The 144179-nt window shown below is 38.6% G+C and overlaps 1 protein-coding gene across 2 annotated transcripts; it reads right to left on the reverse strand.

Annotated features, from left to right (window-relative positions):
• Positions 1 to 1526: 1526 nt before the first annotated feature.
• LOC139479858 (acetylcholinesterase-like) lies at positions 1527 to 64312 on the reverse strand. 2 transcript variants are annotated; one of them, XM_071262758.1, is made up of 11 exons: positions 63874 to 64312; positions 25611 to 25772; positions 20026 to 20176; positions 18526 to 18711; positions 15508 to 15704; positions 13007 to 13148; positions 12227 to 12307; positions 10013 to 10086; positions 8958 to 9087; positions 5969 to 6104; positions 1527 to 5093 (listed from the first exon to the last, which is right to left on the reverse strand). In XM_071262758.1, the coding sequence occupies exons 1-11, from the start codon at positions 64075 to 64077 to the stop codon at positions 4769 to 4771; spliced, it is 1788 nt and encodes a 595-aa protein (XP_071118859.1). In that variant the 5' UTR covers positions 64078 to 64312; the 3' UTR covers positions 1527 to 4768. The 2 variants fall into 2 exon arrangements, with proteins under 2 accessions (XP_071118859.1, XP_071118860.1); XM_071262759.1 differs by lacking the exon at positions 63874 to 64312 and having other exon boundaries at positions 20026 to 20172; positions 25611 to 25768.
• Positions 64313 to 144179: the final 79867 nt, after the last annotated feature.

Raw genomic sequence — 144179 nt, forward strand, 5'->3', positions numbered from 1 at the left:
CATCTAAATAAGAGTTTAAAGAGCACCAGAACCCCTCAAAACGACAGAGGGCTTAACATTGGCAGGTGGTTATGCATCACTATCAAATAGTTATGGTAAAAACGGGAGTTAATTGCAAACGTGAAAAGAACATGGGGACATTGGTATAAGTCAAAAGAGGGAACTGCATTGGACTTTATTTTTGTCACTCATGCGTCGAATATCCTCCACATGTCTACCATAAAATGTTTTGAAACCTTTACTGCGGCCTTGTAACCTTGATGGAACAACGTTTGAGCAAGAGTCGTTGAAAGAGCATGCTCGATTATACCTCACACGCTATAAAATATAGACACCAAAGGCTTGAGCTTCTGGAATATTGCTTTAATGGACACGTTGGCCATTGGAAAGTTGGAGTCATGTCTCTGGTCATAGTCTTGTGGAGAGTGTTTTGTTACTCTGAATTTTTATGCGTAGATCTAAATATAAAACGTCATGGCCAAATTACTTTGTTTTGAAATTTTGATTTTTTTTATGCATAAAGAAACAGATCAGCAAGACGGGGAGCACAGTTGATGCCTTTGGGATGCCCTGAATGTCTCACCCCAACTTACATAAATGTTATCAATGAGGAAGTCCAGCATTCCACTTTTTTTCTTGGCATTTACTTTCATTTTGACAAAATACCCTGAACCTCTGAAGATAGATATGTAACTATATCTCTATCACATTAGGGGCGGTCGGGTAGCCTAGTCGTTAAGGCGTTCGCTTGTCACGATGAGGACCCTGGTTCGATTCCCAACATGGGTACAATGTTTGAAGTCCATTGCTGGCGTCCCCCGCCTTGATATTGCTGGAATATTGCTAAAAGCGGCATAAAACCATACTCACTCACCCACTCACTATCATATTAAGTAACAAATGCCCAATGGATCAAGGAATGAAGGGTTTGTCGTGTGGGTGAGTTGTGTACACAGTTGAAAATTATAATGTTTTGACGAAATTAAACTTCTTTTCTGAGATTGCACAAATTCGAGCAATTGCTTGGGGCTTTTCTAGAATCTACATGGTATTAATTCCGCTTCTCTCAAATACTCTCTGTGAAGTTAAAGAAAGTCCCTCTTTGATTGTTTTACGAATTAAGGTTACTCATTGAGAAAGGGATTCGGTTCGGTGGTACTTTTGTTGGAATAGCAATATATATCTCTCTTTGTGTGGATGTTCATGGAGATGTTATAGAGTCAATAGTCAAAAGTAGATACTGATTTCTTCCCACGTTAACATACTGGCCTTGTCTTGGGCATTACTTGATACGACACTTATTCTTTGTCACAAGGTTCTGTGATCAAACAATAATGGAGTGATGCTTACATATAATGGTTATGGTATTTGAGGCCTTACTGAGGAATATCTACAAGCATTTCATGTATGGCATTTTATGTATGACGTTACATCAGTAGCTGCCACGCCCTGCAACACGTTCCTATCATTAAACAACTTGGACTCACAAGGTGAACAGCATAACAGACGCAACCGTAACGGTCCAGAAATGTTTATTCTATGTATATATTACATAAGCATTATTATAACGAGAAGTAGAAAAATAAGAAATTGTCCAGTGTCACAGGAAGGGAGCCGTGATGAACATAAGCTCACTTGAATACCTTTCTTCTTTTTGAATACTTGTATTTGAACAGGACAAAAGGTCAATGCTTTGAAAATAAGGATACAATAAAATTATAAACGGTTTTATATGCATATATTTGGAGGTCCAGTAAATGTGTATATGTTCAGACATATCATATGTTAATTACATGCACGATTTGATAGGCGATCATGTTTCATTATCAGATCAGGGTTATATGGGGAAGTTGTTTCACACAGTACTTCATATCTAAGACTAGCCGTTTCAGTTAATTGAATTGTCAATTGAATATTATGTAACCATTAAGATGGTCACCACTTCAAAACCATGGAAATGTACATTTACCCCACTCTGCCTACTAATGTATACATTAATATACTAATGCATGTCTAAATCACATATAAGTCGCCTCCTTGCTGAATCATATGTATCGTTTAATGACAAAAGAGATCAGTGTTTTGAATTGCGAACTGTTATCCACAAACAGACAGCACTATTTCTTACATGAATTAAAGTTGTGCGTGCTAACAAGTGTCAATAACCAATGCTATAACCATATAGAAATAAGTGTATACAAGTTTCACCAGGCGTCGTGACCATTTGTGCCTCAAGAATTTATAAGATGTCACGTGTTGTACTATTAAGGATTGGTATTTACCCTTATACTTGGTAAAACATTAAGATTGAATATTTCACACACGATAGCAGGAGAGAATTGGATTTGATACCATTCTGGAAATTGATTTAATATTTCATTATCTCTACTCATAGGCATGGTGGCTCAGTTATTTTGTCAGTACAAACGTACTTTATTCAAAAATATTTTCTTCCAAGATTTTAAATGGTCACTAGTATATCACTACATAATGTTTCAACATCCATAATACTAGAACAGTAGGTGACATCTTACATTAGACAGTAAACTAAGATTTTACCATCAGAATTTGCTTCTCATGCTTCTCTTGAATACCACCCTCTTTAAATGGCATTTAGAAGTGATACCAAGAAGGGACAGAATGTAGGATGTCAACTTCTTTATTATGAGGAACACAACGTTTCAGAGTTGATAAGAACTAATACAACACCCAGACCTAGACTGAAATGGTCTTACTCCTTCGTCAGGACAATGGGTAAGTATAACCTCCGAAAAGTTGTGTTCCTCATAATAAAGAAGTTGCTTTCCAAAAATCCTTTCTCTCATATAAAACGATGCAAGTAAAATACAAATCGACAGGCATATAAATGACAACCGACAACAAATTGAATACATTGAATCCTAAAACATTTTCTTCGACATTTAACAATGGCTAGCTAACCAAAGTCGATACACTGACATGAATTGGTCTCCTAACCTTTTGATAAAATATACTTATGCAAAGCTAGTGCATGAGGTTCTCATCCTTTCTTTGTATCGGTGAAATCCAATTATGAATGTTAATTTCGGGGCATGGGTTCAATACAAATAACCCCAAAGACTGTAAACACAATACAACCAATGTGTCCCGGTGAGGTAAAATGCAGACGAATACTTATCAAATAGACATAGACTTGAACGGGGACCAAAACCCGGCTGTACTGGGCAGTACTCCACGAAACGTGTCTGTCAAGTAACAAGATGCAAAAGTGAATGCATTGATTTCCTAGTACCGTCGTTAACGGGGGCTTGTCCTTGACAGAGAGTCAATCCTGACAAGCTCTCTTTTTGTACTTATATCAAATAGTATCTTATTGATACTAATACAACATCCAGACCTAGACTGAAATGGGTGTTGAGAATAGCCTCCCTATAACTCTCAAATACTACAACAACCACTGATGGAAGAAACTGATTTTGTGATACAACGTGCACACTTACAAGAGGCTTCAACATCCAAAGAAAAACACACCACAAACATTGGTGAAATCGCAACTGGGACCGCAACAGCATTACATGTGTCCACACGCTTTTAAAGATGTCCGAGACCTGTGACACAGCATGCCTTTCACGGTTCAACAATGACGGTTATGAAATGTTATAATTACTATAAATACATGAATATGTTCATGTGGATACATCAAAATCGGTGATCGTATGGACAGCTATTACTATGATTTTCAAAATTATTACTGTCTTTTCCATTTTTAAGTGATTCTCCCTTGCAATATGACACACATTTTAGCCGTGGTGTGTGGTTCGTTTATTGCATCAATATAACAACACCAGAATTTCCGTATTATATGACTGTAAAGTTGTGAATATATTCAGAAACGTTGCATTTGTGTAAACTAGCATCCTTTACGATCAACCCTATTTTTCGTTAGTACAGGGGTCGTTTTCCCAGTCACTATATTTCACATACAGAACATACTGAACAACAAGGGGGGATAACAATTCATTATACATGTATCAGAAACTTGCAACGGGCAGCAGGACATACTCTTTCTTAATGTCACACATTTAGAGAATATCGAGGGAATCAGTTTTGTACCTTTAAACACTGTCAGTAGTTCCCTCATAGATAATCCCTTATTCCGAGTTGCGAGTAGGTTATTTGTTATATTATCCATGGTCTTTTTTCTGAGAAAATGTGGAAAAGTGTGTTTCCAGATCTCAAGTGCACATAATCTCGACTATTCTATTGTTGGAACGACGTTCCATAAAATCGTCATCTACGGTTATTTACGACAATGAGTCCATAAGACCATATGACTTAACGTCCTATGGGCCTCTTCGCAAACAATAAGAATGTGTTCTTCCTCAGGTTATGATGCATTGTCTGTTGTTTTCATTCCCCATTGCAGATGCACTGCATTTTAAGGGACAGACATTTCAGATGTAATCCTTTTTGGCCCCCAGTACACATACAGCATCAGTGTACACACGCGTATCTTGACAAATGTACAGACATAAATAAATATATTTACTCATTGACGTGTCTTCTAATTGACTATTGAAAGAAGCATGTATAATAACAAACACACTTTGTCAGACGAACAAGGGACGCAACGGTCGCTTTAAACAATTTACCCGAAATACGCTACATTTCTTGATTTTTATTTTTGAATTACTGCATAACAATATATGGCACATTGAGCGCATGCACTGAACATGATGAAAACCGTTGATGAAGATTTACTACCGAGATTCCCTATAAACAGATTACGTTATACTGCATAGGTTGGTGGTGAATTATGACGGCGAATATGAACGGCGCACGCAATACTTACAACCATACATATAAATAAGATGACGCATAGAACGATTAATACCCATGTTACAGTTCCATATGCTTCTGTCTTTATTTCAGGTGTTTTATTGCGCATCCGCGGAAGCAGTGAGTTCCAGAACGCCACCTTGCGGGGACGTAGTCTCTGGTCTGTTGTAATTGTCCCATTGCCTTCAACCCCGTTGATTTTCATGTAGGTTTGGTTGTAAGCGTCAAAAGCTTCGAAATCTATTTGATTATCTCCAGTAGTTAAGGATGGTTTCCTGTTCGTCATCAAACGAAATAAAACAGAATGTGTCATCATTGATTACCAACTGAGTCAATCAAACACATCAATAATAATGATAATAATAATATTTTTTATAACGTCATCCATCAGCTTTCACTGATCGAAACTATGCTAGAAGTGTGAGTCTGTGTGAGCACTCCAGTTATATCACGGCGTGTCAACTAACTGCTTGTTTTGTTCGTCTGTTGGTTAACGCCGCACTCCGCAATATTCCAGCTATATGACGGCGGTCTGTAAATACTCAAATCTGGAGCAGACAATCAAGTGATCGACATCATTAGCATCGATCATCGCAACTGGGATACGATAAAATGCATCAACCAAGTCAGTGAGTTTGACCACCCGATACCGTTAGTCGCCTCCTACGACAAGCATGGTCGCCTTTTACGGCAAGCATGGGTTGCTGAAGACCTATTCTACCCAGGATCTTCACGGGTCTGTCAACTTCCTGGCGGAGGAAAGCCCGAAGAGATCCTTGTCTCAGACGTTTACGACTTTGATGAAACCAACGTTAACGAGCCCGCGAATGGTGATGACAAACATAGAAACAATCGGGACGAACCGGGACTCGAGCCCACGATCATTCGTTTCACTACTAGGTAATCCGTGCACCCAACTAGACTCCAAAGAAACTTTACCCGATTATGAATCTAAAATACAAAAGATTGAATTTTTTCTCAGAAATAATTGAAATCGAAACTTGTCTTTGGGAGTTATTGAAATGGCTAGCACTAAAGGACATTTTTCGTCCTTTTTTCCCCAATTAATTGAGAAATGTCATTTAACTTAAGCAAGAATATGCCTGTTAAAATCTATCTTCAAAAGATGAGGAAATCGACATATACTCACCCATTTTTCACGAAATTGCTCCACATGTTGATGAGGACTTTGCTTACTTGCCTGTCTTCTTCAGTGTAAACATACAGCGGGTGTCCTGTATAAGGGTAGCCAAACAGGTAGAACTGATCACGTCCATGGGGAACCCCTGCAACATACATGTAGCAACTTTCTGTTTGAAACGGACCGGTGGATATTCTGGAGAGGGGACTGCCATTCTCCTTTGAATCATTTCGCTGTTGCTTTTGTCCTTTCACAGACCAATAATATCGTGTACTGGGCATTCTGAAACTATTGTGCAGTGCGTAACAAATAAATTGTTTCACTTTGCCTCCAACCTTCAGATAAAATTGTATCTGTTCAAGCGCTGACTGTAGAGATATTATTCTGTATCAAACAAAACACCCAACCAGCCAAAGTTGTCGGACTTTCATTTTTGTGGAAGTATCGGTGGCTGAGTGGGTTAGATCGCTGACTTTGTGCGCTGGCGATTAGGTGCCTCACTCTGGTAGTGTGGGTTCGAATCCCGGACGGGACTCAACCCACGAAAGTACGAGAATCTGTACTTTACTCAGAACGTGTAATCCCAAATATAACATTTGTTACATTTGACCACTTTCTAAATGGCATTGTGTGTTCATAATATCTTTTATGACGTACGCGTTATCAAACGATGAGATGTATCTGTAGTAAGGTTTTCTTGCTTACCAATACCAATTTGTAAGCACAATAGTCATGCAAAACTGTTTGAAAATACTATTATTACACTGCATGCTGAAGACATGCATAAGCACGATGATACCATGACAAGCATTAACCAACGCGGAAATAGTTTTCTCTTCATGGCAAATCCCCGTGATGAAGGAATCACACATGCGCGCGCTCGGGCTCTCTCTCTTTCTCACACACACACACACACACACACACACACACACACACACACACACACACACACACACACAGACGGCCACACACACACGCACGCACACACACACGCACACACCTACGCACGTACGCACACACTGCTCATTTTGATATTTACCGTCAATTGTTCACCTGAAAAACACGTGAACATATGGCACAAGATAAAGTAGGGATTTCCACCGGTCATCGTTTTGGTCACTGAGGCCTTGAATGTTGTAACCCTGACCAATAAACCTTTGAGCAAGAGTCACGTGACACTCATTGAAATCTTGTTGAAAAGAGTATACTCGATTGTATCTCAATAGTCATGACATGTCTGAGGTTGCTGACTATTACTTGACATAAAATTAACTACAGGAAATGTGGCGTCACCCCTCTAGTCGTACAGTCTTGGGGAGAGTGTTTTGAATCTGAATGCAGAGATCAAACAAATGAGGCGCTCTCGCTAGTCGCATTTATTTCTAGATCCGAGGTAGAATAGGTCTACAGCAACCCATGGTTGCCGCAAAAGGCGACTATGCTTGTCGTAAGAGGCGACAAACGGGATCGGTTGGTCAGGCTAATTGACTTGGTTGATGTATGTCATCGATCCCAATTGCGTGGATCGATGCCCATGATATCAATCACTGGATTGTCTGATCCAGACTCGATTATTTACAGACCGCCGACATATAACTGGAATATTGCTGAGTGTGGCGTAAAACAACACACCAACCAACCTTTATTTCTAGTTCGGGTGGGTAAATCAGTGGAAGGATTTCTATTTGACAGTTATTAAACGACATTAGATCATCGATATATCTGAAGCTGGAGTTAAACCTCTTGGACAACGGCTTGTTGTGAATTTGCCGATCCGAGCAGAAATTCCGATTTTAATGCATAAAGAAACAGATCAGCAAAAAAAGGAGAGCACAATTGGTGCCCATGATACCTACATCTTGCCTAAATGTCTTACCCAAAAAAAATGACAAAGATGTTGTCAATGAAGAAGCACGGCAGTTCACATATTGTATTCTCAGTACACTTCAGGGGCGGTCGGGTAGCCAAGTGGTTAAAGCGTTCGCTCGTCACGCCGGAGACCCGGGTTCGATTCCCGACATGGGTACAATGTGTGAAGCCCATTTCTGGTGTCCCCAGCCGTGATATTGCTGGAATATTGCTAAAAGCGGCGTAAAACCATATTCACTCTCTCAGTACACTTCTGATGGCATTTGCTTTAATTCTGACAAATTAATCTGATCAAGGAATGAAGTGTTGGCTTTCTAATAGTTTTGTCGTGAGGGATAGTGGTGTACAGTTGAAAAATCAAATGGTTTGACTGAATTAAAACCATTTTTTCTAGAATCGACATGATATTAATTCCACATTTTCTCAGCAGACAGGTTTATTCAGTATTATGGCCATATGGCCTAAAGTACAATTGATACTAACTCATAATATGATGTCACGTGCATATACAGAAATTACATCTTCTTGAAAAAAACATGTTTTATATAAGTAGCCACTGAAAAGATAACATGTTTATTTTGTGAGTAGATAATATTGATTATTAACATTTGAGAGTTATAGTCATTATTCAAGAAGGGGAGATATGTAGATCTTAACTTGGAATACTTGTTACACTTAAATAAGACAAGGAATTGCATTAAGTATTATGGTTAATCTTTGAGATAGACATTTGGTGGTACATTTGCGGGACCCAGACATAAATCTTTCCTTGTATGGAATTTAATGGAGCTTTGCAATCCAGGTTGTCTTCAGGTTTTAGAGTGAAGCCAAGTCAAGCATAGTTTTGGCAGATTTCTTCTTCTGTTAACATATTGGCCTTACATATGAAACAATTTTGTATGTCACTTTCACCAAGGTATCAAACAAGTAAAGTGGTGATGCTTACATATAATGGTTATGGTATTTAAGGCTTTGTCAATGGGAGCAACTACAAACGTTTCATTTAAGGCTGTCTGACTTGACATGAATGAAAAATTGTCCTTAACTTTTGAAGATATAAATGAAACTATATCTATGGGCATCACGCACGCGTCTTGTGACAAATGCCCCGTGACAAAAGACAACTTACCAAGCCACGATGGTTTCATTGATACTTGAGAGTGATACTCAAAAGAGTAAAAATATACGTTCTGTGTCCTCTGCGCTAGACGCTTCGCTACATCAATGGCGGGGGCAACAAAGGTAGAATCACCAACAACCTGTAGAAGGAGAACAATTTGACATACAGTAAACGACGTTTATAACGAACACGCTTATAACGAACTGACGGATATAACGAACTTATTATTGTCCTGACCATGTTCTGTATATATGGTGCAAATATGCTTATAACGAACTACGGTTATAACAAACTAAAATTAGTGATCCCTTCGTGTTCCTCAAAGTAGTTTACTGTATAGTTTTGTGAAAGCACAGTGGAAAAAAATAAACTTCAAACCAAACAATTCTCAATATCCACAGAAACATATTTCAGTCATCATGATGTGATCAATGTAACGATTGTATTAAAAATATCATATTGACGATAAAAAATAATTAATATGAAAATGCATTACATCATAACATGTTGTATGGGCGGAATAAACATACGTATGTTGTTAGTTAACTCGTAAACTATGGATCCCAATGTGAAAACTAAAGAACTATCAGTAGTTCATATAACAGGTACCTGCGCTATGGAATTCTACATTCTGATCCCTTTTAATGATGAGGATCCACAATTAAATAGGGAGTACACACACAAGGACTATCTAATACTAATTCTCATAAACTAAAATGAGTTTTTTAATTGACTATTGTGCTTTCATTAAAACAACATATTTCTATAATTGACAGTATTTAAGAGCTAAGTTTGCGACAAACTCCGAGCGTGAAAATGTTGAGAATAACGTACAAACAACGAGAAATTACGGATTTGCAACGAAATTAGAGTACGGGTTATCCTATACTTCACGCGCCAATAGATGCTATGAACAAATAAGCTAGCAAATATCGTTTTCTCAGCAAGACCTACTGAAAATATCCCCACAGCCTCGATATGTGTATCACAAAAACATGTGACAATAGCATCATCCCTCAAGTGTCCGTCCATACAGTTAGTTTACAAAGGTCCTCAATACTTACATCAGAGAGTCCGATGATATTAGCCGTCTTATTGTCAGGGTCTTTCCATGGTTTATATTCGTGGACAACAAGGTCTGCGAGAAATATGGGTGACATCAGTGTGCGGTACATCAATGGGTTACTTCAAAGTAAGACGAATACATCTGGCATATATTCAATCGACCAATTGGTCAGTGCCAGCAATAAACGCCAACATACACATAGCTTCACATTCCATATAGCAAATATATCTATACATTTACTGAAACATTTTAAGAAACTACATTTACTTGTGGGTAATGAGCATTTCTATATATGAAACGGCTAATTTACCTACGAGGGAAAGAATGACACATGTAATTTAAACGTAAGTGGGACGATCATATCAGAAAAGAGGAATGTTCACACACTGACGCTGACGGTTCTTAAATACCGTTATTGTGAGACGTTATCTCGAAAAGGAAATTCTTTGGCTAACTGTTTAGCCGCATCTGTGCCCCTGTATCAAACGTTTTGCCGCCTGGCCCAACCATACACCACAGACGACTGCCCCAAACCCTCATCCCGCCAACTGCTCATTTTTTAATTATTCATTTCCTCAAATACGAAAAACATCTAGGAACCTGTTCCCTGAGCGATGTCAGCTTTAATATACTTTAGGATAGGTTTACACCAATCTCTGTTATGCTCGCTTTGTTATATCTGGGATACCATGCTTTCTTTGTGTTTCTAGGCGCTGAATTCAGCTTTACATGTTTGTGATAGTGGAATCAATAACAAAAGGTTTGATGAGAAGCCAAGCTTTGATCAGAGTCAACCACAAGTTAAAAACGTAGGATTATCCACATAATATGTACATGATTTGTCGGGTCATGTGTAAATGCACCTACAGGCCAAGACACATCAATTGTGACGTGCAAAAAGAAAACCGGAAGTAACTGTATGGTGACAATGTGTGAAAAGAAACTTTAACATCAGGTGAAAATTGACGGTGTTGTGGTACAGAGAATTACAAAGGTGTTAAACCGACAAGACGTTTCCATCACCCTTTTCATAATGACATCGTATTCAATTTATTTGAGCAATTTACTGACAAAACCAAAGGGACAACAGAACAATATTTGAATCTTTTGTACTGTGAACTGTTTTTATCACACTTTTTGTACTAAATGTTTCGTGATTACATGATCATTATAGGACATCAAAGTGCGGAGTGTTCCAACACTTCAGTGTATCATCTAGGCAGAATGTATTTTTACTAATATTATATTTGCTTCCTAAATTATCAAAATATTGAAAACGAACAAGAAACAAACATATATACGGTGATTGACAATTACAACACTTCAACAGGAGCGGAGTCAGATAGGTTGTAGAATTAAACTGGTGAGTTCTTATTCTTTTGATTTCCAAATTCTAATATTTAATCCATGATGTATTTTCCTTTTGATAAATGTTTGATACGTACATTGAATGGGGTTTTTTCTGATGACGTGGAAATATATTTATAAATGTAAAATCTGCTCCCCACTTTTCTGAATCCGCTCATATATTCAGAATGACTTTTGATGCAAAATAAACATGTATTTAATTAACAGTTTGTCAAGATGCAACAAGAACCAATTTGACAAATAATTCAAAACCAATCATATTTATTTGAATGCAATAAAACTGAAAGCGAAGTTCATCTTGTGATAAGGAAATAATTTGAAGTGTATTAACATTCGCCAAACCAATCAAACACTAAAATAGAAATGATACAATTGTTAACGAATTGAAAATGAAGTCGCAAAAGGAAATATTTCAAAATGAAATTTACATCCAGTGTTTTTTGCCCATTACCAATAATTTCCGGAATGTTTCTCATGATTTGGGGAGGAGGGGTAAATGTCCCGGCAATAACTGGGGTAAGTTCTATAAAATCTGCTTCTTTAACCACGATTTCAGCTGAAAAACATCAGAAGACCGCATAGAGTAACATGGTAGTAAATTATAATGTTTCAAAGATCCATTGTAAACTCTTTCAAACAGTTGAGTCTGTTATGAAAAGAGTTGATGCACATGTAACAGATCAAGTAATTTGGAAGTGAAGTGGTTATTGTAATCAGGAGACTAAAGAAGGAACTGTTGGCAGGAATAACGTTGAATGCGTCTACGTGTATGTTGACGGTAGTGGGAAAGAGTTTAGAATGGATCTTGTCAATAGACACCACATGTTTTAATACAAAGATGTACCTATATCGATGTCAATTGTAGTGACGGCTTCCACAAACCACGGCGTCAGCTTAATATCCATATTCTCGTTAACCCTGACAGCTGTTGAAACAAAATACAATCCACACAGTGGACCAGGTTAATCCTTTACCATAATTGCAAGTGTTAATACTCTGCCAAAGAGAATCATTTCTGTACATCATAACATTTATCCAGATAGGATAATTTGGAACGTACATTGCAAAATCAGTGGCGCCATCAAGTCAATATGAAGTTTATACAACAGCAATAAATGGAACCTTCTGCAAATTTCAAAAGGCAGACAATGTACACAGGTAGATTTATAAAGTAGTATTAATTATAACACGTCATGATCCGGATTAGTTATTGTGATCACATTCTAGGGAAATGTTGTTTTCCGAAATGCACATTATGACTCTAATTTCTCCTTGCATAATTTATTATCACGTAAATGACACGCACTGTTCATTTTGGATAGCGATTTCAATGAGATGACGCAAATACACCTTATCATATGCTTACAAAATTTCAACTGCCCACCTATATCCAAAACTATCAAACATTACATTTTCAAACATCAAACCTAATGAAAATTTCATTTTTCATGAGGCATTATTGATCTTTACATAATTATACGTTTTAAATACCATGTTCAAATATTCTAAGAATGAGTTGCATTCTTCAAGACGTTAGTAGTTAATTAAATTTAACTGACCGAGGAAGTACAATGCAAACTTACTCAACAGGTATATCAGTGTAATATGTCTTCCTGTATGTTACCTGTAAGCGACCCTTCATCGCGGGTAACGCCGGTCATGAACACTTCACCGTTCAAGTCGGCATCTTTCAGAAGAGACTCCGGATCACTGTGCAGGAACTGCTGGTCGATGACAGGAGAGAAGTTGTACATTCCTGGCACGTACTAGAAGAAGAAATAAAGCCTTGGTAACAGATTCCTTTGAACTCATAAAACCCCACTCAAGATTCTCCCCAAAATATATATTCGCCAGATAATATGAAAAAGACAGTAACAGACTACCTAGCAAACATAAATCACCAGTAACAGACTACCTAGAAACATAACGAGTGAGTTGTGTTTAACGCTGCTTTTAACAGTATTCCAGTCATATCACGGCTTATATCAGCTTAATGTGGGAGGAAAGCCCGAACTGATGCAGGTTTCAGACGTTTACCACTTCGGTGAAACCCATGAGCACGGGTATGGTGCTGACAAACCTAGAAACATAATCGGGGCGAACCGGGATTCGAACCCACAATCATAGGTTTCTGGCGTGTTCAAGGGACGCAACCCTGCACAGCGAATCGCGGCGCCTTAGACGACTGGGCCACCCGTGCCCCCTAGAAAACATAAAACACCAGTTACAGACTTCCTAGAAAACATAAAACACCAGTTACAGACTTCCTAGAAAACATGAAACACCAGTAACAGACTACCTAGCAAACATAAAACAGCAGTAACAGACTTCCTAGGAAACATAAAACACCAGTACTAGACTCCCTAGAAACATAAAACACCAGTAACAGATTACTAGGAAACATAAAACACCAGTAACAGACTCCCAAGAAAACATACAACACCAGTAACAGACTCCCTAGAAAACATGAAACACCAGTAACAGACTCCCTAGAAAACATAAATCAGTTGTTTTTTATTTCCATGCTGATAAAGCAGTCATCTTAAGTTTACAGATCATAGTGGTATCTTAAGATCAATAGCACCGAACGCGAGATGCACAATGCGTGAACGCACCTTCTTACCAACCCATGGATCCGGACAACGCTGCCATCTCCCTAGATTGCACAGACGGACGAGAGAGTTTTTTTTCCAATTTTCCAACTTTATCAATGTGACGAAAACTTGTCGAAAGCCATGTAGAATCCTACATATACCAAGGCGACTATGCTTGTCGTAAGAGGCGACTAAAGAGATCGGTTGGTCAGGCTCGCTGACTTGACATGTCATACTGCCACGGAAGTTGTGTTTGTTTGTTTGTTGTTTAACGCCGCATTCATCAATATTCCAGCTATATGACGAATGTCTGTAAATAATCGAGCCTGGACCAGACAATCCAGAGAGCATCGATCCATGTAATTGGGATACGGTGACATGCATCAACCAAGTCAGCGAGCTTGACCACTCGATCCCGTTAGTCGCCCATTACGACGAGCATAGTCGCCTTTTACGGCAAGCATGGGTATCTGAAGACCTATTCCAACCCGGATCTTCACGGGTCGCCACGGAAGTAGATTGTGCGTTTTGAACAATGTAACCAACTATATTACAGTTTAACACATGATTTTCCTACGTACAAATCACTGGAAAAATGGAAAAATATGTTATGCTTAATCGTTTTCGGAACAGTCTGAGAGTCGGCTCCTATTTAGGATCACATAATGCTACAGAGTAAGTACTATGTTTCTTACAGCAACTTCTTTGGCCAGTCTCTTCTGATAAAGCCATCTCTATATCAAACCTTTTCACATCTTTATCTACGTACTCTTAATTAGTCGAAGACCATCTTTGACATTCACATGGTCACATCTGTCATGTATCCTTTGTGTATTGAGATGTCTGGGTTAGGCCTGAGTTGCCATATCTCATTAGACACAGACGAAGCTCGCTCAGATCGAGGAGAAGGACAACGGTGCTACACGTCATGGAATAATGGCACCGTGAGAGTGGACCGTCTACATGAATCACCGGATATGGATCCGTGGCATGCAAGACGCTTCTTTCAAAATAATACAATTATTATCTTTGGTTTTATTTAAATAACCAAGGAGCTAAGACAAATGGATTGCGGAGTAGTTTTAAATTTCCACGTGAACGAAGCTAGTTCCCGGGTTGAAGGTCATGTTGTATACTATTTACATTTTAATGTAGTGTAAGGTTGTTTTGTAGCCCTAGAAAGTTTGATAGAAATAAAGCGATAACACCCCTTCCGTAATCATAACAAATCTCCGCTGTCCATCATTAGCATCTATTTATAAGGTTGTTCGCGAAAAGTTAGCGAGGTATATACTGCCTGGCTGGCTGACTTGGTTGATGCATGTCATCGTATCCCCGTTGTGTAGATGCTCATCATATCAATCACTGGATTGTCTTGTCCGGGCTCGAGTATTTTCAGACCACCGTCATATAGCTGGAATATTGCTGAGTGCGACACTAAACAACAAGCAATCAAACAAACAAGCAAAACACGACAGCCAATTTCAGCGCCAGGTCTAATACTAATGTGTTAAGCCTTGGTTTCACCTACATCATATTCCTCCTGTATTATGTCTTTCCAGTCTTTGGTCTTCAAGCACTGCTTCAATTCCTGCATATCCTGGTCGAAATAACAGCCAAGTTTCTCAGCAAAGCGAATTGTTCTGAAGATGGCATTAGCAGGAGGCCGGAGGAGAGCCCAATAAGCCGTCGGTGACCCACTCTGCAGAATGGCGTACCGGAACAGTCCTGTTGGGGGAGATAAGCTATTAAATCAATTGATGATATTTATGAATAAAGTCTGTACCATAATTGCGCTAGACTGGCATTGCTAGACTGGCATGGCGTGACTGGCATTGCGTGACTGACATAGTTAGACTGGCATGGCGTGACTGGCATTGCGTGACTGACATAGTTAGACTGGCATGGCGTGACTGGCATTGTTAGACAGGTATTGCTTGAATGGCTTTGCTTGACAGATACCCCAGGAGTTAATATGGTTGGCTGAGAATCCACTTACAACTTATTTCATAAGACATATATAAGATTGCTGGATTGTCTTAGCTGCAGCAGAGGAACATTGCGTTACTCACGATTTTCAGTTTTCATCATTGAGAAAGTGACTTACATATTGCAATTAGCGAATTGAATTTTGACAGTCAATTAGTTAGATGTTACAAAAATAATTTTGCAGAAAAAAATGAGAGTTCAAATATGGAAGACCAATAAAACCCGGTGAGGTCATTGATAGAACAAATCATGCTTACATGCAGCTTCATTATGGTGGTATCAGGAAACGTGTGACCACCATATACCCTGAAGTAAGCCGGTTCTAAAGATAAAGTTGGATCAAGTACCAACATGATAGATGTTCAGGCCCTGTGGAATTCCAGGGTTTTGTCCCCAGCAACCTATGCTGGTTGTAAGAGGGCAACATACTGGTTCGGGTAGCCAGGCCCGGAATTCCAGGGTTTTGTCCCCAGCAAGCTATGCTGGTTGTAAGAGGGCGACAGAATGGTTCGGGTAGCCAGGCCCGGGATTTCAGCGTTTTGTCCCCAGCAACCTATGCTGGTTTAAGAGGGCGACAGAATGGTTCGGGTAGCCAGGCCCGGAATTCCAGGGTTTTGTCCCCAGCAACCTATGCTGGTTGTAAGAGGGCGACAGAATAGTTCGGATAGCCAGGCCCGGAATTCCGGGGTTTTGTCCCCAGCAACCTATACTGGTTATAAGAGGGCGACAGAATGGTTCGGGAAGCCAGGCCCGGTGACAACTCACTGATTCACAGTCATCCGTATATTTTAAGCATTGTTCATCGCCACGTTGATCCATGATCCGGACTGTATCTACATGCTACATCAATGTCTGAATCCAATTTCCCCAAAAGTCACTTCAACAATGGCGTGGCGTTTACTGACTAAGGGGTAATATTTTAAATGACTGTGACTTATGTTAATTACATTGTATTCTTTTCCCTTAGCATCTCCTGATCTCCCTCTGTGAAGGCCACCTACATACGCTTATCCAAAGGCTATAGATTATCTAAAGGCCGCCATCATACAGCTGGAATAATGTTGACAGCAGCGTTAGAAAACAAACATTCAGATCTACGCAAAGTCAACTGCACACACATTTTGTGAAAATATGTAATATAATGGAGAGACATCCTTGGGCCTTGTAGCTTAAACAGGGACAATGTAGCTATATCATTTACCATAAAAGGGTGATCGGTCTTCAAATCGGTAACAAATATGAATATTCGAAAGAAACGCCAGTTCTTTGTACAGCCAGGAGCAATTTACTCATGTACACTTACATCAACGTGCGAGCGGGCTTTTTAATATGGCTGCTGTAACGTTAATAAACCTCAGAGACACTATCGAAGGTATGTATACAGTTTCAGGGGCATCGGGTTCCTGATGTGGAAAACGTGCAACGCAAGGAAGAACTGATACATCGGAAGAGTTCAAAAGGTTCATAACTTTTCTGTGTCTATTACTAAATTAAATTATGTGAAATCATCACATATATTCTGTACAATTTTTCAATTGAAAAGTAACATTATGTTCACTATGTGAAGATTTTGTTTCGATTCATTTAATAACGAAGGAAGATTCAAATAAATGCAATTGTTACTTGGTGTGAATTATTAATTTAACGCTCAGAGTGAGTGAGTGAGTGAGTTTGGTTTTACGCCGCTTTTAGCAATATTCCAGCAATATCACGGCTGGGGACACCAGAAATGGGCTTCACACATTGTACCCATGTCGGGATTCGAACCCGGGTCTTCGGCGTGACAAGCGAACGCTTTAACCACTAGGCTACCCGACCGCCCCTTAACGCTCAGAACTAAGGAGATGTATCGCGTGTAATGGAGCAGTTGATCAGCCAGGTTTTCAGTTTGTCCTACACTTGTTTTGTTTGTTTGTTGTTTAACGCCGCACTCAGCAATATTCCAGCTATATGACGGCGGTCTGCAAATAATCGAGTCTGGACCAGACAATCCAGTGATTGATATGATGAGCATCTACGCAACTGGGATACGCAACCAAGTCAGCCAGCCTGACCCGTTAGTCGCCTCTTACGACAAGCATAGTCGCCTTTTACAGCAAGCATGGGTTGCTGAAGACCTTTTCTACCCCGGATCTTCACGGGCCTCCGACCCTTGTATCAAAACACTTGCCGAAAAAGGCGGGTCCACACCAAGCCTTTGCGTATAATACCTGGGCACTTCCATTTTGATTTTCCTACATGATTTTGATTAGGGAAGAAGTGCGTATGTCATTTCTTGTTTGTCACTAGAAAAACGATCTTGCACTTGAATGCCATCAATGAATGAGTGTTCTCAAGAAAAGGAGCGTCCCTGTCACAAAAGTCATGTGGAGTAATCAGATTGAGAAACTGAAAAATAGCTGCAAACTAAAATCTAACAATAAATCAAACTTCACTTTTTGTTTAGGAATCATTGTTTAAGTCATGGGGCGCAAACAAATATTTTTTGTCGGTTTCTTAATCATTAGAAAAACATTAAACAGTAATACTTAAAACGTCTATATATCTCGGAGCGATGTACCTTTCGAATGAGGTGACACGATGTGGAAACCGACATTTCCTCCTCCTGCACTGTGACCTTCAACTGTGACCTTGTTGGGGTCACCTCCAAAAAAATGAATATTTTTGGCTACCCACTTCAGCGCTGCAGTCTGATCCATAAGCCCATAGTTGCCCGGGAACTCTGGTCGTTCGCCGCTCAGAAACCCTGCAACAATAACAAGTACATCCATGGAGACAGGTACTATAAACATAAATTGTCTGGACGGGCAGATTATACCATACCAACTTGACTTGGAAATGTCCTTAGGGTAAACTGTGTACTGATCTTCACTTATGGCTGCTTCTGGTAAGGCATGAGATGCACAAATGTTTCGAGAATACACATTGTGAGAATGTAATGTTTCATACATAGGAGTTATTTCCATCGTATTCAAATGATTCCACGGTGATTATGTTTCTTGATTCGTCAACCCTAATCCTGTGCTTTTGGGCTTTCTCGAAACGTCTAACCTATATAAGACCTGTATCACTTCGGGCTTTACTCCAACATCAAGCTGACATACCTTCTATACTACTGAAAGCGGCTGTACACTCTCTCACTCACTCAACGTGTGTCTTCGGCTTTACTTCCATGTTGGGATTTAAACGTTAGGGATTACCATATTCGAATGCTCGTCTGAACGTACTCAAGAGTTAATCGATCACTCGAATGCTGGAAATAGAGTGACAAACTTCGTATAAACTATGAGCGGGTTACGGACATTGGCAATCATTGTTACGGTTGAAAAAGCACCGTTCACAAGTATCCTTTGATTGCGATCATCAAGGGATAACGTTGAAACCTGACTAATGTCAACAGTATTGTCCTGGTTGCCAAACAATGTGGCCAAGGACAGTCTCCAGAAATGGAGTAACCGACTCAAAGTTCCTTTAAATTCAAATCGTCACTGAATTCTATGAAGTAAGCCAATAGCTTAATGAGTGAGTGAATACTGTTTAACGCCACAGTCGGTAACATTAAGCCATAGCATCGTTGCTTCTAAATCATAGAGTACAGACCAGGCAACGCAATGACTGAAAGCATGAGAAACGTTTCACATCAGGGTAGGATGATACGCAATCAGACCACCCTATCCTAATTCTAGTCGACTATTGCAAGCATGAGGTACCGAAGACCTATTTTGGAATCGTCACACAGCTGTGTTTAACCATATGCTTGACTGACGTGTTTAACAAATGTTCGCTTAAAATTAACGCACAAAGAGTGAGTGAGTGAGTGAGTGAGTGAGTGAGTGAGTGAACATCTAACAACAAGGTAATATGATTTCTTCAGTGTTTCTTTATTTAGTTTCACATTAATACAAAAAAAATTCAGACATCTTACGTGTGTTTGGAGACAAAGGAGGCACAATTGTGTTTTCAAAAATCCTTGCAGCATATCATCCACTTGAACACATTTTAGGATCTGAATAAAATATTTTTGAATGTTCGTGTTTTAGGATGCATTACATCAACTTACCGAATGGCCCGAGTCTGTAATTAAAAGTAATGACAATAATTTCTCCAAGAGCTGCTAAAATGTCTCCATCGAACATCGTTCCCATGCCGACTTCATTTGAACCACCATGAATGTGCACGAGGACCGCCATCTTGCTGTCAGCGCCACCTGTCTTGAAGATTAAGTCGAAAGATAGCATCATGTACGTACAAGGATAGAGATAGATAAGTCCTAACAATTAAGGCAACGTTAATTGCCAAGGCTAGACGTCTTTTTGTTACACACACACACACACACACACACACACACACACACACACACACACACACACACACCCAGACACACATACATGATGTGAAAATGATGCTTGTTCAATTCTACATGAAAACCTTTAAGAAGTAAGGCTGATATTGAAGGTTTATGGATAAGATTTCATTTTGTCTTTAGTTAATATGTATTTTCAACATGCGTTCGCAATTAACATCCATTGGTCATGCCGACATTACATATAAACCCACACAACCTAGAATCAAGTATTACAGCAGTTCATTTATCTTTATTATATAAACTGGGTCGTTGCTTCATCGCGCAACGTCGCCTTTTACTGGTGAAGTCATGGTTGATGAATCCATTTTAACCGACAGACATATTTTCAAACTAGCTCTTTCATTAATATATGATAAAAATGAAATACGGTTGAACACCATTGTTGCAAACTGCACGTGACCCAAGAAGAATTTAAAGTCATCGGAGTGTTATATACACTGATAACATATTGTCGACGCCATTCCAAAGAAAGTGGTCAAATCAGTTCCAAAACATTCGAAAATTCGACACATAAAACTTCGACGCAGTTCTACACTTCGAGATTCGCCTGTTAACGAAACTCTGATCTCGCACCTTCAATGATCATTTCATCGACAGAACATTGACAGACTTGTTTCTGCTACAGTTGTCTGGCATCATCAGTCAGTCTATGATCTAAGACCGACATATTTTTAAACACAGACCAGTGCTATAGGTCACTCTCAAAAGAACTAGTGGAGCAACAAATGGGATACATATATAGCAGCAGATCAAAGATAGTTCATCGGAATCAAATATCTGTCCCTATCAGTTCGTGTATATCCTTGTTACCGGAGTTTCTTGATGGTATCAGAGACATCTGAGATATGTGCCGATTATTGACCAGAAGGAACAGAACGATCCATCATACAGAGTTGTCCGACATAACGAATCCATGTATCGTTGAACGATAATGACCAACACAAGTTACTGAACAGGAATGAAATCTAAGCAGAATATCTGAATCACAAAAAGAGTTTTCTCCGGTACAGTTAAGTCACTTTGAGATGCTATTGTTTGCCCTGAATATGTTTTGGCATTAACAGAACATTAAACGAAAATATACAGATGGCAGTAAATGTAGCGCAGAATCAAATGTTAGAGGAACTCGTTGGAGAATTACTGCAAATGGTAATATGGCATTATGATAAACTAGTTGCATACATTGCATCGAAGATGTAACGACAAATGGTAAATTGATTTTGGTAGGAGCCATGGTTAGAATTGAATCCCTGAATTTCGAAAATTTGTAATTTGTCGAGACTTATTTAAATTTAGAACCTCCAATCTACCTATTTATCTGACCACTATTTCAAAATGAGAGAAAACAGCAAATTAGAAAATATTTTTTTACATTTCACTAAATATGTACAAAATGAATTTGCGTTTTAATGGTAAAAGATGAGAACACATACAAAATTATTCAAATCATAATGCTGCTATTTAACTCTATCAATATGTTTCGTAACTGAACCCTTTAATGTATCTTTATACACTGAAGCCACGGCTCGGTAAATCTGTTGAAATGTATTGTATATTTGTATATAGTTATGTTTATGTTGATGTATCAATGTTGTACCTCTAATGTGGCCCGAGTGTAATAAGGTTCATTTCAGTTCTGGTATAGAAAACCCGTCAGTTTAAGCAGTATCAGACTTTGGCATAAACCGCCTTCGCGTGCTATTTTGTCCTATACGCACTGATATGCTATAATGAAAGCTGTCACATCCAACACACCTTGACTAACCGCAATATCATTTCAATTGAACCCGTTGACACGTATGTATTATTTCTTGTAATGAGTAATGGCGTGGGTGTCCGCGAGATGAAGTTAACAACCCGAATCTAACAACCTCTTACTGAAATAAACCACAAAATCGGTCAAATCTGGTGTATGTGGAGTATTGTTTCTAGTATGGAAGACCTACAGGCATATGTAGGCCTAATTTGGCAATTAACCATCTGGGCTTAACCTATGGAAACGGTTTTGTCGCTCTTATTTCACTCTACCCAAAATCAATTCCATAGATAAATATTCCTTCCAATTGAAACCAAACTTAGAAAAAACACACTATTGGAACCATCAGCTGACTTTGTCATTTCATTGGGAAAGACTGGTTTCGACCCAGTTGAAACATCCTAACTTGCCCGAAGCATTGAACACCCTCTAGGGCAGCGTGTGTTCTTGGCAGGGCGAGGCACTCGGGCGCTGAAGAAGACAAATTCCATTTTCAAGTGACAGGTAGTTAGCAAGTTATTTCTGGCTGTCGAGTGTCTTTAATTAAGTGCTAGTTCCTCTTTGATAGTCTCATTTACAAAGATGGGTCGATGGTTACGTAAACGACGTGAAAGCTATCTTTACGTCAATGATAACAATCTTACGTAATTGATCGTCTTTGCTTCAAGTTCGTTTCAGCTATGGCGTTATTGACGAAAGGTTTTAGTGAGCTGTTCACTGGTTTTTCCGGAGCAATTATTGTAACCTTGGAGCCCATGCTCTTTTACTGGTTTGTAATGCATTGGTTAGCCGTGTGCACAGAGGAAGTGTTGATATAATTTCACGCCCTTAACCCTGGTAAACTGAATCAAAGAGTCTACCGCAACCTCATTCGGCGGACGAATGTTAATGGCAATAAACGTAAGTTCAGGTTGGCGTTGCGTGGCTTTATGCACATAATACAAGCTCTATCGTGGGATTGCTTCCTGTTTGAAAAGTGAAAATCATAATCCCAACAAAAGGATATTGTGTAACACATGCTCAAAGGCAAAATAAGTCGCGGTGAATGTTTTTATCATACTGTGATGCATTAAGAAGAGCTTTAACTAATAATTCATTTTCTTTGAAGGTCTTGGGTGCACTTGTTTCAACTGGACTGAAACGATGGGCTCATAGGCTACAGTATAAAAAAAACCTTCCAGATTTCAAATTCAATTTTGTTTTCAAATTTTATTTCCTTTTCCTATTACAGTCTGTTTGTTGTTTAACGCCCCAATCAGAAATATTCCAGCTGTATGACGGCGGTCTGTAAATAGTCGAGTCTGGATCAGACATTCCAGTGTTTGACATCATGTGCATCGATCCAGGTAATTGGGATGCATCAACCAAGTCAGCGAGCCTGACCACCCGATCCCGTTAGTCGCCTCTCACGACAAACATAGTCGCCTTTTACTGCTGAAGACCTATTCTGCCCCGGATATTCACGGGTCCCACTAGCAAGTAGCAAGGGACACTGTATCCATGGATTCGCGTTTGTTCCCATGGAGACACGTTGGAGTGAGTGAGTATGCCGCTTTTAGCAATACTCCAGCAATATCGCGGTGGAGAACACCAAATATGGGTTTCACACATTGTACCCATGTAGGGAATCAAACCCGAGTTTGCAGCTTGGTTTTAACCACTGGACACCATAGCAGTTTTAAATTGCAAATGTTTAGGTAATGCGTACTTCCTGTCTAAATACGTATCAAAAAGGCACCGAGCTACTATGATTTGTCTTGCTTGCGTTAGTGTCTTGGGGGTCACGCGGTCTGTAACTGTATTTCAATTATATCACGCCCCGTCTGCAGGTTATCCAACGAAACAGATTCCATTTGGTGTAAAGGACAATGTAGCGGTGAAAATTATATGAATGGGTCACTGAAACACAGTGATGACACCTGGTGTTCGCGAAAAGGGTAAGCATGCCCTGGCCGGGAAGCCGTGTTTACGCGATTATAGTTTTAATTCACATTGAGTCATTATTGTTTTAATGACGTCTCTTATTTGACTTCCCGGGAGGCACGAGTGGCACAATCGTGTCAGGCGCCGCGATTCGCTGTGCACAGTTGCGTCCCATGGGCACGCCAGACACCTATGATTGTGGGTTCGAATCCCGGTTCGCCCCGATTATGTTTCTAGGTTTGTCAGCACACTCAATTATTTGACTTCGTCTAAGGCGCCGCGATTCACTGTGCAGAGTTGCGTCCCTTGGGCACGCCAGAAACCTATGATTATTGGTTCGAATCCGGGTTATGTTTCTAGGTTTGCCAGCACAGTCACTTATCTGACTTCCCGACCACAGTATATGGTGTCCTATTCAAACATGGAACTCATATCAAAACTACTACCTAAAACTCGCCAGCGAAAAAATGACCAGACTCAAATATGTAAATTACAAGTCACGTCCGTTCCCCGAATAAAGACGTATAACTGAACCTTCTAGTCGTGTACAAGACATTCAGACAAATGAAGTCTCCAGGTTTTTCTGACGTAAAATCTTCTTATCCTATTTATATCAACAGCAGTCATTAGGAGATGGCATATCCCAAGCCCAGTGCAATGTTTCGGAAAGAGGTATTGAACGGCTTTGAAATAGATTCCGGAAATAGTCTCACTTGTTTCCATGGAAATGACAAAAAAACATCTAACTTTCAAAAGCAAACATTATGTGGGTAAATATTCAATAGTTTTTACTTCTGCTCCGGAAACGAACCCCTCCGTCAGTCCAACTTGATCCACAAAACATGACTTGGATAGAACATTTTTTTAAAAACTGCAGCAAAACCAATCAAACAATCAAAAGATTGCAAACAGTGAAATACTGTTCAATAGGGGGGATAATGAAGCTCTTCTCGTGCCAAGAGCTTGGTTGGTGCTTCTATTAGTGGTACTTTTGTACATACCACCTAAATTCATTCACAGACAGTGAGCATAAGAAAGCTCACAAAACCATTCTCAGTGTAAACAAAAGTGACATATTATTTCCATAATTATACGAAACCTCTGTTTAAAGCCAAACTACGATTCCGACCATATGATAAGCTTTGTTTCTTTGTTTGTTGTTTAATGCCACACTTAGCAATATTATAGGTATATGACGGCGGTCTGGGAGTCAGTGTATTGTGTCTGAGTAGGGTATTCATGTTTAACTGAAGCATGGTATCGCAGTGGGCTAGCACAGTAAAGTCGGCATTAGACCGGACTAGTACAATCACACACACACACACACACACATACACACACACACATACATTCATACATACACGCACGCACGCACGCATGCATGCACGCACGTCGCTAAATAAGTGCAGCAATCATGACATATTTACTATCTGCTATATTGCTGACCGCGATGTGAATAAAAACAACAACAAAAATGTTGTAAAGATTTGTCCAGGTGTACATCATGAGGAATATTTGCTGACTAACGAAATGTAAAACATTAGAACTGATATTAGAACTGTTCTTGAATGTTTTCGTTAAGGTATGACATCACACGCACCTGTGGTACGTAGATGTTGATGTAGAGGCAGTCTTCGTCGCTGTCGGTGTATCCAGGGACGTGCATGTGAACGTAAGACCATTCCGATCCTGTTTGGGGACACGCTGGAGGCTTGACCGTGGCGTTAAGAATTCCCTCCCACGACTTGGGTTCTTCGGGGTTCTGTTAATAAAAGAAAGACAAATCTATAGTCGATTGTTTCATGAATTGTCAATATTCAATTCTGGCAGTGATGATTTGTGTTTTGTTTTCAATTTTGAAATACCATTTCTGTCTTTTTTCACTGCTTGTGTATTTGTTCATCTTTGTCTTTCTATTTTTGTGCACGGCGTATCGAGAATTATGTGTATAAAAATCAAATTTATGAAATATGAACGTATTTGTACACTGATGTCAAAAGTTATCGTTTCAAGGGTATTTAAGGGCGATGGAACAGCCTCATTGTTAAGACATCTGCAATCACGTCGATGGCCCTGGATCGATCCCAATATGGAGATTTCTATTCCATGTGTTCTGTCTGTTTGTATGACCATTGCTACAAGTGGCGTAAAACCGAAGGCACTTTTATAACGAATTTCAAATCAATTGTGGCAAGAAATGTCCAAAGTTTTGTTAACTACCCTTTCCTTCAGGAAGTAGTTTTCGAACATGAAGCACACAATATACATAGATATACACTATTTCAAGAAGTTCCAGGGTAATACAGTCATGCTCAGATAACCGCTCCCCAATGTCAGACGAGACGCTTCTCCAAGGTCAATACTTACACATAACATTCATGTATTCAATCAATCAATCAATCATGTTCTAAACGCTTCTCAAAGACTTGTTGGGTTCAGACAGACATATTGCATACTATAAACACACTTATAATTAAACCCGTGAAGATCCGGGTAGAATAGGTCTTCAGCAACCCATGCTTGCCGTAAAAGTCGACTAACGGGATCGGGTGGTCAGGCTTACTGACTTGTTTGATGATGAATGTCATCGATCCCAATTGCGTAGATCGATGCTTATGATTTCAGTCACTGGATTGTCTGGTCCAGACTCAATTATTTACATATAATTATTTGCCGAGTGTGGCGTTAAACAACAAACCGACCAACCCAAGAAGGCAATATGAGAGCACGTTGTGGTTCTTCCTTAACTAGATTATTCGTCATCAAATATCTTGGGAATGGGAGATGTTTCCTCTGTCTTTACTCCATCAATCATCACCTTGGCCTTGAATGCTTCGGCATGCATAGGGAAGAGAACTCCTGGAGATTGAATGAAGTACGTTGTCTACTGTCATAAGATAAGCACTGCATAAGGGACGACCACGTACATTCTCAGTGAAAGTAATTCGGACAGCAGCTGTCATCTCGCAATGACTTCATATAAGTGGATTAAATTACTTACACTGTGAACAGAGTAGAGAAAGTACAGGCTTACAAATACACACACGCCTTTGCAGATCAGTCAGCTGAGATGCCCGCATAACTGAAGTAGCTGTCTTGAGTAGGGCGGTGATAGACATCGTTATAAGCTTGGATGATTCTATCTGTCCACTCCGATACAATCTGCTTGTATGTCTGTCTACAGTTCGGCACTGCGTAAATCGGTTTCTCTACATATCGCCGTATATTTAAATGATTGGTCGCATAATATTTTTGACATGTGTTCAGTCATCACATCATGAGAACATATGATCATATGCCTTTTTTAGCTTTTTGCTTTTTGTTTAACGCCGTACTCAGCAATATTCCAGCTATATGCCGGTGACCTGTAAATAATCTGGACCAGACAATCCAGTAATTGACATCATGAGCATCGATGCGCTACATTTAGAATATGTAATGTAATTATATAATTCAATACCACAATATATCAGTCACTTGTTATTTCCCACTTGTGAGGTCAGCACCGAAGTGGTAAACGTCTGAGACCTGCATAATTCGGGCTTTCCTCCCACATCTAGCTGACACGCCGTGATATAACTGGAATACTCTAAAAAGCGGCGCTAAACCCGACTCGCTCGTTCGCTCGCTCCCACTTGTGAGCTTAGCAAAAGGCAAGGGTAATTAAATGCAGTTGATTTTATCTGAAAACTGAAATAGGTTGATAAGAGAGTTGCATAAATGTGAACGAGTATTCTGAACGCATTAAAATGAGTGACACACTCCACTATTTGCCTTCATAAAGTCCAAACATGATAATGTCGTTCACACAAACACATCCTAGCACCGTCCTTTATGGAGATCTATAAATACACTCCTCACTATCCAAGAAAGAGATAGCTGGTTGTAAATGTGAAACAAGATTTAAGGTTACATGTCATGACATGTGGTAGTGAATGAGTGAGGTTTCACGCCGCTTTTAGCTATAGCAATATTCCAGCAATATCACGGCGGGGGACAGAAATGGCCTTCACACATTGTACCCATGTCGGGAATCGAACCCGGGTCTTCGGCGTGACGAGCGAACGCTTTAACCACTAGGCTACCCGACAGCCCGATTGTTGTAAGTATACATCATTTACGTTACGCTCTTCTATCTTAATAGTTTTTTTCTCTCATACGTACATGGAACAAGGAAGTCGTTTAATCATCTTACGGCTCCGTTATTTATTCATTGCTCATTGGCGCCTGTGATAACTAGGTTAATGGAGGCACTGGTGGCTCAGTATTCTAAATAAATAACACCGACAAAACCTCTTCCATATTCATAAGCAATCTCTCCCAAACGCAGAGTCGAATGTACGATTCCGACCATATCATAAGCAAGTGTTCAAGAATCACTATCAAAAAGTGATGATACCAGGTGTTCGCGAAAGGGTGAGCGTATCCTGCCCCGGTGGCACCCGTCACAAACACATGCAAAGGCAAACTAATTGTGCACATGAAAAAACACGGGGGCATATGGTGTAAGTCAAAATAGGGAATTGCATCAGACATCATTTTTGTCAAATTGGGAAATGTCATCCACATGTCTACCATAAGGCGTTTTGAAAACTTTACTGGGGCATTGAATGCTGTAACCTTAATCAAACAACTTTGGAAACAAGTTTAAGACACAATAGTTCGTTGCGCAGAGATGCGTCCTTTATTGGTGCCGAGATCCGCTGATGATTGACTCTAACCTTCGTCCTGAATTAGATCCTCAGTGTGTCAGCACCATAAGTGATAAAACGTGAAATATAACTGAAGCATCCATCAAACCCTCAAGATACCAGCATGTTAATAAATGCATTGCTAAAGTTCTTTTCAAAGTCAAACAGAATCTGTGCAAGTATGTCAAACAAAATCCCAAGCTTAAGACAGCCTACAATAATCAGTTTCTTCTTCCGCAGCAACAGGTTGTTTTGTACACGGCCGTTTCCAACTCGAATGCCCTGACTACATGGTTTTATCAAATTTACGCTAACCACGTTTATACGATGCCGACATCCTCTTGAAATCAAGCACACACTTGTAACGAATCTTACCATGCAAGCTGCAATGGATAGAAAATGTATGGCTCCCAGACTCGCCCATGCCAGGTTAGCCAGTGTGGATCTGATTACTGCCCCACTGACACAGGCTGAAACGAACATGCTATTAACTACTTGTCAAGTGCAATGGGCATGCCAAGGAAATCAATTACCATCATTTCGCTGCATTTGAATGAGACCTAGAAATCATTACGAACTCTTACAGCCTTACACATGTCCTGGATACTGCTAGTTTGTGATGAAAGATGGTGCGGTTGTTGGTGAATACTCTTTAACGCCGCTTCGAGAGTATTTAACCCAGTAACGGTGGTTTACATGTGTGAAATAAACATCAATTAACAATGTCTCTACAATGACTTGGTGTGTTATTTAGAGAGCGTTATGTCATGAGTGAGTGAAAGTTGATAGACGCCGCAGTCACCATACATCATAGCACGAAAGCCTATAAGATAGTAGTGTCTGGTCTAGGCAAATTAATAACAGAAGTAATGGCTCATGTCATCACAATGAACCACAATGGAAACTTTAGGACCGCTTGATCACCGCTTGAAGTTCTTCTTCCTTGGTCTCATATCATAGCAACTGTAATATTACTCTGCAGTCAGAAATAATCCATGTCATCATTATCATGGCGATGTACAAATGAGAGCGTACTACATATATGTAAGACATAACAGTTTGACATTACATAAATTACATATTGATGTCAGATTCATCCAGATTCGGATATAATCCAGTTATAGCCAGGTAAGGATTAGGTCTGTTACAAGCAAGTCAGAAGGTTGAATGTTTTTGTTTGTTTGTTTGTTGTTTGTTTGTTGTTTAACGCCGCACTCAGCAATATTACAGCAATATGACGGCGGTCTGTAAATAACCGAGTCTGGACCAGACAATCCAGTGATTGACATTATGAGTATCGATGTACGCAATTGGGACACGATGACATGCATCGACCACGTCAGCGAGTCTGACCACCCGATCCCGTTAGTCGCCTTAAACGACAATCATAGTCGCCTTTTACGGCAAGCATGGGTTGCATAAGACCTATTGTACCCCGGATCGTCACGGGTATGACAGCATGAAGTATGATAGCATGATCCATGCAGTCGGGATACGATAACACAACATTAGCTAGGTCAAACCTTGAAAACACCCGATCCTCATTTCATCGACACTTATATTATACCCAAATCTGGCACATTGTTTGTTGTCATGGAATTGCGTTTTAAACGCTTGTAACAGCATGTCAGTATGCAGATTTCATTGTGGAAATATATAAAAGCGACAAAACCCTTTCCTTATTCAAAAGAAATCTCTGCATAAAGCCACAGTCCACAGTAAGACCACAACAATATCATGAGCATGTGTTTTTGAATAACTATCAAATCGTAATGATACCAGGTGTTTGCAATAAGATGGCGTCCTTTACAAACACATGCAAAGGCAAGTCAAATGTTCACCTGATAAAACACGGAAACATATGATACAAGTCAAAATAGGGAATTGCATCGGACGTCATTCTTGTCACTGATCCATCAACTTTTGAAAGGTCCTCCACATGTCTACCATAAAACTTTTTGAAAGCTTTACTGAGGCCTTGAATGTCGTAACCTTGATCAAACAACTTCTGAGCAAGAGTCGCATGACTCTCAATGAAATCTTCGCAGAAAGACCATAATGGATTGTACCTCAAAACTTGTGAAATGTAGATACCAAGGGCTGGAGCTGCTGGAATATTGCTCGACATAAAAGGAAAGTTGACTATTTGACACTTGAAGTCATGCTTCTTGTCATACAGTCTTATGGAGAGTGGTTTGTCACTCTGAATCTTTATGCAAAGGCATAAATATGAAACAGATGAAGCGGTCTCACGGGTCTCCTTCTAGTTCAGGTGGGTAAATTAATGAAAGGACAGTTGGCGATTTGATGGTTATTGAAAGATAACAGATAATCGATATACCTGAAGCTTAAGTAAAGGCCAAATTACCTTGTTTTGTCTTTGCCAATCCGTGCAGAAATTTCAATTCATATGAATAAAGAAACAGATCAGCAGGACGGGGAGGATAATTAGAGCCTACGGGGATGCCTACTTTGGTCCAATTGGCGTACCTCAAATTTTACATAAATGTTATCAATGAGGAATTCCAGCATTTCACATACTGTTTTCTCAGTAAAATTCAGGTGGCATTGCTTTTCAGGTGAACAATTGACGTGCCTTTGCATGTGTTTGTGACGGTTTCCGGCTATGCTCACTTTTTCGCAACCATCTGGTATCATTAGTATTTGATAGTGATTCATGAACACATGTCCATGATAGACAGAAGTCGGAATTGCACAATCAACTCTGCTTTATGCAGAGATTTCTATTGAATATGGAAAGGGTTTTGTCGCTTTATTTCATTTTGGACAAATTGCCCTGAATATCTGAACATAGATATGTAACTGTATGTATGTCCACATAGTTTTATAACATAAGCCCCATGCATCAAGGAATGAAACCTTAAGTTTGTGGTTTGTTTGTTGTTTAACGCCGCACTCAGCAATATTCCAGCTATATGACGGCGGTCTGTAAAATGATCTAGTCTGGACCAAACAATCCAGTGATTGACATCATGAGCATCGATCCACGCGATTGGGATCGATGACATGTATCAACCATGTCAGCGAGCCTGACCACCCGATCCCTTTAGTCGCTGAAGACTATTCTACCCCGAAATCTTCACGGGTCTTAAGTTTGTCATGTGGGATAGTGGAAGAGACGCCAAAGCGACGCACGTGTCTTACATTGTTAATAAGCGAACACGAGGCAGACCAAGGGTTCCTCTCACACAACAGGCGTTCTTGCCACCAACGCGATGTTCTGTTTTGTCAGACCTCGATATGTAACAAATAAGATAAATACCTATTCTATTTGGTTTACCTCCTCGAATTAATCATTATGAGTGTATAGAGTAGACAAAAATCAATTCCGAGGATGCACGATCACTGTTTCAGTGTGCTGGTACTAACATCACCCACATAGTTGTAGATGTCCACATGAATCAAGTTTCAATTTCTATGGAATATCCTTTGCGAACTGAGGTTCTTGTACTCAGCGTTCAATTAACCATCCTTTTTCAATTCAGGATAGTCAGACACTGACAGTGAAATATAAGTATATTCAATTATATGTAGACACGGATGTAATCATGTCGTACTCTTAATGTTTGAAACGCACCTTAACCCAATCAAACAGAACCATGTAATAACATAATTTGCTACCTTCAGTTAGCCTAGTTCGCACGCCACGCCAAACACACTGGTTCAATTTCGACATGGGCTTAAGGCCTAAAGTAAATTCTTGGTAACTGATAAAAAATTAACTATTCTACTTTTTACCATGGTAAGTTTGAAGTCGGTACATATCTAGAAAAATATATCCGTCAAATAGATTCCGGATGACATTTTCATACCACTGCATTTCCTTTATAATCTTTAGTATCAACACATCTTGCTTCGTCAGAATGGAATGAAGTATTTACATGAGCCACCAGCATGGCGTTACCAAGAGGTTTACAGTGGAATCATAGTAGGTACGGGCAGGTTTCTGAAAACTGCTCCCGGCACAGTAGGTCCGTCATCTCCCGCCGTTCCTAAATTACCGTTCCCCTACAAATCAAAGATATTGTATCAACCCATTTGCCCTCTTGAATAGATATATCCGCTGTGGAAAAAATCACGCTTCATTGAACAATGCACGTTGTATTATATGGTAAAGATATATTTTGCTATCATTTAAGCTTTCCTTAACCACAGACATATAGTACATCCAACTATGAATTTGTAAATTACTCTATTCATTGGTCAGTCAGAAGTATCGAATCACAATATCCACCTCTGATTAAACAGCAGATTTGAAGGGCCGCATTTCGGCGGAAGCTAATATTTAGAGAAAGTCTACATTTCACATTCTTTGAGTCTGCTTTCTTTGAAGATTTCAAAGGGCGTCATCCGTCTCTTCCACAAAAATTATGTCCGATGCTGTCACTTATGTGGACTTGTACCATGTGTTCCCACATGTTGTTTTAAGTGAACAGTTGACATGCATGTGCGTGTGAGGGTACCACCGGTGGGGCAGGATACGCTTACCTTTTCTCGAGCCCCTGGTATCACCACTATTTGTTAGTAATACATAACCACGTGCTCACATGATAAAGTCGGAGGCGTACAATCGACTCTGCTTTTGGCAAAGATTTCTTGTGAGTATTGAAAGGGGTTTGTCGCTTTTATTTCAATACCTATTTTATACGCAAGTAAAGTATAATGATTGAAAAACTTGTTGGAGAAGATACAACACTTTGTTTCTTTAACTCAGATCAAAAGCCTATTGAAATTATTTTGCTCACACCAAGGAGTTCAAAAGTACTTTAGTCATACGCATTCGGTTCCAAATTCAATTTACCGCGGTTGAATCTACAGGTAACCTACAATGAAAACACATTATATTTATTTGTATCACATTCACATTCACGTATTTATCTGTATTGTATTCTCAACCAAAGGCATCTTATATTTTGTAATATATTTTATTTCTTCCTCCATACCAAGCTGAACATGGTGATGAGAAACCCACAGCATAACATGGATGGCCTAAAGCTAGCACCAGCACATGAAACTGTCTGGATCAATATGTCTGCAACTGATAACCCGCTGACCGCTGCAAGCAGGACGGTGAACCGGGATACCACCTCAACATGCCCAACATCTTTGTTGCTGACGCTGGGGATACCGTATGATCGACTAGACTGACGCATCTCATAACAGGAAGACAAAGGTACTGTTACGTCAAAGACTTTGTACTTTATCTTCAAAAAGACTGCTGTTACAAAATGGCACAGCGTGTGCCATGTTCCAGCTGAAAGAACATTTGCAGGATGAACTTCTACAGACACTGGTCGCCCTACGGCATTTCAAACACTGTACTTCGTTTACAATGTTGGCCGTTATTAGTCAAGGAACTTAATGTACAGGGAACGCAACTTGTGTCGAACTCATCTAGTTTCCAACCTGTCTACATCTATATGTGTGTGGCTGTCTACATCTATATGTGTGTGGCTATTTCTAGACACATAATTGTACCTTAAAGCGAAGCAACATGAAGAATAATATTCTTGCACCTAGATACATCACCAACTGACACTGGTAATTAGTAATTTACCTTAAAGTTTGTATATGTATTTAGTATATGTAGGTGTTCCCAACTGCAATCCCCTGGACGGCAGGGCTTCCGGGTGTATTAGATTTCACTGTACATATAATTATTCCTTGTCAAATTCATTAGTTTCATGCTCTTATACATGTACACTTATACGTGAGCCAATATCTAACCAGCAAATAGTCTTTAAAGGTAAGGGATGTTCTGTTCTGAAATTGCATGTACTTTATATATGTACATGGGATGGTTGAATGGTTCTGGGCCCAACTAAACCACAGGGGCAAAAACGTATACACTTGAAAATTGGATTTGACCAAACAATTATAAACGTTATCAAAACGGAACTTGGCTGAAAACAGTTGCACTATGCTGTGGCGCCTCCGTCTTCAAACTTTACCTTTTATTCGTCAATGACGGCAATGGGCAAGTACAGTACAACGTTGACGAATTGGTGACTGGCTAAGAGTGCGTTTTACTGACGAAATGCATTCTGCTTACTTCTCAGAGTGTGTGTGTCTCTCTCTCTGTGTCTGTGTGTGTCTGTGTATGTGTGATTTGCGCCAGGCTGCATTCATGAAGTGCATACATATGGTCACTATTGAGAATGTCTGGTGTCTGTGAACCAACTTGTACGCCATGACAATACCTTCTTCACACTGCTCATTACCGTGTACTGTGAACTTGCGACCTCCTTGAGTCTTCATGTGCACGTCAGCTGTTGTGAGATATTCGTTGATATGATGCAAGTAATATAGCATATGATACCCGTATCAATTTACACCATCGAATAACCATTTCGTGTTTGTTTCATTTTAGCAAACATGGGTTTCTTACTTTCTTTTGCCCGGCAGTTTATGATAAACTGCGTTGATGGAGTTGGTTGATACGTATTGTTCAACAATATCCTCTCCGAGGACCACGCACTTCTGTCAACGAGTGTCTGGCTTCCTCCTGGTGGTGTAAAACGTCCACAGCAAATATGAAAAGTCATCGTCATTCGCATAATTCTTTCAAGGCAGTTCTGTATTCAAGTATGGGAAGAGGTTGAAATCAGATGGTGCCAAATCTGGTGATTACGGAGTATGTCCAATGGGTTCAAAGTCAGGTTGAAGCACACACCTTCAGTGAGATTAAAGTTGCACCGAAGTTGGGCAAACATATTTGGTATGTTGTGCACGTGCAGGTCATGAGGATGAAATTGACTATGCTCCTTTGGACACACGTGTTGCTCATAATGCTATTAAGAGGTCTGTGTCACAAGTCGATACCAGTCTCTTGTATCTTTTATCACATGTGCATCGCATCTTTGCGGAACACCACCTTCCCCTCTCTTCGCACTGGTACCTGGTATGGTCAAACCATGCATCGTTTGTAGTCAGGCTCGGGACTCTTTAGCCATTCCTCGTGTGACATTATCAATGACCTTGTTGTGCCAATGATGAAATTAAATCCCTGATTACATAAATGGTTATGAACCCTTAATTCCACAAAATTACATATTAAAATCGCGACTTCGTATCATTAACATGTCAAGAGGGATTTTCGGAACTCAACAGATATGGAGAGGGGTCAAAGATGTGCCTCGTAGGCGGACTTCCGTGCCATATCATTTTGTAAACAGTGTGTTAAAAATGCCTGTCGTTTTTGTAACACAGAAATGTACACCACTAATATCAAACGTTGTTTCAACATGTCAAACAAACAGTGCCTGAAACGGAAGAAAACCCACACATAAAACCATACAAGCACAAGAAACATTTTTGCATATTCTACTTGTGTTGCGAAATATTGTTATTAAGAGGAATCCACAGCAGGTCAGACATCAAGCCTTGACGACGTCGTGTTGTATGAACCAAGTGATGATTCGCCTAGTAGTCTAGTGTCCAAAGTGATCGCTCGTCTATGCGGGTTCGATTCCTTATAGGGTACATTGTGTGTAATGTCAGTTCCTACCGTTGTGATACGACTGTCATCTGACTATTTCCAAAAGCGGTGTAAAACAATATTAGACACCTAATACTGATACTCCTCTTTCACCTAAGTCATAGCACAAAATATCAGATTCCAGGAATAGGTTATATAAGTGAAAGCCTGTTACGACGTAAATTGTAATAAAAAGGTTAATTGTAATACGTCGTAACAAGGCCTTTTTGTATGCTAAATGTCTTTGGACTAAAGTTCCCCTTCTCGAAAAAACCTGGTATAATCAGTATTAGTGATTCATAAACACTACAGTTATGCCATAGACAGAATTACATAGACTCCTCTGCTTCAACAAGATATTTCGTATGAATATGTATACGGTTTGTAGCGTGTGTTTATGTGATTCTTACACTCCTGCTAGCCGATTGTGTACATGCTGCTACCTGTACTCTGAGCATCTACCGGCCCGTGGAGATCCGTGAAAGAATAGGTCTTCAGCAACAAGCTGGCCGTAAAGGCGACTACGCTTGTCGTAAGATGCGACAAACGGGATCGGGTGGTCAGGCTCGGTATTTTGCCTTTTACGCCCAATGGCATCTGTTTCGTCGGATAATCTTGACAAGTTATTCTTTGGTAGAATACCTTAATTGACGCCATTAGCATTAACCGGCTGTGTGACCCGTGAAGATCCGGGGTAGAATAGGTCTTCAGCAACCCATGCTTGCCGTAACGGCGACTATGCTTGTCGTAAGAGGCGACAAACGGGATTGGGTGGTCAGGCTCGATTTAAACAACAAACAAACAAATCAAACATCTACCGGATCGTAAAATGACATTTGACACACATGTAAAGTGTGTCGGGCATATGAAGGTGCAAACAATGCTGAATACCGGGTCTATAATATAGTTAAATCTAAACGTGTTTTGCATGTGTTTAATAATAAACACATCTCACGGTCCACGTCTCCGCTTCTGCCTCCTACTAAATCACATGTCATAAAGCGTCGACAATAATGTCAGGAACATTCTTGCTTGAAAATGCAAAAATGTTTTCACCTCCTTACCCCCTGAATGAGGCAAATTCTATTTTACTAATGGACCATTTGGGAAATACAATCAGAAAGTATTCAAACACGACATGGCACAAAACCTTCACAATGAGCTATTTTCAATTTTAAATGCCAGGTGTCTGATAAGAAGTAATCTGTTATAATCATGTTTTTTTCAAAAGAGACATCAGTGAGAATATGTCAAGTGTGCTTGCATTCATTAACGCTGTACGTCGCAATATGTTACAGTCCTGGAACAAATCAAACATCTTACACATGGTTCGCCCTCAGTAAAGTCCAAACCGGGTCCCATGAGAATTCATTAGGATCTTTCTTTAGGCAATAAAAGTCGCAGATGCTCTAAATGCTGGGTATTGAAAATTATAAATGATGGTAATGTCATCTCTGGTGAGCAAAGGTGAAAATAAATGTCCTTTGATATATTATCCGATGCTTTAACACACCTTATAGTTTTTGTTGGTACAATGTATTGAAGGGGAAACACCGAGGAACAAACACCCAAGCAACACATTCATTAGCACAAATCACTGGAACAGTTAACTTCCAACTTCGTTGAATTTGTTTTGTTACAGCTGTCAATTAAAATGGCTTAAAATTAGTTTTTAGATGTTGAGGGAATGCGAGAAATGCGGCTCGGTGAAAGTATCGCCGTTTAGTGTCAGAGGTGTATAATGTGCACACATTAAGGACGAATTATTGAAGACCTGAAGTGAGCAGCTTAGAGATCTCACCATGTGTGAAGTAGTGACACTGCCTGCGTGTGAAGTAGTGACACTGCCTGCGTGTGAAGTAGTGAAACTGGGACACTGCCTGCGTGTGAAGTAGTGAAACTGGGACACTGCGTGTGTGTGAAGTAGTGACACTGCCTGCGAGTGAAGTAGTGACACTGCCTGCGTGTGAAGTAGTGACACTGCGTGCGTGTGAAGTAGGGACACTGCGTGTGTTCGATTTCAAAACATTGGCGACCCAGGTGAACGCGCGTTGGCCAAGGTAGAGCCCAATGTTGGTCGACCAATGTTAGCACATGACAAATGGGTTGACCTAAGTTGCCCATGCTTATTGAACCCCTGAGGTGTGGTACTCTGGTTAGCAGTTCCCAAGAGATGTCATCGTTGCCATAATTAGTTTAACTTATTGATTCAGTCACAACAAATTGTAATGAATATACTTAACTAGGTATAAATTCATTAATGTAATCTATCATGCTTTGGGGAAATTTAACTTTCGATTGTTCCTACTAATTCTAAAATCAATATTGAAGATGATTTTGCATCTGTTTGATGTTCTGCGTAAAATTTTGAATTTTGTTGTCGATTTACATGCATTAAAAAGAAAAGTGCAATTGCATCTTTGTCAAGCAATAAAACACGTGTTAACCCTTTGGTAATTGGATGTAGTAGCAATAGACGTAGCTGATGGTGTGTTGTTCCTCGCCAGACGAAGGGACATTGTTTCCCAAATTTATGCATGTTAGGAAATCAATGTGTCATCCGAGGCCCATGTGACCAACGTTAAAATGTACGTATCATTTGGCAGCCAAATTTACATCTATTACGCAGTTCTTGTAATAAAAGACAATTCACGTCACTAAGAACATATATGACAGAGGTGTGTAGTTATGGCCATCGTATTCATGTATTTTCTAACGTGTGGAATAATCGTAAATGCTGTTCATAGTTGACACACATTCCATTACCCTTGAAATCGATTTATTCTGTTTCATACTCTCCTAAATGTTCGGTCATAGGTAAAAATGGAAGCTAACCATATTGACAAAGAAGTAGCACATATTTCAATGGTTCGATATTACAACTGCGTCATATTACCAGCATTGACTCGTTAGTGTGCAGCAACCACGTCAGTGACGTAATCGGGTAATTAGTAACACTTTACCACAGACCATTGAGGTTTCCCGTGTACGCTGATCGAGTATTTGTTAACCCAGCCTTCATCTACGCACTTCATTGAATTGCTATCAGGTTTTAATTCAACAATAGGGAGGCTATAGGGAGCATAATGTAATGGTTGTGGATATGACGTGAATCTTGTGTGTGTGCGTGCGTGCGTGCGTGCCTGCGTGCGTGCGTGCGTGCGTGCGTGCGTGCGTGCGTGTGTGTGTATGTGTGTGTGTGTGTGTGTGTGAGTGCGTACGTGTGTGTGAGAGAGAGAAATGCAATTGTCGATTCTCCTTCAAACTCTGCTCTGTACAACTGAGGATATATTCAACTGGATATTCAGATACTGGGATACTGAAAGAGTATATATTGGGTACCTGAAATATATTACGCCGCCATTAATGGAATATCTGCATACCGTAGTCATTGAAGGTAGGGTCCAAGGCACTGTATCGTATAGTAATTTTAATTATTTCATGACCTGAGCCTTATCATTATCTCAGCTAATAATTAGTAATCTAATATGATTTCTGTTTTTATATTAGTAGTGGGCACTTCCTCTCTCAGAATATGTCCAATTGGAAACTGCGTTTAATCCCTGTCCGATCATTTAAAAAGCGTTATGGTGCCTACATATTTTTTTATCCTAAACTTGTTTTGGAATTGTAAAGAATGAATATATTTTAGATTTTTTTGTCGAAGCAAAATGATACAATATTCAGATAATCAAGTACATTTAATGTTCAAATATGTTTGGGCTGGACGCTATCATCAAATAAGAAAATGTGATTGATAACTTACAGACATAATGATCTCACACAACGACCGACATTTCTCTTCTGACATGCTTGATTTTATTGCACTGTGATTAAATTTCCCCCAAGACTCTGTATGAATTTGATGACGATTGTTATAACAGTGGATTTGCTGTAAACGTATTGACGCGCGAAAGGGACGCGGAATCTAAGGAATGACACCATTAACAAAACTACACAGTCTTCACAAACATGATTATGTTCAAAACATGTTGAGATTTGGGGATATTGAGATCCTAGCAAGTCTTTTATATGGTATAACGTGCTCAGTTAAAACATACACAGCCTCTGTTCCTTTTGGGATTTAAACATAAATCCTAAGCACCTATTTTATGCCTTAACACATTTTTACAAGGTGATATGAGTAAGTAATACTATACATTTACTTTGAATCCGAAGGTTTTTTGTTCAAATGGTAAATTCTGTTCATGCACGTTCATGTACATATAGAACGTAATAACAGGGTACTGATACAGGGAACATGTACCGTTCACTCATATTATCAGCTTAATATATAACACTTGAAAGGGTAATATATATATATAACAGAAACAGTTACATTTAGAAAGAGGAAAACAAATACGAAAATTGTGACTATTGTCATAATAATAATCCATTACATCATATCTGATATTGGTGTAGGACGCTTTAAGGAGTACAAGGGGCGGTCGGGTAGCCTAGTGGTTAAAGCGTTCGCTCGTCACGCCGAAGACCCGGGTTCGATTCCCGACATGGGTACAATGTGTGAAGCTCATTTCTGGTGTCCCCTTCCGTGATATTGCTGGAATATTGCTAAAAGCGGCGTAAAACCAACTCACTCACTCACTCATTTAAGGAGTACTAAATGAGCCCTTTATATTTCGTAATATGGATGACCAGACCCTGGTCTAGTGGGAAAAACATCTGCCTTGAGAGCAGAAGGTCGGTGGTTCGATTCCCGGGCCACATCTCACCAAAAGACGTGAAAAAAGATGGTACTTTTGTTGTCGGCATGTTATCTCAGTGGGATAGCATCATAAAACCGGCATCAGTCCGGACGAGTACAAGCGGTTTTACTAAACCGTTTACAATTAGTTTATTAGTCATTGAAGAATTGTGTCTTGAACGCAACACTGTTCTTCTGTGTCATGAGAAATATATATTTCTCGAATTTACAATTTTCCCTTTCCATTCATTTGTTGCTGTTGTTACTATTAGATACTCTATCGCCAAGTCATACCCTACTGTAGCTACACTACAATAGGTTTGTGAATGAAGAGTGTATACTAATACAGTATTGAACATACTTCCTACAAATTAAGCATCAACAGTAGCATTAATATTTCTTTCTCATTTCTGTTTCTACTTGTAGTGACGGTACCACGTCTTTCTCTGAAACTCTCGATATAGTGCACATAATCAATATGGCATGCACTTCGTTTTATTTATTTAGTTTCTTCCTGAGCATATCCCCAATGTACAGACAAATGTGATTACGTCTTTGGAATGAGTGCGATATACATTTGGAATGGAACTCGAGTCTGCGGCGTGCGCAGCGAACACTTTACTGTAGGGCCACCCTTGGCACCCCATTACGCCTCTGACAAACAACGCCACTGATTCCAAAAGTTTGTTGTTTGAGACAAACAAAACAGACATGAATACTTTACAGCAAACAGCATAGGTATAGGTTTCATATGTTTGATTTATTAAAATATTTCCACTAAAATGCACTGAAGTGTAGCGTAATTCATATAAGGTTTCTCGTTGTCAATGCACCACTGTTCAGTATCCAGATGAATAAATGTTATCGTCAACTTGAACGTGGAAGTGCAGTGGACAAACAATTAAACTTTACATATTAGCCGTAAAGGGAATATTTTGTTCTGACAGCGATAATCTCAAGCTTCTTTAGGGTCTGTTACTACCGAATACACATGTCATAAATATTGATTTCTAACTGTGAATAACCAAAGTATCATGTTATTATTGCACATTTTTCTACTTAGTCTAACTGCTTTACTGTCCAGATCATATTACACTGCAGCAAGAATTAATTACGTCCAGTCATTGAGTGATGATACTTCGCATAAATGACACGATCGTTACGTTTTGCCAGGCTTCTTACTCCGAATAGTGCAGTTGACAGGTGATATGACGTTTGATTCCACCAACTCCAGGACACGATGCTATGCTACGTTGGTTATTTTCTCCATTGTTTTCGTGAGGTTGTACAGGTAGCGTGTGCGCTTGTGAATACGTGAATCAGCGGAACTTTACCACGTTATTTCCTTGTGATATAAAGCGAAGTATGTTGATTTATCCTTACTTAAATAGATAACATCCGTTATATTTTCAAAGATTGGGGGAAGTCATATGAAACTTTATACCCCCCCCCCCCCCCCCCCCACCCCCCTGGAATATATTTATTTTATGAAAAAATAATAATCTAGAAATGCATACAAAAGCAAGTCTAGCCAGTTCAAGCTAGCTCTATTCCACACAGCATAGGGATTTTTTTTTATTTCTAGAGTCAAGAAGGATATTGTGTAATATAAGATTTCAGAGACTACATGTTAGTCTATAAGCTACACACACACACACACACACACACACACACACACACACACACACGCAAACCATTGTGGACAATAAAGTGGACAGAGCGTGTGTTTTGTGCATAAATTGTTCATAAATCATGTCAGATTGCTTGACTACCATACATAACTCATTGTTATGAGATGTGTGACCATTACGGAAAATGTGCCCTAGTAAGTACAGAAAGACAGGGTCTACAATTGCTAACTATGCTGAACCCAGTAGTCCATTAATGAGTCATTGTGATCCTAGCCCACTGACCTTTTTCCCTTACATTTTTATTGCATGTAGATCATTTTCACAATTACATGCAAAGCATGTAGTCCACAATTGTATCGTTATTGCTGCAGCTGCACATTATGTTACATTATAGTATTCTGAAAGTTTAAGCTGAAATTTTGGAAAGAGTTTGCTTTTATATCTAAAGGGTCATTATTTCTTTCCGGAAAACAAAGAAGTATATTCTCCTTATTAAAAACGATATTCACTTATGAGGAAGAAAGCCCGGGGTAGGCAAGAGACAACAAGATCACAAGTCTTAACTAAAAAGTCTGCCAAGCAAGTGCTAGTTTGTTAATAAGCCTATCAACTGCATTATTCCAGCAGAGATGAGAAAACCACCAACCGTGATCAGCGCAGATCTCTGTTTACTGAATAAACAGATTGACCAATGTTCAGTTATATAACTAATCAAAATAATGAAGATAATGAAGCTACATGCCCGCCCATGGCTTCTCTCTATATTTATTTTACTCAGATTAATTGTGCTGCAATGTGAATATTGTATATATTTTGTGCTGTGTGTATTGTATTATTTGGTATAGATAGTTAATATACATGATGCGTTGTGACAGTAAACATGGTTACAGGGTTAGTCTTAGACTAACATTTATTCTCTGAAATCTGATATTACACAATATCCTTCTTGACGCTAAAAATATATAAAAAATTCCCTATGTTGATTTCAGAATAGAGCTAGCTTCAGCTGGCTAGACTTGCTTTAGTATGCATTTCTAGATTATTTTTTTAATATATAAAATAAATATATTCCACGGTCATGGTGCACGACTCTAGGTTACGCTTTCTTTTGTATCAAGGTATAAGTATATTTATTTCGATTTACTTATATCATAAATATTAGAACCATTTGGAATTAACAACCAAACAATTGAGGTACTTTGCTCTACTGTCTTATGCTATTATTGCCTGTTTAGGCCCCAACTGAGTCATTATAGCACCATGCATGAAACAGTAACTGTCTAGGTGTAACTATAGTCAGAGACCATACAACATGTACAGTAGATCTATTATACATGTTATATGGTCTCTGCTATAGCGTAATCATTATGACTGCCAGATGGCTCAATACCATTACTATAATCATCATAGTGGTTTTCAGAATTGATATTGGCATTCTACTTACACTGTAATATTTCCATAAATAAAAATAGCTCAGAACATGCAGAATATAACTGGGAATATAGCAATATAGCTTGAAGCTAGAGTTATGAAACTGATCTAAGTTTCAAGTTTCATTTAGCCATCATCATTTTCTCCGATGTACAGTTGTCATGAAATTATACTCTCTCTTTCCGTTCTAGAAATATGCGAGTGGTGATATAGATGCGCCTTTCCCCAAAAGGTGTTTGGTTGCCTAAATCTGCTTCATTATTTCATGTTGTCTTGCAGATTGTAGTCTTGGTGAAATGTCACACACTTAAGTCCTATTCACTTCCTTAGGCATGTTCAAATGTCCATAATGTTTGCATGCAAACTGATCAACATGTATTTATGATATTTGATAAGAGATTGATTTCATGGAATGTGTCAAGGCCATCCTAGTGCTTTTCTATGACATGTGCACGTGCATATCTGTTTGTATGTGCAATGTGCTCGTGTGATATATTCTCCAATAATCCACGGGGTAGGGAAAGGGGGTGAAGAGGGGGGGGGGGGGGGGGGGATCAGTACAAGATGTTAAAGTTTCAAATTTCTCCAGAACACCAGATAAGCAGCGTATTTGCGTAACATACACGAACTTACGTACTGAATGCAGGCATCGTGTATACAAGAAGCCTACTGCAGTGAATAATGCACGAATGTACAACACCTCCCGATATTGTAACTTGTATCGCTGTAATGAGTGAGTGAGTGAGTGAGTGAGTGAGTATGGTTTGACGCCACCTTCAGCAATAATCCAGTAAAAACACGGCGGGGGTACACAAGAAATGGGCTTCACACATTGTACCCATGTATCGAACCCGGGTCTTCGGCGTGACGAGCGAACGCTTTAACCACTAAGCTACCCAACCGCCCCTGTATCACTGTAATGAATGTATGCAACACATGCAAAACAGCATAGAAGGTGCAATTATTTCAGAAAGGTTCACATTTACAATTTTACAAAACCTAACAGACTGGAAGAGTGTAATAATACACTGAACACCCCCCAAAAATATTAATACTCAATTGAATGATAACGTGAGTAAACGCTCAATGGCTCAAACTTTATTAGGAAACCTTAGTCTCACACACCGTACTGTCTAAAGAACTGACAACCCGGTAAAGAGTGAGTGAGTGAATGAGTGAGTTGGGTTTAACACCGCTTTTAACAGTATTCCAGTCATATCGCGGCGTGTCAGCTTAATGTGGGAGGAAAGCCCGAAGTGAAGCAGGTTTCAGACGTTTACCACTTCGGTGAAACCCACGAGCACGTGTATGGTGCTGACAAACCTAGAAACATAATTGGGGCGAACCGGGATTCGAACCCACAATCATAGGTTTCTGGCGTGCCCAAGGGACGCAACTCTGCACGGCGAATCGCGGCGCTTTAGACGACTGGGCCACCCCTATCCCCCAACCCGGTAAAGAGACGTGATTATGTTGGTGACAAAGGGGGACGTCTCAACTTCTATAATAGTGTTTTGTGCAGTCAGATCCTCAGCGTCATACGATTAATGAGGTCACATGAGCCCTGATGGCAACGGTATCAGCATATGTGAAAATAAAGTAACGTGAACCTAATATTTCAGATGTTGGAAACATATGATCGTTTAGTTTTAGTCATTATTTTAGGTAATATGAGGACATAAAAGCTATTCAAATACATGCCCTTGATATCCGAAATGATACATCACTTTCTAAGGCATGGAAACATTTGAAAATGTCCATATTTCAAACCTGTAAATTATAGCACATAGTACAATCAAAAGGAATGTATTGGAGTGAGTGAGTGAGTATGATTTTACGCCGCTTTTAGTAATATTCCAGCAATATAACGGCGGGGGACACCAGAAATGGGCTTCACACATTGTACCCGGGAATTGAACCGGGGTCTTCGGCGTGACGAGCGAACGCTTTAACTACTTGGCTACCAGACCGCCCTGATTGTATTGGAAATACTGATCAAGTATTTACTGGGGTGTCAACTTTTGAATTCATGTTTAGAAATGTCTGAATGTGACACAAGCTTAAACAGACTGCAGAGCGCAGGGGTTATTTATCCGCACTTTATGTACGCCCTAAAGAATTCTTTTAACCATAAGAAGAAGTCCATTTATATAAAGCACCAGATTCCAATCAACAATTTAATTTTTGTTTCTTTGTTGTTTAACGGCGCACTCAGCAACATTATAGCTATATGACGACGGTCTGGACCAGACAATCCAGTGATTTACATCATGAGCACCGATCAACGCAATTAGAATACGATGACATGCATCAACCAAGCCAGTGAGCCTGACTTCCCGATCCCGTTAGTTTCCTCTTACGACAAGCATACTCGCCTTTTACAGCAAGAATGGGTTGTTTATGATAAACTGCGTTGATGGAGTTGGTTGATACGTATTGTTCAACAATATCCCCTCCGAGGACACGCACTTCTGTCAACGGGTGTCTGGCTTCCTCCTGGTTGGATAAAACTTCCTCTTGGTTTCCTCCTGGTGATTAAGTAGGAGGCAGGAGCGAAGATGTGGTAAGACTTAGTAAGATGTGTTTATTATTAAACACATAGTAGACATGTTTAGTTTTAAATATATTTTGGGCGCGGTATTCAGCATTGTTTCACCTTCATATGCCCGACACACTTAACATGTGTGTCAAATGTCATTTTACGATCCGGTAGATGCTTAATTTGTTTTTGTTGTTGTTTAAATCGAGCCTGAACTCCCGATCCCGTTTGTCGCCTCTTACGACAAGCAGAGTCGCCTTTACGGCAAGCATGGGTTGCTGAGGACCTATTCTATCCCGGATCTATCTTCACGAGTCCAACAACGAGTTACCGCTAATGGCGCTAATTCAGTATTCTGTTAGTGAAATGCTTGATACATCTGAACAAAAAACGTCAACACCACAGAATAACTAGTCAAGATTATTCGACGAAACAGATTCCATTGGGTGAAAAAGGCAAAATACCTATACCAACCACATGAATGGATCACTGAAAATCAGCGATGACATCAGGTGTTTTCGAAAAAAAAGTAAGCATATTATTATCCTGTCCTACCGGTAGAAAACACCACTAACACAATTTACATTAAAAAGTATGATACCGCATAGCAGTACTCCTGCCATGCCACGCCGGCATGTAAACAAACCAGACAATCAAGTTATGGACCAGAAATCACGATAGCGCATTTACTGACTTTCGTGAAATAAAAAAACGATATGTTAATTTTGAATTACGTCTGCACTGAAGTTGTAGAGAAATGATGATGCTAAAAAGGAAAGAAAAGACGTTGAAGAAAAATATTTGTTTTGCAACACAGCGAGGGGCAGTTTTCATGTCTCCCGCTAAACATTTCTTTTGTCGTGTTATTCACCATAATTGACAGGTGCTACTGAATAGTTCTGAGCATGTGATGAGCAAATTGTAAACTTATAACCATGTATACGTTTTTAGGTTTTTAACTAGTGCTATCCGTGATAGAGGCACGTCGCGCTGCGAAGTTAAACGAGTAAAATCCGTGAAAAACAATTACACGGGCATAAAACAACAAACAAACGGACCCTAACATGGCGCCTTTGACGTCATTTAATCTTTAAAACGTGCAAGCCCCTATCTCACATACACGATTTAAGAAATTGCGAACACGATTTAAGAAAAGTTGAAAAATCGTGTTGATTTGTGCTCGACCTTGTGGTTTATGCAAATTTCTAAACCAAACACGACCCTCATACAACCACAAACGACCCTCATACGACCTTCATACGACTGGACACGACCGTCATAAGATATTCATACGATACAACACGATTTAACCTCATTTAACACGACCCCAATACGACTGTCATACGACCAAACACGAATCAGCACGACTTCCCTACGATTAAACCCGAATCATCACGATGTCCATACGACTACAAAAAAAACCACGATCTCCATACGACTGAGCAAGACCTTCATAAGACATATTTTTGGTCACGTGGGTCATGTAGTATATAAGCTGCATCGCAACAGCGCATCTCTGTGTCAGTCTTCACCATGTTCAACAACGAACAAGACCCGCATGAAGCAGCTTTTGAGGAGGAGGAAGTACGTACTTCTGGTAGCTATGGCTTTGATGGTGAGGGGTAGGAAGCAGCGTAGGCGTCGCAGAGTGGGGAACAGGAAGAGATTCTGGGTTCGACCATGGTTGTTGAGCTTCCGTTTCGGCCGCCTGAGGTTTGGCATGGCTGTAGAATGAGCTTTCACTTTCAGGGGGTTGTCACGTGATGGGCTCTTCCGGTCGTATGACAAACATATGGATTTCGTGTTCAGGCGTAAGGGAGTCGTATGAAAGGCGTATGAAAGTCGTGTTAAAACGTATGAAGGTCGTATGAGTTTCTTCCCACGCTCCACAACACGACTGAACGCGACTGAACACGATCTTCATACGATTGAACACAACTGTCATACGACCTTCATACGACTGAACACAACTTTTCCATATAAATTTTTGCAATGCAAAACTTTCTTTCGCGAACATCTGGTATCATCACTGTTTGATAGTGAGACTTAAATGCACATGTCAGTCTGTCTGATTGTGAGATTTATATGCGTATTATACAGTGAAAGTCTTAAAATGGACTCTGCTTTCAGCAGAGATTCCTTATAATTATGGAAGGGCTTTGTCGCGTTTATTTACTGGCGCCATCTTTCTTGTGTGTAGTTCTTCTTTAAAAATGTATACCATTGACTAATACATGGTAAATGTTAACTCTTTTTACATAACAAAGTCACTTTCATATACAATAAATATAGAAGTGAGGATTAAATATGAGGAAATATAACATCTAAAAACCAAAAGGCATTCTCGATTACTTTCTCACTGCTGGCCCAATCGTTTAAACTTCGCTGTTCCAGGTTCCGCTCTTTGATTTCGCCAAAGAAAGTAATTTAAATATAAATGATCTGTATCACTATGGGCGTTCCACCCACATCCCGCTGACACTCTCACTCATTCACTCACTCACTCACTGTCTGTCATGTTTCACCATTTTTTTTACGAAACACTTTGTTCATTTTAATTGTGTACAGAAAGGACTTAACGTACTTTCACATCACGGCCCACGGAACTGATTTCCGCCAACTGTCGTGACAGTTTATGCCGATGAGTGAAATTTAAACTGCGAATAGTGACAAGAACGGAAGCTCATCTGGGCGGTTTTATATCAAGTTATAAAAGGATTTACAATAAACGACTGTTACTCCAATCAAGTAATCTGAGAGTGAAAACTGATGGTGGTACCTCAAGGGTCAAGTAGGAGGATGTCATGTCACTGAATGATCAACACATCCCATTATCATAACACATCAGTTTCTATTTACATATCACTAAAAGAGTTTACATACAGTTTTTACACCCACAACCTCCACTGCAAAAGCAGATCAAATTCTCAATGTGTCCGATCCTTCATTTAGAGAGTGAGTGAGTTGGGTGAGTTGGTTGAGTGAGTGACGCCGCTTTTAACAGTATTCCAGTTATATCGCGGCGTGTCAGCTTAATGTGGGAGGAAAGCCCGAAGTGATGCAGGTCTCAGACGTTTACCACTTCGTGAAACCCACGAACACGTGTATGGTGCTGACAAACCTAGAAACATAAACCGGGATTCGAACCCACAATCATAGGTTTCTGGCGTGCCCAGGGGACGCAACTCTGAACAGCGAATCGCGGCGCCTTAGACGACTGGGCCACCCTGGGGCATTATAAATGATGATTGATTGATTGAGTATGGCTTCACGCCGCTTTTAGCAATATTCCAGCAATATCACGGCGGGGGACACCAGAAATGGGCTTCACACATTGTACCCATGTCGGGAATCGAACCCGGGTTTTCGGCGTGACGAGCGAACGCTTTAACCACAAGGCTAGCTACCCGACCGCTCTTTTAAATGATGATGATGATGATCAGGATCATAATGATAGTGTAGCGCTATTAGCACCCACTTGCCGAATGGAAATTTGGGGGCATTATAAATGATGATGATGATGATGATGATGATGATGATGATGATACTATTACAGCGCTGTAATTACCCACAGTGATGACTTTTGTTTGTCTGCCGCATACCATCTAACAGAAACTTTGATTTACTTTGGATGTAAGACACACACTGATTTATCCGCAAAGTTTTAATCATCATCGACTTTCATCCATTTATTTCAAGATGTTCATCGCCAAGTTGATGCACGATCCCAACTGTAAATGCATGGTAAATCAATGTCTGAATCTAAGGTTTCCCATTAACCCACTTCAACGCGGTGGAGTGTACTGATAAATGATTACATAGTTACGAGTGCAACTTCAGCCAATCACGTTTTATTCTCTTCTATTATCTCCCGCTGTGAAGGTCCATCATAAATTGAGATGGGGTCATTGGGGTAGTAATGCTTGGTGCGGCGTTAGAAAACAAACACTTACTTTTTATGCAAATTGGTGAATGGCTGTCGCTGTCTGACCCTTCGCTAACCAGCGTTAGAAATTGGCACTAGGCCTATTGTCCTTGCCAAACTGCCCAATAGTTAAGATATAATAAGGACGAGGAGAAATTTGCATTTTTAAAGTGGACTAAAAATGTTTTCTCCCCTGCGAACACCTGGTGTCATCGCTGATTTTCAGGTGAGGTGAAATTGGGTTTAACGTCGCCCCCAAGATTATTGCATTTAAATACCGACGTGCATGCACGTGTGTGTGTGTGTGTGTGTGTGTGTGTGTGTGTGTGTGTGTGTGTGTGTGGCTGCTTGTACTCGTCCAGACTGATGCCGATTTATAGTGCTAGCTCACTGAGATACCATGCCGCAGTTTAACATGAATACCCCACTCAGACACAGGATCCTGACTCCAAGCAGACCAGTCCCCTTAATGCCGAGCGCCAGAGAGGGTAACAACAAGTACCATCTTTTAACGTCTTTTGGTATGACGCGGCCGGGGTCAAACCCCGGACCTTCCGCTCTCCGGGCGGAAGCTCTACTACTAGACCACGGAGGCGGTCACTGATTTTCAACGATCCTTTGAAGAGACAGAGGGGAAACGGAGGCGGAAACAACACTGCATGGTACCACGTGGATCCAAAGTTTTTAATAACATGTGTGTGTAATCTATGCGCGTTTGTAAAATCGTGATAGGAAAATTAGAATTTGGCTCCACAGCATCCGGTGAGGTCGCCTCACGTTACATTGTCTGGCAAAACTCTATAAACAATTCGTGCATGTATGCCGCGACCAATCGTGCCAGATCCGCCTACCAGAGAACTTCGGTTGGTTCTTTTGTTGTTCAATGCCGCGCTCAGAAATATTCCAGCTATATGACGGCGGTCTGTAAATAATCGAGTCTGGACCAGACAATCCAGTAGTAAAATACCATGAGCATCGATCCACGAAATCCACACATCAACCAAGTCAGCGAGCCTGACCACCCGATCCCGTTAGTCACCTCTCACGACTAGCATGGACGCCTTTTTACGGCAAACATGGGTCTTCACGGGTCAGATGCATGTGTTATGATGTGCTATGATTATAGGTACTATCTGTGTCAATATACTTAACAAATATAATCATATCAGTGTCGTTTTTTTAAAAACTTAGTCACTCTTTATATCATAACACATCGTACATCAATGGCGCAGTGAGGTAGCCGAGTGGTTAACACCCGGGTTCGATTCCCCACATGGATACAATGTGTGAAGCCCATGTCTGGGTTTATCCCCGCCGTGATATTGCTGCATTCTTGCTAAAAACGGCGTAAAACCATACTCACTCGTCCTGTACTTTCTGACCGTATTTGCAAGCAAGCTTCCCGGCACATCGTACTTTGTCGTAATATGTTTGAGATATCGCCGAAACTGCGTTGAGTAGTTTTGTATATATGTGTGTATGGTAGCGTATATCCCAAAATGAAAGTCAGTTACGTCACACCAGCTGTTGTTGTATTCCCTGTGGCTATATTGCATCTTCGGTGTTTAAGTTGGCGCTTAATGACTGGAAGTGTGCATCGTGGATAAAGCAAACAGTACATCGTCCACCTTCGACTGCAAACTACTTTATATCGAACCCGCTTATAACGAACTATTTTTTTAATACTTTTTAAATATTTTTTTATTTTTCTATTTTATTTTTTTTATTTTGACTGCTAATCTCTTACCTGCTATCAAAACATCCGCATCCACACACAGACACAATGCTTATAACGAACTCCGGTTATAACGAACAAAATAAGTGGTCCCTTTGCGATGACTCTAACCGTAGTTAGCTGTATTTTATACCCGAATCTTCACACCAGCCAAACAAACTGTAAGGAATTCAAACATACAGACCATACTATGAGGTAGATTATAATACGATAACGTTTTCTTAACGTCTTTTTTAAAAACATTATATTCTTTATTGTTTAAAGTTGTTTTTCAATAACTTCAATCAATAAAGAAATAGGACATCGTATCGATCCTCATGGGCATTACATCAGCAGAGTGGCCATACATTTAACATCCAAACCTTGTTCGCGGTAATCTTTCTTATCAGCTGTTCGTGTGTTATGCAAGGGGCTTTAGATTTATCTGTGTGCATGGTAAAGTAAACAATGTTGCCTTGAGGCAATTTTCCCTCCTTGATTACCTAATATACATGTCGACAGGTGTTCCAGGGGCATCTTGTGGCCGCCTTCACAGGAGAGGCAAGTGGCATGTATTGACAACGCAGCATGTACTGAGAGCGATTTTAGCTTAACGCCGTTTTGAACAATGTGTTAGCTTTATCACGGCCTGTCAGGTTGATGTGGGAGGAAAGTCTCAAGTGATGCAGGTCTTAGACGTTTATCACGAGTACGGGTATGGTGCTAACAAACCTTGACACATAAGCAAAGCGAACCGGGAATCGATCCCACGGTTACAGGTTTCGGGCACGCCTAAGAGACGCAGCAATTGTGACGCACCTGTCCGGTTTTTTCCGCCCCCGTATCCATAACACGCTTCCTTAGTTACGTTGTCCGTACCAATATCATGCCATTTTAGTTATTGTCCAAATCCAATCCCTCAGTATCCCAAAGATAACGTACATACAACAAGTATCCCAAGATATATTTGGGAAGAAGGTGGAAAACAACAATTTAACGCCAATTTCTCTTCGGATAAAGTACAATCAATTATTCAGAAATTCTCTAACTTAGTAAATGAGAACATAGATGAAGCTGCAGATGAATTAACAAATCTATTTTATGTTGCAGGGTCTCATTTTGAGAAAGTAAGGAAAGTACAATCAGATGCATTTCAGGTTCATAATCAACCTCAGTGGTTCGATAATGAATGTAATGTATTAAAGAAGTTGAAATACAACCGTTTGCACCTTCTTCGAACAACAAAAAGTCCCCTAAATTTGAGGTTGTACCTTGAGTCTAAAAGAAATTTTAGAAAATTATGTCATGAAAAACAAGAGTGTTTTAAGCAAAAAACGATTGAGTCCATAAATTCCGCCCTACTAAATAAAAACTGCCAAACTTTCTGGAGTAGTGTTAAACGTTTATTACAGTACCGCAGTCGAAAATCTGGGGTGCCACCGTCTGTATGGGTTACTTACTTTCATGAACTTTTAAATCCTGAACAAGTTTCTGATAATGAGTTTGATAAATCTGTGGCAGATTTTATCAGACATCATGATCCTCTGAATTGTGAGAAATGTAACGATACTGAGGTGCTTTCAGATATGATAACAGATGAGGAAATAAAACAAGTATTGAAAACTTTAAAATTAGGTAAGGCGCCTGGATCGGATGGAATACCACCCGAGTTTTATAAATATTGCATGAATATCGTCCCATACTTAAATATACTTTTCAATGCCATTTTAAAGACAGGGACTTTCCCTTGTGCCTGGAATATTGGCCTTATAATTCCTTTGTATAAATCTGGTGAGTCAACAAATCCTAACAATTATAGAGGAATATCCCTCTTAAATATAATGGGTAAAATATTTACTTCTGTTGTTGAACATAGACTTAGATACTGGGCTGAAATCAATGAGATGTTATCGGAATCCCAAGCTGGTTTTAGAGAGGATCATTCAACAACTGATAATATTTTTGTTTTGCAGGCGTTGTGTCAAAAGTATTTAAGAAAACCAAAACATCGCTTTTATGCCGCCTTTATAGATTTTAGAAAGGCGTTCGATTTTGTTGATAGAAAGAAACTATTGTTTGTACTTCTCCAAAAAGGCGTTCATGGTAAAATGTATAAAGTTATTGAAAATATGTATAAAAATGTTTGTGCATGTGTGAAGATAAGTAATAGCAGATCGGATGTTTTTAACACCTCTTGTGGTGTAAGACAGGGCTGTATGTTGAGCCCATTATTGTTTATTCTCTTTATTAATCAATTAGTGTCTGAAATTGAGGCAAGTGAATGCCGGGGCATTTTTGTAAATGAAGTTATTGAAACAATTAAGCTGCTGCTCTTTGCAGATGATGTTGTCCTACTTGCAGACTCTGTGATAGAATTGCAAAGAAAATTAGATATATTAGAATTATTTTGCAATAAATGGGCAATGGAGGTAAATATGGAAAAATCAAATATTATTGTTTTCAGAAACGGGGGGTATCTAAAAAAAGTGGAAAAATGGTTTTATAAATCTATGGAAATGCAAGCAACTTCACATTATAAATACCTGGGCATTATATTTTCTTCCAGGTTAATCTGGTCTAAAGCTTGTGAGACTATTTCATTACAAGCTAGAAAGTCATGTTTTCCGTTATTTCAACTTATGAAAACTTATCCAGATATATCTTTGAAGACAATTGTTGCTTTGTTTGATTCAAAAATTGCACCCATTCTATATTATGGCAGTGAAATTTGGGGATATACATACAGAGGATCTATAGAAAGAGTACAAAGTTTATATTTTAAAAGATTTTTGAAACTGGGAAAACAAGCGTCTTCAAGTGCCGTTTTGGGCGAAGTTGGCCGTTATAACCTATGTATAAATTATTTTAGCAGGTGTCTAAAATATTGGTGTAGACTTATTCGTATGAATCCGAAGCGTTACCCCTATGCCTGTTATAAAATGTTACAGTCACACGATGCGATTGGGGCTTTGAACTGGGTTTCACATGTCAGGATGTTGTTATTTCAAACAGGTTTTGGTTATGTCTGGATTGCTCAGGATTGTGGAAACACGAAGGGTTTCATAACTATGTTTAAACAGAGATGTGTAGATATGGAGATACAGAAATGGTTTCAAAAGATTACCAGCTCACATTTCCTGTCACATTATAATTCATACAAGTCATTACTAGCGCCAGAGATGTATATCACATCGGGTGTTTTAGATAAAGACTTGATCTGTGTATTAGCTAAGTTCCGCACTCTTTCGCATAGTTTGAAAATACAAAAACTGCGTTATAGTAAAAATAATGCGAAAACAAATGTTGATCAGCTGATGCTATACTGTGACCAGTGCGATGAATTAGTTGTAGAGGACGAGTACCATTTTGTACTACTCTGTTCATACTATAAGCAAAGTAGAAACACATTTATTCCACAGTATTACCATAAACATCCTTCTCGTCAAAAATTAATTGAACTAATGTCCTCTACAACACATTCAACAATCAAAGGTCTTGCTTTGTACCTAAAGAGAAATTTGTAAAACACAAGAAACAAACAAACATAATTATGTAGTATGTATTACGTCACATATTATGGAAACATTGTAAATCAACTGTGTGAGATCCACAAATAAGTTAGATATAAATGTATTGTACTCTGGGCCACGAGGCCTCCAATACTGAAATAAAGAATCTTGAAATCTTGTCCGTAGTTATTTCCACACTGATGTGCAAAAGTGGAAATATCAGGGGTTCACATAATGTGACGTCACTACAGGGGCTATTCCATCCGAAGATCCATGTGTATCCGCAAAATTCGGTCTTGGGTCGAACGAAACCGATGCAGAACACGTATCCAAAATGTACGGATACTGATACGGATAACCGTAGATGCCCCACAGTATTTTCTACAAGAGCGTTGCTTTCGGATATGATGTAAAATATACGGTGTGTGTGTGTGTATGTGTGTGTGTGTGTGTGTGTGTGTGTGTGTGTGTGTGTGTGTGTGTGTGTGTGTGTGTGTGTGTGTGTGTGTGTGCTTGCACTAGTGCCGATTTTATAGTGCTAGCCCACTGATATACCATGCCGCAGTTTAACATGAATACAACTCAGACGCAGTAAACTGACTCCGAGCCGACCAGTCCCATTAGACGACTCGGCATGGATTCCAACAGATGAATATAAGATGCGGTATCAAACATGCGTTCAGTCAGCACTGTACATACCTCTAAATGGGTGTAATTTTTAAAATATGATATGATTTCAAACTTTAACGGTGGGTATCTTAGACATCTCATCTTTGGAAATCAATAAATTTCCTTTTTGGCACACATTTACATTTAAAACATGACAGGTGTCATGTTGCAAATTCATGTATTACCGCAGTCTTCATTGAACCACGTTTTGTACACAAAATTACCCAACCACAGATCACTTTTCACAAACTGTTGCAGGAATGAGAGATGGTTAAATAGACAGAATCAAATGTGACAACAGTTCTTTCAATTTTCAATTTCATGAAAAACAAACTCGGTATACTTTCTTTTACCCGTCAGTTTATCACAACCTTGAAAAGCCTTGAATACGAAAACAGATGCGTCAACACTCTGGTTTCGAGATGTGTTGCTCTGGCCACGGATACAACGGTCGTTGGATCTACAGCCAATTCCGTTACACCCATAACTCGCCATAGCCCAGTGGTTAGCCTGTAAAACAATGTCTTATCCAGAATAGACTATGCAGTTAGTTAGATTCTATTACATCACCGAAAAAAAGAAGATGCTCCTGTTTTCGAAAGATTTTAACAATACGGTTTGAAATGATGACATCAATTTTGAATGCTGTACATTTTTTTAATCAATTAATCAAACTCATAATCACCACAAAATGCGAATCTCATGGAACGAAAGAATCGTGCTGAAAAGAATACCACTTCACATTTGTCCAGCTGCTGCGTCAAGGTCCCTCCATGCGACATCCCACGCAATCCTGATAAATATCAATAATCTAAGGAACTTAAACAGTGTTCATCATATTGTCTCATGCGAGTCGTGATTAATCAGTCATACCTTCATCCATTTTCCACTCTATAAATCCACACATCGCTTCGGAATCATTGGTACATTCCCCGAAATATGAGGAATATCAAGGAAACAGCTAGGTTTTTTTTTACAAATATTTGACACGATATATACATGGGCTAGATACTGCCAAGCGTGTTATTTATTCAACACCGAAAACTATTAATACCGGACATCAAGTTTCATCAACAAGCTGTACCAATGTTGTCTCCCTTGGTTGTACCAGGATACTCTGATGGTTGTTCGAAGTCACAATTTGCAAGATTTGTATCTTTGATATGTCAGCAACGTACCCACTATCGTATGTTTTAGTAATGCGTCATCTTGACGGTTATGTTTTGATGAACCAAGGATTAATGATAAACCAGTATTCATTATCAGCGGATCCTGGCATGACTAAGAGACGCAACTCCTGCCCCTTATAATTCGTGTTACCTCATACTAAAGAACAAGTATGGCAGAGAGTGTCTACTACTCGGGTTGATTTGAGTACCTAGTTAAAACATCCACACGCATACTGAACCTAACCATGGCCTTTCATTTAGATTAACAATTATCTAACTAAAACAATTTGATAATCATTCAGACCCTTACCACCCTCCATATATAACAACGCTGACTTTCAGCTACAAGTACCACAAGGACCACGTGGTACTAGTTCAAGGTACATATTACACAACCGAACGTGACGCGAATTACAGCAAGTGAGTATGGTTTTACGCCGCATTCAACATTATTCCAGCAACATAACATAGTGCAACACCAGACATGGGCTTCACCCTGAAGACGTCACAAAGTCGGCATGTGCTGTCAGAACATCGTTACATTGTCCGTACGAATGCTGACTCTTGTTTTGCCTTTACCCTGGAGCCACCATATCCTTGGCTGTCCTTCTACCATCAGAACAATACTTGAAGATGCTACACGAACAGTTGCCATTATACAAGTTATACGTATCATGGACTTAAAAAATGGTTTTTACATAAAAGAAGACTTCGCACTCAATATCCGTGAAACTACGATTTTTCATCATTTGAAAGCAGTGATGAGAAGCATAAAAATGGCCAATGCATCCGCTGTCGTCCTTGTTCCTTCTTATTGAGCTCGTTGAATAATGTCAGTGCTATAGAAATAGATTTTAACAGCTTCTCTAGGGAATACATCAGTGTATTTTGTGACAGTAGTTTGAAGACTCACGGAACACTTCATATAAATCAGTTTTGCTGAAAAGAAATTCTCGTATTTTTAATGGCATTAAAAGAATTCTGTGCATTGTCGAAAATTTCATTTCTCTGATGCAACCTCAATTAAAACTACATTCATTCAATCCCGCTCCCTGGATGAAACAGGAACAATTGCTGCTTTTCGTTTTAAATAGTAGCCCTACTTTTGGAATTAAACGGCTAAGACAAATTAGAAAATCGTGTTCGAACACGGACTGATCGGACCTTGGAACAACCACGAGAATTAAGAGTAACCTCCCTTTTATATGACGTGCCTACCAGTCTGTTTTTAACCTAACCTATGTGTCTAATTTTACACAAACATTTTTAATTTTTACCGAATTTCCAACATCAATCTGTTGACATGGGACACAAAGACAGCACATTTCACAGGCGTGGTTCCCTAGAATAGACCTTCAATATGTCTCGAAGGTCCGAGTACATCGCATCTGACAACTAATATTCAAGACAGGATATGACAGTTCCATGTTTCTGACTTATACCAAGCCCATATTAACCCAAAGGTTCTTCTGAAACAGTAAAATACGACCTTGCAGTCAAGGACAAAGGGTTGTCATTACAGTTCGCTGACCACCATGTTACTCATTGCCATCTCGCTCTGTGTCCTCTGCCTCGACCTATCGCGGAATCTAAAATGTAACAATGTGGTATTGTGTTCCTATCTAGGCTAATAACGGCCTCTGCAATCTGTTGTCTGATGACTCTGTCTATACCGGATATAAATGTGCTACATCATAGATCATCCAAGGAGCATTAATAGGGCGACCTCAAATCGCCTCCTCGTGACTTTCTAGAAGGCTAATACTAGTATAGAAAAGAGAAATGGGTTTTCTTAGTGACGAAAGGCGGATCGCTGGAACCGAGCTCCTGGTGACAAATATTGCGCTTTTTAACCAAGGTCAATGTCTGTTTTGTAATGTCTTTTTTCAGAGTCTGGATTGTCTATCTATTGATCTTGCAAATGTTTTTTGACGATACTTGCGTAGGCTAGGCTCGTGCTTTGTCAAAAGGGTTTTCATTAAGTTTAACTGGTCGTGGAATTAGTTCTAAATTTAAAACTTTATAATTATAACAAAATAATTACTTGGCTCGAGTTTGTCAGTGGACGCTGTTCGACATTACACTTGATCTGATGTTATGTCAGGGAATAATTGAATTAAATGATTCAAAGAAGGTTTCGAATGAGGTCTTCTCAAATAATGCAAGCATAAGTTTCTGGAGATTGACATGTACTTTCGATACACACGCGCAACGTTGAAAGAGTGATCTTTCTGCACAATCTTCATTTGGGGTTCGGTGTAGCTTATGCTGACATATGTAAGTCTCGTAAGGGCGACAGCGTCGTGAGGGCGTAAGTCTTGTAAGGGCGTAAGCGTCGTGAGGGCGTAAGTGTCTTAAGGAAGTAAGTATTGTAAGTCTCGTAAGGGCGTAAGCGTCGTGAGGGCGTAACTCTTGTAAGGGCGTAAATCTCGTAAGGGCGTAAGTGTTTTAAGTGTCGTAAGGAAGTAAGTGTTTTAAGTGTCGTAAGGAAGTAAGTGTTGTAAGTGTCGTAAGAAAGTAAGTGTTGTAAGTGTCGTAAGGGCGTAAGTGTCGTAAGGAATTAAGGAAGGCCAACCATTAGTATGTTCTTAGAACGTAACATGTACTTGTGACGTGGACATCTCTTATTCACAAGCATATAGAAATAGAGATAAAAAATGGGGGTTTTCACGTTCAAGATTATTGTACTTGTATACATAGCGGCGTGTGTAGGTGGGTGGATGGTTGCTTGAACTAGACAAGACTTTTGCCGGCTTTGTAGTGCTAGCCCACTGAGAAACCATGCGGCAGTTTAACATGAATACCCCACCCAGAAACGGTGAACTACCAACCCTTGTATTAGCCCCTGAATGCCGAGCACCAGGCAGGAAAACAATAAGGTCAGGAATCGAACCACTAGACCACCGAGGCGGTCTTCATACCTAAAGACGGTGAAGTATAGTATTTGTTGTTACCCTACCTTACTCTTGACATTAAGAGGCTAAAACAAGCAATGGTCGGTTCGGAATCATTATTATGTGTCTTCAGCAAGGTATCTCAGTTGGCTAGCGCTATAAAACCATCACAAGTCTAGACTATTACAATCTTGAAGGCAACGTTAAACAACATTTGGCATCAACTCACCTATTTCTGAAATTGGCTTCCAGTAGATAACGCATGTTGTGACCAGTGTACATGTACAACTTATTTATTGTACATATGATTTACTCTATTTGGTATACTGCCATTAGGTTTTATTACAATGGTGTACAAAAAGATAACGAGTGTGAATTTGGTTTAACACTTTAATTTGACTTAATATTGCAATAAACATACGTCAACGCCAGACATTAACCAGTCTCGAGTATCTGCAGAAATAGATTCCACTGGGCGTAAAATGAGAAATAGTGGTGACAATTATATAAATGGATCACTGAAAATCAGAGATGAGATCAGGTGTTCGAGAAAATCCTGCATGGTCGGGAAAGTCCGAAGTGATAAGTCTTAGACGTTTAGTACTCCTCAAACCAACTGACAGACAGTGAGGAAAAACCTAGAAACATGCTAAGGCCAAACAGAAAAATATACAGAACTCGCATTTGTTTGTTTGTTTGATTGTTTTACGCCGCACTCAGCAATATTCAGGCTATTTGGCGGCGGTTTGTAAATAATAGTCTCCGGATCAGACAATCCGGTGATTGATTTCATTAGTCTACGCAATGAGTCACCACTAACGTCTAGATATTTACCAAATAAGAAGATGTGGCATTTAGAATTGTATGTTCTAAGCACCTGTAAATCGACTTTAGATACGCTACTCAGTAAGTTAATTGCAACATTTCGGTCTTAGAAACAAAACAATTATGATAAATATCAAGGCTTCCGTTACATAGCACGAAGATTGTTAACTGCCGTGTTAATAAAACCAACCTGACCTGAAACCTAAGAAACTGACAATTTGCATGGGCGATATGTAAAATAACATGGACTGATCGGACAGGTTGTACCAACTTGTTGAAACACAACGGCGGATGAGAAATGATAATCTGCTGATAAGTTGAAGCATTATTTCACGTCTTTAAAAGCCGAACGTAAATCTGCCACTTGTCTACTAAATGTTCGCTGGCAAATTGTTAAAATTGATAACACTAAATCACACATGTCGTTAAGAAATTCAGGAGAAGATTGAAGAATCCTACATTTCAAACACGAGCAGCTATGAGATGTTATAAAATAATATCTTCATTCGCCAAACCTGTTCATATGTTTTTTCCCATAAACCTGGGCGCAAAGCCGTAAATTCTCAGCCGGAAATAACATTCACTGTGTCCTCTTGTACAGATTTTTTAGAATTGTCGAGATCAATATATTTTAAAATAATATAAAATATTAAGACTTGATCTTCGAGTGATAGACCGAGATGACTGACCACCGGTAACTTACATGACTAACTTACGTATCAAAACGATAGGCTATCTATAATTATTATCTGTATAACCCGCTTCGCGGAGGTGTTTCCTATTTAGGTATCGAGTGAGTGAGTATGATTTTACACTGCTTTTAACAATATTCCAGCAGTTTCACGGCGGGTGACACCAGAAATGGACTTCACACATTGTACCCATGTGGAGAGTCGAACCTGGGTCTTCGGCGTGACGAGCGAACGATTTAAACACTAGGCTACTCCACCGCGTCATCTAGGTATCGATGTAAGCGCTGGTGACTCACTTCAGAAACCCTTTCAGAACGCCCGGCTGGATTATCCGGCATCAATATTAATGTATTAACGAAATACAGGTTAGCACTATATCCGTGTTTGTGGGTTGCACAAAAACGGTAAATGTCTGAGACCTGCATCACTTTGGTCCATCCTCCTACATCAAATCAAGCTGAGTGATATAACTGAAATAGTGTTTGTTCAAATAGGCGTCAAACTCACTCACTCATACTGATTGGGTTGATGTTAATAAGTGAAGCGTTTCTCATCTTATCTGATGTCGACGGCCAAGAGATCACAGCATATGATGGCATCATACCTGGAGTTCCTTTGTCAGATTACTAACTCTTATTTCAGGAAGCCATAGCAATGGTTTGTTCGTTTTGTTTGTTGTTTTACGCCGCAATATTCCAGCTTTATGAAGACAGTCTGTAAATAATCGAGTCAGGACCAGGCAAACCAGTGATATACATCATGAGCGTCGATCTATGAAATTAGGATACGATGACACGATCCCGTTAATCACATCTTATGACAAGCACGGATCTTCACGGGTCCCCTAGCACTGGGAAGGCAACACAGCCAAGTGACCTTCGTCCTATGGAATCGGTTCAGATGTCTCACAGGACGTTGGTTTAAAAAGATTACACATTGCCAATCCGATCGGTGTGAGTCTTTATACAATCATTAAATCTTCAAAATATACTACTCAAAAGAAGTAATGACCATCCGATTCTTTCGTATTACTACAGTTAAACTGTCGTGCCATGACAGATTAACTGCAGTAATATGAAGGCATCGACCTTAACTTATTTTGAGTAGCATATAATTAACCCTAAAGATGTAATCACCTCCGTGATGAATATGTTTATTTTGATATACCAGGAGGGGCCAGTGGTTTTTTGCATATGGGTTAATGTAATGTGCTGAGTGAACTCCATAAAGTTATTAGCCAAGTTTACAAAAGTAACAGGTATGTTAGTTTAGTAAACATCGCGAGTGTGGTTTTGCGTAGCGTTTTAGCAGTGTATCACGGCGGAGGACACCAGAAATGGACTACACATTGTACCCATATGAAGAATCGAGCCCGGTCTTCGGCGTGACAAGCGAACGCTTTAACTACCCCGCTGCCTGAAACGTCGATTTAGGAGATCGTATTCATTGACATCCCAGAGGTAAAAAAAAACACAAACATATATTATTGACTATCGGGCAGGTATGCTATGCATCCGCTTGGATCCTGTATGGAAACTGAAATTTTCACAGAACTATACAAATATCCGAGAAATTCGAGTCGGTGGACTTCACTTCTCGTTACATATTGCATTCATCCCCTCTCTGTTCCTCTGTGTGTAGAGCGTATATGCACATGGAGAAATTAAAATGATGCACGTCAGATATGTTATTTACATACCTCGCCTGGAAGGCTATATCTTTATGGCGGCGGCATAGCCTGACAAGTGATTTAGAACACTACGCAATACATGCCATGCACATATCGAAACAGAAAAGGGTATTACATGAACGATTTCTTTGTAGAAAAGCTATTTAGAAACCCGACTACGCACATTAAAAATCTGACGAACGCATTTCATATAGACCAGGGAATGTCTTGTGAAAGAATGACTGTTTTAAGATATGTTGGATTCCCCTGAGAATCAAATTGTAAACGAAACTATCACTTACCTCGAATCGGAGTTCTCCCACAGGTGGTGCAGCAAACGGGACCCTAAAATATCGCTCAACCTTCTTGGAGCCCAGCACAGTTTTAACAAAGCCTCTGACCTGTCCATAATCGGTGTCCCGAACGACATATTCCTCAGCCCCCGACGTGATCACAAGAGCTATCAAGTAGGCCCCAACAACGAGCCCCGTCCACTGGAGTGACATCTTCCAAATGGATAGTCGTGTTTCGCGTGTATCCTATGAGCATAACCGCGCACGCGGAAGTCTACGAGTTCCCGCCTTGGGAGATCGTCTGCTACGCTCCAGCAGACGTGAGTAACTCACCGCGCTGCATGATACCTATACCAGAACAATAGAGATGCAGTGAACGAGGAAGAGGTCGGCTGCCGGCTGCAGTCGTCTGTCCTGGTGCCAATTACCGAATATAACAGTTGTGGACTTTCTCGCCGTCACCGAACTTCGTTAGTTCCCTTGATTGAGACGAATCCACATCGACCGCACAGCATAAGTTCATCTATTTATAGTTAAGTTTTTCTTCCCTTTGAAGAAAATTAGTCTTATCGTCGGCTAACAATATCGTCTGCTTCAAATACAACCTGCCACCGCACCAGTTAATCTAGAGACGTACACTTGACAAACGAGTTTAAACATTCTTCAATTCCCCGCTACTCAACCAGTACACGGAAATTAAATTTGAAAAAGGAGCCCCCGGGAGGTTAACTATATACAACCTTCGGGTTGACGTATTGCTATGTCCCTCGCGCTTGAGAAAGCGACGATAATTTCACGAACAGCGGAACAAGCCAAGAGAATAAGAAATCCCAATATATCACGCGGTGTTGGTATTTATTGGGGCGTCATTATTGGCGATGCTTCGTTGGAAGTGCCTTGCTTTCTCTTGATTAGGAGCCGAAGAATTAGTGAGACGGCGAACGAATCCAATTCGCACATTAGCAGTGTGGCTGAAGCACTGAGATATTTTGAAATGGTCAGACGCTGACAGGCTCCGTGACTCGGCAGTGCATGACGAGACATCATCAGTCTGGAAGCTGATCGACCGCACATTATGATATTTACTCAACGCTTTTTTCACAATATGCTGAGCAGTTCCGAAAGAACATAAACATTGTCCTGTCAAAAGCAACGACCCCGAGCCTTCTCAACTAATTGTGTTGGTGAAGCCATACACGTGGAAAATCACTTAATGGAGACAGAGATTTATTGGCAGGAGAACTAAACACACTGTGTTATGCATTGACCGTATCCTCTTCTCGGAGTCGATGCATCGTTAACAAATGAATACTTGTTATCCGACCCGTGCAACCAGGTATAGGCTTTTGGTATCCACATACAGGCAAAACGAACATCATGGACGAATAAACGAACTTCAAAATCCGGTTTATAATGTCAGTATCCGTCAAGTATAATAAGCTGTTCTCATGTCCTCCACTTCATTATTCATAGGAAGTTCAGAATAAGAATGACCTACGTTATAACATTTCTCTATATCCATGGCAGACCTACAGAAGCGTTAGTGATGGATTCAGTTAGATGTGCAATATGTTCGTTACTTACCTGTAGTACGTTGTAGACATCAGATTGTAAAAAGTTCAGCAAGAACGTTGCCTTATGCGCAGAACTATATTGATCACCTGGGTGTGAGTGAATGTCGTTTGACGCCGCAGTCAGCAATATCACGGATATATCACGACAATGTCTCTAACATTTCATGCAAACGAGTGATCGATATCATGAGCAACTTCCAAAGCCGTCTTTGAATGATAACACGCAATGACCATTTAAATTGGTTCTTACAACACGCATGGAGCTCTGGTGACCAGCTGATGTTTGTGTGACGTCTTACTGCCATAATATCCTCGTGGTTATTCCGGGGAACAGGGGCGGTCGGGTAGCCTAGTGGTTAAAGCGTTCGCTCGTCACGCCGAAGACCCGGGTTGGAATCCCGACATGGGTACAATGTGTGAAGCCCATTTCTGGTGTCCCCCGCCGTGATATTGCTGGAATATTGCTAAAAGCGGCGTAAAACCATACTCACTCACTCACTCACTCACTATTCCGGGGAACAGTATGTACCAAGCATCCCATACAGACGTAAGATCTGACATAAATAAAGATCGGGTGTTCACAATGTGAACCGTGACTGGCTGTTCGCCATTCAATGTTGTAAAATGCGTACATCGTTGCTCGTGCTATCAACCCCTAGTTTGCCAGGCCAATGCTATTTACAGACAGCCGTGAATATTGCTGACTGCAGCTCTCACATCAAGTGCAAGATGTTCAGACGTTGGTACTGTTTGGTGTAAGGTCGCACCCAGCGATATTCAAGCTACATCACGGCAGCCAGTTAAATAATAGGGTCTGGTCGGGGCAAACCCGATATTGAAATTATGAGCAATGAGGAGTACGATGACACGCTAATCCCTAGGAGACTGGCACTAATGCCTTAAACATACCTGCATGATATATATTTCATCACCTTACACTTAATTGTTTTGAAAGCAAACCTGAACCTGTCATAACATAACATGTGACCTCTCTTGCGACTGACCACAGAATGCAAGATGGCCGACATCGACTAAATAATAAGTAAATTAAAAATATTTCGGGGTTGATCTAAGTAGCTTTTGTAAAAAATGTAAATACTGACTAGAATGAAGACAAAAAGAATTAACATTCACTATGTGTTTGTTGATTAACGCCGCACTCAGCAATATTCCTGCTATATGACAGCGATCTGTAATAACTGAGTCTGGACAAGACAATCCAGTGATTGGCATCATGCGCATCGATCCACGAAATTGGACCATATTGCATCAACCAAGTCAGGGAGCCTGACCACATGATCCCGTTAGTCGCCTTTTACGGCAAGCATGGGTTGCTGAAGACCTAATCTACCCCGGATCTTCACGGGTCCATCTGAACCATGCAATAGAATATATTTCCTCCACCTTGATATTGTTTCATGTTTTCTATGGTGGCCAAACGCACTCTTCTGGTGAGTCTAACCAAACGTTTGGCCTGTTGTCAGAAATGTCCGCGTCCAATGCAATTTGTGCTGGACAATAGGGAGAGCAAGATGTTATCATTGTGACGTCATAACACCAACCTACGTAAGGTAACACCACATGTGAAGATTACCTGATAACAGGTGATTCGGGTTATCGTGTTACGTGTGACTATGTTTAAATAGATAAATTCACAAGATTATATTGTTGTTCGTGTTGATACACAAGGGTCAGCCTGATCCGCGGACACTTCATTTGGCGCCGGGTTTACAAGTCACGTGCATTAGCCGATTGTCCTTTGGTATATTCGAATTTAACCGTCGGGTATCTTGATCAGTAAGGGTTAATATTCACCATAACGAGTGAGTGAGTATTGTTTTAACCCAGCTTGTACCGATATTCAAGCAATATGACGGCGGGCTACACTAGAAATGGGCTTCACACATTATACCCATGAGGAGAATCGAACCCAGGCTTTCGACGTGACGATCGAACGCTTTGCCCACTAGGCTACCCCGCCGAATATAATCTGGAATGAAGAAACACACTGTTGGCTCAGCCAGCCTCTGTAAATCATATTTGTTATTTAGCTACCTTCTCAGGGGTAAAAGTCTACTCTGATTGGGGGAACGGGTGGCCCAGTCGTCTGAGGCGCCGCGATTCGCTGTGCAGAGTTGCGTCCCTTGGGCACGCTAGAAACCTATGATTGTGGGCTCGAATCCCGGTTCGCCCCGATTATGTTTCTAGGTTTGTCAGCACCATACCCGTGCTCGTGGGTTTCACCGAAGTGGTAAACGTCTGAGACCTGCAGCACTTTGGGCTTTCCTCCCAAATTAAGCTGACAAGCCGCGATATAACTGGAATACTGCAGCGTTAAACCCAACTAATTCACTCTAATCTGATTGACTTCAGTTATTACCAAATGGATTTGTTATTTTCAGCTCGCACACACCGTAATGAGAGAGTATTTGTCGCCATAAAGTAAATAAGACCATTTTATCATATGTATGGCTTAAAATACCTTTCTCACACGGAAAGTCCGATAGGACTGACAGTGCGTGTGTGCGTGTCTGCGTGTCTGCTGCCTGCTTTCACACCAGTGAAGGTAACCAAAGCAACAGATTGGAAATGTTTAGTGTAATCATGTATATCTACTTTTCTCTTAAGCTGCAATATATGAGATGTCATGAGTTTAATGTGAAAGGTGAGCTTCAGTAACTATTGATAACTACAGTTGGTAATGCAACAGATAACAACATAAGCCATGTACCATTGTGTGACATCCACTTACTATACCTTTGGAATAAAGGATCCGACTTACAAAAACGAAGTTCCGAATCCAAATCCCATGGTATTGTTTTGATAGCTCAGTGACTACTTGTATACGGGTACTCTTATCGAGGTGGACAGATCACTCTTGTTAGACTTGCTGTAACAACCAGATGATTTGTTCTTTCGAATTTGTGGGGGCCGGGGGATTTGTCATCTTCTCTATTCCATCTTTATGACGGTGGTCTGTAAATAATCGAGTCCATGAGCATCGATCTAGGCAAATGGGATACGTTGACATGAATCAACCTAGTTGGGGTTTTGTACTCAGCTGGTTGCTCAGTCGTCGATGTGATGTTGATGCGGGTTCAATGGTCGTGGGTTCGACTCCCAGTTCGACCCGATTATGTTTCTAGGTGTATCAGCACCATACCATACTCGTAGGTTTCACCACTTTGTAAACGTCTACGACCTGCATATTTTGTCCTTTCCATTTATCTGATACGCCATGCTATAATCGAAATGTTGTTCAAAGCGGCGTGAAGCCTAACTAACTCACTATGTGCTTCCAATGCCAAAGTGGCAACTGATCAATCAGAGATCAAGGTTCTCTGAGGACCTTTGCGTTTGATCGCAGGTTGATGTGTAATATGCCTCATTGAATGTGTTTGAAGCTATTGTTATGTCACACGTCCTTGAACTTGGTTGCGATGTTTACCGATTGTGATACATCACAACGTTGGCAGCATATTACGTCAACTATCAGCGGCAAATAGCGGATCGAACATCCAGGAAGTAGCGGTTATGTTTACGAACTAGACTGAATTTGACCTTGAGAGAAAAAGCTGCAACACACAGTCGACATTTGGAATAAGGGATTTCTTTCCCGATGATATATTGTCGCTAACACTCTGGATGTAAAACAATCATTCAGTCCAGAACTATTAACTGTGAGTCATCGTACCTCGAAATGTTTTATCTGGTATATGAACCGATGAATTGCAATATAACCCAAACATGCATGTCATTATATAACCACAACTTTACAGCCAACACAAAAAACACTCTTGCCAGCTTTCCATTTTTAGATGACAGTCGAAATACCTTATCTTCAGAGGCTCAGGACTATCTAGTTCCCTTTCACTGATTTACCTACCTGAACTAGAAAAAAAGGAGACCAGCGAGACTGCCACACCTGTTTCATAATTAGATACATGAATACAGATTCAGAGTGACAAAAACTCTCCACTAGACTGTGCGACAAAAGGGATAATGTCAACCTTCCAATAGTCAACTTTCCCTTCATGTCGAGCAATATTCCAGCAGCTCCAGCCTTTAGTGTTTACATTTCACAATTTTGTAGGTACAATCTGGCGTGCTCTTTCTGCCAAGATTTCGAAGGGCGTCATACGACTGATGCTCAGAAGTAGTTTTGTTAAGGTTAAAACATTCAAGGCCCCTGCAAACCTTTCAAAGATGTGGAGCCTTGTGTTTTTTTCAATATGAACATCGCGGACTGGAAATCGTCCCGATAATAAAGACAAATTTGCATGCGCATATTTGAAGTGGGGCTAAAGATATATACAATATATATGAAGAAATCAATTAAACACCCCCTGACAAAATAAAGAAGTTTCATGATATTCATTCATAGAATGGCTGCCGATTTCGAGTACAGTCATGACAATAACTGACATGTGAACGTGAAGCATGGTACCTCGGGTTTCAGGAAAAGCACGTTGATATTGATGCAAGTAAGGGTATATGAATGGGCAATGATCCTATTGTTTAGTCAGCACAGGAAAGCATGGCACTGCTCATCATTAGAGACTGGCTTGGTGTATGGCTCGGCGTCATCGGAATCTGAGGACGTGGCGACGGACCTACTGGTCTGATGAAAGCAGATTCTTGCTGCACGTCACAGATAGGGGAATGCGGGTTTGGAGACACAGAAACACAACGTATTCTCCTAGGAACATTGCGCCAACAGTCCCGTCTGATGGAGGCGCCGTCATGGTGTGGGGAGCAATATCAAATGACTGTAAACCTGCCACAAGGCAATCTCAGTGGCGATCGTTTCATCCATGACATCCTCAATCCAGGTTGTGCCACATTCTGAAAAGCATGCACTTGCCACTCGACCTGTGTTTATGGACGACAACGCTAGACCCCATCATTCTCGTGATGTGTCTGCATTTCTACAAGGACACGCTATTGCCACTTTGCCTTGGCCCGCGATGGGTCCAGATTTGAATCCATTGGAACATGTTTGGGGCATTGTTGGACGTCGGCTGCAGGCAATGGATCCACCAGTGCAGAATGTGGCAGTTTTAGAGGATGCATTGCATCGGGAGTGGCAGCAAATACCTCTTGATCGTATCAGAAGAGTCACTGGAGGAATGAGGCGAAGGGTAGAACTATCGTAACTGTGTTATTACTGCAATTAAAATATTGAGCATTTGCATCATTCTGTGTTTTCATTAGTCAAGAGTCTCATCTTACACAAGACATTTAATTCTCTACCATAGCTCAGGCTTGACACGAATGATTCTTTGTTGTACAGATAAAGTCGCAAAACCAAGGGTGCTTATCTAATTTCTAGGTGTATGTGTTCCGTGTTTTGCTTAATTGCATTTTTTTACCTTAGTTGAACGTTCATTTTGCCCATGTTTACAGAGTCCCATGCCCTGTCTGAACAGTTTTGAGTATCAGTTTTATACCTTGTAGTTGCACGACCGTGACTAAGCTGCAATGGTTACAGTATCAGAGCTTACATCATATATTACCAACAAACTTCTTAATAACATGGGATACGTAGACAGTTGTAGCCCCTGTCCTAATGACACAGGAGACGTCTGGGAATACAACAAAGTGAACTCAGGCTTGACATGGAAACATGGAAAAATGCAAAGTTCGATAAACATATCAAAAGAAAATGTTCTTTTGGGTTATTTATCGAAAAAACAGTCATTTAAACCATATCATTATTTTGTCATTTGCAACTTTAGAAATAATAAAAATCATTTCCACAACCATATTTTAGGACACCCAGCATGCAAGGCAGGGACACATTTAAATTGTCACAAATTACGTCATAATCAAGCTCCGACGTTCATACAGTTTGGCCCTCACTCTATGAAGGTTCATACTCCAATGAACTCACACAAAGTGAAGGTCAATTGTAAATGAAGTCTAAATATCGGACAGTTATTAGTCCTAGGCCCCTTTCCACAACTGACTGACTGTTTTACGCTGCTTTTAGCAATATCCCAGCAATAACACTGCTGGGGACATCAGAAATTGGCTTCACACATTGTACCCATGTCGGGAATCGAACCCGGGTCCTCGGCATGACGATCGAAAGCTTTAACCACTAGGCTACCCGACCGCCCCGATAAGTTCCAAGCCTCACACAGAAATAATTTAAAATCACATGATACCACTGAGTTATATCCACAAAGACATTCGTAAAGTGAGCAAGTTATTTCGCTGTGAGAAGTCAATAAGATAGGCAGGGTAATGTGGCCTTTCAACAAAGTGGAAAAACTTGAAGGTGAGGTTCGATCGTATATTCTGAACTCGGAAGGAACCCAAGCCTGTCAAATATACCATGGGACCACATGCTGAACAAAAGTAGAGTAGTGGGCCAACCGCATTGTCTTTTCCTAGGTAGGGATATTCGAACTGAATTTTGACTCATTTTCTCTGTAGTGGAGTAACCTATCCTCCGACTCGCCTTTGACATTGTAATACCGATACCCGAGTCTGGCCTGAAGTACAAGGATCGCATCTTCGTCGGGGTTGACGGCGATCGGGACAAGATTGTTTTTTTGTTTTGTTTCGTTTGTTGTTTAACACCGCACTCGGCAATATTCCACCTATATGACGGCGGTCTGTGAATAATCCACGCAATTGAGATCGATGGCATGTATCAACCAAGTCAACGAACCTGACCACCTGATCCCGTTAGTCGCCTCTTACGACAAGCATAGTCGCCTTTTACGGCAAGTATGAGTTGCTGAAGACCTTTTCTAACCCGAATCTTCACGGGTCTGGGACAAGCTTGATATCCAGATATCACCCTGATTAATACAATGTTCTGTCTTCATAACCCTGATTAATACAATGTTCTGTCTTCACCACCCTGATTGGTACAATGTTCTGTATTCACCACCCTGATTAATACAATGCTCTGTCTTCACCACCCTGATTAATACAATGTTCTGTCTTCACCACCCTGATTAATACAATGTTCTGTCTTCACCACCCCGATTAATACAATGTTCCGTCTTCACCACGTTGTACTTTTAGAGCACAATGATTATAACGTGATGTCAGTGGGAGAAACATGGCATTTCCCGACTATTTGAGACACATTAATCACATGGCCTCCTGTCAGGTTGGCCATTAGGGAGAGCTGACGTTTCCCGTGGAAACATATGGGCATGATATGCGAATCGAATGTTTCATGACGAAACCAAATCAAACAACGTGGAACTATTGATGTACAGGGTTTTTTGTATTTCAAAGACGAATGGTAAAAGCATTACAACGAACGCTGCACATGGAACATGGCAGTGAATATTCCAAATGGCAGAGCTGAACTATTTCATATTGGCCTCATGAGATTTGTTTGTTTGTTTGTTTGTTTGTTTGTTTGTTTGTTGTTTAACGCCGCACTCAGCAATATTCCAGCTTTATGACGGTGGTCTGTGAATAATCGAGTCTGGACCAGACAACCCAGTGATTGACATCATGAGCATCGATCCACGCAGTTGGGATCAATGACATGCATCAACAAAGTCAGCGAGCCTGACCACCCGATCCTGTTAGTCGCCTTTTACGACAAGCATAGTCGCCTTTTGTGGCAAGCAGGTGTTGATGAAGATCTTTTCTACCCCGGATCTTCACGGGTCGGCCCCACGAGAAAGAAAGGACATAACCACATTAACACAATGAATATAAATGTTAATGCGTGTGGTTTGATCACCACCGCCCGGGAATGAATTGACACAAGGTTGGCCTGACATCATGAGCATCGATCCACGCAATTGGGATACGATGACATGCATCAACCAAGTCAGCGAACCTGACCACCTGATCCCGTTAGTCGCCTCTTACGACAAGCATAGTCGCCTTTTACGGCAAGCATGAGTTGCTGAAGACCTTTTCTAACCCGAATCTTCACGGGTCTGGGACAAGCTTGATATCCAGATATCACCCTGATTAATACAATGTTCTGTCTTCATAACCCTGATTAATACAATGTTCTGTCTTCACCACCCTGCTTAATACAATGTTATGTCTTCATAACCCTGATTAATACAATGCTCTGTCTTCACCACCCTGATTAATACAATGTTCTGTCTTCACCACCCTGATTAATACAATGTTCTGTCTTCACCACCCCGATTAATACAATGTTCCGTCTTCACCACCCTGATTAATACAATGTTCTGTCTTTATAACCCTGATTAATACAATGTTCTGTCTTCACCACCCTGATTAATACAATGTTCTGTCTTCACCACCCTGCTTAATACAATGTTATGTCTTCATAACCCTGATTAATACAATGCTCTGTCTTCACCACCCTGATTAATACAATGTTCTGTCTTCACCACCCTGATTAAAACAATGTTCTGTCTTCATCACATCAGCGCTAGTTGCTCTCTAGACTCGGAGAAGCTGTTCCGGTCTTAGTGGTAATAATGGCACGCTTGTACTTGAGCAGAAAGTTGTACTTTTAGAGCACAATGATTATAACGTGATGTCAGTGGGAGAAACATGGCATTTCCCGACTATTTGAGACACATTAATCACATGGCCTCCTGTCAGGTTGGCCATTAGGGAGAGCTGACGTTTCCCGTGGAAACATATGGGCATGATATGCGAATCGAATGTTTCATGACGAAACCAAATCAAACAACGTGGAACTATAATTGATGTACAGGGCTTTTTGTATTTCAAAGACGAATGGTAAAAGCATTACAACGAACGCTGCACATGGAACATGGCAGTGAATATTCCAAATGGCAGAGCTGAACTATTTCATATTGGCCTCATGAGATTTGTTTGTTTGTTTGTTTGTTTGTTTGTTGTTTAACGCCGCACTCAGCAATATTCCAGCTTTATGACGGTGGTCTGTGAATAATCGAGTCTGGACCAGACAATCCAGTGATTGACATCATGAGCATCGATCCACGCAGTTGGGATCAATGACATGCATCAACAAAGTCAGCGAGCCTGACCACCCGATCCTGTTAGTCGCCTGTTACGACAAGCATAGTCGCCTTTTGTGGCAAGCAGGTGTTGATGAAGATCTTTTCTACCCCGGATCTTCACGGGTCGGCCCCACGAGAAAGAAAGGACATAACCACATTAACACAATGAATATAAATGTTAATGCGTGTGGTTTGATCACCACCGCCCGGGAATGAATTGACACAAGGTTGGCCTGACATCATGAGCATCGATCTACGCAATTGGGATACGATGACATGCATCAACCAAGTCAGCGAGCCTGACCACCCGATCCCGTTAGTCGCCTCTCACGACAAGCATGGGTTGCTGAAGACCTATTCTACCCCGGATCTTCATGGGTCGGATCCTATTCAAGCACTATCCACACAAAACATCCATTGTGACATGGAATAGTTTGTTCATACATCATTATCATGTTTTGTGCATGCAAGTCATTGGTTCAATGCATAGAATAACAGATAATCAAGTATTAGCTTGGACGACGTTTTAAAAAGGCGCCCTCGCAACGTTGCATAAACAGTTGTTGATCAAATTCTGATTTGAGTCCATGGGTGGCCCAGTCGTCTAAGGCGCAGCAATTCACTGTGCAGAGTTAGGTCCATTGAAAACATATGATTGTGAGATCGAATCCAGGGTCGCCCCGATTACCTTTCTAGGTTTGTCAGCACCACACCCGTTCTTGTGGGTTTCACCAAGGTGATAAACGTTTGAAACCTGCATCACTATGGGCTTTCCTCCCACGTCTAGTTGGAACGCCGTGATATAACTGGAATACTGTCAAAAGGGCGTTAAACCCAACACACTGACTCACACAAATCCTGACTTCAAATGTCCTGACTCAGGATTACATATATGGTTCAATGTTCAGTGTTTCATGAGATATGACTGATATCATGAGCATTGATCCACGCAATTGGGATACGATGTCAGCGAGCCTGACCATCCGATCCCGTTAGTTGCCTCTTAAGACAAGCATAGTCGCCTTTTATGGCAAGCATGGGCTGTTGAAGATCTTTTCTACTCTGGGTCTTCACTGGTCACGAACCGACCTGATGACATACTGCTTTGTATATTATTACACATGTATGCTGGCCAGGTCTCCCCACGTACATCAATACATTGATTAGACCATATTGATATCCTATTTGATGCTAATGTACCAGTAAGTTGGTCAAGCCTTGCTTTCAGGAGACTTACATGTTTTCTATTTTAACATAGATTACTTATGTTGTTGATTGGATAAATACCCATTGTTGGATGCATCGTTAATGATTTGGGGATTATGTGATATCTTAAAAATGCAGTAATTGGTGCTCTTATACAACAATTCGTAATTCAACGTTTGCCATGTCCACATCAGATGTCGATTCTCCAAATTTAATTGCTCGATATTTTCATAACAGTTCATTAATCATCAATTACTGTTATAATACCACTGGATAGTTGATGAACGTGTTATACATGTCACGAACGGGATCAAAGGCATTGCTCCATTCCACATGTATCTAGTAATATACAGCAAACGCCAACACCATTCCCTGATAAATTGAGTGTTATACACAGTGTAACCGCTAAAATTAGAACTTGGAAATAAAAGTGATATCCGTGTCCTTTACACGAGTGCGACCATATCAAGTGTTTATAGATTACTGTGAAAAGTAGTGATGACATCAGATGTTAGCGAAAAGGTGCGATTTTTCTGCCCCACCCATTGCGAACACGTGTGAAGGGAAACCAACGTCTCACATGAAAATGATGGCCTGAATGTGAGAATGTTAGTAATTGTAAATAAGTCAATAAAAGTTCAAGCAGTGATGATGTCAGTTCACATATGGGCCTTGTTCTCGGTAGCTATTGAGACCACTACGTGACTCCAAAACTGATCCGCACCGTCCCGGCATGGATTGAAGAAGGCTTTGGGTCCTAGCTAGCCCAAATGTTCTGTGGAGGTAATGTCTGGCGATTTGGACAGCCATGTGAAAGTGGTAATGTAATGCATTCATAGGCAAGAGTGGAACGTGCAGTCCGGTATTATCTCCTCTGAACATTTCTCTCTTATGGTCAATAATAAGAACCATGTGTAAAACTTGATCCCTGTGACGAAAAGCCATTATAATTGTCCCGTTTACACAAGATAGGATATCCACAATTATTCTTTTGAACGTGAAGTGATGTGTGGTATATTATGTTGGATTTTTATTAACGACACAGTCAGCAAAAACTGACAAGCTAGTGACGGAAATTATATTTTATATTATTGTGTAGCATGCAAAGGCACAGGCAGATCCAGGGTTTCTGGTGTCATAACCCATCATTTTAACAATTTACGTCCAGAATAATGCTGAGCTCTCTCATTCACCCGAGTGACTCAGAATTGGTGATATGTAGTCCCAGGCCCTGGCTACTTTTTATGTTTCACTTTTTGTTTCCTTATATTTCTTACTTCCTCCTTTTTCAACTGATGTTTTTGTAACGTTAAATAGTCTAATAAAACAGTGGCTGTTGGTGCGTCTTTTGTCCTAAAAGCGTAAGTCACTTCGCTAACATATTCTGATCTGTCCATGTGTTTGCTCATTTAGAAGAGTTTTGCTGTACGCGTCAGTGGAAACATTTTCAATAAAACGAAGCTGCAGGAACTACCTTCTTCACCTTGAATACCACTTAATCGTGGTGTGAAGATATGTGTGATCATTTTTGTTAGAAAATCAAAATTAAATTGCATTGCGAGAGTTGTTTCCAAACAAATGGATTTTAGTTTTTAAACAAATGCATTGTCAACTGACAGCGAGAGCACTGTATTTTTTGTAGCCTAATTTACGAATTTGATAGGTTTTATATTTTATCATTTTACTGACATTTGGGTTCTCCTACGTTCTGTACCGCTCCAGACGTTTCCTCCGCCTGTACCAACATGTAACACGCTGGGATATAACTTACATGAAGGAAAGGCCATACAACTTTGGAATGGTCATGACCATAAAGGGATCGAGCCTACAGGAACACACTTAAAAACATTGGAATGTTTATGTTTCTCAAATGAGCTCAAATGCATTTCTGAAGAAAATGCTGACTGATTTGTTTTGTACTGCAGACATTTCTGGAAGAATCTTTTTTATACCCCCAGAAATTTCTGCCAGACATTTATTATTTACCACTTTGTATTATGTATTTAACAAATATTGCTCAGCAGTAATTTTTGTGGTAAAACAACACGTTGGTGTTGAAACATTAGGCTCTGTGGTCAATCAATATATTTTGCAGTGAGAGAAAATCATTTGGCCTGATAGACTAGGGAATCATTACAAGATTTTCAACAAATCATTTCATACTCTCACATGGCTTCAAATGCCCGATTAGCTACAATGAAAACCAATTAGTGGAATTTTCATACTTTTATTATACAATGCTTGATACAGAAAAATGGCGTGACACTATAGTTCATGAAAATCAGCCTCACATGTATGATATTGAAACCACCTAGTCCCCAGCGAAATACTACAGTGGTAGTAGTCACAGTAGTTGTAAGTGTGGCATCTCGTTCGACTGATTAGAGGATGGTGCACAATCATTCAGGGCACGACTGCGAGTTTTCCGGGTGGCACCCGGTCCAAGTAATGTCCATCACAGTGGCCTTTGTCAGGTACCAACTACTTGTCCTCCGCAGCTCGTTCAAGTCTTGTTGGATCAAGTGATTCATACTGAATGAAAAAGAAAGACAACGTTACAAGAAAGCACTTACAAATTGGTGACATGTAGAATTAGTATTGTCTTTACATTGATTTTCTAACATCAGCGCGTTTTGTTTCTCATAATTAATGCTTTCTGTCTCTGCTAATCAATTTGAACGGCACTGACAGCATCGAAGCAATGCATTTCAGACTTCATCTCGCCATGGCTGTTGATCAAACAACCGCGACCATAATTTTATAGGTTTAAATTGTTACAATATTCCCAGGTGTATGGGATCCATTTCTACCTTATGGCACTAAGCTTACATATTTACAACAGTAATGCTATCCTGCAACTATATACAGATGCAAGGATAAACATGTAAAACATATATGAATAAATATATTAAATTACATGCAATACAGAACTAATCCCATCATAATTGTTCTTGAATAGAGAAAACTTTACCACAACAAACGTGTATCATGACCCATTTTAACTTCCATCTACTCAAGTAATTTTTGTGGTAAAACAACACGTTGGTGTTGAAACATTAGGCTCTGTGGTCAATCAATATATTTTGCAGTGAGAGAAAATCATTTGGCCTGATAGACTAGGGAATCATATCAAGATTTTCAACAAATCATTTCATACTCTCATGACTTAATTGTAGTAAAGGCCATACATAACATAAGCTTAATGCATCACAACTTAAAAACAGTTCTGCACCAACATTACTAAGAAAGATGTTGGCACTTCCAGTTAAATGACATCATTTCCCGTTTGGAAAGAAGACAACTTCAAAACAGAAAGTGCTATTCCACTAGCTACCATAAACAGAAAGTTATTAGCACTTTTGGTGTAATGACCTTGACCTTAATTTAAGAGAATCACATGTTTGATTATTTTTAGTTGAAAACATAGGTGTAAGCTCTTAAAAACATGTTATACACACACATTATTTCCTCAGTACAGACAGGAGCAGAAGTACCTTAAGACAGACCAATCCAGTGACCTTGATCTTCATAGAAGGTCACTCAAAACCTCACCACTTCAAAGCGCCGCCCTCAGGACGTCGTCCTTCCACAGTTGGTGATGAGAACTTGTTGTAAAATCATAATTGCTGAACGAGTGACGTGCCAACCAATCGATCTTAGGAATTAATTGGTTTTAATGTTTTTCAGTGCCATGTCCAGGGAATCTAGAATACAAAAACAAACAAACAAACATAAATGCTTACCTTCGACGTGAAAACATTTGGGGGATTATTATCGAAAATTGCATTTGATTGCCTCGTCATTTGGACCTTCTAGTAGCTCTTCGTCATTTCAATTAATTCAACTACATTGAACGATTTTCATTATTGAGAACACGTGACCTTGACATTATCAATATCAACTGCAATATTTTCAAGGGTTAACCAGTATATAAAACCAAATATGAAGTCTCATGGTGGAATCCAATGTCACAACGATAAATATATGGTATATGCTTTTCATTGAAAATAGGTCACTGTGACCTAACACATATCTGCAGAAATAGACACTGAAGTGAAAGGCACTAGTACTGTTCTGTCTCCAGGGTGTCCTCGTGACAGTGACACTGAATATCTTCTGGCAATCATTTCCTCAAGAGGTCTCGAATAATTTCGTGACAGTGAATTATCACTGAATATCTTCTTAGCAATCAATGCTTCGAGATTAACTCTTGGAACTCTCATACCTCTTCATGACAGTGAAGTATCATTTAAATTTGTTTAGTAATCAATGCCTGGAAATGGCCTCTTAGAACTCTTCTGCATCCAAGATGTCTTCGTGACGGGGAAGTGCGATTTAAATTTTTTGGCAGTCAATGCATCGAGATGTCCTCTTATGAATCTCTTCTGAATGTGGGGTGTCTTTGTGACAGTAAAGTGCCACTCAATATAATCTTGGCAATCCATGCCTCGAGATGGAATTCTTCTGCTTCCAGGGTGTCTTCGTGACAGTGAAATGTCACGTCACTGAATGATTTCTTGGCGATCAATACTTCGAGATGGCCTCATGGAATTCTTCTGCCCCCTGGGTGTCTTCGTGACGGAGAAGTTTTACTGAATATATTTTTAGCAATCAATGCTCTGAAATAACCTCTTCAAACTCTTCTGTCTCAAGGGCATCTTCGTGACAAAGAAGTGCCACTCAATATAATCTTGGCAATTAATGCCTCGAGATGTCATAGAATGCTTCTGCATCCAAGGTGTTTTCGTGACAGTGAAGTGTCACTGAATGTATTCTTAGCAAGCAATGAATCGAAATATCCTCTTCAAACTCTTCTGTCTTAAGGGCGTCTTCGTGACAATGAAGTGCCACTCAATATAATCTTTGCAATCAGTGCGTCTAGATGTCATAGAATTCTTCTGCATCCAAGGTGTCTTCGTGACAATCAATGTCTCTAGATGTCCTCATGGAATTCTTCTGCCTGAAGGGTGTCTTCAATACGCTGTATTGACCCTGAATATATCCTTGGCTGTCGTTGCCTCCTGATGATTAATGCCACTCTTCTGCCTCCAAGTTGTCGTCGTGACAGAGAATTGTCAATGGATATAATCTTGGCAATCAATGCCTCTAGTGGACTTATTGGCACTCTTCTGCCTCAAGGGTGTCTTCATGACAGGGAAATTTCACTGAATATAGTATTGGCAATCATTGCTTCGAGATGTCTTCTTGGAACTCTTCTGCATCCGTAGTGTCTTCGTGACAGTGAAGTGTCACTTAATGTATTCATAGCAATCAATGCCTCGAAATGTCCTCATGGAATTCTTTTGCTTCAAAGGTTTCTTGATGACAGTGAAGTGTCACTGAACGTATCCTCAGCAATCAATGAATCGAAATATCCTCTTCAAACTTTTCTGTCTCAAGGGTGTCTTCGTGTCAGTGAAGTGCCACTCAATATAATCTTGGCAATCAATGCCTCGAGATTTCATGGAATTCGTCTGTATCCAAGGTGTCTTTGTGACAGTGAAGTGTCACTGAATGTATTCATATCAATCAATGCCTCGAAATATCCTCATGGAATTCTTCTGCCTCCAGGGTGTCTTTGTGACAGTGAAGTCTCACTGAATGTATTCTTAGCAATCAATGCCTAATCATGTCCTCATGGAAGTTTGCTGCATCCACGATGTCGTCGTGATAGTGATGTATCAATGCCTCGAAATGTCCTGATGGAACTCTTCTGCCTCCATGGTGTCTTTGTGACAGTGAAGTGTCACTGAATGTATTCTTAGCAATCAATGCCTCGAATTATCCTAATGGAAGTTTGCAGCATCAACGATGTCTTCGTGACAGTGAAGTGTCACTGAATGTATTCTTAGTAATCAATGTGAACCGAAATATCCTCTTCAAACTCTTCTGTCTCAAGGGTGTCTTTGTGACAGTGAAGTGTCACTGAATGTATTCTTAGCAATCAATGCCTCGAAATGTCCTCATGGAAATCTTCTGCCACCAGGGTGTCTTTGTGACAGTGAAGTGTCACTGAATGTATTCTTAGCAATCAATGCCTCGTCATGTCCTCATGGAAGTTTCCTGCATCAACGATATCTTCCTGACAGTGAAGTGTCACTGAATGTATTTTTAGCAATCAATGAATCGAAATGACCTCTTAGAAACCGTCTGCCTCCAGGCTGTCTTTGTGACAGTAAAGTGCCACTCAATATAATCTTGGCAATCAGTGCGTCTGGATGACATAGAACTCTTCTGCATCTAAGGTGTCTTTGTGACAGTGAAGTGTCACGGAACGTCTCCTTAGTAATCAATGAATAGAAATATCCTCTTCAAACTCTTCTGTCTCAAGGGTGTCTTCGTGACAATGAAGTGCCACTCAATATAATTTTGGCAATCAATGCCTCGAAATGTCCTCATGGAATTCTTCTGCCTCTAGGGTGACTTCGTGACAGCGAAATGTCACTGAATATCTTCTTGGCATTCATTGCCTCAAGATTCGTCATATCACTGTTTTCCCGCCAGGGTGTCTTCGTGCCAGAGAAGTGCTACTTAATAATTCTTGGCAATCAATGCCTCGAAATGTGCACTTTGATCTCTTCTGCCTCCATAGTGCCTTCGTGACAGCCTATTTCCACTGAATAAGTCTTCTTGATCCCCTTTTGCCTCCAGTGTGTGACCGTCATTATCCAGCGGTCGGGCATGCTTCAGGCGGATACAAAGAGGCTGACACTGCCTCTGACAACCAAACAATCCCAGATTTTGAACCTAAATCTAAAGAATTTGGAAGTGTCTTTCTATAAAGTGATGCGCCTACGTGCAGGTTGTTAGTGCGGGTTAGTGCAGGTTAGTACAGTGTTAAGTCTCTGAACCTAACGTGCCTCAGAAGCATACCCGACTCTTAGATCGAGGTCTCCAGAGGTCTTATTTGGGTACCAGTGACCATGGGAGTTGGGAAACCTGGACCTGGATGGTCTCCTCGTGATCCCTTTTGCCTCAAGAATGTCTTATTGGCAGACATATTCAAATAGATGTCTTCTAGATTTTCTGCCCCCAGAAGTCTTGTTGGTACTCTAATGCTTCCAGTGTTTCTTCGTGACAGTCAATTGCCACTGAACAGCTTCTTGTATATTCTTGTCAATCAATGCCTCGAGATGTCTTCCTGGATCTCTTGTGCCTCCAGAGTGTCTTCGTGGCAGTGAAATATCACTGATTATCTTCTTAGCAATCAATGCCTCGAAATGTCTTCTCAGAAACCTACTGCCTGTAGGGAGTCTTCGTTACAGTGAAGTATCATTGAATATATTCTTAGTAATCATTGCCTCAAAATGTCCTCTTAGAAATCTTATGCTTCCAGGGTGTATTCGTGTCAGAAAAGTGCCACTTGATACATTCTTAGCAATCAATGCCTCGAGATGCGCAGTTTCATCTCTTCTGCCTCTCGTGACAGTGACGAGTCACTGAATATCTTTTTAGTGATCAATGCCTCGAAATGTCCTCTTAGATCTCTTCTGGTGTGTATTCGCGCCAGTGAGGTGCCACGTGTCACTGAATATCATCTCAGCAATCAATGCCTCGAAATGTTATCTGAGAAAGTGTCTGCCTTCAGGGTGTCTTCGTGACAGTCCTATTGGAACTCTTCAACCCCCAGGGTGTCTTCGTGACAGAGAAGTGCCACTTAATAAAATTCTTTGCAATCATTGCTTCGAAATGTCCTCTAAGATCAATTCTGGGCATTCTTCCCCCCAGTGAGGTGTCACTGAATATCTTCTCAGCAGTCAATGCCTCGAAATGTTCTCTTAGAAATCTGCCTTCAGGATGTCTTCGTTACAGTCCTAATTGAACGCTTCTGCCTCCAGGGTGTCTTCGTGCCAGAGAAGTGCCACTAAATATATTCTTGGCAATCAATGCCTCGAGTTGTCCTCTTGAAACTTTTCTGCCTCCAGCTTTCTAAGTATCAAAACTTTAATAAGTTTATTTATAATCTGAACGTATTTACATAGTAACAAAACGATTTAATAGCAGCATAATGCAGATTATGTAAAATAACCTAACTCTTTGTAATTTTATGACTCCTTGCTGAAATCGGAAGCTCATACAGCATCGTACATATCGAAGTTTTGAAGCCGAAATCGGAAATAGTCATGGAGTCTACGCTCGATGATTTTCGAATTGTTTTCTGAAACAGGGCGGCGGGGAGAGATACATAACATATTGATGTGACATAATTGTAGCCAAATAAGGGTGTTATTGGTCTATCATTGCAAGAAGGACAATTTAGAATGTCTTTACAAACTTTTTCTGAGAATCTCTCAGTGTTGCTCTCAATGCTGAATGTGTGGGGTTAGGCAAAGGAAAATTATTTTTTTCTATATGTGCCAGGCTTATTGTCTGATGGGTTTTTTAAATTGCAAACTCGTGGGAAAATTATATTTCTTTTAATAGTGTTGAAACATTTGTGAACAATTTGCACATAGTCTTGAAAGTTGTTTTGGAAAATAAATATTTTGTCTTGGCCGTATTTGAAACTTTATATGCCGAGGCACCCTGTCAAAAGACAGCGCATTTCATTAACATGCTCTTCCTCGGATAGATTTGAGAGTGAATTCAGCTTGCAGAACCTACTGCTTGTTACCTGATATTTTAACCAGATTGGTACAAACATTTCAATCTGCCTGGGAGGTACTGAGGAATAAAACAGGTTTTAATCTAACGTTGGGCCAACGCTGTGTATGAACGTCTAGCCAACGTTGTTTCGACCGACGGCATAACGTCTGACTTCTTTCTGGGATGTGTCATGTACCCTGTGATCTGCGTCATGTAAATTTTTGGTGATATCTGATGTGATTAATTGCATATGTGTGATGTGTGATGTGCCATGTACCATATGTGTCATGTATCCAGTGATCTGTGTCATGTAATTTTTTTGTGATATGTGATTTTATTATTTTTATATGCATGATGTGCCATGTGTCATATGTGTCATGTGTCCTGTGATCTGCGTCATGTTATGTTTTGTTTTTTATATGCGATGTGATTAATTGTATATGTGAGATGTGCCATGTGCATTATGTGTCATGAAATGTTTTTTTCGTGGTATGTGATTAATTGTACATTTATGATGTGCCATGTGCCATATGTGTCATGCATCCTGTGATCTGTGTCATGTATTTTGTTTTGCGATATGTGATTAACTGTATATTTGTGATGTGCCATGTTCCATGTGCCATATGTGTCATGTACCCTTTGATCTGTGTCATGTAATGTTTTTTTGCGATATGTGATGTGATTAAGTGTTAATGGGTGATATGCCCTGCAATAAAATGTACAAACATATTTATCAATAACAATTTAGATATTTCTTATTTAATGATACCCCAATCTAAAAGGGCGGGTTCATAAAGCCATACCAAGGATATCCCTCTGTCCGTCCTTCCAAAGACATTTTTTGTGTGATTGCAGTGCAAAGGTTGATATTGATATGTATATTTTATGAAACAATATGATTTTATACATTTTTTGAACTGAGAATGTTTTGTTTTTTAATTAAACATCGACGACCTTTAACTTAAGAACTACTACATGGAATCTTCCCAAATTGAAGGAACACTTTTTATACAAATAGGAGTGGTGTAGTGCAAAGGTGGATTTTGATATGTATATTTTATGAAACAATGTGATTTTATACATGTTTTGAACTTTGAATGTTGTTTTTTTCGTTTAATTCAACATTGTGCGACCTTTAACTTGAGATATTAATTGTAGATGTGTAGTGCAAAGGTTGATTTTGATATGTTCATTTATATTTGAACATAGAATGTTTTGGGGTTGTTTTTTCTATGTTTCTGGTACCTTTTACTTGAGAGCTGCTAAATGGATTCTTTCCAAATGTGAGAAACACTTTCTATACTAATAGAAGAGGTGCAGTGCAAATGTTGATTTTGAAATGCGTATTTTATGAAACAATATGAACTTTTTACATGTTTTGAACTGAGAATGATTGTTTTAATTCAACATTGTGCGACCTTTAACTTGAGATATTAATTGTAGATGTGTAGTGCAAATGTTGATTTTGATATGTTCATTTTATGAAACAATATGATTTTTTTTGCATATTTGAACATAGAATGGTTTTTTTGTTTTTTGTTGTTTGTTGTTGTTTGTTTTTTTGTTTTGTTTTTGTTTTGTTTTGTTTTGTTGTTGTTGTTTTTTTTGGGGGGGGGTTCTATGTGTGTGCTACCTTTCACTTGAGAGCTGCTAAATGGATTCTTTCCAAATGTGAGAAACACTTTTTATACAAATAGGAGAGGTGCAGTGCAAATATTGATTTTGATATGTGTATTTTATGAAACAATATGATTTTTTACATGTTTTGAACTGAGAATGATTGTTTTAATTCAACATTGTGCGACCTTTAACTTGAGATATTAATTGTAGATGTGTAGTGCAAATGTTGATTTTGATATGTTCATTTTATGAAACAATATGATTTTTTTGCATATTTGAACATAGAATGTATTTTTGTTTTTTGTTGTTGTTGTTGTTTTGTTTTTGTTTTGTTTTTGTTGTTGTTGTTGTTGGGTTTTGTTTTGTTTTGTTTTTGTTTTGTTTGTTTTTTTGTGTGTTTTTTTTCTTTGGGGGGGGGGGGGGGGGGGGGGGGCTATTTGTGTGCTACCTTTCACTTGAGAGCTGCTAAATGGATTCTTTCCAGATGTGAGAAACACTTTTTATACAAATAGGAGAGGTGCAGTGCAAATATTGATTTTGATATGTGTATTTTATGAAACAATATGATTTTTTACATGTTTTGAACTTAGAATGTGTATTTAATTCAACATTGTGAGACCTTTAACTTGAGATATTAATTGGAAAGATGTTGTGCAAAAGTTGATTTTGATATGTTTATTTTATGAAACGATATGATTTTTGCATGTTTTCAACATAGAATTTCTTTTTTGATTATTCTATGTTTGTGCTACCTTTTACTTGAGAGCTGCTACGTGGATTCTTTCCAAATGTGAGAAACACTTTCTATACAAATATGAGAGCAGCCGTGCAAATGTTGATCTTGATATCTGTATTTTCGGAACAAATATTATTTGTTTCAAGTTTTGAACTTTGAAAAATGAATGAGTCGAGGTTACCCTTGTTCATTTTAGTGTTAAAAGCTTTTCTGCCAATGTATGATCCAAGAGCATCATAGTATTACTGTCCATGCCACCTTCCCAGTTTTAGCAGTTTTTAACAGTTTAATGACTTGGACGGGCGGAGGTAGCACTGCTTAGACTTTTTTCAGACATCAAATTATCGTTTGGGGGAAGGCAACAGTTTTATGTCAAAATATGTAACTTACCTTGTAATTTTATTATATTTGTGTCATTGTTTCATTCAGTTACCAAGGCAAAAGCAGTGACCATGGATAAGGTTGGAGATCATCCCTGTGATAAGATAGAGGTCACCTAAACCAGAATTCCATTGTCATTTTGTTGCTATCATATTTTTTAATTGATCAAGGCAATGAATTATAGGACATCCGATGCATGAACTATTTTGCCTGTCTCAGTGTTGCTCTCAATGCTGAATGTGTGGGGTAAGGCCAAGGAAAATTAAATGTTTCAATTCGTGCAAGGCTTATTGTCTTGTGGTTTTTAATTTGAAACATTTTTTATCAATGTTCACATAGTCTTGAAAGTTGCTTTGGAAAGTAAATATTATATTATAAAATTGTACACGTAATTAAAAACATTTTGAATTTTGTCTTGGCCGTATTTGAAACTATGTATGCCGAGGCACCCTGCCAGAAGACAGAGCATTTCATCAACATGCTCTTTCATGGATAGAGTTCAGAGTGAATTCAGCCTTTAGAACTTACTGTTTGTTACCTGATATTTTAACCAGATTGGTACACTCATTTCAGGCTGCCTGGGAGGTATTGAGGAATAAAACAGGCGTTATCTAACGCTGGGCCAACGTTGACTATCAACGTTTGGCCAACGTTGTTTTGACCGACGGCACAACGCCTGACTTCTTCCTGGGATGTGTCATATACCCTGTGATCTTTGTCGTGTCATATTTTTTGTGATATCTGATGTGATTAATTGCATATTTGTGATGTGTGATGTGCCATGTACCATATGTGTCATGTATCCAGTGATCTGTGTTATGTAATGTTTTTCTTTGTGATATGTGATGTGATTATTTGTATACGCGGATTTGCCATGTGACATATGTGTCATGTATCCTGTGATATGTGTCATGGAATGTTTTTGGGATTTCTATATGCAATGTGATTAATTTGATATGTGTGATGTGCCATGTACCATATGTGTCATGGAATCTTTTGATTTTTTTGATTTTTTATATGCAATGTGATAATTTTTTAATGTGTGTTGTGTGATATGTCATGTACCATATGTGTCATGTATCCAGTGATCTGTGTTATGTAATGTTTTTCTTTGTGATATGTGATGTGATTATTTGTATACGCGTATTTGCCATGTGACATATGTGTCATGTATCCTGTGATATGTGTCATGGAATGTTTTTGGGATTTTTATATGCAATGTGATTAATTTGATATGTGTGATGTGCCATGTACCATATGTGTCATGGAATCTTTTGATTTTTTTGATTTTTTATATGCAATGTGATAATTTTTTAATGTGTGTTGTGTGATATGTCATGTACCATATGTGTCATGTATCCAGTGATCTGTGTTATGTAATGTTTTTCTTTGTGATATGTGATGTGATTATTTGTATACGCGGATTTGCCATGTGACATATGTGTCATGTATCCTGTGATATGTGTCATGGAATGTTTTTGGGTTTTTTATATGCAATGTGATTAATTTGATATGTGTGATGTGCCATGTACCATATGTGTCATGCATCCAGAGATCTGTGTCACATAACGTTTTTTCGTCATATGTGATTAATTGTACATTTATGATGTGCCATGTGCCATATGTGTCATGTACCGTTTGATCTGTGTCATGTGATGGGTTTTTTAATGTGATATGTGATGTGATTAAGTGTTAATGTGTTATATGCCCTTCAATAATATATACAAACATCTTTAATAATAAAAATTTAGATGTTTCTTATTTAATGATACCCCCAATCTAAAAGGGGCGGGTTGGTAAAGCCATACCAAGGATATCCGTCTGTCCTTTCATAGACATTTTGTTATATGAGTGCAGTGGAAAGGTTTATTTTGATATGTATATTTTATGAAACAATATGATTTTGTACATGTTTTGAACTTAGAATGTGTTTTTAATTCAAAATTGTGCTACCTTTAACCAGAGAACTGCTACATGGATTGTTTCCAAATTTGAGGAACATTTTCTATACAAATAAGAGAGGTGCAGTGCAAAGATTGATTTGGAAATGTTTATTTTATGAAACAAGATGATTTTTTGCATGTTTTGAACTTTGAATGTTTCTTTTTTCATTTAACATTGTGCGACCTTTAACTTGAGATATTAAATGGAGAGATGTGCAAAGGTTGATTTTGATATGTTTATTTTATGAAACAATATGAATTTTTACATGTTTTGAACACAGATTGTTTTATTATTCTATGTTTGTGCTACCTTTTACTTGAGAGCTGCCGCAAGGATTCTTTCCAAATGTGAAAAACACTTTCTATACTAATAGAAGAGGTGCGGTCCAAATGTTGATTTGATATGTGTATTTGATGAAACAATCTAATGTTTTGCATGTTTTGAACAAAAAATTATTTTTTTTAAATCTATGTTTGTGCTACCTTTTACTTGAGAACTGCTGAATGGATTGTTTCCAAATGTGAGAAACACTTTCTATACAAATATGAGAGCAGCCGTGCAAATGTTGATCTTGATATCTGTATTTTCGGAACAAATATTATTTGTTTCATGTTTTAAACTTTGAAAAATGAATGAGTCGAGGTTATCCTTGTTCATTTTAGTGTTAAAAGCTTTTCTACCAATGTATGATCCAAGAGCATCATAGTATTACTGTCCATGCCACCTACTCAGTTTTAGCAGTTTTTAACAGTTTAATGACTTGGACGGGCGGAGGTAGCACTGCTGAGACTTTTTTCAGACATCAAATTATCATTTCGGGGAAGGCAACAATTTCAAGCTGCCTGGGAGGTATTGAGGAATAAAACAGGCGTAATCTAACGCTGGGCCAACGCTGTCTATCAACGTTGGGCCAACGTGGTTTTGACAGACTGCACAACGTCTGACTTCTTTCTGGGATGTGTCATGTACCCTGTGATCTTTGTCGTGTAATATTTCTGGTGATATATGATATGATTAATTGCATATTTGTGATGTGTGATGTGCCATGTACCATATGTGTCATGTATCCTGTGATCTGTCATGTAATGTTGTTTTTTGTGATATGTGATGTGATTATTTGTATATGCGTGATGTGCCATGTGACATATGTGTCATGTATCCTGTGATATGAGTCATGGACTGTTTTGGGTTTTTAAAAAAGAATTATATGCAATGTGATTAATTTTACATGTGTGATGTGTGATGTGCCATGTACCATATGTGTCATGTATCCAGTGTGCTGTGTCATGTCATGTTTTTTTTGTGATATGCGATGTGATTGATTTTATATGTGTGATGTGTGATGTGCCATGTGCCATATGTATCATGTACCCTTCGATCTGTGTCATGTAATGTCATTAAGTGTTAATGTGTGATATGCCCTGCAAAAATATGTACAAACATCTTTAAAAATATTAGATGTTTCTTATTTAATGATACCCCCAATTTAAAGGTGCGGGTTGGTAAAGTAATACCAAGGATATCCGTTTGTTCGCCCTTCCAAAGACATTTTTTGTCTGAGTGCAGTGCAAAGGTTGATTTTGATATGTATATTTTATGAAACAATATGATTTATTACATGTTTTGAACTTAGAATGTTTGGTTTTTTAATTCAACATTGTGCGACCTTTAACTTGAGATATTCATTGGAGAGATGCAGTGTAAAGTTTGATTTTGATTTGTGTATTTTATGAAACGATATTATTTTTTACATATTTTGAACTTAGAATGTAATTCGTAATTCAAAATTGTGCTACCTTTAACTTGAGAACTACTACATGGATTCTTTCCATATTTGAGGAATACTTTTTATATAAATAGGAGAGGTGCAGATCAAAGGTTGATTTTGATATGTGTATTTTATGAAACAATATCATTTTGTACATGTTTTGAACTTAGAATGTTTGTTTTTTTAATTCACCATTGTGCGACCTTTAACTTTAGATATTAATTGGAGAGAGGTAGTGTTAAGGTTGATTCTGATGTGTTTTTTTATGAAACGATATGATTTTGTACATGTTTTGAACTTAGAATGTGTTTCGTAATTCAAAATTGTGCTACCTTTAACCGGAGAACTGCTACATGGATTCTTTCCAAATTTGAGGAACACTTTCAATACAAATAGGAGAGGTGCAGTGCCAAGGTTGATTTTAATATGTTGATTTTATGAAACAATATGAAATTCTTGCATGTTTTGAACATGCATGTTTTGAATGTTTTTTTTAATTATTCTGTTTGTGCTACCTTTTACTTGAGAGCTTCTACATGGATACTTTCCAAATGTAAGAAACACTTTCTATACTAATCGAAATGTCCTATTGGAAGCTTTCTGCCTCCAGGGTGTCTTCGTGACAGTGACGTGTCACTAAATATCGTATTGGCATTCATTGCCTCAAGTTGCGTTATGTCACCGTTTCTCTCCAGGATGTCTTCGTGACAGTGAGGTGTTACTGAATATCTTCTCAGCAATCAATGCCTCGAAATGACCTCTTAGAAATCTTCTGCCTCCAGTTTGTCTTCGTGAAGGAGAAGTACGACTTAATACATTCTTGGCAATCAATTCCTCGAAATGTGCACTTGCTCTTTTCTTCCTCCAGAAAAGTCTTTGTGACAGTGAAGTGTAACTTAATACATTCTTCGCAACCAATGTCCTCTTGGAATTGCCCTTTCTCCGGTTTGTCTTCGTGACAGCAAAGTGTCACTTGATATATTCTTAGTAATCAATGCCTTTGGATGTTTTCTCAGAAATCCTCTGCCTCAATGATGTCTTCGTGACAGTGAAGTGTCACTGAATATCTTCTTAGCAGTCAATGCCTCGAAATGTCCTCTAAGAATTTTTCTGCCTTCAGGATGTCTTCGTGACAATCCTAATGGAACTTTTCTGCCTCTTGGGTGTCTTTGTGACAGTGAAGTGTCATTGAATATATTCTTAGCAATCAATGCCTCGAAATGTCCTCTTGGAACTCTTTTGCCTCCAGGGAGTCTTCGTGACAGAGAAGTGCCACTCAATATATTCTTAACAATCATTGCCTAGGGATGTCCTCATGGAATTCTTCTGCCTCCAGGGTGTCTTCGTGACTGTGATGTGTCAATGAATATCTTCTTGGCATTCATTGCCTCAAGATGCGTCATGTCATGTTTTCCCTCCAGGGTGTCTTTGTGCCAGAGAAGTGCCACTTAATATTTCTTGGCAATCAATGCCTCGAAATGTGCACTTTGATCTCTTCTGCCTCCATAGTGCCTTCGTGACAGTCAATTTCCACTGAATATCTTATTAGCAGCATCGCTGCATTCATAAGTCTTCTTGATCCCCTTTTGCCTCCAGTGTGTGACCGTCGTTATCCAGTGGTCAGGCATGCTTCAGGCGGATACAAAGAGGCTGACACTGCCTCTGACAACCAAACAATCCCTGATTTTGAACCTAAATCTAAAGAATTTGGAAGTGTCTTTCTATAAAGTGATGCGCCTACGTGCAGGTTGTTAGTGCGGGTTAGTGCAGGTTAGTACAGTGTTAAGTCTCTGAACCTAACGTGCCTCAGAAGCATACCTGACCCTTAGATCGAGGTCTCCAGAGGTCTTATTTGGGTACCAGTGACCATGGGAGTTGGGAAACCTGGTCCTGGATAGTCTCCTGGTAATGCCTTTTGCCTCAATGATGTCTTATTGGCAGACATATTTCAATAGATGTCTTCTTGGTCATTTTCTGCCCCCAGATGTCTTGTTGGCACTCCAAAGCTTCCAGTGTTTGTTCGTGACAGTCAATTGCCACTGAACAGCTTCTTGGCAAATATTGCCTCCAGAAGTCTCCTTGCAACTCGTCTTTGTCTCTTCTGTGGTTTGTTGCAAACTATCCTCTTCGACATCAATGATTCCAGATGAAATCAAGGCACCTTTCAGCCTCAATGGTGTCGTCGTGACAGTGAAGTGCCACTGAATATATTCTTGGCAATCATTGGTTCAAGAGTTCTAGGATGTCTACTTGACAGTGAATTGTCACCGAATATCTTCTAGGAAATAATTGCTTCATGAGCTGCAGGACGCCGTCGTGAAAGTGAATTTTCACTGAAAATATTTTGGCAATCATGACTCATAGATGACTTATTGGCCCTGTCCTGACTCCAGGGTGTCTTCATGACAGTGAAGTGTCACTGAATATCTTTTCAGCAATCAATGCCTCGAAATGTCCCCTTAGCACACTTCTGCCTTTAGTTAATCTTCGTGAATTACCACTGAATATATCCTTCTGTATCCAGGGTGTCTTCGTGACAGTATTAATGGAACGCTTCTGCCTCCAGGGTGTCTTCGTGACAGTGAAGTGTCACTGAATATCTTTTCAGCAATCATTGCCTCGAAATGTCCTATTAGATTTCTTCTGCTGTCTCTTCATGACAGAGAAGTGTCACCTGGTATATTCATGGCAATCAATGCCTCGAGATGTCCTCATGGCATTCTTCTGCCTCTAGGGTGTCTTCGTGACAGTAAAGTGTCACTGAATATCTTCTTAGCAATCAATGCCTCGGAAAGTCCTCTTAGAAATCTTCTACCCCAAGGGTGTCTTTGTGACAGTGGTTGGTTGGTTGGTTGTTTAACGCCGCACTGAGCAATATTTCAGCTGTATGACGGCTGTCTGTTAATAAACGAGCCTGGACCAGACAATCCAGTGATTAATATCATGAGCATCGATCCACGCAATTGGGATCGATGACATGCATCAACCAAGTCAGCGAGCCTGACCACCCGATCCCGTTAGTCGCATTTTACGACAAGCAGAGTCACCTTTTAGGGTAAGCATGGGTTGCTGAAGACCTTTTCTACTCATTGAATACTCAAGTATCACTGAATATATTCTTAGCAATCATTGCCCCGAAATGTCCTATTAGATCTCTTCTACAGTGTCTTCGTGACAGAGAAAAGTCACTTGGTATATTCTTGTCAATCAATGCCTCGAGATGTCTTCCTGGATCTCATGTGCCTCCAGAGTGTCTTCGTGGCAGTGAAATATCACTGACTATCTTCTTAGCAATCAATGCCTCGAAATGTCTTCTCAGAAACCTACTGCCTGTAGGGTGTCTTCGTTACAGTGAAGTATCATTGAATATATTCTTAGTTATCATTGCCTCGAAATGTCCTCTTAGAAATCTTATGCTTCCAGGGTGTATTCGTGTCAGAAAAGTGCCACTTGATACATTCTTAGCAATCAATGCCTCGAGATGTGCAGTTTCATCTCTTCTGCCTCTCGTGACAGTGACGAGTCACTGAATACCTTTTTAGCGATCAATGCCTCGAAATGTCTTCTTAGATCTCTTCTGGGGTGTATTCGTGCCAGTGAGGTGCCACGTGTCACTGAATATCATCTCAGCAGTCAATGCCTCGAAATGTTATCTGAGAAATCGTCTGCCTTCGTGGCAGTCCTATTGAAACTCTTCAACCCCCAGGGTGTCTTCGTGACAGAGAAGTGCCACTTAATACATTCTTTGCAATCATTGCTTCGAAATGTCCTCTTAGATCTCTTCTGGGCATTCTTCCCCCCAGTGAGGTGTCACTGAATATCTTCTCAGCAGTCAGTGCCTCGATATGTTCTCTTAGAAATCTGCCTTCAGGATGTCTTCGTTACAGTCCTAATGGAACTTTTCTGCCTCCAGGTTGTCTTCGTGACTGTGAAGTGCCACTCAAAATATTTTTGAGAATCAATGCCTCGAAATGTCCTCATGGAACTCTTCTGCCTCCAGGGTGTCTTCGTGCCAGAGAAGTGTCACTAAATATATTCTTGGCAATCAATGCCTCGAGTTGTCCTCTTGAAACTTTTGTGCCTCCAGCTTTCTAAGTATCAAAACTTTAATAAGTTTATTTATAATCTGAACTTATTTACATAGTAACAAAACGTTTTAATAGCAGCATAATGCAGTTTATGTAAAAAAAATCAAACTATTTGTAATTTTATGACTCCTTGCTGAAATCGGAAGCACATACAGCATCGTACATATCGAAGTTTTGAAGCCGAAATCGAAAATAGTCATGGATTCTACGCTCGATGATTTTAGAATTGTTTTCTGAAACAGGGCGGCGGGGAGAGATACATAACATATTGATGTGACATAAGTGTAGCCAAATAATGGTGTTATTGGTCTATCATTGCAAGAAGGACAATTTAGAATGTCTTTACAAACTTTTTCTGAGAATCTCCCGTTCTCAGAACGGATGGGTGGGTGAGTGAGTATGGTTTTACGCCGCTTTATTCAATATTCAAGCAATATCACGGTGGAGAACACCAGAAATTGGCTTCACACATTGTTCCCATGTCGGGTATCTACCCCGGGTCTTCGGCGTGACGAGCGAACGCTTTAACCACTATGCTATCCGACAGCCCCTCTCAGAACGGATGAAACAAGATACACATGATGTTTGTGATGTACCGTAAAAATATTTTCTACCCAAAATGCTACGTGATTTTGTACCCATGAATATATAACAATCGATCTATATAATTATATTTCTTTTTACATGTATTTTGCAAACAATAGTAAATGAGCAGAACATGTAAAAAAAACATATAATCAATATCATGATATGACTCCATGATTATGGCTGCCTGTGATCCTTGAGTGAGGGCAATCCAATTGGCAAAACTCAAACTGAGTGTTTGGTTCTTACAGGACAATGTAATTGATTAAACCTTAGTTGTAATGTTTGTAAAATGATTGTAAATTAACAAGTATAGTACTAATATTTACGTATATCTTTGAAAATAATGCAAACTTATTTTGGGTATACAATCAACAGAAATTATGGGTACAAAATCACTACATTTCAACTGTATTTCGTGGAGTGATGGGATAGTAAAAAGGAGATATATCGACAGCATGTTTCCTTCCACATTTTAAAACAAGAATGTTTTTTATTCAATGTTTGTGCTACCTTTTACTTGAGAGCTGCAACATGGATTCTTTCCAAATGTAAGAAACACATTCTATTCTAATAAAAAAGGTGCAGTCCAAATGTTGATGTTGATGTGTGTATTTTAGGAAACAATATTATTTTTTTACAAGTTTTGAATGGGTTTTTTTAATTCAACATTGTGCGACCTTTAACGTGAGAACTGCTACATGGGTTCTCTTCAAATTTAAGGAACACATTGTTATATTAATTGGAGAGATGCAGTGCAAAGGTTGATTTTGATATATGTATTTTATGAAACAATATGAAATTTTGCATGTGTTGAACTTAGAATTATTTTTTTTAATTTTATGTTTGTGGTACCTTTTACTTGAGAACTGCTGCATGGAATCTTTCCAAATGGGAGAAACACCCCCTCTACAAATAGAAGAGGTGCAGTGCAAATGTTGATTTTGATATGTTTTGAACTGAGAATGTTTTTATTTTTTAATTCAACATTGTGCGACCTTTAACTTAAGAACTACTTCGTGGATTCTTTCATACAATTAGAGGTGGTGTAGTGCAAAGATTGATTTTGGTATGTGTATGTTATGAAACAATATGATTTTGTACATGTTTTGAACTTTGAAAAATGAATGGGTCGAGGTTACCCTTGTTCATTTTAGTGTTAAAGGCTTTTCTGCCAATGTATGATCCAGGAGCATCATAGTATTACTGTCCATGGTGGGGAGGCAACTATTTTCATGTCAAAAATATGTCCCTTACATTGTAATTTTATCATATTTGTGTCATTGTTTTACTCAGTTACCAAGGCAAAAGGAGTGACCATGGATAAGGTTGAAGATCCCTGTGATCAGTTCGTCTGATGCTTCATTTGAGGATTGAAAAGGCTCCTCAACCACTCAGCCCAAGTTCTGACTTGTCATTTAACAAATAGATAGAGGTCACCTAAACCAGAATTCTATTGTCATTTTGTTGTTGTCATCATATTTTTAATGGATCAAGGCAATTAATCAGAGGGCATCCGATGCTTGGACTAGTTTGCCTGTCTCAGTGTTGCTCTCAATGCTGAATGTGTGGGGTTAGGCAAAGGAAAATTAAATTTTTCTATATGTGCCAGGCTTATTGTCTGATGGGTTTTTTAAATTGCAAACTCGTGGGAAAATTATATTTCTTTTAATAGTGTTGAAACATTTGTGAACAATTTGCACATAGTCTTGAAAGTTGTTTTGGAAAATAAATATATATCACAAAATTGTGCACGTAATCAAAACATTTTGAATTTTGTCTTGGCCGTATTTGAAACTTTATATGCCGAGGCACCCTGTCAAAAGACAGCGCATTTCATTAACATGCTCTTCCTCGGATAGATTTGAGAGTGAATTCAGCTTGCAGAACCTACTGCTTGTTACCTGATATTTTAACCAGATTGGTACAAACATTTCAAGCTGCCTGGGAGGTACTGAGGAATAAAACAGGTTTTAATCGAACGTTGGGCCAACGCTGTGTATGAACGTCTAGCCAACGTTGTTTCGACCGACGGCATAACGTCTGACTTCTTTCTGGGATGTGTCATGTACCCTGTGATCTGCGTCATGTAATATTTTTGGTGATATCTGATGTGATTAATTGCATATGTGTGATGTGTGATGTGCCATGTACCATATGTGTCATGTATCCAGTGATCTGTGTTATGTAATGTTTTTCTTTGTGATATGTGATGTGATTATTTGTATACGCGGATTTGCCATGTGACATATGTGTCATGTATCCTGTGATATGTGTCATGGAATGTTTTTGGGATTTCTATATGCAATGTGATTAATTTGATATGTGTGATGTGCCATGTACCATATGTGTCATGGAATCTTTTGATTTTTTTTATTTTTTATATGCAATGTGATAATTTTTTAATGTGTGTTGTGTGATATGTCATGTACCATATGTGTCATGTATCCAGTGATCTGTGTTATGTAATGTTTTTCTTTGTGATATGTGATGTGATTATTTGTATACGCGTATTTGCCATGTGACATATGTGTCATGTATCCTGTGATATGTGTCATGGAATGTTTTTGGGATTTTTATATGCAATGTGATTAATTTGATATGTGTGATGTGCCATGTACCATATGTGTCATGGAATCTTTTGATTTTTTTGATTTTTTATATGCAATGTGATAATTTTTTAATGTGTGTTGTGTGATATGTCATGTACCATATGTGTCATGTATCCAGTGATCTGTGTTATGTAATGTTTTTCTTTGTGATATGTGATGTGATTATTTGTATACGCGGATTTGCCATGTGACATATGTGTCATGTATCCTGTGATATGTGTCATGGAATGTTTTTGGGTTTTTTATATGCAATGTGATTAATTTGATATGTGTGATGTGCCATGTACCATATGTGTCATGCATCCAGAGATCTGTGTCACATAACGTTTTTTCGTCATATGTGATTAATTGTACATTTATGATGTGCCATGTGCCATATGTGTCATGTACCGTTTGATCTGTGTCATGTGATGGGTTTTTTAATGTGATATGTGATGTGATTAAGTGTTAATGTGTTATATGCCCTTCAATAATATATACAAACATCTTTAATAATAAAAATTTAGATGTTTCTTATTTAATGATACCCCCAATCTAAAAGGGGCGGGTTGGTAAAGCCATACCAAGGATATCCGTCTGTCCTTTCATAGACATTTTGTTATATGAGTGCAGTGGAAAGGTTTATTTTGATATGTATATTTTATGAAACAATATGATTTTGTACATGTTTTGAACTTAGAATGTGTTTTTAATTCAAAATTGTGCTACCTTTAACCAGAGAACTGCTACATGGATTGTTTCCAAATTTGAGGAACATTTTCTATACAAATAAGAGAGGTGCAGTGCAAAGATTGATTTGGAAATGTTTATTTTATGAAACAAGATGATTTTTTGCATGTTTTGAACTTTGAATGTTTCTTTTTTCATTTAACATTGTGCGACCTTTAACTTGAGATATTAAATGGAGAGATGTGCAAAGGTTGATTTTGATATGTTTATTTTATGAAACAATATGAATTTTTACATGTTTTGAACACAGATTGTTTTATTATTCTATGTTTGTGCTACCTTTTACTTGAGAGCTGCCGCAAGGATTCTTTCCAAATGTGAAAAACACTTTCTATACTAATAGAAGAGGTGCGGTCCAAATGTTGATTTGATATGTGTATTTGATGAAACAATCTAATGTTTTGCATGTTTTGAACAAAAAATTATTTTTTTTAAATCTATGTTTGTGCTACCTTTTACTTGAGAACTGCTGAATGGATTGTTTCCAAATGTGAGAAACACTTTCTATACAAATATGAGAGCAGCCGTGCAAATGTTGATCTTGATATCTGTATTTTCGGAACAAATATTATTTGTTTCATGTTTTAAACTTTGAAAAATGAATGAGTCGAGGTTATCCTTGTTCATTTTAGTGTTAAAAGCTTTTCTACCAATGTATGATCCAAGAGCATCATAGTATTACTGTCCATGCCACCTACTCAGTTTTAGCAGTTTTTAACAGTTTAATGACTTGGACGGGCGGAGGTAGCACTGCTGAGACTTTTTTCAGACATCAAATTATCATTTCGGGGAAGGCAACAATTTCAAGCTGCCTGGGAGGTATTGAGGAATAAAACAGGCGTAATCTAACGCTGGGCCAACGCTGTCTATCAACGTTGGGCCAACGTGGTTTTGACAGACTGCACAACGTCTGACTTCTTTCTGGGATGTGTCATGTACCCTGTGATCTTTGTCGTGTAATATTTCTGGTGATATATGATATGATTAATTGCATATTTGTGATGTGTGATGTGCCATGTACCATATGTGTCATGTATCCTGTGATCTGTCATGTAATGTTGTTTTTTGTGATATGTGATGTGATTATTTGTATATGCGTGATGTGCCATGTGACATATGTGTCATGTATCCTGTGATATGAGTCATGGACTGTTTTGGGTTTTTAAAAAAGAATTATATGCAATGTGATTAATTTTACATGTGTGATGTGTGATGTGCCATGTACCATATGTGTCATGTATCCAGTGTGCTGTGTCATGTCATGTTTTTTTTGTGATATGCGATGTGATTGATTTTATATGTGTGATGTGTGATGTGCCATGTGCCATATGTATCATGTACCCTTCGATCTGTGTCATGTAATGTCATTAAGTGTTAATGTGTGATATGCCCTGCAAAAATATGTACAAACATCTTTAAAAATATTAGATGTTTCTTATTTAATGATACCCCCAATTTAAAGGTGCGGGTTGGTAAAGTAATACCAAGGATATCCGTTTGTTCGCCCTTCCAAAGACATTTTTTGTCTGAGTGCAGTGCAAAGGTTGATTTTGATATGTATATTTTATGAAACAATATGATTTATTACATGTTTTGAACTTAGAATGTTTGGTTTTTTAATTCAACATTGTGCGACCTTTAACTTGAGATATTCATTGGAGAGATGCAGTGTAAAGTTTGATTTTGATTTGTGTATTTTATGAAACGATATTATTTTTTACATATTTTGAACTTAGAATGTAATTCGTAATTCAAAATTGTGCTACCTTTAACTTGAGAACTACTACATGGATTCTTTCCATATTTGAGGAATACTTTTTATATAAATAGGAGAGGTGCAGATCAAAGGTTGATTTTGATATGTGTATTTTATGAAACAATATCATTTTGTACATGTTTTGAACTTAGAATGTTTGTTTTTTTAATTCACCATTGTGCGACCTTTAACTTTAGATATTAATTGGAGAGAGGTAGTGTTAAGGTTGATTCTGATGTGTTTTTTTATGAAACGATATGATTTTGTACATGTTTTGAACTTAGAATGTGTTTCGTAATTCAAAATTGTGCTACCTTTAACCGGAGAACTGCTACATGGATTCTTTCCAAATTTGAGGAACACTTTCAATACAAATAGGAGAGGTGCAGTGCCAAGGTTGATTTTAATATGTTGATTTTATGAAACAATATGAAATTCTTGCATGTTTTGAACATGCATGTTTTGAATGTTTTTTTTAATTATTCTGTTTGTGCTACCTTTTACTTGAGAGCTTCTACATGGATACTTTCCAAATGTAAGAAACACTTTCTATACTAATCGAAATGTCCTATTGGAAGCTTTCTGCCTCCAGGGTGTCTTCGTGACAGTGACGTGTCACTAAATATCGTATTGGCATTCATTGCCTCAAGTTGCGTTATGTCACCGTTTCTCTCCAGGATGTCTTCGTGACAGTGAGGTGTTACTGAATATCTTCTCAGCAATCAATGCCTCGAAATGACCTCTTAGAAATCTTCTGCCTCCAGTTTGTCTTCGTGAAGGAGAAGTACGACTTAATACATTCTTGGCAATCAATTCCTCGAAATGTGCACTTGCTCTTTTCTTCCTCCAGAAAAGTCTTTGTGACAGTGAAGTGTAACTTAATACATTCTTCGCAACCAATGTCCTCTTGGAATTGCCCTTTCTCCGGGTTGTCTTCGTGACAGCAAAGTGTCACTTGATATATTCTTAGTAATCAATGCCTTTGGATGTTTTCTCAGAAATCCTCTGCCTCAATGATGTCTTCGTGACAGTGAAGTGTCACTGAATATCTTCTTAGCAGTCAATGCCTCGAAATGTCCTCTAAGAATTTTTCTGCCTTCAGGATGTCTTCGTGACAATCCTAATGGAACTTTTCTGCCTCTTGGGTGTCTTTGTGACAGTGAAGTGTCATTGAATATATTCTTAGCAATCAATGCCTCGAAATGTCCTCTTGGAACTCTTTTGCCTCCAGGGAGTCTTCGTGACAGAGAAGTGCCACTCAATATATTCTTAACAATCATTGCCTAGGGATGTCCTCATGGAATTCTTCTGCCTCCAGGGTGTCTTCGTGACTGTGATGTGTCAATGAATATCTTCTTGGCATTCATTGCCTCAAGATGCGTCATGTCATGTTTTCCCTCCAGGGTGTCTTTGTGCCAGAGAAGTGCCACTTAATATTTCTTGGCAATCAATGCCTCGAAATGTGCACTTTGATCTCTTCTGCCTCCATAGTGCCTTCGTGACAGTCAATTTCCACTGAATATCTTATTAGCAGCATCGCTGCATTCATAAGTCTTCTTGATCCCCTTTTGCCTCCAGTGTGTGACCGTCGTTATCCAGTGGTCAGGCATGCTTCAGGCGGATACAAAGAGGCTGACACTGCCTCTGACAACCAAACAATCCCCGATTTTGAACCTAAATCTAAAGAATTTGGAAGTGTCTTTCTATAAAGTGATGCGCCTACGTGCAGGTTGTTAGTGCGGGTTAGTGCAGGTTAGTACAGTGTTAAGTCTCTGAACCTAACGTGCCTCAGAAGCATACCTGACCCTTAGATCGAGGTCTCCAGAGGTCTTATTTGGGTACCAGTGACCATGGGAGTTGGGAAACCTGGTCCTGGATAGTCTCCTGGTAATGCCTTTTGCCTCAATGATGTCTTATTGGCAGACATATTTCAATAGATGTCTTCTTGGTCATTTTCTGCCCCCAGATGTCTTGTTGGCACTCCAAAGCTTCCAGTGTTTGTTCGTGACAGTCAATTGCCACTGAACAGCTTCTTGGCAAATATTGCCTCCAGAAGTCTCCTTGCAACTCGTCTTTGTCTCTTCTGTGGTTTGTTGCAAACTATCCTCTTCGACATCAATGATTCCAGATGAAATCAAGGCACCTTTCAGCCTCAATGGTGTCGTCGTGACAGTGAAGTGCCACTGAATATATTCTTGGCAATCATTGGTTCAAGAGTTCTAGGATGTCTACTTGACAGTGAATTGTCACCGAATATCTTCTAGGAAATAATTGCTTCATGAGCTGCAGGACGCCGTCGTGAAAGTGAATTTTCACTGAAAATATTTTGGCAATCATGACTCATAGATGACTTATTGGCCCTGTCCTGACTCCAGGGTGTCTTCATGACAGTGAAGTGTCACTGAATATCTTTTCAGCAATCAATGCCTCGAAATGTCCCCTTAGCACACTTCTGCCTTTAGTTAATCTTCGTGAATTACCACTGAATATATCCTTCTGTATCCAGGGTGTCTTCGTGACAGTATTAATGGAACGCTTCTGCCTCCAGGGTGTCTTCGTGACAGTGAAGTGTCACTGAATATCTTTTCAGCAATCATTGCCTCGAAATGTCCTATTAGATTTCTTCTGCTGTCTCTTCATGACAGAGAAGTGTCACCTGGTATATTCATGGCAATCAATGCCTCGAGATGTCCTCATGGCATTCTTCTGCCTCTAGGGTGTCTTCGTGACAGTAAAGTGTCACTGAATATCTTCTTAGCAATCAATGCCTCGGAAAGTCCTCTTAGAAATCTTCTACCCCAAGGGTGTCTTTGTGACAGTGGTTGGTTGGTTGGTTGTTTAACGCCGCACTGAGCAATATTTCAGCTGTATGACGGCTGTCTGTTAATAAACGAGCCTGGACCAGACAATCCAGTGATTAATATCATGAGCATCGATCCACGCAATTGGGATCGATGACATGCATCAACCAAGTCAGCGAGCCTGACCACCCGATCCCGTTAGTCGCATTTTACGACAAGCAGAGTCACCTTTTAGGGTAAGCATGGGTTGCTGAAGACCTTTTCTACTCATTGAATACTCAAGTATCACTGAATATATTCTTAGCAATCATTGCCCCGAAATGTCCTATTAGATCTCTTCTACAGTGTCTTCGTGACAGAGAAAAGTCACTTGGTATATTCTTGTCAATCAATGCCTCGAGATGTCTTCCTGGATCTCATGTGCCTCCAGAGTGTCTTCGTGGCAGTGAAATATCACTGACTATCTTCTTAGCAATCAATGCCTCGAAATGTCTTCTCAGAAACCTACTGCCTGTAGGGTGTCTTCGTTACAGTGAAGTATCATTGAATATATTCTTAGTTATCATTGCCTCGAAATGTCCTCTTAGAAATCTTATGCTTCCAGGGTGTATTCGTGTCAGAAAAGTGCCACTTGATACATTCTTAGCAATCAATGCCTCGAGATGTGCAGTTTCATCTCTTCTGCCTCTCGTGACAGTGACGAGTCACTGAATACCTTTTTAGCGATCAATGCCTCGAAATGTCTTCTTAGATCTCTTCTGGGGTGTATTCGTGCCAGTGAGGTGCCACGTGTCACTGAATATCATCTCAGCAGTCAATGCCTCGAAATGTTATCTGAGAAATCGTCTGCCTTCGTGGCAGTCCTATTGAAACTCTTCAACCCCCAGGGTGTCTTCGTGACAGAGAAGTGCCACTTAATACATTCTTTGCAATCATTGCTTCGAAATGTCCTCTTAGATCTCTTCTGGGCATTCTTCCCCCCAGTGAGGTGTCACTGAATATCTTCTCAGCAGTCAGTGCCTCGATATGTTCTCTTAGAAATCTGCCTTCAGGATGTCTTCGTTACAGTCCTAATGGAACTTTTCTGCCTCCAGGTTGTCTTCGTGACTGTGAAGTGCCACTCAAAATATTTTTGAGAATCAATGCCTCGAAATGTCCTCATGGAACTCTTCTGCCTCCAGGGTGTCTTCGTGCCAGAGAAGTGTCACTAAATATATTCTTGGCAATCAATGCCTCGAGTTGTCCTCTTGAAACTTTTGTGCCTCCAGCTTTCTAAGTATCAAAACTTTAATAAGTTTATTTATAATCTGAACTTATTTACATAGTAACAAAACGTTTTAATAGCAGCATAATGCAGTTTATGTAAAAAAAATCAAACTATTTGTAATTTTATGACTCCTTGCTGAAATCGGAAGCACATACAGCATCGTACATATCGAAGTTTTGAAGCCGAAATCGAAAATAGTCATGGATTCTACGCTCGATGATTTTAGAATTGTTTTCTGAAACAGGGCGGCGGGGAGAGATACATAACATATTGATGTGACATAAGTGTAGCCAAATAATGGTGTTATTGGTCTATCATTGCAAGAAGGACAATTTAGAATGTCTTTACAAACTTTTTCTGAGAATCTCCCGTTCTCAGAACGGATGGGTGGGTGAGTGAGTATGGTTTTACGCCGCTTTATTCAATATTCAAGCAATATCACGGTGGAGAACACCAGAAATTGGCTTCACACATTGTTCCCATGTCGGGTATCTACCCCGGGTCTTCGGCGTGACGAGCGAACGCTTTAACCACTATGCTATCCGACAGCCCCTCTCAGAACGGATGAAACAAGATACACATGATGTTTGTGATGTACCGTAAAAATATTTTCTACCCAAAATGCTACGTGATTTTGTACCCATGAATATATAACAATCGATCTATATAATTATATTTCTTTTTACATGTATTTTGCAAACAATAGTAAATGAGCAGAACATGTAAAAAAAACATATAATCAATATCATGATATGACTCCATGATTATGGCTGCCTGTGATCCTTGAGTGAGGGCAATCCAATTGGCAAAACTCAAACTGAGTGTTTGGTTCTTACAGGACAATGTAATTGATTAAACCTTAGTTGTAATGTTTGTAAAATGATTGTAAATTAACAAGTATAGTACTAATATTTACGTATATCTTTGAAAATAATGCAAACTTATTTTGGGTATACAATCAACAGAAATTATGGGTACAAAATCACTACATTTCAACTGTATTTCGTGGAGTGATGGGATAGTAAAAAGGAGATATATCGACAGCATGTTTCCTTCCACATTTTAAAACAAGAATGTTTTTTATTCAATGTTTGTGCTACCTTTTACTTGAGAGCTGCAACATGGATTCTTTCCAAATGTAAGAAACACATTCTATTCTAATAAAAAAGGTGCAGTCCAAATGTTGATGTTGATGTGTGTATTTTAGGAAACAATATTATTTTTTTACAAGTTTTGAATGGGTTTTTTTAATTCAACATTGTGCGACCTTTAACGTGAGAACTGCTACATGGGTTCTCTTCAAATTTAAGGAACACATTGTTATATTAATTGGAGAGATGCAGTGCAAAGGTTGATTTTGATATATGTATTTTATGAAACAATATGAAATTTTGCATGTGTTGAACTTAGAATTATTTTTTTTAATTTTATGTTTGTGGTACCTTTTACTTGAGAACTGCTGCATGGAATCTTTCCAAATGGGAGAAACACCCCCTCTACAAATAGAAGAGGTGCAGTGCAAATGTTGATTTTGATATGTTTTGAACTGAGAATGTTTTTATTTTTTAATTCAACATTGTGCGACCTTTAACTTAAGAACTACTTCGTGGATTCTTTCATACAATTAGAGGTGGTGTAGTGCAAAGATTGATTTTGGTATGTGTATGTTATGAAACAATATGATTTTGTACATGTTTTGAACTTTGAAAAATGAATGGGTCGAGGTTACCCTTGTTCATTTTAGTGTTAAAGGCTTTTCTGCCAATGTATGATCCAGGAGCATCATAGTATTACTGTCCATGGTGGGGAGGCAACTATTTTCATGTCAAAAATATGTCCCTTACATTGTAATTTTATCATATTTGTGTCATTGTTTTACTCAGTTACCAAGGCAAAAGGAGTGACCATGGATAAGGTTGAAGATCCCTGTGATCAGTTCGTCTGATGCTTCATTTGAGGATTGAAAAGGCTCCTCAACCACTCAGCCCAAGTTCTGACTTGTCATTTAACAAATAGATAGAGGTCACCTAAACCAGAATTCTATTGTCATTTTGTTGTTGTCATCATATTTTTAATGGATCAAGGCAATTAATCAGAGGGCATCCGATGCTTGGACTAGTTTGCCTGTCTCAGTGTTGCTCTCAATGCTGAATGTGTGGGGTTAGGCAAAGGAAAATTAAATTTTTCTATATGTGCCAGGCTTATTGTCTGATGGGTTTTTTAAATTGCAAACTCGTGGGAAAATTATATTTCTTTTAATAGTGTTGAAACATTTGTGAACAATTTGCACATAGTCTTGAAAGTTGTTTTGGAAAATAAATATATATCACAAAATTGTGCACGTAATCAAAACATTTTGAATTTTGTCTTGGCCGTATTTGAAACTTTATATGCCGAGGCACCCTGTCAAAAGACAGCGCATTTCATTAACATGCTCTTCCTCGGATAGATTTCAGAGTGAATTCAGCTTGCAGAACCTACTGCTTGTTACCTGATATTTTAACCAGATTGGTACAAACATTTCAAGCTGCCTGGGAGGTACTGAGGAATAAAACAGGTTTTAATCGAACGTTGGGCCAACGCTGTGTATGAACGTCTAGCCAACGTTGTTTCGACCGACGGCATAACGTCTGACTTCTTTCTGGGATGTGTCATGTACCCTGTGATCTGCGTCATGTAATATTTTTGGTGATATCTGATGTGATTAATTGCATATGTGTGATGTGTGATGTGCCATGTACCATATGTGTCATGTATCCAGTGATCTGTGTCATGTAATTTTTTTGTGATATGTGATTTTATTATTTCTATATGCATGATGTGCCATTTGTCATATGTGTCATGTGATCTGTGTCATGTTATGTTTTGTTTTTTATATGCGATGTGATTATTTGTATATGTGTGATGTGCCATGTGCAATATGTGTCATGAAATGTTTTTTTCGTGGTATGTGATTAATTGTACATTTATGATGTGCCATGTGCCATATGTGTCATGCATCCTGTGATCTGTGTCATGTATTTTTTTGCGATATGTGATTAACTGTATATTTGTGATGTGCCATGTTCCATGTGCCATATGTGTCATGTTCCCTTTGATCTGTGTCATGTAATGTTTTTTTGCGATATGTGATGTGATTAAGTGTTAATGGGTGATATGCCCTGCAATAAAATGTACAAACATATTTATCAATAACAATTTAGATATTTCTTATTTAATGATACCCCAATCTAAAAGGGCGGGTTCATAAAGCCATACCAAGGATATCCCTCTGTCCGTCCTTCGAATTCCAAAGACATTTTTTGTGTGATTGCAGTGCAAAGGTTGATATTGATATGTATATTTTATGAAACAATATGATTTTATACATTTTTTGAACTGAGAATGGTTTTTTTTAATTAAACATCGACGACCTTTAACTTAAGAACTACTGCATGTAATCTTCCCAAATTGAAGGAACACTTTTTATACAAATAGGAGTGGTGTAGTGCAAAGGTGGATTTTGATATGTTTATTTTATGAAACAATGTGATTTTTTACATGTTTTGAACTTTGAATGTTTGTTTTTTTCCGTTTAATTCAACATTGTGCGACCTTTAACTTGAGATATTAATTGTAGATGTGTAGTGCAAAGGTTGATTTTGATATGTTCATTTTATGAAACAATATGAATTTTTTGCATATTTGAACATAGAATGTTTTTTTTGTTGTTGTTTGTTGTTGTTTGTTTTTTTGGTTTTTTTTGGTTTTTTGTTGTTGTTGTTGTTTTGTTGTTGTTTTTGGGGGGGGGTTCTATGTGTGTGCTACCTTTCACTTGAGAGCTGCTAAATGGATTCTTTTCTAATGTGAGAAACACTTTTTATACAAATAGGAGAGGTGCAGTCCAAATATTGATTTTGATATGTGTATTTTATGAAACAATATGATTTTTTACATGTTTTGAACTTAGAATGTGTTTTTTAATTCAACATTGTGCGACCTTTAACTTGAGATATTAATTGGAAAGATGTTCTGCAAAGGTTGATTATGAAATGTTTATTTTATGAAACAATATGAAATTTTTACATGTTTTGAACTGAGAATGATTGTTTTAATTCAACATTGTGCGACCTTTAACTTGAGATATTAATTGTAGATGTGTAGTGAAAAGGTTGATTTTAATATGTTCATTTTATGAAACAATATGATTTCTTTTGCATATTTGAACATAGAATGTTTTTTGTTTTTTGTTGTTGTTGTTTTGTTTTTGTTTTGTTTTGTTTTGTTGTTGTTGTTGGGTTTGGTTTTGTTTTGTTTTGGGGTTTTTTTTGGGGGGGGGCCATGTGTGTGCTACCTTTCACTTGAGAGCTGCTAAATGGATTCTTTCCAAATGTGAGAAACACTTTTTATACAAATAGGAGAGGTGCAGTCCAAATATTGATTTTGATATGTGTATTTTATGAAACAATATGATTTTTTTACATGTTTTGAACTTAGAATGTGTTTTTAATTCAACATTGTGCGACCTTTAACTTGAGATATTAATTGGAAAGATGTTGTGCAAAGGTTGATTATGAAATGTTTATTTTTTTAATTCAACATTGTGCGACCTTGAACTTAGGAACTACTACATGGATTCTTTCCTAATTCGAGGAACACTTTCTATACAAATGGGAATGGTGCATTGCAAATGTTGATTTTGATATGTTTATTTTATGAAACAATATGATTTGTTTACATGTTTTGGACTTTGAATGGTTTTTTTTAGTTCAACATTGTGCGACCTTTAACTGGAGATATAAGCTGGAGAGATGTATTGCAAAAGTTGATTTTGATATGTTTATTTTATGAAACGATATGATTTTTGCATGTTTTCAACATAGAATTTCTTTTTTGATTATTCTATGTTTGTGCTACCTTTTACTTGAGAGCTGCTACGTGATTTCTTTCCAAATGTGAGAAACACTTTCTATACAAATATGAGAGCAGTCGTGCAAATGTTGATCTTGATATCTGTATTTTCGGAACAAATATTATTTGTTTCATGTTTTGAACTTTGAAAAATGAATGAGTCGAGGTTACCCTTGTTCATTTTAGTGTTAAAAGCTTTTCTGCCAATGTATGATCCAAGAGCATCATAGTATTACTGTCCATGCCACCTACTCAGTTTTAGCAGTTTTTAACAGTTTAATGACTTGGACGGGTGGAGGCAGCACTGCTGAGACTTTTTTCAGACATCAAATTATCGTTTGGGGGAAGGCAACAGTTTTATGTCAAAATATGTCCCTTACCTTGTAATTTTATTATATTTGTGTCATTGTTTCATTCAGTTACCAAGGCAAAAGCAGTGACCATGGATAAGGTTGGAGATCATCCCTGTGATAAGATAGAGGTCACCTAAACCAAAATTCTATTGTCATTTTGTTGCGGTCATGATGTTTTTTAATGGATCAAGGCAATGGATCATAGGACATCCGATGCTTGGACTAGTTTGCCTGTCTCAGTGTTGCTCTCAATGCTGAATGTGTGGGGTTAGGCAAAGGAAAATTAAATGTTTCAATATGTGCCAGGCTTATTGTCTGATTGTTTTTTTAAGTTGCAAACTCGTGGGAAAATCATATATCTTTTAATAGTGTTGAAACATTTGTGAACAGTTTGCACATAGTCTTGAAAGTTGTTTTGGAAAGTAAACGTTATACCACAAAATTGTGCACGTAATTAAAAACATTTTGAATTTTGTCTTGGCCGTATTTGAAACTTTATATGCCGAGGCACCCTGTCAAAAGACAGATCATTTCATATACATGCTCTTCCTCGGATAGAGTTCAGAGTGAATCCAGCCTTCAGAACTTACTGCTTGTTACCTGATATTTTAACCAAATTGGTACAAACATTTCAAGCTGCCTGGGAGTTATTGAGGAATAAAACAGGTGTAATTTAACGTTGGGCCAACGCTGTCTATCAACGTTGGGCCAACATTGTTTTGACCGACGGCACAACGTCTGACTTCTTTCTGAGGGGTGTCATGTACCCTGTGATCTGTGTCGTGTCATATTTTTTGTGATATCTGATGTCATTAATTGCATATTTGTGATGTGTGATGTGCCATGTACCATATGTGTCATGTAATGTTTTCTTTGGGTGATACGTGATGTGAATATTTGTACATGCGTGATGTGCCATGTGACATCTGTGTCATGTATCCTGTGATATGTGTCATGGATTTCTTTTTGTATATATGCAATGCGATTAGTTTTATATGTACCATGTACCATATGTGTCATGTATCCTGTGATCTGTGTCATGTAATGTTCTCTTTTGGTGATATGTGATGTGATTATTTGTACATGCATGATGTGCCATGTGAGATATGTGTCATGTATCCTGTGATATGTGTCATGGAATGTGTTTTTTTTAATATACAATGTGATTAATCTGATATGTGTTATGTGTGATGCGCAACGTACTACGTGTGTCATGTATCCAGTGATCTCAGTTTTGTAATGTTTTTGTTTGGTGATATGTAAAGTGATTATTTGTACATGCATGATGTGCCATGTGCAACATGTGTCATGTATCCGGTGATCTGTGTCATGTAGTGTTTGTTTGTTTTTTATATGATATGTGATTAATTGTATATGTGTGATGTGTCATGTGTCATGTGTCATGTGCCATGTGTCATGTGCCATGTATGTCATGTAATGTTATATTTCTATATATGTGATTAATTGTATATTTGTGATGTGCCATGTGCCATATGTGTAATGTACCCTTGGATCTGTGTCATGTAATGTTTTTTTGCGATATGTGATATGTGATGTGATTAAGTGTTAATGTGTGATGTGCCCTGCAATAATATGTACAAACAACTTTAATAATGTCATGGAATGTCTTTTTTATATGCAATGTGATTAATTTTATATGTGTGATGTGCCATCTCACATATGTGTCATGTATCCAGTGATCTGTGTCATGTAATTTTTTGTGATATGTGAGGTGATTATTTTTATATGCATGATGTGCCATGTGTCATATGTGTCATGTATCCTGTGATCTGTGTCATGTTATGTTTTGATTTTGATATGCGGTGTGATTAATTGTATATGTGTGATGTGTGATGTGCCATGTGCAATATGTGTAAAGAATTGGGGTTTTTCGTGATATGTCATTAATTGTATATTTATGATGTGCCATGTGCGTCATGCATCATGTGATCTGTGTCATTTATTTTTTTGCAATATGTGATTAACTGTATATTTGTGATGTACCATGTGCCATATGTGTCATGTAATGTTTTTTTGTGTAATGTGATGTGATTAAGTGTTAATGTGTGATGTGCCCTGCAATAATATGTACAAACATCTTTATAAATAAAAATTAAGATGTTTCTTATTTAATGATACCTCCAATCTAAAAGGGCAGGTTGATAAAGCCATACCAAGGATATCCCTCTGTCCGTCCTCCCAAAGACATTTGTGTGTGAGTGCAGTGGAAAGGTTGATTTTGATATGCATATTTTATGAAACAATATGATTTTATACATGTTTTGAACTAAAAATGTGTTTTTTTAATTCAACATTGTGAGACCTTTAACTTAAGAACTACTACTACATGGATTCTTTCCAAATTTGATGAACACTTTTTATACAAATGGAAATGGTGTAGTGCATAGGTTGATTTTGATATGTATATTTTCTGAAACAATATGATTTTTACATCTCTTTAACTGAGAATATTTTTTTTAATTCAACATTGTGCGACCTTTAACTTAAGAACTACAACATGGATTCTTTCCAAATTTGAGGAACACTTTTTATACAAATAGGAGAGGTGCAGTGCAAAGGTTGATTTTCATATGTGTATTTTATGAAACAATATGAAATTTTTGCATGTTTTGAACTTGGAATGTTTTCTTTTTAATTTAATATTGTGCGACCTTCAACATGAGATATTAATTGGAGAGATGCAGTGCAAAGGTTGATTTTGATGTGTATATTTTATGAAGCAATATCATTTTGTACATGTTTTAAACTTAGAATGTGTTTTTTAATTAAAAATTGTGCTCCTATTAACCGGAGAACTGCTACATGAATTCGTTCCAAATTTGAGGAACACTTTCTTTACAAATAGGAGAGGTGCAGTGCAAAGATTTATTTGGAAATGTTTATTTTATGAAACAATGTTTTTTTGCATGTTTTGAACTTTGAATGTTTGTTTTTTCATTAACATTGTGCGACCTTTAACTTGAAATATTAATTGGAGAGATGCATTGGAAAGGTTGATTTTGATATGTTTATTTTATGAAACAATATGATTTATTACATGTTTTGAACTTAGGATGTTGGGGTTTTTTTATTCAACATTCTGCGACCTTTAATTTGAGATATTAATTGGAGAGATGTAGTGCAAAGGTTGATTTCGATATGTTTATTTTATGAAACAATATGAATTTTTTGCATGTTTTGATGTTTTGTTTTGAATGTGATTTTTATTATTATTCTATGTTTGTGCTACCTTTTTCTTGAGAGCTGCCACATGGATTCTTTCCAAATGTACGAAACACTTTCTATACTAATAAAAGAGGTGCAGTGCAAATGCTGATTTTGATATATACTGAACCAAATTAAAAACTTCACAGTCCTAAAATTGTAACATTTTGACCAGTTATCATTGTGGGTCCTTATTGTGTATTTAAAAAGTAATGGCAACGTATTGTCTTCAGATAACACCCGTTTTTGTGCAGGTGAATCGATCAAAATCATGTTCACAGCACTATAGGGGCAAAAGTGGTTTTTCACGTGCAACTGGTCACGTGGCCATAATACCGCACGTGTTTTCAGCCATACTTGTTAGCAGTCATTAACAAAAAAAAGAAAAGAAAAAGGAAACAAAAGTCTTTACGGCCATTTGTCATGCCACGCCTTTCAAATGTGCAACGTGAACGTGCCATCGGAATGTTGCAGACGGGAACGTCCGTAGCTGAAGTCGCAAGGACGATGGGTTGTAGTCGACGGGCTGTTTGTGATTTACAGACGCGTCTACAGCAAACGGGTACCACCGCTGATCGCCCTCGGCCAGGTCGACCACGTGTGACGTCACATGCAGAGGATCGTCAGATTGTCTTACGTCACCTCCGTAACCGATTTTTGACGGCTACATCAACCAGAAATGAACTGTTTAGGGGTAGATTGAGTGCGCAAACTGTTCGAAACCGTCTGAGAACTGCTCACCTTCAAGCACGACGGCCATACTGCGGGCCGATTCTGACTCAATTACACAGACGTCAACGTCAATTGTGGGCACAGCGACACTTACGATGGACTCAGAGGAATTGGAATCAAGTCGTCTTCAGTGATGAATCCCGATTTATCTTCGATTTGCTGATGGTAGGGCGAGGGTGTTGAGGTGCCGTCATGAACGTTACGCCCAGTGTTGTGTACAGGACGTTGACAGATTTCGAGGCGGAAGTGTCATGGTGTGGGGTGCTATTTGTGGCAATACACGTTGCAGGCTTCTTGTCATCCGTGGCAACCTCAACGCTGCTGCTTACCGCGACCAGATATTGGCACCAGAACTTCTGCCTTTTATCGCAGCACATGGACCCGGTTTGATCTTCCAACACGACAATGCCAGACCCCACACAGCAATTTTGACAAGGAATTTCCTTCAGAATGCGGGAGTCAACGTCATGGACTGGCTGTCAAGGTCTCCAGACCTCAATCCCATCGAACACGTCTGGGATGCTCTTGTCAGAAGTCTGCGCACTCTCCAGAACAAACCACAGAATTTGCAAGATCTTGGCACCATTTTGCAGCAACAATGGCGTCGTCTTCCCAATCATGTGTTCACAAGCATCACAAGGTCCATGCGGAGGCGTTGTGTGGCAGTTTTCAACGCACATGGTGGCCATACACGCTACTGAACTTGTTTGCAATCAGATTCACGTGCTTGGGACTTATGATTTAAATTGTTCATGTTATTACCGAATACCGTAGGTGCTTGGAACAAACTATGGTTACCACCTTAATTAGAATCCTTCTTTAGACATTAATGATTAAAAATTACCTTCTCTGATACATTTGTCCGTTGTATATCATTTATGGGATTACTTTTAAAAATGTGGAGTTTTTAATTTGACTCAGTATATGTATTTTATGAAACATAAACGAAATTTTTGCATGTTTTGAACTGAAAATGATTTTTTTCATTCAACATTGTGCGACCTTTCACTTAAAAACTACAACATGGATTCTTTCCAAATTTGAGGAACACTTTTTATACAAATAGGAATGGTGTAGTGCAAAGTTTGATTTTGATATGTATATTTTATGAAACAATATTATTTATTACATGTTTTGAACTTAGAATGTTTGGTTTTTTAATTCAACATTGTGCGACCTTTAACTTGAGATATTCATTGGAGAGATGCAGTGTAAAGGTTGATTTTGATATGTATATTTTATGAAACAATATTATTTATTACATGTTTTGAACTTAGAATGTGTTTCGTAATTCAAAATTGTGCTACCTTTAACTTGAGAACTACTACATGGATTCTTTCCATATTTGAGGAATACTTTTTATATAAATAGGAGAGGTGCAGAGCAAAGGTTGATTTTGATATGTGTATTTTATGAAACAATATCATTTTGTACATGTTTTGAACTCAGAATGTTTGTTTTTTTAATTCACCATTGTGCGACCTTTAACTTTACATATTAATTGGAGAGAGGCAGTGTTAAGGTTGATTCTGATGTGTTTTTTTATGAAACGATATGATTTTGTACATGTTTTGAACTTAGAATGTGTTTCGTAATTCAAAATTGTGCTACCTTTAACCGGAGAACTACATGGATTCTTTCCAAATTTGAGGAACACTTTCAATACAAATAGGAGAGGTGCAGTGCCAAGGTTGATTTTGATATGTTGATTTTATGAAACAATATGAAATTCTTGCATGTTTTGAACATGCATGTTTTGAATGTTTTTTTAATTATTCTGTTTGTGCTACCTTTTACTTGAGAGCTTCTACATGGATACTTTCCAAATGTAAGAAACACTTTCTATACTAATCGAAATGTCCTATTGGAAGCTTTCTGCCTCCAGGGTGTCTTCGTGACAGTGACGTGTCACTAAATATCGTATTGGCATTCATTGCCTCAAGTTGCGTTATGTCACCGTTTCTCTCCAGGATGTCTTCGTGACAGTGAGGTGTTACTGAATATCTTTTCAGCAATCAATGCCTCGAAATGACCTCTTAGAAATCTTCTGCCTCCAGGGTGTCTTCGTGAAGGAGAAGTACGACTTAACACATTCTTGGCAATCAGTTCCTCGAAATGTGCACTTGCTCTTTTCTTCCTCCAGAAAAGTCTTTGTGACAGTGAAGTGTAACTTAATACATTCTTCGCAACCAATGTCCTCTTGGAATTGCCCTTTCTCCGGGTTGTCTTCGTGACAGCAAAGTGTCACTTGATATATTCTTGGTAATCAATGCCTTGGGATGTTTTCTCAGAAATCCTCTGCCTCAATGATGTCTTCGTGACAGTGAAGTGTCACTGAATATCTTCTTAGCAGTCAATGCCTCGAAATGTTCTCGAAGAAATTTTCTGCCTTCAGGATGTCTTCGTGACAATCCTAATGGAACTTTTCTGCCTCTAGGGTGTCTTTGTGACAGTGAAGTGTCATTGAATATATTCTTAGCAATCAATGCCTCGAAATGTCCTCTTGGAACTCTTTTGCCTCCAGGGAGTCTTCGTGACAGAGAAGTGCCACTTAATATTTCTTGGCAATCATTGCCTAGGGATTCTTCTGCCTCCAGGGTGTCTTCGTGACTGTGATGTGTCAATGAATATCTTCTTTGCATTCATTGCCTCAAGATGCGTCATGTCATGTTTTCCCTCCAGGGTGTCTTTGTGCCAGAGAAGTGCCACTTAATATTTCTTGGCAATCAATGCCTCGAAATGTGCACTTTGATCTCTTCTGTCTCCATAGTGCCTTCGTGACAGTCAATTTCCACTGAATATCTTATTAGCAGCATCACTGCATTCATAAGTCTTCTTGATCCCCTTTTGCCTCAAGTGTGTGACCGTCGTTATCCAGTGGTCAGGCATGCTTCAGGCGGATACAAAGAGGCTGACACTGCCTCTGACAACCAAACAATCCCCGATTTTGAACCTAAATCTAAAGAATTTGGAAGTGTCTTTCTATAAAGTGATGCGCCTACGTGCAGGTTGTTAGTACGGGTTAGTGCATGTTAGTGTAGTGTTAAGTCTCTGAACCTAACGTGCCTCAGAAGCATACCTGACCCTTAGATCGAGGTCTCCAGAGGTCTTATTTGGGTACCAGTGACCATGGGAGTTGGGAAACCTGGTCCTGGATAGTCTCCTGGTAATGCCTTTTGCCTCAATGATGTCTTATTGGCAGACATATTTCAATAGATGTCTTCTTGGTCATTTTCTGCCCCCAGATGTCTTGTTGGCACTCCAAAGCTTCAAGTGTTTGTTCGTGACAGTCAGTTGCCACTGAGCAGCTTCTTGGCAAACATTGCCTCCAGAAGTCTCCTTGCAACTCGTCTGTATCTCTTCTGTGGTTTGTTACAAACTATCCTCTTCGACATCAATGATTCCAGATGAAATCAAGGCACCTTTCAGCCTCAATGGTGTCGTCGTGACAGTGAAGTGCCACTGAATATCTTCTTGGCAATCATTGGTTCAAGAGTTCTAGGATGTCTTCTTGACAGTGAATTGTCACCGAATATCTTCTATGAAATAATTGCTTCATGAGCTGCAGGACGCCGTCGTGAAAGTGAATTTTCACTGAAAATATTTTGGCAATCATAACTCATAGATGACTTATTGGCCCTGTCCTGCCTCCAGGGTGTCTTCGTGACAGTGAAGTGTCACTGAATATCTTTTCAGCAATCAATGCCTCGAAATGTCCCCTTAGCACACTTCTGCCTTCAGTTAGTCTTCGTGAAAGTGAATTACCACTGAATATATCCTTCTGTATCCAGGGTGTCTTCGTGACAGTATTAATGGAACGCATCTGCCTCCAGGGTGTCTTCGTGACAGTAAAGTGTCACTGAATATCTTCTTAGCAATCAATGCCTCGGAATGTCCTCTTAGAAATCTTTTACCTCCAGGATGCCTTCGTGACCGTCCTTATGGAATTCTTCTGCCCCAAGGGTGTCTTTGTGACAGTGGTTGGTTGGTTGGTTGTTTAACGCCGCACTGAGCAATATTTCAGCTGTATGACCGACTGTCTGTTAATAAACGAGCCTGGACCAGACAATCCAGTAATTAATATCATGAGCATCGATACACGAAATTGGGATCGATGACATGCATCAACCAAGTCAGCGAGCCTGACCACCCGATCCCGTTAGTCGCCTTTTACGACAAGCAGAGTCACCTTTTAGGGTAAGCATGGGTTGCTGAAGACCTATTCTACTCATTGAATACTCAAGTATCATTGAATATATTCTTAGCAATCATTGCCTCGAAATGTCCTATTAGATCTCTTCTACAGTGTCTTCGTGACAGAGAAAAGTCACTTGGTATATTCTTGTCAATCAATGCCTCGAGATGTCTTCCTGGATCTCATGTGCCTCCAGAGTGTCTTCGTGGCAGTGAAATATAACTGACTATCTTCTTAGCAATCAATGCCTCGAAATGTCTTCTCAGAAACCTACTGCCTGTAGGGTGTCTTCGTTACAGTGAAGTATCATTGAATATATTCTTAGTTATCATTGCCTCGAAATGTCCTCTTAGAAATCTTATGCTTCCAGGGTGTATTCGTGTCAGAAAAGTGCCACTTGAAACATTCTTAGCAATCAATGCCTCGAGTTGTGCAGTTTCATCTCTTCTGCCTCTCGTGACAGTGACGAGTCACTGAATATCTTTTTAGCGATCAATGCCTCGAAATGTCTTCTTAGATCTCTTCTGGGGTGTATTCGTGCCAGTGAGGTGCAACGTGTCACTGAATATCATCTCAGCAGTCAATGCCTCGAAATGTTATCTGAGAAATCGTCTGCCTTCAGGGTGACTTCGTGACAGTCCTATTGAAACTCTTCAACCCCCAGGGTGTCTTCGTGACAGAGAAGTGCCACTTAATACATTCTTTGCAATCATTGCTTCGAAATGTCCTCTTAGATCTCTTCTCGGCATTCTTCCCCCCAGTGAGGTGTCACTGAATATCTTCTCAGCAGTCAATGCCTCGAAATGTTCTCTTAGAAATCTGCCTTCAGGATGTCTTCGTTACAGTCCTAATGGAACTCTTCTGCCTCCAGGTTGTCTTCGTGACTGTGAAGTGCCACTCAAAATATTTTTGAGAATCAATGCCTCGAGATGTCCTCAAGGAACTCTTCTGCATCCAGGGTGTCTTCGTGCCAGAGAAGTGTCACTAAATAAATTCTTGGCAATCAATGCCTCGAGTTGTCCTCTTGAAACTTTTCTGCCTCCAGCTTTCTAAGTATCAAAACTTTAATAAGTTTATTTATAATCTGAACTTATTTACCAATTAACAAAACGTTTTAATAGCAGCATAATGCAGTTTATGTAAAATAATCAAACTATTTGTAATTTGCTGAAATCGGAAGCACATACAGCATCGTACATATCGAAGTTTTGAAGCCGAAATCGGAAATAGTCATGGATTCTACGCTCGATGATTTTAGAATTCTTTTCTAAAACAGGGCGGCGGGGAGAGATATATAACATATTGATGTGACATAAGTGTAGCCAAATAATGGTGTTATTGGTCTATCATTGCAAGAAGGACAATTTAGAATGTCTTTACAACTTTTTCTGAGAATCTCCCGTTTTCAGAACGGATGGGTGGGTGAGTGAGTATGGTTTTACGCCGCTTTATTCAATATTCAAGCAATATCAAAGTGGAGAACACCAGAAATTGACTTCATACATTGTACCCATGTCGGGAATCTACCCCGGGTCTTCGGCGTGACGAGCGAACGCTTTAACCACTATGCTATCCGACAGCCCCTCTCAGAACGGGTGAAACAAGATACACGTGATGTTTGTTATGTACCGTAAAAATATTTTCTACCCAAAATGCTACGTGATTTTGTACCCATGAATATATAACAATCGATCTATATAATTATATTTCTTTTTACATGTATATTGCAAACAATAGTAAATGAGCACAACATGTAAAAAAACATATTATCAATTTCATGATATGACTCTATGATAATGACTGCCTGTGATCCTTGAGTGAGGGCAATCCAATTGGCAAAACTCAAACTGAGTGTTTGCTTCTGACAGGACAGTGAAATTGATTAAACCTTAGTTGATTGTAATGTTTTGAAAGGAAAATGATTGTAAATTAACAAGTATAATACTAATATTTACGTATATCTTTGAAACTAATGCAAACTTATTCTGGGTATAAAATCAACAGATATGGTGGGTGATGGGATAGTAAAACGGAGATATATCGACTGCAGGTTTCCTTTTTACATTTTAAAACAAGAATGTTTTTTTATTCCATGTTTGTGTTACCTTTTACTTGAGAGCTGCAACATTTCCAAATGTAAGAAACACATTCTATTCTAATAAAAAAGGTGCAGTCCAAATGTTGATTTTGATGAGTGTATTTTATGAAACAATATTATTTTTTTACAAGTTTTGAATGTTTGTTTTTTTAATTCAACATTGTGCGACCTTTAACGTGAGAACTGCTACACGGGTTCTCTTCAAATTTAAGGAGCATTCTATTATATTAATTGGAGAGATGCAGTGCAAAGGTTGATTTTGATATATGTATTTTATGAAACATTATAGCTAAAATGGATAGAATTATCATTAAACCGCCCGTATGTTATCAGAAATGAGCGGGCCACTGTAACTAGATAATGGGCCATTACCACACCCGTTGTTAGGTGACGTCATAGGGTAGGGATAGGTGACGTCACGTTCAATAGTGACGTCATCTGTTTTTTTCTCTGACGTTTCCATATTTGTAAAAGTGGGTCAGTGACATTTGTGTTGATTGCAGTAAATGTTTCCAAACCAATATTGTTTCTTTTTATCTTACAGCAAATTCCATCAATTTTAGCTGTAATGAGGGTAAAGCTATTTTTAGGGCATTATCCTTTGCAGAAGCCCTCAGTCTTTTCAACCGCCCTCCTTCGTCGGGCGGTTAAGGGCCCCAGGCTTCTGCAAAGGATAATGCCCTGAAAAATAGCGTTACCCTGATAATATGAAATTTTGCATGTTTTGAACTTAGAATGTTGTTTTTTTAATTTTATGTTTGTGGTAACTTTTACTTGAGAACTGCTGCATGGATTCTTTCCAAATGGGAGAAACACTCTCTATACAAATAGAAGAGGTGCAGTGCAAATGTTGATTGTGATTTTTTTTTAACTGAGAATGTTTTGTTTTTTTAATTCAACATTGTGTGACCTTTAACTTAAGCACTACTTCGTGGATTCTTTCCAAATTTTAGGAACACTTGATATAAAAATAGAAGCGGTGTAGTGCAAAGGTTGATTTTGATGAGTATTTTATGAAACAATATGATTTTTTACATGTTTTGAACATAGAATGTTTTAAACTTTGAAAAATGAATGGGTCGAGGTTACCCTTGTTCATTTTAGTGTTAAAAGCTTTTCTGCCAATGTATGATCCAAGAGCATCATGGTATTACTGTCCATGCCACCTTCCCAGTTTTAGCATTTTTTTTATCAGTTTAATGACTTGGACGGGTGGAGGTAGCACTGCTGAGACTTTTTTATCAGAAATCAAATTATTGTTTGCAACTATTTTTATGTAAACAATATGTCCCTTACCTTGTAATTTTATTATATTGTGTCATTGTTTTACTCAAAAGCAGTGACCATGGATAAGGTTGCAGATCCTCCCTGTGATCAGTTCGTCTGATTCCTCATTTGAGGACTGAAAAGGCTCCTCAACCACTTGGCCCAAGTTCTGACATGTCATTTAACAAATAGATAGAGGTCACCTAAACCAAGATTCTCTTGTCATTTTGTTGCCGTCATCATATTTTTTAATGGATCAAGGAAACGGATCATAGGACATCCGATGCATGGACTATTTTGCCTGTCTTAGTGTTGCTCTCAATGCTGAATGTATTTGGTAAGGCCAAGAAAAATTAAATGTTTCAATTTGTACCGGGCTTATTGTCTGATGTTTTTTAATTTGCAAACTCTTGGGAAAATCATATATCTTTTAATAGTGTTAAAACATTTGTGAACAATTTGCACATCGTCTTGAAAGTTGTTTTTGAGAGTAGATATTATATCATGAAATTGTGCACGTAATAAAAATCATTTTGAATTCTGTCTTGGCCATATTTGAAACTATGTATGCCGAGGTACCCTGCTAGAAGACAGCGCATTTCGTTAACATGCTCTTCCTCGGATAGAGTTCAGAGTGAATTCTGCTTGCAGAACTTACTGCTTGTTACCTGATATTTTAACAAGATTGGTACAAACATTTGAAGCTGCCTGGGAGGTATTGAGGAATAAAACAGGTGTAATCTTACGTTAGGCCAACGCTGTCTATCAACGTTTGGCCAATGTTATTTTGACCGACGGCATAACGTCTGACTTCTCTCTGGGATGGGTCATGTACCCGTTATCGGTGTCGTGTCATATGTTTGGTGATATCTGATGTGATATATTGCATATTTGTGATGTGTGATGTGCCATGTACCATATGTGTCATATACCCTTTGATCTGTGTCATGTCATGTTTTGTTTTTTTTGCGATATGTGATTTGATTAGTTGTATATCCGTGATGTGCCATGTGACATATGTGTCATGTATGCTGTGATATGTGTCACGGAATGTTTTTGGGTTTTGGTGTTTTTTTACACGCAATGTGATTAATTTTGTTTGTGTGTTGTGTGATGTGTGATGTGTGATGTGTGATGTGTGATGTGCCATATACCATATGTGTCATGTATCCAGTGAACTGTGTCATGTAATGTTTTTGTTTGGTGATATGTGATGTGATTATTTGTATATGCGTGATTTGCCATGTGACATATGTGTCATGTATCCTGTGATATGTGTCATGGAATGTTTTGTTTTTTATATGCAATAAAATTAATTTGATATGTGTGATGTGCCATGTACCATATGTGTACAACTTTAATAATAAAAATTTAGATGTTTCTTATTTAATTTTACACCCAATCTAAAAGGGCGGATTCATAAAGCCATACCAAGGATATCCGTCTGTCTGTCTTTCCAAAGACATTTTTTTTGTGAGTGCAGCTGAAAGGTTGATTTTGATATATATATTTTATGAAACAATATGATTTTTTACATGTTTTGAACTAAGGATGTTTAGGTTTTTTCATTCAACATTATGCGACCTTTCACTTAAAAACCACTACATGGATTCTTTCCAAATTTGAGGAACGCTTTCTATACAAATAGGAGAGGTGCAGTGCAAATGTTGATTTTGATATGTCTCTTTTATGAAACAATATGATTTTCTACATGTTTTGGACTTTGAATGGGTTTTTTAATTCAACATTGTGCGACCTTTAACTTCAGATATTAGTTGGAGAGATGTATTGCAAAAGTTGATTTTAAATATGTTTATTTTATGAAACAATAGGAATATTTTGCATGTTTTCAACATAGAAAGTTTTTTTAATTATTCTATGTTTGTGCTACCTTTTACTTCAGAGCTCCTACATGGATTCTTTCAAAATGTAAGAAACAATTTCTATACTAATAGAAGAGGTTCAGTGCAAATGTTTATTTTGATATGTTTATTTTATGAAACAATATGATTTTTTCATGTTTTGAACCTAGAACGTTGTTTTTAATTCTATGTTTGTGCTACCTTTAGTTTGAGAAGTGCTCCATGCATTCTTTCCAAATGCGAGAAACACTTTCTATACAAATATGAGAGGTGCAGTGCAAATGTTGATTTTTATATGTGTATTTTCGGAACAAACATTATTTGTTTCATGTTTTGAACTTTGAAAAATGAATGGGTCGAGGTTACCCTTGTTCATTTTAGTGTTAAAAGATTTTCTACCAATGTATGATCCAAGGTATTACTGTCCATGCCACCTTCCCAGTTTTAGCAGTTTTTTAACAGTTTAATGACTTGGACGGGTGGAGGTAGCACTGCTGAGACTTTTTCAGACATCAAATTATTATTTGGGGGAAGGCAACAGTTTTATGTCAAAATATGTCCCTTACGTTGTAATTCTATAATATTTGTGTCATTGTTTTATTCTGTTACCAAGGCAAAAGCAGTGACCATGGATAAGGTTGCAGATCCTCCCTGTGATCAGTTCGTCTGATTCTTCATTTGAGGATTGAAAAGGCTCCTCAACCACTCGGCCCATGTTCTAACTTGTCATTTAACAAATAGATAGAGGTCACCCAAACAAGAATTCTCTTGTCATTTTGTTGCTGTCATATTTTTTAATGGATCAAGGCAATGAATCATAGGACATCCGATGCATGGACTATTTTGCCTGTCTCAGCGTTGCTCTCAATGCTGAATGTATGTGGTAAGGCCAAGGAAAATTGAATGTTTTAATTTGTGCCAGGCTTATTGTCTGATGGTTTTTAATTTGCAAACTCTTGGGAAAATCATATATCTTTTAATAGTGGTAAAACATTTGTGAACAATTTGCGCATAGTCTTGAAAGTTGTTTTTGAGAGTAGATATTATATCATGAAATTGTGCACGTAATAAAAATCATTTTGAATTCTGTCTGCCGAGGTACCCTGCCAGAAGACAGCGCATTTCATTAACATGCTCTTCCTCGGATAGAGTTCAGAGTAAATTCAGCTTGTTACCTGATTGGTACAAACATTTCAAGCTGCCTGGGAGGTATTGAGGAATAAAACAGGTGTAATCTAACGTTGGGCCAACGCTGTGTATGAACGTCTAGCCAACGTTGTTTTGACCGACGGCATAACGTCTGACTTCTTTCTGGGATGTGTCATGTACCCTGTGATCTGTGTCGTGTAACATTTTTTGTGATATCTAATGTGATTATTTGCATATTTGTGATGTGTGATGTGCCATGTACCATATGTGTCATGTATCCTGTGATCCGTGTCATGTTATGTTCGTTTTTTGGTGATATGTGATGTGATTATTTGTATATGCGTGATGTGCCATGTGACATATGTGTCATGTATCCTGTGGAATGTGTCATGGAATTTTTTTTGGGTTTTTAAAAAAAAAATTATATGCAATGTGATTAATTTTATATGTGTGATGTGTGATGTGTGATGTGTTTATTTTTATATGTTTGATGTGCCATGTACCACATGTGTCATGTATCCAGTGATCTGTGTCATGTAATCTTTTTGCTTGTGATATGTGATGTGATTATTTGTGTATGCGTGATTTGCCATCGGACATATATGTCATGTATCCTGTGATATGTGTCATTGAGTTGTTTTTATGTGCAATGTGATTAATTTGATGTGTGATGTGTGATGTGTGATGTATCATATGTGTCATGTATCATGTGATGTGTGTCATGTATTTGTTTTGGTGACATGTGATTAATTGTATATTTCTGATGTGCAATCTCCCATGCGCCATGTGTGTCATGTACCCTTTGATCTGTGTCATGAAATGTTATATGTGCGATATGTGATGTGATTAAGTGTTAATGTGTGATGTGCCCTGAAATAATATATACAAACATCTTTGATCATAAAAATTTAGATGTTTCTTATTTAATGATACCCCCAATCTAAAAGGGCGAGTTGATAAAGCCATACCAAGGATATCCGTTTGTCCGTCCTTCCAAAGACTTTTCTTTTTTGTCTGAGTGTAGTGCAAAGGTTTATTTTGATATGCATATTTTATGAAACAATATGTTTGTGCGACCTTTAACTTGAGAACTATTACATGGATTCTTTCCATATTTGAGGAATACTGTCTATATAAAAAGGAGAGGTGCAGAGCAAAGGTTGATTTTCATATGTATATTTTATGAAACAATATCATTTTGTACATGTTTTCAACTTAGAATGTTTCGGGTTTTTTAATTCAACATTGTGCGCCCTTTGAGATATTAATTGGAGAGATGCAGTGTAAAGGTTGATTTTGATATGTTTATTTTATGAAACGAAATGATTCTGTACATGTTTTCAACTGAGAATGTGTTTTGTAATTCAAAATTGTGCTACCTTTTTTCCAAATTTGAGGAACACTTTCTATACAAATAGGAGAGGTGCAGTGCAAAGGTTGATTTTGATGTGTTGATTTTATGAAACAAGATGAAATTCTTGCATGTTTTGAACATGCATGTTTTGAATGTTTTTTAATTATTCTATGTTTGTGCTACCTTTTACTTAAGAGCTTCTACATGGATTCTTTCCAAATGTAAGAACCACTTTCTATACAAATCGAAATGTCCTATTGGAAGCTTTCTGCCTCCAGGGTGTCTTCGTGACAGTGACGTGTCGCTAAATATCTTATCGGCATTCATTGCCTCAAGATGCGTTATGTCACCGTTTCTCTCCAGGATGTCTTCGTGACAGTGAGGTGTTACTGAATATCTTCTCAGCAATCAATGCTTCGAAATGACCTCTTAGAAATCTTCTGCCTCCAGGGTGTCTTGGCAATCAATTCCTCGAAATGTGCACTTTGATCTTTTCTTACTCCAGAAAGTCTTTGAAACAGTAAAGTGTCACTTAATACATTCTTCGCAACCAATGCCTCGATAAGTCCTCTTGGGACTTCCCTTTCACCAGTTTGTCTTCGTGACAGCAAAAGGTCACTTGATATATTCTTGGCAATCAATGCCTTGGGATGTCTTCTCAGAAATCCTCTGCCTCCAGGATGTCTTAGTGACAGTGAAGTGTCATTGAATATATTCTTAGTATTCAATGCCTCGAAATGTCCTCTTCAAACGTTTCTGCTTCCATTGTGTCTTCGTGACAGAGAAGTGTTACTGAATATCTTCTTGGCATTCATTGCCTCAAGATGCGTCGTGTAACTGTTTTCCCTCCAGGTGTCTTCGTGCCAGAGAAGTGCCACTTAATAATTCCTGGCAATCAATGCCTCGAAATGTGCACTTTGATCTCTTCTGTCTCCATAGTGCCTTCTTATTAGCAGCATCACTGCATCCATAAGTCTTCTTGATCCCCTTTTGCCTCCAGTGTGTGACCATCATTATCCAGTGGTCAGGCATACTTCAGGCGGATACAAAGAGGCTGACACTGCCTCTGACAACCAAACAATCCCAGATTTTGAACCTAAATCTAAAGAATTTGGAAGTGTCTTTCTATAAAGTGATGCGCCTACATGCAGGTTGTTAGTACGGGTTAGTGCAGGTTAGTACAGTGTTAAGTCTCTGAACCCAACGTGCCTCAGAAGCATACCTGACCCTTAGATCGAGGTCTCCAGAGGTCTTATTTGGGTACCAGTGACCATGGGAGTTGGGAAACCTGGTCCTGGATAGTCTCCTGGTAATGCCTTTTGCCTCAATGATGTCTTATTGGCAGACATATTCCAATAGACTGCGTCTTGGTCATTGTCTGCCCCCAGAAGACATGTTGGCACTCTAATGCTTCCAGTGTTTCTTTGTGACAGTCAGTTGCCACTGAACAGCTTCTTGGCAAACATTGCCTCCACACGTATCCTTGCAACTTGTCTGTGTCTCTTCGTTGATTTGTTACAGACTATCCTCTTAGACATCAATGTTTCCAGAAGAAATCAAGGCACCTTTTAGCCTCAATGGTGTCTTCTTGACAGTGAATTGTCACCGAATATCTTCTAGGAAATAATTGCTTCATGAGCTGCAGGACACCGTCGTGAAAGTGAATTTTCAGTGAAAATCTTTTTGGCAATCATAACTCATAGATGACTTATTGGCCCTGTCCTGCCTCCAGGGTGTCCTCGTGACAGTGAAGTGTCACTGAATATCTTTTCAGCAATCAATGCCTCGAAATGTCCCCTATGCACACTTCTGCCTTCAGTTTGTCTTCGTGAAAATGAATTACCACTGAATATCTTCTAAGCAGTCAATGCCTCGAAATGTTCTCTTGAGGCAATGAATGCCGATAAGATATTTAGTGACACGTCACTGTCACGAAGACACCATGGAGGCAGAAAGCTTCCAATAGGACATTTCGATTTGTATAGAAAGTGGTTCTTACATTTGGAAAGAATCCATGTAGAAGCTCTTAAGTAAAAGGTAGCACAAACATAGAATAATTAAAAAACATTCAAAACATGCATGTTCAAAACATGCAAGAATTTCATCTTGTTTCATAAAATCAACACATCAAAATCAACCTTTGCACTGCACCTCTCCTATTTGTATAGAAAGTGTTCCTCAAATTTGGAAAAAAGGTAGCACAATTTTGAATTACAAAACACATTCTCAGTTGAAAACATGTACAGAATCATTTCGTTTCATAAAATAAACATATCAAAATCAACCTTTACACTGCATCTCTCCAATTAATATCTCAAAGGGCGCACAATGTTGAATTAAAAAACCCGAAACATTCTAAGTTGAAAACATGTACAAAATGATATTGTTTCATAAAATATACATATGAAAATCAACCTTTGCTCTGCACCTCTCCTTTTTATATAGACAGTATTCCTCAAATATGGAAAGAATCCATGTAATAGTTCTCAAGTTAAAGGTCGCACAAACATATTGTTTCATAAAATATGCATATCAAAATAAACCTTTGCACTACACTCAGACAAAAAAGAAAAGTCTTTGGAAGGACGGACAAACGGATATCCTTGGTATGGCTTTATCAACTCGCCCTTTTAGATTGGAGGTATCATTAAAAAAGAAACATCTAAATTTTTATGATCAAAGATGTTTGTATATATTATTTCAGGGCACATCACACATTAACACTTAATCACTTAATCATATCACATATGTTATTGGTCTATCATTGCAAGAAGGACAATTCAGAATTTCTTTACAAACGTTTTCTGAGAATCTCCCATTGTCAGAACGGATGGGTGGGTGAGTGAGTATGGTTTTACGCCGCTTTATTCAATATTCAAGCAATATCAAAGTGGAGAACACCAGAAATCGGCTTCACACATTGTAGCCATGTCGGGTATCTACCACGGGTCTTCGGCGTGACGAGCGAACGCTTTAACCACTATGCTATCCGACAGCCCCTCTCAGAACGGATGAAACAAGATACACGTGATGTTCGTGATGTACCGTAAAAATATTTTCTACCCATAATGCTACGTGATTTTGTACCCATGAATATATAACAATCGATCTATATAATTACATTTCTTTTTACATGTATTTTGCAAACAATGCAGAACATGTAAAAAAAACATATTATCAATTTCATGATATGACTATAATTATGACTGCCTGTGATCCTTGAGTGAGGGCAATCCAATTGGCAAAACTCAAATTGAGTGTTTGTTTCTGACAGGACAGTGAAATTGATTAAACCTTAGTTGATTGTGATGTTTTGAAAGGAAAATGATTGTAAATTAACAAGTATAATACTAATATTTACGTATATCTTTGAAACTAATGCAAACTTATTCTGGGTATACAATCAACAGAAATTATGGGTACAAAATCACTACATTTTCAACTGGATTCGTGGAGTGATGGATAGTAAAAAGCAGATATATCGACTGTAGGCTTCCTTTCACATTTAAAACAAGAATGCTTTTTTTATTCATGTTTGTGCTACCTTTTACTTGAGAGCTGCAACATGGATTCTTTCAAAATGTAAGAAACACATTCTATTCTAATAAAAAAGGTGCAGTCCAAATGTTGATGTTGATGTTGATATGTGTATTTTATGAAACAATATGATTTTTTTTACATGTTTTGAACATAGAATGCTTTGAAAATGAATGGGTTGGGGTTACCCTCGTTCATTTTAGTGTTAAAAGCTTTTCTGCCAATGTATGATCCAAGAGCATCATTGTCCATGCCTACTTCCCAGTTTGGGCAGTTTTTAACAGTTTAATGACTTGGACGGGTGGAGGTAGCACTGCTGAGACTTTTTTCAGACATCAAATTGTTATTTGGGGGAAGGCAACTATTTTGATGTAAAAAATATGTCCCTTACCTTGTAATTTTATTATATTTGTGGCATTGTCTTACTCAGTTACCAAGGCAAAAGGAATGACCGTGGATAAGGTTGAAGATCATCCCTGTGATCAGTTCGTCTGATGCTTCATTTGAGGACTTAAAAGGCTCTTCAACCACTCAGCACAAGTTCTGACTTGTCATTTAACAAATAAATAAAGGTCACCTAAACCAGAATTCTATTGTCATTTTGTTGCTGTCATCATATTTTTTAATGGATCAAGGCAACGGATCATAGGACATCCGATGCATGGACTATTTGGCCTGTCTCAGTGTTGCTCTCAATGCTGAATGTATGGGGTAAGACCAAGAAAAATTAAATGTTTCAATTTGTACCGGGCTTATTGTCTGATGGTTTTTAATTTGCAAACTCGTGGAAAAATCATATATCATTAATTAGTGTTGAAACACTTGCGAACGATTTGCACATAGTCTTGAAAGTTCTTTTGGAAAGTAAATATTATATCACAAAATTGTGCACGTATTTAAAAACATTTTGAATTTTGTCTTGGCCGTATTTGAAACTATGTATGCCGAGGTACCCTGCCAGAAGCGCATTTCATTGAATGCTCTTCCTCGGATAGAGTTCAGAGTGAATTCAGCTTGCAGAACTTACTGCTTGTTACCTGATATTTAACCAGATTGGTACAAACATTTCAGGTTGCCTTGGAGGTATTGAGGAATAAACCAGGCGTAATTTAACGTTGGGACAACGTTGTTTTGACAAACGACACAATGTTTGACATCTTTCTGGGATGTATCATGCACCCTGTGATCTGTGTCGTGTAATATGTTTTGTGATTTTTGATGTGATGATTTGCATATTTGTGATCCGTGATGTGCCATGTGACATATGTGTCATGTATCCTGTGATATGTGTCATGTAAAGATTTTGTTGGTGATATGTGATGTGATTATTTGTATATACGTGATGTGCCCTGTGACATATGTGTCATGAAATTTTTTTTTCGTGATATGTGATTAATTGTGCAGATATGATGTGCCATGTGCCATATGTGTCATGCATCCTGTGATCTGTGTCATGTAAATTTTTGTGTGATATGTGATTGATTGTATATTTGTGATGTGCCATGTGCCATGTGCCATATGTGCCATGTATCCTTTGATCTGTGTCATGTAATGTTTTTTGTGCGATATGTGATGTGATTAAGTGTTAATGTGTGATGTGCCCTGCAAACATATACTCTTCAAAAAAAGAAATTTGACACTGACTTTCAAAATGTAATATAATGCGATTGTTCAAAATAGGACACAGAAACCATAATTGAAACACTGTCTGAAGAACAATTTACAGTGTTCAAAACAATAATCGTGTCACCTATACAGACACACGTGCACGATACAGTTAATTTCACAGGGGTACAGAAAATGTCAGTATCGGTTGTGCCCACCACGTGCATCAATCACCGCTTGACACCGACGACCCATAGATGCAATCAAGTTGTCAATAACACGCTGTTGGATGTGCTGCCATTCATGCTGAAGTGTTTGGGGCGGTGGATTTTTTTCTGCGAACGCGTCGATCCAACTCGTCCCAAAGATGCTCAGTCGGGGACAAATCTGGTGACCGGGCTGGCCAAGGTAATGTCTGGATGTTGTTGTGCTGTAAGAAGTCCTGACAATCACGTGCAATATGCGGTCGAGCGTTGTCCTGCTGGAACTGTCCGTCATGAACGTTGACGTGAGGAAGAACGTAAGGCTGTAGGATCAAGTCTCTGTAACGCACACCTGTCAATGCACCTGCCACATGCACGAGAGGCGTCCTACCACCGTGATGAATTCCGGCCCATACCATGACACTCCCGCCGCTAAACGGGACAACTTGCTGCACAAAGTTGGGGGCATAACGTTCACCCCGACGTCTGTAGACACGTGCGTGCCCATCAGCACGTGTGACTAGGAAACGGGACTCGTCAGTAAACAGTACTTTTCTCCACCTTGCACGTGCCCATCTAACCCTATGTTGGCGCCAAAGCAGACGGTCCGCCAGATGACGTGGGGTCAATACATGACGTCGAACAGGTCTTCCTGCAAAAAGTCCAGCCTCCCTCAGTCTGTTGCGTACCGTTTGATCTGATATGCTGCGTACCCCAGAGATCTTTATGGTTGTGGACATGGCTGTGGTAGTGCGGTCACGGAGGTGTCTTGTGCTTGGGTTGTCACCCTTGGTCTTCCTGACCTTGGTCTGTCGTCAACTCTGTTGGTGTTGTTGTATCAGGTCCACAGTGCGGAGATTGTCTGTCTGGACACGCCAAAGTGCCTGGCCACTTCTTGCTGAGTTGCTCCATCTTGTAATCTCCCAATGGCGTTGTTCCGTTGAGCTGCATTCAGTCTTGGCATTCCGTCACCGCCTCTACTGCCGTTATAAGGACTGTATGAACAGCCGTTGATGTGGATTTTTATACCCATTCAGCAGGGGGGCCTGCATGCCTAAATGCAGGATCCTGTGCTGCACGTTTTTTACAGGCGGTTGCGTTTGGATGAAGCTGTAAAATTTATCCCCAAACGCTACGTTTATGTGCTTTGCATGTGGTTTCGCGAATTATAGACACAACATCTTTCTTTTTAACTTATTTGGTTCTCATTTAATGTAATTATTTTAGATATTTGCCAAAAAGTGCTTTTACATCTGTGTCAAGTTTCTTTTTTTTGAAGAGTATATATACAAACAGCTTTAATAATAAAAATGTAGATGTTTCCTATCGAACGATACCCTCAATCTAAAAGGGCGGGTTGATTAAGCCATACCAAGGATATCCGTCTGTCCGTCCTTCCGAAGACATTTCTTTTGTGTGAGTGCACTGCAAAGTTAGATTTTGATATGTGTATTTTATGAAACAATATGATTTTTTACTTGTTTTGAACATAGAATGATTTTTTTTTAAATTCAATATTGTGCGACCTTTAAGTAAAGAACTACTTCATGGATTCTTTCCAAATGAAAGAAAAACTTTCTATACTGATAGAAGAGATGCAGTGCAAATGTTGATTTTGATACATGTATTTTATGAAACAATATGCATTTTCTTCATGTTTTGAACTTAGAATGTTGTTTTTAATTTTATCTTTGTGCTACCTTTTACTTGAGAACTGAATGCATGGATTCTTTCCAAATGTGAAAAACACTTTCTATACAAATAGAAGAGGTGCAGTGCAAATGTTGCTTTTGATATGTGTATTTTCGGACCAAATATTTTTTGTTTCATGTTTTGAACTTGGATTTATTTTCTTCAACATTTGTGTGACCTATAACTTGAAAACAAAAACATGGATTATTTTCCAAGTTGGAGTAGTTTCTATACAAATAGAAGAAGTGGCAGTCCAAAGTTTGATTTTGAAAAGTGTATTTTATGAGAAAATTATGCTTTTTAATGTTTTGAACTTTGAAAAATGGATGAGTCGAGGTTACCCTCGTTCATTTTAGTGTTAAAAGCTTTTCTGCCAATGTATGATCCAAGGTATTACTGTCCATGCCACCTTCCCAGTTTTGGCAGTTTTTAACAGTTTAATGACGGGTGGAGGTAGCACTGCTGAGACTTTTTTCAGACATCAAATTATTATTTGAGGGAAGGCAATTTTTTATGTCAAAAATATGTCCCTTACCTTGTAATTTTATTATATTTGTGTCATTGTCTTACTCAGTTACCAAGGCAAAAGGAGTGACCATGTGATCAGTTCGTCTGATGCTTCATTTGAGGACTGAAAAGGCTCCTCAACCACTCATGGACTATTTTGCCTGTCTCTGTGTTGCTCTCAATGCTGAATGTATGGGGTAAGGCCAAGGAAAATTAAATGTTTCAATTTGTGCCGGGCTTATTATTTTTTTATGTGTGATGTGTGATGCGCCATGTACCACGTGTGTCATGTATCCAGTGCTCTGAGTCAAGTAATGTTTTGGTTTCGTGATATGTAAAGTGATTTTTTGTATTTGCGTGATGTGCCATGTGACATATATGTCATGTATCCTTTGATATGTGTCATGGAATGTTGTTTTTTTATGGGGTTTTTTATATGTAATGTGATTTATTTGATATGTGTGATGTGTGATGTGTATTGTGCCATGTACCACATGTGTCATGTATCCAGTGATCTGTGTCATGTAGTGTTTCGGGTTTTTTATATGCTTTGTGATTAATTGTATATGTGTGATGTATGATGTGCCATGTGCCATATATGTCATGCAATGGTTTTTTTCGTGATATGTGATTTATTGTATATTTGTGATGTGCCATGTGCCACATGTGTCATGTACCCTTTGATCTGTGTCATGTAATGGGTTTTTTTATTACATGTTTTGAACTTAGAATGTGTTTTTTAATTCAACTTTGTGCGACCTTTAACTTGAGATATTAATTGAAGAGATGTAGTGCAAAGGTTGATTTTGATATGTTTATTTTATGAAACAATATGAAATTTTTGCATGTTTTGAACATAAAATGTTTTGAACTTTGAAAAATGAATGGGTCGAGGTTACCCTTGTTCATTTTAGTGATGTTGATTTTGATATATGTATGAAACAATATGAAATTTGTGCATGTTTTTAACTGAGAATGATTTTTTTAATTCAACATGCACTGCAATAATATATACAAACTTCTTTAATAATAAAGATTTAGATATTTCTTATTTAATGCCAAGGATATCCGTCTGTCCTTTCAAAGACATTTTTATTCATGTGAGTGCAGTGGAAAGGTTGATTTTGATATGTATATTTTATGAAACAATATGATTTCTTTCTTGTTTTGAACTTAGAATGTGCGACCTTTAACTTGAGAACTAGAACATGGATTCTTTCCACATTTGAGGAACACTTTCTATACAAATAGGAGAGGTGCTGAGCAAAGGTTGATTTTCATATGTATATTTTATGAGACAATATGATTTTGTACATGTTTTGAACTTTGAATGTTTTCTTTTTAATTCAACATTGTGCGACCTTCAACTTGAGATATTCATTGGAGAGATGCAGTGCAAAGGTTGATTTTGATGTGTTTATTTTATGAAACAATATGATTTTGTACATGTTTTGAACTTAGAATGTATTTCGTAATTCAAAATTGTGCTACCTTTAACCGGAGAACTGCTACATGGATTCGTTCCAAATTTGAGGAACTCTTTCTTTACAAATAGGAGAGGTGCAGTGCAAAGATTGATTTGGAAATGTTCATTTTATGAAACATTATGATTTTTTGCATGTTTTGAACTTTGAATGTTTGTTTTTTTCATTTAACATTGTGCGACCTTTAACTTGAGCTATTAATTGGAGAGATGCAGTGCAAAGGTTGATTTTGATATGTTTATTTTATGAAACGATATGATTTATTACATGTACATTTTTTTAACTTAGGATGTTTGGTTTTGAACAGTTTAATGACTTGGACGGGTGGAGATAGCACTGCTGAGACGTTTTTCAGACATCAAATTATCTTTAAAAATATGTCCCTTACCTTGTAATTTTATTATATTTGTGTCATTGATTTACTCTGTTACCAAGGCAAAAGCAGTGACCATGGATAAGGTTGCAGATCATCCCTGTGATAAGTACGTCTGATTCCTCATTTGAGGACTGAAAAGGCTCCTCAACCACTCAGCCCAAGTTCTGACTTGTCATTTAACAAATAAATAAAGGTCACCTAAATCAGAATTCTATTGTCATTTTGTTGCTGTCATATTTTTTAATGGATCAAGGCAATGAATCATAGGACATCCGATGCATGGACTCTATTGCCTGTCACAGTGTTGCTCTCAATGCTGAATGTATGTGGTAAGGCCAAGGGAAATTAAATGTTTCAATTTGTACCGGGCTTATTGTCTGTTAGTTTTTAATTTGCAAACTCATGGAAAAATCGTACATCTTTTAATAGTGTTGAAACATTTGTGAACAATTTGCACATAGTCTTGAAAGTTCTTTTGGAAAGTAAATATTATATCACAAAATTGTGCACGTATTTAAAAACATTTTGAATTTTGTCTTGGCCGTATTTGAAACTATGTATGCCGAGGTACCCTGCCAGAAGCGCATTTCATTGAATGCTCTTCCTCGGATAGAGTTCAGAGTGAATTCAGCTTGCAGAACTAACTGCTTGTTACCTGATATTTTAATCAGATTGGTACAAACATTTCAAGTGCCTGGGGGGTATTGAGGAATAAATTAGGCGTATCTAAGGTTGGGCCAACGCTGTCTATCAACGTTGGGTCAACGTTGTTTTGACAGACGGCACAACGTCTGACTTCTTTCTGGGATGTGTCATGTACCCTGTGATCTGTGTCGTGTAATATTTTTTGTGATATCTAATGTGATTAATTGCATATTTGTGATGTGTGATGTGCCATGTACCATATGTGTCATGTATCCTGTGATATGTGTCATGTTATGGTTTTTTTGGTGATATGTGATGTGATTTTTTGCATATCCGTGATGTGCCATGTGACATATGTGTCATGTATGCTGTGATATGTGTCATGGAATGTTTTGGGGTTTTGGTGTTTTTTTATACGCAATGTGATTAATTTTGTTTGTGTGATGTGTGATGTGTGATGTGTGATGTGCCATGTACCATATGTGTCATGTATCCAGTGAACTGTGTCATGTAATGTTTTTGTTTGGTGATATGTGATGTGATTATTTGTATATCCGTGATGTGCCATGTGACATATGTGTCATGTATCCTGTGATATGTGTCATGGAATGAATTGCTTTTTCGTTGTTTACATGCAATGTGATTTTTTTTTAGGTGTGATCTGTCATGTGTGATCTGTCAAGTACCATATGTATCATGTATCCAGTGATCTGTGTCATGTAATGTTTTTGTTTGTGATATGTGATGTGATTGTTTGTATATGCGTGATTTGCCATCTGACATATATGTCATGTATCCTGTGATATGTGTCATTGAATTATTTTTTTAAAATTTATATGCAATCTGATTAATTTTATATGTGTGATGTGTGATGTGCCATGTGCCGTATGTGTCATGTATCAAGTGATCTGTGTCATGTAACGCATTTTCGTGATATCTGATTTATTGTACATTTATGATATGCCATGTGCCATATGTGTCATGTATCCTGTGATCTGCGTCATGTAATGTTTTTTGTGCGATATGTGATGTGATTAAGTGTTGATGTGTGATCATCTTGGATAATAAAAATTTAGATGTTTCTTATTTAATGATACCCCCAATCTAAAAGGGCGAGTTGATAAAGCCATACCAAAGATATGCCTTTGACCGTCCTTCCAAAGACATTTGATTTTGATATTTATATTTTATGAAACAATATGATTTTTTACATGTTTTGAACTGAGAATGTGTTTCGTAATTCAAAATTGTGCTACCTTTAACTTTAGAACTACTACATGAATTCTTTCTATATTTGAGGAATACTGTCTATATAAATAGGAGAGACGCAGAGCAAAGGTTGATTTTCATATGTGTATTTTATGAAACAATATCATTTTGTACATGTTTTGAACTTAGAATGGTTGTTTTTTTCAATTCAACATTGTGCGACCTTTAACTTGAGATATTAATTGGAGAGATGCAGTGTAAAGGTTGATTTTGATATTTTTATTTCATGAAACGATATGATTTTCTACATGTTTTGAACTGAGAATGTGTTTCGTAATTCAATTTGTGCTACCTTTAAACGGAGAACTGCTACATGGATTCTTTCCAAATTTGAGGAACACTTTCTATACAAATTGGAGAGGTGCAGTGCAAAGGTTGATTTTGATGTGTTGATTTTATGAAACAATATGAAATTTTTGCATGTTTTGAACATGCATGTTTTGAAAGTTTTTTATTTTTTCTATGTTTGTGCTACCTCTTACTTGAGAGCTTCTACATGGATTCTTTCCAAATGTAAGAAACACTTTCCATACTAATCGAAATGATCTATTGGAAGCTTTTTGCCTCCAGGATGTCTTCGTGACAGTGAGGTGTCATTGAACATATTCTTGGCATTCATTGCCTCAAGATGCGCTATGTCACCGTTTCTCTCCAGGATGTCTTCGTGACAGTGAGGTGTTACTGAATATCTTCTCAGCAATGAATGCTTCGAAATTACCTCTTAGAAATCTTCTGCCTCCAGGGTGTCTTCGTGAAGGAGAAGTACGACTTAATACATTCTTGGCAATCAATTCCTCGAAATGTGCACTTTGATCTTTTCTTCCCCCAGAAAGCCTTTGTGACCGTAACGTGTCACTTAATACATTCTTCGCAACCAATGTCCTCTTGCAACTTCCCTTTCTCCGGGTTGTCTTCGTGACAGAAAAGTGTCACTTGAGATATTCTTGGCAATCAATGCCTCGACATGTCCTCTCAGAAATCCTCTGCCTCCAGCATGTCTTCGTGACAGTGAAGTGTCTTGAATATATTCTTAGCAATCAATGCCTCGAAATGTCCTCTTGAAACGTTTCTGCTTCCAGGGTGTCTTCATGACAGTGTCACTGAATATCTTCTTAGCAGTCAATGCCTCGAAATGTTCTCTAAGAAATCTTCTGCCTTCAGGATGTCTTCGTGACAATCCTAATGGAGCTTTTCTGCCTCTAGGGTGTCTTTGTGACAGTGAAGTGTCATTGAAAATATTCTTAGCAATCAATGTCTCGAAATATCCTCTTGGAACTCTTTTGCCTCCAAGGAGTCTTCGTGACAGAGAAGTGCCACTCAATATATTCTTGGCAATCATTGCCTCGGAATGTCATCATGGAATTCTTCTGCCTCCAGGGTGTCTTCGTGACTGTGATGTGTCACTGAATATCTTCTTGGCATTCATTGCCTCAAGATGCGTCATGTCACTGTTTTTCCCTCCAGGTTGTCTTCGCGCCAGAGAGGGGCCACTTAATCATTCTTGGCAATCAATGCCTCGAAATGTGCACTTTGATCTCTTCTGTCTCCATAGTGCCTTCATGACAGTCAATTTCCACTGAATATCTTATTAGCAGCATCACTGCATTCATAAGTCTTCCTGACCCCCTTTTGCCTCCAGTGTGTGACCGTCGTTATCCAGTGGTCAGGCATACTTCAGGCGGATACAAAGAGGCTGACACTGCCTCTGACAACCAAACAATCCCAGATTTTGAACCTAAATCTAAAGAATTTGGAAGTGTCTTTCTATAAAGTGATGCGCCTACGTGCAGGTTGTTAGTACGGGTTAGTGCATGTTAGTGTAGTGTTAAGTCTCTGAACCTAACGTGCCTCAGAAGCATACCTGACCCTTAGATCGAGGTCTCCAGAGGTCTTATTTGGGTATCAGTGACCATGGGAGTTGGGAAACCTGGTCCTGGAGAGTCTCCTGGTAATGCCTTTTGCCTCGAGGAGGTCTTATTGGCAGACATATTCCAATAGATGTCCTCTTGGTCATTTTCTGCCCCCAGAAGACTTGTTGGCACTCTAATGCTTCCAGTGTTTCTTCGTGACAGTCAATTGCCACCGAACAGCGTCTTGGCAAACATTGTCTCCAGAAGTCTCCTTGCAACTCGTCTGTGTCTCTACGTTGATTTGTTACAGACTATCCTCTTAGACATCAATGTTTCCAAAAGAAGTTAAGTCACCTTTCAGCCTCAATGGTGTCGTCGTGACAGTGAAGTGCCACTGAATATCTTCTTGGCAATCATTGGTTCAAGAGTTCTAGGATGTCTTCTTGACAGTGAATTGTCACTGAATATCTTCTATGAAATAATTGCTTCATGCGCTCAAGACGCCGTCATGAAAGTGAATTTTCACTGAAAGTCTCTTTGGCAATCTGTTTTTAAATGTCCTCTTAGATCTCTTCTGGGCATTCTTCCTCCCAGTGAGGTGTCATTGAATATATTCTTAGCAATCAATGCCTCGAAATGTGCTCTCAGAAATATTCTGCCTCCAGGGCGTCTTTGTGACAGTGAAGTGTCATTGGAACATATTCTTAGCAATCATTGCCTCGAAATGCCTCTTGTACGGTGTCTTTCGTGGCAGAGAAGTGTCACTTTGTATACTCTTGGCAATCAATGCTTCTAAATGTCCTCTTAGAATTCCTCAGTGTCCAGGTTGTCTTCGTGACTGTGAAGTGCCACTCAAAAGATTTTTGAGAATCAATGCCTCGAGATGTCCTCATAGAACTCTTCTGCCTCCAGGGTGTCTTCGTGCCAGAGAAGTGCCACTAAATATATTCTTGGCAATCAATGCCTCGTGTTGTCCTCTTGAAACTTTTCTGCCTCCAGCTTTCTAAGTATCAAAACTTTAAAAAGTTTATTTATAATCTAAACTTATTTACATTGTAACAAAACGATTTAATAGCAGCATAAGACAGATTATGTAAAATAATCAAACTCTTTGTAATTTTATGACTCCTTGCTGAAATCGGAAGCACATATAGCATCATACATATCGAAGTCATGGATTCTACGCTCGATGATTTTCGAATTATTTTCTGAAACAGGGAGGCGGGGAGAGATATATAACATATTGATATGACATAATTGTAGCCAAATAATGGTTTTATTGGTCTATCATTGCAAGAAGGACAATTTAGAATGTCTTTACAAACCTTTTCTGAGAATCTCCCGTTCTCTGAGTGTTTGGTTCTGACAGGACAGTGAAATTGATTAAACCTTAGTTGATTGTAATGATTTGATAGGAAAATGATTGTAAATAACAAGTATAATACTCATATTTACGTATCTCTTTGAAACTAATGCAAACTTATTCTGGGTATACAATCAACAGAAATTATGGGTACAAAATCACTACATTTCAACTGGATTTCGTGGATTGATGGGATAGTAAAAAGGAGATATATCGACTGTCGGCTTCCTTTTCACATTTTAAAACAAGAATGTTTTTTTTATTCCATGTTTGTGCTACCTTTTACTTGAGAGCTGCAACATGGATTCTTTCCAAATGTAAGATACACATTCTATTCTAATAAAAAAGGTGCAAGCGAAATGTTGACTTTGATGTGTGTATTTTATGAAACAATATTATTTTTTTACATGTTTTGAATGGGTTTTTTTAATTCAACATTGTGCGACCTTTAACGGGAGAACTGCGACATGGGTTCTCTTCAAATTTAAGGAACACTTTTTTATATTAATTGGAGAGATGCAGTGCAAAGGTTGATTTTGATATATGTATTTTATGAAACAATATGAAATTTTGCATGTTTTGAACTGAATTTTGTTTGTGGTACCTTTTACTTGAGAACTGCTGCATGGATTCTTTCGAAATGGGAGAAACACTTTCTATACAAATAAAAGAGGTGCAGTGCAAATGTTGATTTTGATAGGTGTATTTTATGAAACAATATGATTTTTTACATGTTTTGAACTGAGAATGTTTTTGGGGTTTTTAATACAACATTGTGCGACCTTTAACTTAAGAACTACTTCGTGAATTCTTTCCAAATTTGAGGAACACTTTCTATAGAAATAGGAGTGGTGTAGTGCAAAGGTTGATTTTGATATGTGTATTTTATGAAACAATATAATTTTGTACATGTTTTGAACATAGAATGTTTTGAACTTTGAAAAATGAATGGGTCGAGGTTACCCTTGTTCATTTTAGTGTCAAAAGCTTTTCTGCTAATGTATGATCCAAGAGCATCATGGTATTACTATCCATGCCACCTTCCCAGTTTTAGCAGTTTTTAACAGTTTAATGACTTGGACGGGTGGAGATAGCACTGCTGAGACTTTTTTAAGACATCAAATTATTGTTTTGGGGAAGGCAACTATTTTTATGTCAAAAATATGTCCCTTACCTTGTAATTTTATTATATTTGTGTCATTGTTTTACTCAGTTACCAAGGCAAAAGGAATGACCATGGATAAGGTTGAAGATCATCCCTGTGATCAGTTCGTCTGATTCTTCATTTGAGGACTGAAAAGGCTCTTCAACCACTCAGCACAAGTTCTGACTTGTCATTTAACAAATAAATAAAGGTCACCTAAACAAGAATTCTATTGTCATTTTGTTGCCGTCATCATATTTTTTAATGGATCAAGGCAACGGATCATAGAATGTTTTTTTAATTATTATTCTATGTTGGTGCTGTCTTTTACTTGAGAGCTGCCACATGGATTCTTTCCAAATGTAAGAAACACTTTCTATACTAATAGAAGAGGTGCAGTGCAAATGTTGATTTTGATATATGTATTTTATGAAACAATATGAAATTTTTGCATGTTTTGAACTGAGAATGATTTTTTTCATTCAACATTGTGCGACCTTTAAGTTAAGAACTACTACATGGATTCTTTCCAAATTTGAGGAACACTTTCTATACAAATAGGGTAGGTGCAGTGCAAAGATTGATTTGGAAATGTTTATTTTATGAAACAAGATGATTTTTTGCATGTTTTGAACTTTGAATGTTTGTTTTTTCATTTAACATTGTGCGACCTTTAACTTCAGATATCAATTGGAGAGATGTAGTGCAAAGGTTGATTTTAATATGTTTATTTGATGAAACAATATGAATTTTTTGCATGTTTTGAACATAAAATGTGTTTTTGATTATTATTCTATGTTTGTGCTACCTTTTACTTGAGAGCTTCCACATGGATTCTTTCAAAATGTAAGAAACACTTTCTATACTAATAGAAGAGGTGCAGTGCAAATTTGGATTTTGATATATGTATTTTATGAAACAATATGATTTTTTGCATGTTTTGAACATAGAATGTTGTTTTTAATTCTATGTTTGTGCTACCTTTTACTTGAGAACTGTTGCATGGATTCTTTCCAAATTTGAGAAACACTTTCTTTACAAATATGAGAGGTGCAGTGCAAATGTTGATTTTGATAGTGTATTTTCGGAACAAATATTATTTGTTTCATGTTTTGAACTTTGAAAAATGAATGAGTCGAGATTACCCTTGTTCATTTTAGTGTCAAAAGTTTTTCTGCCAATCTATTATCCAAGAGCATCATGGTATTACTATCCATGCCACCTTCCCAGTTTTAGCAGTTTTTAGCAGTTTAATGACTTGGACGGGTGGAGGAGGCAATGCTGAGACTTTTTTCAGACATCAAATTATTATTTGGGGGAAGGCAACATTTTTTATGTCAAAATATGTCCCTTACCTTGTAATTCTATAATATTTGTGTCATTGTTTTATTCAGTTACCAGGCAAAAGGAGTGACCATGGATAAGATTGATGAACATCTTTTTGATAAGTTCGTCTGATTCCTCATTTGAGGACTGAAAAGGCTCCTCAACCACTCAGCACAAGTTCTGACTTGTCATTTAACAAATAAATAAAGGTCACATAAATCAGAATTCTATTGTCATTTTGTTGCTGTCATATTTTTTAATGGATCAAGGCAATGAATCATAGGACATCCGATGCATGGACTATATTGCCTGTCACAGTGTTGCTCTCAATGCTGAATGTATGTGGTAAGGCCAAGGGAAATTAAATGTTTCAATTTGTGCCGGGCTAATTGTCTGATGGTTTTTAATTTGCAAACTCGTGGGAAAATCATATATCTTTTAATAGTGTTGAAACATTTGTGAACAATTTGCACATAGTCTTGAAAATTGTTTTGGAAAGTAAATATTATATCATGAAATTGTGCATGTAATTAAAAACATTTTGAATTTTGTCTTGGCCGTATTTGAAACTATGTATGCCGAGGTACCCTGCCAGAAGCGCATTTCATTGAATGCTCTTTCATGGATAGAGTACAGAGTGAATTCAGCTTGCAGAATGTAGTGCTTGTTACCTGATATTTAACCAGATTGGTACAAACATTTCAGGCTGCCTGGGAGGTATTGAGGAATAAACCAGGTGTAATCTAACGTTGGGCCAACGTTGTTTTGACCGGCGGCCCAACGTCTGAGTTCTATGTGTCATGTATCCTGTGATATGTGTCATGGAATGTTGTTTTTCTTTATGCGATATGATTAATTTTATATGTGTGATGTGTCATGTGTCATGTGTCATGTATCCAGTGATCTGTGTCATGCAATGTTTTTGTTGGGTGATATGTGATTTTATCATTTGTACATGCGTGATGTGCCGTGTGACATATGTGGCATGTATCCTGTGATCTGTGTCATATAATGTGTTTTTTTTGCGATATGTGATTTGATTAATGTGTGATGTGCCCTACAGTAATATGTACAAACATCTTCAATAATAGAAAATTAGATGTTTCTTATTTAATTATACCCCCAATCTAAAAGGGCGGGTTTATAAAGTCATACCAAGGATATCCGTCTGTCCTTCCCTCCAAAGTCATTTTTTCTGTGAGTGCAGTGCAAAGTTTGATTATTGATATGTATATTTTCTGAAAAATATTATACTTTACGTGTTTTTAACTTCGAATATTTCTTTTTATTTCAACTCTTTCATGGTCAGAGTTCATGTGAATTCAGCTTGCAGAATGAAGTGCTTGTTAACTGATGTCTCAACTTGATTGGTCCAAACATTTCAGGCAAACTGGGCGGTCGGTATTGAGAAATAAAACAGGCGTTATCTAACGTTGGGCCAACGTCATTTTGATCGGCGATCCTACGTTGGGCCAACGTTGGTGCAAAGTTTGATTATGATGTGTATATTTTCGGAAAAAAATATGATTCTTTACATGTTTTTAACTTCGAATATTTCTTTTTATTTCATCTCTTTCATGGTC

This window comes from Haliotis cracherodii, unplaced genomic scaffold, assembly GCF_022045235.1.
Source record: "Haliotis cracherodii isolate W230 unplaced genomic scaffold, xgHalCrac1.p SCAF_4, whole genome shotgun sequence".
NCBI lineage: Eukaryota > Metazoa > Mollusca > Gastropoda > Lepetellida > Haliotidae > Haliotis > Haliotis cracherodii.

What these genes read in the sequence shown, in the direction of transcription:
- LOC139479858 (XM_071262758.1), bottom strand. Translation starts at nt 64,077, where the DNA reads ATGTCACTCCAGTGGACGGGGCTCGTTGTTGGGGCCTACTTGATAGCT. An exon ending in TGGGAGAACTCCGATTCGAG is followed by an intron (nt 25,773 to 63,873) that starts GTAAGTGATAGT and finishes TTTTATTAACAG; the next exon opens with AACCCCGAAGAACCCAAGTC. An exon ending in TCAACATCTACGTACCACAG is followed by an intron (nt 20,177 to 25,610) that starts GTGCGTGTGATG and finishes TTAATCTTCAAG; the next exon opens with ACAGGTGGCGCTGACAGCAA.